Genomic DNA, 144179 nt, shown 5'->3' on the forward strand with positions numbered 1-144179 from the left:
GCAAGGAACGTACTACACAGATTGTAAAAATAAAGTTCCTCTTCGTGGGAAACTGTTTTTGTTTTTTTACATTAACAATGGCTAAGATCCCTTTTATGCCAAAGCATTTAGACTCTCCTTAGTCTGATGGGCTAAAGACAAACTGAGCGGATCAGGAGGCTGTCTGTCCCTCGGTCTCCCTGAGGATCTGTAAAGGTCTGTGACACCTGATCAAATATCTCCCATCTGTCTGTGACGCTGCTCTGGACGGTCCCAGTCACTTAGCTCATTTGTATGCCCTCTGCGGCCGCCTGCATGTCAGCAAACCCTTTTCAATCTCCAGCAGGTAAGCAGAATGTGCACCACAGAATGATTTGTGAAGCAGCAGGATTTATCGTCTGAAACATTTACAGTATATGGGTTTTGTTAAAAATGTTCTTATTCGTAGGTCTGTAGTTATTTATGGGTGAACATCATTGTATTATATCAGATTGTTCTGTTTTAATAATAATCAATCAGTTTCTAATTTGTGAAAAGCAGAATATGACCACTAAAATGTATAAGGGCCTGTGTTTAAATGCTTGTCTTAGTCTTACCATGAGTCTAAGGTTAGACAGACAGCATCAACTCATGCCTGAGAGCTGTTTATGAGGAAGCTCAGGACGGCCAGCTGTGTAGCTCAGGCTAACGCTACAGCTACTGTTCAGGGTATTCTTAAGATATTGGGGGGTTTAGGAGGAGACTGCGTGTTAACTGCTTGTTATATTGTGTAAGGAAACACATTTAACTGATTGGCTATCTGCTACAGCAGCTGCTAGGAGACAGAAGCAGCACAGCAGCAGCCTCACATTCATTTTGATTTACTTTCGGCTTCAGTTCAAATGTGATGAAATTCAAAAGTGGAAATGAACATTTTTAAATTACTCCCATGAAATGATAGTGGCATGTGGGTTTTAAACGTGACCGTGTAGTATATCTATAGCTCATTAAGGCATTCATCCGTGTTAAGCTAGAATGACACTCAATTTATTCTCTCCATTAAGGCACACAGGTTGTATAAACCCCACCTGTCAGTCTGTCGAGCTGAGAGCCATCTTGCTGCGTCCTGGGTGAAGGAAACCGCCTCTGTTCCAGATGGCTTACCGTGATCTCAGTGGAGGGGATCAATGAGGTGGGCATCGAATGAGACCTGACAAGAATAGTGAGGCTGCTCCCTCAGGATGATCAGGGCAGTGTAATAAAGGTCTCATCAGAAGGCCATTTCTTTGTGAGGAAAGTCAGAAGTTGCAGCTTTGAGCCCAATTAATGCTTAGTTAGTTATATTTCAGTAATTATTAACTGAATTATTTAATTTAATTTTAATTGGTTATATGAGTGTTTCCTCAGGAAAGGAGGAAGACTGAAGTTAAGGTTGCAGAGTTGTTATACAAAATGACACAAATGTCGATGAAAATGTAATCACGCTCCCAATCTATATTCTTGCTGTTAGGATTTGTTGCGAGAGCACCACTGAGGAAACTCCCTAGCATAATTGGTTTTGGTCTTTATGAATTTAATTACGTTTCATGTGAATATCAGAAAGCAAATCAATTGCTTTATAGCCTTCAATGTTCCCTCTTGTGGAACAGTTCAGATCCATCACACAAATGCACATCTATGAGGTGATTGTTGATCTCTGCAGAAAGTATTTGGCATTCTTTGAAAATAAAATAAAAATCCTTTTCCACTCTGCTGTTTAAAGGATTGTGGCATTTCTTCCATCACAGCTGGCAAATGTTTTGTAGGGCTGATATAAGAGCCCCTCCGAGTGGGTTTGCCTCAGTGCAAATATATGAGCAATTTGACAAAATAAATCTCTCTGGCTGGCAGCCGCCCTGGTACAGAACAGGCATCTGAGCGGTCAGCCAAAGGAAGAAAAGAGAGCCTAGGAGCATAATAATGACATGGATTTTTGTTTTGGAAGGCGTAAATGGTTGCTGGCATGCCTCATCCACACAAGTCAAAAGGTTCAGTACTTCCATAACTCCTAAAGCTATTATAAATTGACCAACTGAGCTGCATGAAGAAAATGCGCTACAAAAAAATAATATGGCTGATTTAGATTTAGAGTTTTCTGTGAAACTGTTTTTATCTCTTTCGTTCTCCTCTCTTTATTGTCTTTAAAATGCAAGGTCAGTAGAGGAACAGCAGCGTCAGAGCTGGAAGGGATTCAATAGCTCACCAGAGGACACTCATGGATGTGCATGTGGGCTCATGGTTGACAGATTGTCTCCTTTCCCTGTGACACTGCTTGTAATGTGTGGCAGTTTTGTATTGCTAAGGGCACAAAACAAAGACATTAACCTCATGATGGTGTGTGCCGCTTCTGTGGTGTATAAATCTCTAGAAATTAACCAGAACTAAGGAATTAAGCATTGCTTTTGGCAGTGTTGACACACTACACCACCCTGTGACTTTTGGCTGTTAATGGCTGTGTGCTGTATATAATTTGGGTAGCAGGTCAAGGCTCTTGCAGCGGTCCTTGACTTCATGCCATGTAGATTTGAAACCACACAAAAAAAAGTCAAAATAAATGTGGCCCATCTGTACTCCATGTCCTTAAACTGCTTCCCATAATATTTGGCTGCAGCTCTGCCTCCACATTAAATAAGTTATCACAAATCATCCAAGTGCAGCTTTCACGACGTGAAGCCTGCCATAAAGGTAACACCCTCAATTTCATGGATAAAGCATTCATCCTGTGTGTTTGCGCTGTGACTGCATCCAGGCATACAAAACCTCAAATCAACTTTGAACAAAATGGCAAAAGAGAATTGGGACCCCTATGAGGGAAGTGCATATGAATCTATTGTGAGTTTTTGACTTACTTTGATAAGAAAGTCATGGGGGAGCAATTCAAGACAGGGAGAAGAGAATAATGCAAACTGTCATAGCATAGACTGTATATTGCAGTCTATGGCCATAGCTCAGTCACAGTCACTGGTTCACCTCTCAGTTTCTCTGTCTGTAATATACTGCAAGGGTTTTTTTAATTGTAGACAGATTTTTTTCTGCTTCACAGGCTGTGTTTTCTTAAAAACGTTTCAGTTTTGGCTCCTATTTCAAAAATAGAAATCCTACAAGAATCCTAATGGTCAAAGCAGGGCAGATGGGACTGTAATAGCCGCACATGAAACTCCAACATCAGCCTCTGTATCACAGGCAGTGCTGCAGTTGGCTCTCATACAGTACACCCATGGGACCACTGCAGCCTCCTGCCACACATAGAGAGATGTGTTGAACAGTAAACTCATTTTTTATTCAAACACTAACCCACGCTGCTCCCTGCTATTAGGATCATTTCACTAGAGGGGGAACAGCCTGCTGCTGTTGAAACGACATTAAACAGACAGCATAGTAAACAACTCTGCAGGAGAGACGCAACACCACCAGATACAACATTAAGCAAAGGCGGAATATTTAAAGCAAAACAAAGTTGTTCTGTTTCCAAAACGAGTGCAAGAGAGGGGAGGGTTTGTGTTCGTATGCTTTCCTGCAGAAAAGAGAAAGTGACATGAGACTGTATTTTAAAGTGTAACGAGGGACACCAAATCCACCTCCCTTCATACAGCTGCTGCAAAGCTATTGTTGCGCTCAATGCGACCTGCAGGTTCATAAAACTTGCTAACCCCGCCCACTTGACAGCCAGAGTCTGTTTACGAAAAGTCACCGGAGCAGCATGGAGCTAAAGGTGCCTCACAAAAAATGTCATAGCGTGCTGCCAACATGGGGGAACAGCACTTCACGGAGAGCCAGCTTCGATCCTCATGATGTAGACTGTTACATTCTGGTTGATTGATATTTTGAAATGTACAGCTTGGGACGTGACTAGGAGCTTTTACTTTTGTGGGCTTAAAGGAGTTCTAAACGCGCGCACAGGGTCTCTTTATCTGAATTATCACCCACACGGATTTAAAACAATGGCGAGGCGTAAAAGGCGCAGCCCGATGAATTGTTGCGCTTAAGCCCAGTCTGGACTACACAGAACCATCTCCCCGGCTTCTGCGATACAGCAGGGAACCACAGCGGAGCGACATGGAAAACCCAACCGAGAACCCTACCAGGGCTGTGGAATATTTGAAGGAGCTTAACAAGATCATCGAGACCCAGCAGGAGTTGCTGGAGAGGCAGAGGGAAAGGATCGAGGAGCTGGAGCAGCAAGTGTCCGACTTGTGCTCGGAGAACGGCTGTCTGAAAGAGCAGTACCAGCGGCACCTGGCAACCTGCAGGCTCCTGCAAGGCACCAACAGCCTGCTCACCCTGGGGGCCATAAAGGAACATATCACCCAGGAAAAGTAAGACAAACCTCATCTGGAATTGTTTTTATCAAAGTTATATCATCTTTGTTGAACTGCATTATCTTCATTCAAGTATTTAAAGTTAGAATAATTTACTTGATTTAAAGTAATTATTGCTAAAGCAGAGCCCAAATAGTTCAGGTCCAACACTGCCACACCGTGATCCGCAGTTGCAACTAACGTTGGACTACTTTGCATCAGATGCTTTCACTGATATTTGCTGATGGAAAATTGGTCCCGGGATTACGCACGGAACAATTACAGGAAATGGGGTTTGTTGGACAGCATAGCTTTGACTGATCATATGCAACACATAAATTTCCCAAGCACCCAGGTAACCCCCTAGTTTCCCAACATATTAATTCCCAGTACGGTTGATTAATGTTGCCTTTGAGAGTGTACAGTTTAGCTGTCAGTATGTACAGTATGGAATATTTAGCAGATATACACTCAGATACTCACAGTCAGATATTTTTCAGTTTCTGTAACTTCAACAGACTGCAGTCTCAACTATGCCTTTGCACTTCAGCCCTCTGTGGTCTTAAAAAATGATTTCATCTGTGTGGACAGGCACATAAATCCATGATAAATGGAATGCAATAGCTACAAACCTGGAAAAAGGGCACTTTCTTGGGATAGATCCATTATGCAATTATGTTTGAAGGCTGGCCCTATCTGCAGGCAGTGGGTTAAGCCCCAGGCAGAGCAAAGCAGGGCAAATCTAGTGGAGCATTATATCAGGAGTGCAGTTAAAAAAAAACTTGATGTTCAGACACATCATCAGGATTACCCTCCCTGCATTGTACTGTGTTCACACTCTGTTGGTCATATCTCCAAATGGCTCAGCATGCAGACATTTAATTCAACTTTTGACAGTGGTAGATTCATTTGATCATGCTTGACCTTTGTGTCCAGGAGCGTGTTGGTGCCATGAAGATCAGTGGCAGCAAATCAATACTAATGAGTCATAGACTGTGTGGCTTTGGTGGTTAATAAAACCAGACTCATGAGAAGAGGACGTACTATAACACTGACCTTTTTATAAATCTTTCTCGGCACTACAGAGTATTCTGTGTTATTTCTCTGGAAAATCAGTCCGTCACTATCTCTCATTCTGTACGGTCACAGTGCCTGAACACTATTTCAGTCTGGCTCTGGCAGACTGACACAGAGGTTAGTGAGGAGCCTGTGATTACCCCGATGAACCCGATGGAATATGACAGCTGTTAATCATGGAAAGTGGGGTTTATGGAGGACATTTAAGTGCAGTGAGCAATGCAGCTGTTATTAGAAAATAGTTCAACATTGGCAAAGGGTCAATTTAGCATGAAGAACATTAGGGTACATCTAGGTAATTATTAACTTTGAAACTAAACTGTTTTGCATCCATTTATTTGCCATTCACTGAGGTCAAGTACACAGTGGCCACAGCCAATCATAGCATCCCAAATGTGTGTTTCTTAGATTCTGGTTTTCCTGAGGGATTCCCAGGATTACTCAAAGGGGTCTTTTACTAATCTGCTTTTGTTACATACTTCTGAAGGGAGGTCTGAGCAGATGCTACGATGCTCAAAAGCTCTGTTGCCTTTATTGGACATTTATTATTTTAAGCCATTCTAGGAGAGAATTTGTCAATATCCTACCTGCAAAACTAATGACATTCTTGTCAGCCTCGCTGGTAAATTGTTTTGCTAATGAAAAAATGTTAGCACCTCAAACTAAAATGCAAAGCACGGTAAACATTGAGACAATAGCATGCTGATGTTTAGTCTAAATCACTGGTGTGCCTAAATAGAGTGGCTACTGTGACAGTAGAATTTGAGATTTCTTGATACTTCATTGACGAAGATTTAAGTTATTCATCAAAATGCAATTTGTAATGCACTTGTTATTTAAAATGTTACCATATTTATTTGTGTCAATCACCTGAAACCACATTTCACAATGTTTTATAATCTGCAATTTTTTTTATCTCCAAAGACATACTGACCTTTTTGCATTTCATAACCAATGAAAAATAAATCAGCGTTTAAAAGCCTGAATAATAACACCCTCTGTAATGAAGGAACAGGAAGTCTGCTTCCAGTCTGCTGCCAGTGACATGACAATTTTGAGTTTTTCCGACATTAAGACTAACATGTTGACATAGCTCTCTTTATGCTGTCAAGCATGTCCTTTTCCTCTTCACATGGTGATTGTCAGACTTGGTATGTAATCAAGACCTGAAGCAGGAACAAGCAGTTAAATAAAATAACTGCTATTACCTAGCTAGTACGATGGAAAACCATTCGTAGCCCATTCAGGGCCTTGAACATCATAGGTTTGCCATAGTTTTCTATCCACAAGACACAAGTACACCAATTTAGCAAAGTCCATGCAGCTGTCAGTCACCTGTGTAAGAAATTGTTGTATAGATTAGGGGAATATGCTAATTTGCTTTCCAGCCTCAAGTTATATGTGAAGCTGGATACCAACCACATATTTGAACGCTAAGTCTGATACTACAGTCAGTTAGCTTAGCAAGAACACTCTAAAACAAGGGGGAGTGTATTTTACTGAACTGTGGCAAGATCTAGCTGATAAGCTCATGCTGTGTGTTAACACTTTTTATTACAAGGAAATATAGTGTGGTGATACGGGGAGTGGATAAAATAAAGCTAAATGAATTAGGAAGGAACAGCATTCACAGCCTCAGAGGACTTGCTTTACACCAAGCTGTTTTTCTGCTTTTGTAATCCTTTCTTGTGTGTTTTCAAGTTTAAATCCATTACCTTTACGTTCTCTCTCTGTAGTGTTTAATGCATGTAGTCTGTCATGTAATATGTATAGGGGTCTAAACAATCCAGACATCTGTCTGTTGGAAGCTGTTATCGGTCTTTGCTTCCTTTTTCTGTCTAGTATGATGTATTTGTATTGCAGTTATCTTGAACTCAGTGTGTGTTGTTTTTTCATACTTTAAGCAAATATTTGTACGCTTTCAGTTCTCAATTGGCACGATGCCTATGCTATGTGACCTGATAATGGAAAGAGAGGAAGCTAGGAAAAAAAGCAGAAAATCAGTCATGTTCTGTTTTAAAACAAGTGGCAGATTACGTGTCTGCTTCTGCTACTGAAACATACATAAGATAGTTTTCTGCTACCTTGGGCTGCCTGTGAAAGGCATGTTTTTCCCTGTATGTTGCTTGTACAGTTGTTCCATCTACCCTCTTTTAGAAACAAAGTGCAGAGAACAGGAAATGTGATGCACATCTGATAGTGCAACCTGTCGTGCCAAGTCAACAGATTCCTCTGTGATCTCTGCAGAACCGGCTCCTGGGTAACATTGTTGGTCAGGTTTTAAGGATGTGGCATTGCTGTGCAGGTATTGAAAGTCACCCTAGTGTTTTCTGACCTAGGTGTAAATCAACAAACCTGTCCACTTGGTCATTTGTAACCCTAAAGTGCTGGGAGAGAAGAATCAGTCATCATCAGTTGATCGGTGTCTCTCAATTTAAAGCTAAAACTTCTTAGTTCACAGTGCCTTGAGTTCAAGTTAAAGTTCATTTTAACAGATGGTTGATTTTGCACTTTAGCAAGAATTAGCAATCAAACACCAGTTTTCTTGTGTTTATGGCTCCCGAGTTGCCTGCCTTGTCAGCCTTTTAGTCCAGATATATTTTTGCTTACCCTATGCAGTTTGTTTTCAACAGTGCTCTACAGTTACTTGTATCCCTTGTGCTCACTTAAGAATGAAATGACAAGTGATACAAGATTAGGTTGCAAGTTTTCGAAGCACACATTAGTGATAAATGACTCTTCACAGCCAGTTAAGTCTTATTGAGTTTACTAGCTTTAGTAGGCTTTCAGCACACACACCTCGTATGTCTAGTCTGTGAATGTGATACGTTGTAAAATGAAACAAAAAGTGAAATGCCGTGAAATGTTATTTTGTGCATTATGCAGGAGAAGCTGGTGGTTTAATGTACGTGGATCAACGGTGATCGCAACCTGTCCTGTGGGGTTTAAAGTGGAATGGTGTGCGCGAGTGCTTTCACTTCTTATCTCGTGTTGGTGGATGCATCTGCCAGTCCATATTTAGTATTCAAACTTTTTTCTCAGGCATGGCTAGCCAACCGAGTGCAAACCATATTTGGGACGCTGATGTGATTGCTGGAGAGATAACCTCTTCAGCTGCAGTTGACAAAGAGCTGATGTGTCATTTTCTGCACAGCTTTGATTAAAAGTTAAAATTAAAAGTTTTCCCAAATGTACTAAAACAGTATCCTAAATGTGATATCTCAAATATGCTGAGGAGGGCCGTGGTGGTTAGTGGAAGTTGAGGATTTTTTCATGCAGTAATTTAATTTAGTATAAATCCCGTTGGGGAAAGAGGCATAAGTAATCAAATATTGATGACACGTCATTGCCTACTCAAACCCTCTCCCTGTTAATAACCTAATACAGCTAATAGGAATGTTTCAATGCTGATGAATGAACAGCAAAGCTCTTGAGTTGTTGATTATGTGCCAGATCTCAGACAGGATGTACGTCATAGTGTGACAAAAAAAATAAGAGCTAAAAATAAGCAAACAAATATTAAAAGATTAACCGCATGCAGTGCAAACAGTTATCCGTTTTATGTAGGGTGGTTTTCATTCGTTGCATGTATTCAGTTGCAAATAAGCTATCATTGCTTTGATGCTGAAGACCTGCAGTTAAATGTGTTTGGAAAGTTAAATCAGCTGCAGGATTATTCAAACACAAGATTTTGGAAGATGAGTTTTTGAAAAACATGTGTTTTCAGTTCAAGCGGTGATCCGTTTAAGTATTTAGGTGATATTAATGCCTCTTTCATTGCTGTTTTGGGGCTTGTTGGAGGGTTAGGGTTAGTACGTTTAAAATGGGTTATGATTCCTTAATATATGTTGGATTTATTTTCCCTATCTTTGCATAACCGTAGAGATGAAACTATTGGTTGATTATTCAGTTTGAGAAAAGTAAAAAAACGGAAACTCTTTTGAATGAATTAGTCAAAAGAGTAATACGTATTTGCTCGTTCCTGCTTCTCAAATTTGAGGAGCTGTTGCTTTTCATTTTTCTCCAATTTCTGTTAACTTATTAACACCAGGCTTTAGACTGTTGGTCAGTCTTATACATTTGAGGGCACCATCATCTGAATATTACCTTTGATAGACAAAGAAGAGAAACATATATGGAATTTGATTTAATAAATTGTAGATACTTCGCTGAAATTCAAATTAAAAAATACAAATAAAATTGTTGCATATGTAGGTACATGTAAAGCTGTTAATTTACTGTTACACTGTTGTTTTGATCTTATTGATCTGAATTATTGTTGGTATGAAAGGTGATTCAGTATATGTCATTCATCTCATTACAACAGTGATCTGTGTTAACATTGATGTTGCACAGTACTTCCTGATGAGATGGAATAGAGCCAGAGGAGTTAATAGTCGGGAGGAGTTAATCAATAGATATTGAAGTATTTGATAGAGGTTCTTTTAGGTTTTTGATATTGTCTTGTTCTGAATTATGTCTCTGAAGTCTCTGGTGTTTTATTCTTCACCATAATTTGTTGCCTAAAGAACCTCAAGTGCCCTCACTAAGTCCCCTGGATAGAGCCTGTAGGCTGGAGATTGGCACGGTCATAAATAGTTCAACCCCAGCCAGTGTAATGCCTTTAGCATGTGTTTTGGGACCCCTTGGCAGAAAATAATAGCATGATGGAGAAGCTGTTTCTCATGGCTGGCGGCGTCCACTAATTTACCCAGCGATCTGCTGAACAACCATTGTGCCAAACCAAATTTACGAGCACACAAACTCCCACTCTCCAGCGGAGCCCCCTCTAATGGAATACCCCTCCTAGATTAATGGCCAAGCAGGGATGATTTGCATTCAGACCCACCTATAATTCTCTAGCAATGTCCAAAGAAAAATTTCAACATGCACTCAAAATCAACTGCAGGCTGCCTTTATGTGTAGTGGACTGTTACCTCATGCTGGAGGAAAGCCAGGCACCACTGACCTCTGGTTCTCTCAATCAGGGCCATTAATGCAGACTTAAGGTTGGTTTGTGCCTTTTCATGTTGATGATTGTCCCATGAGAACCGGTAATGATGGCTTTAACGAGCCCTGATAGTGTTAAAAGCCACATCAATGGTGGTCGGGTTGTACAGTTTAATGTGTTTCAGGCAACAACATCATGTTTAAATCACCATGCACCACTACCTTGGTTTGATTTAGGGTGAAACAATTCATCAGAATTTTATTAAATTATGATCTGTGCAATTTTTCCAAATCACAGAAGTGGGAGTACTTGTTAAAGGCAACATATGTGTAAAAATCCGCCAAAATTAAACCAATTCGTTATTCCCACCACATTCATTAATCATATGCAATGTCATAGTAATCTCAATTTTCACAATATTAACCCTAGTTGGATTGAATATAATATATTGTGTTGTTTAAAATGCATAGTTTCTGTGAAATTTGATAAAACTTCAAATGGTGGGTGTGCATGTGAAATAAAATGTGGCTTCATTTCAGGCTCGGCCGATATTATCTAAATTATAGAGACGATAATTCAGATTTCAATCAAAATGAAGCTTAAAAGCACCCTTCTCAGTTGTTGACCACTCATGGCACTATGAAGCAATGTTTTTATGAATGACCCTTTGGTTTTGTCTGTGATCGCTCACAAGTAGAAGCATGTGATACACAGTCCCGCGAATGCTTTCATACTATCACTTCTCCACAGGTGGTGTTAACGAGCCAAAATATAGCAACATGCTAGCAAAGACAGAAATAAGATAGCAAGCTAGTACACGTGGATCAAATGCATGCAGGGTTCAGAGTGTTTACATTTACAGATGCCAGAGCTGAACACACACCTTATAGTGAGTAACTGAATGTTAACGAAAACTTCATATTCTAAAACGCAGGTACATGTCTGTACAACACATTTGAAGTTTAAGCTAGCAGCCTGTTAGCTAGGTTTAGGAGCTAGGTCTGTTGTGTGTTCTTTCTTACAATGCTAAATGCTATTTAATGCCACAATTCCCTCAGGATAGAGCACTACAAGGAACATATTACAATGAAAAGTGTTATGTAACCCTTCCTTAAACGTTCTGAATTTCCCTATTTGGGGGCGATAGTGACAACATCCAATGTAATATTTTTCTATTTCTTGCATCTGATGCATACTTTGTTTACTTTTCACGCTTTTACTTTAAACTAGCTAGATCTTCAAATATCTTTCTACAATCTTTTAACATTTATTATAACAAACTGTGATCAACACTAAAGCAGCAAGCTTTGGAGGTCCACCAGGCCAAAGCACGCCTGCTTGTTCATCCTTTATTCCTTCACAGTTGAACCAATTATCCACCCTGCAGCTGTCAAAACCAGCTGATGCAGCAGCTGAATCGAAGGCAATTTGTAGCATAGTACCTGTGGAGAGCTGTTTGAAATGCTGCCACTTGTTTTCTGCCAAGTGGGTGTGCGGTGTGTGTATGTGATGTGTGTATATGTGTGGATCGTTGATGAGGTGGAGGCTGAGTCAACAGCTAAACACAGATGAGGTGCCACTGCTCTTAGTCATCACAGATAGATGTCTTACACAGACTTCCTCAGTGTTGGCTGGGCCTATGACAACAAATATGCATTTGAGTGAGATTTAGCCTATTTTTTAGTAAATGAGTTGCAGTTTCAACAGTTTCCATTGCTTTCACTCTTAGTTGCTGTACTATAACATGCATGTTTCAACTTTTGCTGCTGGTGTGCACTGCTGTCTAAGTTCTGTGTAGCCCTGGAGATTTAAGGGCTGATCTAAATCCAGGCAATATGTTCAGGAATGTAGCAAGAGTGAACATTTTCTTGTAACCAGCTTTCTGTGTGAGGCCAGGTGCCTGCTAGAGTTAAGGTGGGAAGAAGTCATATCTTTTCATCATGAAGTGTTTCGACACTTTTTTTTTGATTCTGAGGTTCAGATCCATTTAAAAACAAACTATTGACATTTCTGATTGTATTTGAAATACTGTGAATAGAGCTTAGTAAAATATTGCCACTAGGCTTTTTAGCTTGTAATAAGCGAAAAATCAAACCGAAATCTAAATTCAGCAAGGCAGATGAAACAGAGGCTGATCAATAAAAGCACCGCCCCGGGCTTCACAAAAATACTGATCAGTGACAGGGTCAGTACATCAAATTTTTAAATGTCTGGTTTCTCTGACGGTGCATATCATGCTCCTTGACATTTGTCTAAATAATAAATTGGCTATTAAGGTAGTCAGATGAGATCAGAGTGAGAAATGAAAGTGAGCAAAGGAAGAAGATGGACTATTCTGAGCAGTATACAAATGTGTGTTTGTCTACAGTATGGAACTGCTGGGGCAGAGAGCCAGTCGGGGTTACGCATCACTTAGTCCTTAGAGATACATCATTTGACAGCACCATGAGAAGCAAACCACTACAGAGTACTATACTGGCTTGTTAGATCTGCTTAGCCAGGCACATTTCTGCCTGTAATTAGCTGCTGATTAATACAGATCATTTAGGTCTCAGTAATATGAATGTCACAAGAATGTGATGCACCGAGGATCCTACAAATGATGAATGCCCTTCATTTATGCACTGGACTGAGAAAAAGTCCTAAAAGAAGCAGACATAAAGGCACACATGCACTTCATCAGAGAAGCAAGAGCAAAATGAACATCAGACGCTGTAACGTCCTTAAACTCGACTGCAGTGTTCTTTTTGGGAAAAGTGGATCTTATAATATACCGACAATAACTATGAAACACTGCAAAAGAACGCCAAGCCTCGCAGTATTCCTCAGAGGACGCTGTCAGTGCGAATGAGCTGTTATAACAGGCCACAGGTTCAAGCCATTGATCACTTGGTGACATTACAGTGAATTGAGGCCAGAGCCACAAAATTGCAAGAAGTGCCATTCTGTGTTTAGTCGAGAGTTTTGTAAATTCAGTTTGATTTATTCCTTTTCATTGCAGTTTGGAGGGGTTTGTTTGCTAAAGCTTGAAGCGTTTCATGACTGTCACGGTTACGGCTAAATGACACAGTATATTCAGTTAATCCAATAACTGTTTGGGTAACTTTGGATATAACTCTGATCAAGCAGTTCAGTTAAGGACGCTGTGAAAGTTCATAATGGACTTCCAGCTGTTTCTCCCTCCAGCATATTCAAGGAGGAAGTTAAGGCTGCGTGCCCTGATTTTAAAAGGAGAAGGATGGGAAATATTAGGCAAAAAGAATGTAACATAACACATCTTGGACAAACTGTAATTGGCTCTGATTTTCTTGTGTATTCAGAAAAGGAAATAGCCACACATGCATCTCCTTTATTGTAATAGCACTCTGCTTCTTCCTATTGCCATAATAAGGCTGGTAATGTAATGAAGTGCGAGAAGCCATTTCTTCAAAGCTTAACCTTACTCAATATTTTACACGGAAAACAAATAATGGGTTTATAATTACGTTGGAGCAGGTCTTTTCTGAAAGAGGCGAGGGAAGCAAAACAGCTTTAGGCGAAACTATCCAAGCCTTTGTGACGGCCTACATGGTGCTGTATTTGAAATTACAGAAATGATCGTACTAAAAATAGGCTGCGGACTCTTGCAACACAGGGATGCATTGGCAACTACAGGCTCACTTGTGAATCGTTGCTGTTGTGTGGCCTACAGTGTGTGATGTTTATTTGAAGCCAGGCAGGAAGCTATGATTAAATGAGCAGACTGGTGCACTTCTGCAGTCGTGTCCAGTTGCACTTACTCTTGCAGAAAGGCAGATTGATAAACTCTGAGTCAGCATTTTATGTGCTGGGTGTGCCGTCTGTCCGTTTCCTCCCTCACAACAGGAAACAGGCTGTCCTCATTGCAACACAGCCATAGGAAAAAGGGCACACATGTACAACATGCAAGGGGCACACACACAGTTCAACACACTGAGGCAAAGGGCAGTTTGGAGATGCTGACATGACCGTAAGACAGCGGTGTAAGGTTTGGTTTATGGAAGCAGCTGGTGGGAAGTCTTGATTCAGCCTCCAGAAATTCCCTTCTCTGTGGGCCAACGTGGGAGAAACCAATCTCGTATTTTGGGGAGGTCTTCCTGCTGAATGATACCTCCAACGAGACTTGTCATTTCATTCTATATTTAGAAGGCTTTGTCAATGCACCTGAAACAACGTCAGTAGCCAGTGTTTCTGTGCAGGGCAGGATAAAGACTGACTCCCTTCATCCTCAGTGTGATTGATTGTGCTTGGATAAGGCAGTAAAATGTGTAATTTACTCATTCATGAACAGAAAAATGAGCATTGTCTAGACTGAAAGCTAAACTCATTAACACTCCATCAATGCGCCTCTCTCTCATCCATACATTCTCAAAGAGCTGTTACACTTTGTCTTCACCTACTGTGTCGCAAGGTTATACTGAAAGTGTAGCAATTTACCTTAAATTCAATCAGTGCAGCTGCTAGTGGTTCAGGCTGAGCTCTATTGATTATGTTTCACTGAAAGAGGCAACTCATGCAAATTGCAGTACTGCAAGTTTTACAAATTCTCATGAAAAGGAGAAGATGAATGAAATGAAAGTACGCCTCTGTTGTCACCTGCAGCATTATCTTATCGAGCCAGTGGCTGAGACATCAAGTGCATAAAGTGATGAAGTTCCACTTGAATACCAGTGAATGAGTCTGTATGTCTGTTTTCTGTACAGTGTGAAAGTGTTGCAGTATGTGCCAAACTAACAAATGTAAGCATGAACCGGATCAGGATCTCTGTACAGTAGCGAAGTAGTAGTAGTTTTAGGGAACGTTTTCCAGACGAGGAGCTGTCCAGGGTTCTGACCACTTCCTTCTTGTTTCCTCCTTCTCTGAGGATGCTCACTGCATTGCCGGGTGCAAGCAGCATTACAGACGGACATATCATTCAGCAAAACACTTTTGAATTATGGTTTTGGTCCAATCATTTCTTTCAGTGATGCATTGTATACACAGCAATCGATAGCTCCAGTAATTGCCATTGGATCTGGACTGCAGCATGTGTGTCAATGAATCTCATCCTACCACTGCATTATATTGACCCAGCTCTAGTTTTCACCTCAACCTAATTCCACAGTGGTAATGGGGTTTGCTCTAACGAAAACACCAGCGCTATCAAGTTTGTTCAGGGCTTTTATGGAAGAAAGCTTTAAAGACCTTTGCCATTATTGCACACCTAATGAAGCAGATGTTTAGATAATGCAAGAGATTCTGGAGGTACGTACACGGTTCACAGAAAAAACAACAACAACAATAAAGGTAACCAAGAATGATGAGGTAGGAGGATGAATACATCACAGCCCAACAGCGAATTAGACACAGCCTTATATAACCTATTTCTCAACAAATGGCTGAACAGAACAACCCCTCTTTTGCAGCTACAGCTGTAATGGTATATTCAGTCACTGTTTTTCACCATGAACACCTCATTGTTTCCTCCAGGTGAAAAATGAGAAAAAGTGACTAGGAGGCTCATACATTTTCAGCAGTAGCTTTATTGCCCCTTGGTGCTATGGTTCACAGAACGGGCTACATTTTATTTCTCTGGTGTAAAGAGTACTTTCCTGGCTCTTGGATTGCCATTTACGGCTTTTATTTCTAAAAGTGCCCATAAAACTGCACCACAGACATGGAGAGCACATGAGTTATGCCATAATAACATACATGATTTCATTAAAAATAAATGTGTTTCACTAGGTACCGGGTCTTTTGAGTTTAAAGAACATTGCTCTAAAATATGTTCAGAAAAATGCCATATATACCTAATAGAATGATATCAATACTTTATTAAAGCCTTTGCAATATACAGAACTTTAATAAAACAGAGGAAATCATTCCTACAAGATATAAGAAGCACAGGTGTTACAGATAGCACTCACAATGTAAGCCGCAGCCATGAGCCAGCATGTACAACACGCATGCAGTTATAGACAGACTCAGTAACTCCAAAAGACTTCAATCAAAGCCCAAAAATAACGTTTTTTTTTATCTGTAAAGGCATTGCAACAAGCACATACACCCAGTGGAATATCAATGTCTAATTTTGTGAAAGTCATCTCAGTTGTAGTCACTTTTTATGATGCCAGATTGATTTGTTCAAAAGTGCTGCAGCCCCCATTGCCAGAAGTTTGCTGCTGTAATGAATTTGCTGAATCAAGGGATGGTGCTCAATGAGGCGTTTTGTTACCGTGCATGTCTTTAGCTGCACCACTGACGTACTGTACTGCAGCAATTGAGTTTTTACCTGCTCAAAAAAAATCAATGAACCAGTGTTTTTCTGTCTTTCAGGTCTGAATGTGACTCTTCCAGAATGGTCAGGTATGTCAATCCTCCTCCTTCTTCTGCTCAGGATTGTACATCTGCCCGAGTTTCATGATTATTCTTTCATAAAACACTTCACGATACAGTGCCTTATATACTAGTGTTATATATGTCGTGTGAAAAGCCAAATATCCATCATGGGCCTAGCCAGATTGAGCAGCTTTCCTCTGTGTGAAGGATTGAGGCAGCCCTGGTGTGCTGCATGTTACTGGTGTTAGTGAAGATCACCGTCAGTAGGAAATGATGAAATTTTATGTCAAGCGCAGTCAAGGTCACATTCCACTTGCTTGTTCGCTGTGTGAACCTTAGTGGCTTTAGATTTGTAGGGTTGTCTCTGCGGAGGTAAGATGTGGGCTGATTTAAAACTGTAACGTGAATCCATCACTGCTGTGAACACAGCTGAGAAATATGGCTTGCATGTAGAGAGTAAATGGGTTGCTGTCAGTGGTAAACACTCTCCTTATCTGCAGCTTCTCTTTTTAGGGATGCCTCGCTGTGGGATCCCTCCAGCCCCTTGCTCTGCATCTGTAGACCCACAAAAGTCTCGTCAAGTTTAGCGGAGTGTAGCTGAGCGCATCCCCTGTTTTAGTGAAAACATTTCCTGGCCATGTCTGTTCCTTTTCTTTGGTCTTCGACTGTCTGTTTTCCCCAGGCCCCTTTCCTTCTGCTCTAAATGTCCTACTACAAATTTGAAGCAAATCCAGTGGGCCACAGCCTGGAAATGCGTGCCAGTCTTGGTGTTCATATCATCACAGTAACAGTGTTTGTGCATGCGAGAGCGAGGGATGTGCATGTGAAGTTTGACTGCCACTCAGTGGCATCCCCACTGACAGCAGTGCTCCAAAGGAAATATGAAATCCTTGTAGGTTATATTATAATATATTTTAAACTTTATAAATGTGTTGAAAAATAAATTTGATTTTTTGTTTAAAGGTTGTTAAAGTTAAGCTATATTCATTTGACATTTTACTGTCAAGCTTGAGTTCCTGGCTAGAAGTAGTTTTAGCTACAAACCTTTCTCTGATGAAAATACTTCTGGAAATAAGAGATATTTTTCTTGAATAATAATCCAATCGGTGATCCTTTTGTGAAGACTTGTTGTTTCACATTTTGATCTTTAAACAAAAGCATTTCTGTACACAGCAAGAAGTCAATTTCTCATCCATCACAGGCGTTTATCCTCACTCGCCGAATAACTCATTTCCAAGTGGCAAAGGTACTAGGTAACTGATCCAAAGAAAAATCATGTTAGTTGAAATGCTTTCACCTTGAAACCTGAAATATTTCTGTTAGGCGTTCTATGTCTGGCACTGTCCAATGTGCAGTCTACTGATATACTTATAATACTCTCCTTTATCCCCCAGTCGAGTGTAATGAACATTAACCGAGGGTGTTTTCCATAATAAATCAGATGTTATCATCATTTTCCATATCTTTCTAGTTCTGTTGCTGATGGTAGAAGTCTAAATGTATAGCAGTGAAAATAAAAATACACGACGAGTCTTCAGAGACAAACAATCCCTTCTCCCCAAACTGATGATTTGATGTGGTTGGAAACCTCCCAAATGGCAGCAGCCCTCTGCATATCGTTCTTGGTTGTGAATTTGGCCACGGTTTCCAGTCTCTCCTTCATTAATATGAAGCCCGAGAGCCAAGACGGTTATCCTGCTGCTGTATAAGCGAGGTTCGATCTTGCACAACTCTACCAACACGTTTTCGATCATGCTGCTTGTTTGGCAGCTGCGTACAAGAGTTGGATCCAAAAGCCATGATATTTCTGTATTAAAGCGATTGCAGACTTTTGCGCAGCTTTGAGCTGTAGTCGTGATGCCAATGATCCTGCAAATTAGAGAGAAGCTTCAGGAGCAGCTCATCTCGCTCTGTCAGGAGAAATGTTGGTGAGACTGCAGGAATGTTTTCGCCTCATCTCTCTCAAGTCAGCAGTACTGGACCTGAACATGATTACACTTGATGACCAGTGTGTTTGATACGGAACTGGCAGTGATTGTGAAACAGTTCATACAATTATGTGTGATTGGATAATAAACGAGGGGGATAATAAATGTTTGGACGAATTAATCCATCATTGAGCAGACCAAATTTAAGGGCAGTAAATCAAAAAGACATTTCATAATTGGACAATGAAAGCGTGTAGATTAAAAGCCTTTACAAATGATTCAGTTCAATATTAAAATAAAATGAATCTCTTAGATAAATGTAACACCTCTTACAGGTGAGATGTAAGGGACATTTGTTTTGTATCGTCTTGAGTGCAGATCAAACAGGTGCATTGCCGTTTGAGTGATCCTACACATTCTACATGATGGGCAGATTTGTTCTAATCTGTCCTCTATACATGAATAAATACAGATCCTTCTCCAACTCTGTGTTATGTAGTTAAATATGGAAGCAAAGAAAGGTTTTAAGAATCTGAATTCATTAAGCTAAGGTGTTTAATGGCAGCCACTGAAGTCTTAATGTTAAAAATACAAGAGAATGTATTGCAATATGCACCTATTTTAAATTTGCACCATAGTTTCAAGTTGCGCACTGTTGAAAAACTGTCTTCGCCCTGATTGAGCTCCACTACACTAATGCTTTCCCGATGGATATGGTATCTCTGTGTAAATATTCAGACGCATCTCTTCTTAAAGTGAAGCAGCAGCCAGTTTGAAATCACTGTGACCGTTTCTGAGAACCAGTCACACGATTCTTCTTGGCTCCGTGTTTCCTTTTGTATCAGAGCTCAAAGCTGTTTAAAGTCACTAGCACTGCCAACACTCTGCTGACAACACACAGCAGACTTACAGTCACTTACATCTCTTACCCCGTTAATATGCCACACCATGGCACAAGTCAGCCTGGCTGTTTAAAATGTTGTGTGTTACATGGCCTGGTAGATTTCATTATCATTAATAATGGAAGAGCCAGTGAACTTGGCACAGGTGCTATAAATAAATAAGACCTGCTCCCGAAAGTCTGCTTTCCACTGGTTTGAAAAAGTGTGTGTGGAGGGAGATTGACTCTGACGGTGATGAGGGGATTATTCTCATACACACTCCCCGGCTAATGAGAGGGGAATAACAACCTGGCGGTGTTTAATTGGTGCTGTTCTGTAATCAGAATGGACGGCTTCATTCAGATGTGATTAGAACCTGGGTGAGATGAGCAGGCTGGCCCTCAGAGTGACCTGCTCTTATTGGATTGTTCTTCAGTCTGATGGTGAGATGTTCTCTCCACCACTTTCATGCTGCACTCATTCATAAACCCCGGACTATGACAAAATCCTTCAGTGGAGGAGCAGCCCAACATTTTAAAGCACCAATTGCAATGGGGGAGCTGGCTTATTGTGATGGATTGAAGCTGTTTAATTGGCAGTGTCTCAGAACAGAAGCTAATTGAAATTTAAAATTGTATTCGCTGGAACGACATGTCCATGACTGGGAGTTCTCAGCGGTGCACATTCTGTCTCTTCATGCCTCAGTGGCGGTGACAGACGAGTGTTGAGACATTATCTTTCTGGGCTCTCCCTCTGTTGCATTCTCATGTGCACGTTATCTCAGAAACGCCTTGAGGGAATTTCTTCAAATTTATAACAAATGTTTACTTGGCCTCAAGAATGAACTGATTATAATGTGGTGATCAAAGATAAAGATCCCTGTGACCTCGCAAATCCAGATAACTTAAGAATTCATACACTCTTTATGATATATTTACACAAATGTCCAATAGGATAACATTAGGAAGTCATGACATTAAAGACAGACATGGATGTAAAGTGCAACTTCACTGGTTGACAAAAGCATAGTACTGTGAGGCGGTTATTGTAGTTTTGTTCAACATGTTTGTTCAGAAGCAAACAAATGCCCGAGTAGGTTACCAGAGGGCTGCAGTATAGTGAGTTACTGAAGGTATCTGGAGCAACGCCTCGACAGGGTCTGCTGCTTTTATTTGCCTGTAATTCTCCACAGAGTGTTGGAGAAACAGAGAGGCGGCGATTATAAAGCCCCCCCCCCCACCCCACCCTCATTGTAGAGATGACAATGAAGAGAATAAAGCTTCGCTGGGCTGTTGTGCAGGTCAACACCCCTCACAAAGTGTGTGTCTCCAAACAACACCAGTAAGCAAAGCGGTCCCAATCAATTTAAACAATCATTCATCTTGCTGTGGAATCTAATGTCAAAGATGTGTGGGTTCATTTACAAAACAGATTGCCTAAGGAATTAACATAAATGGGAGCAAAGAGACTGCACTCTTGCAACGTCTTTTGCTGCTAACGAATGAGGCTTCCACTGAAATAGCGATGGAGCTGCAGTTTTCTATCTGCAGGCATGTAATTTCTCTAAAACAGCCCAATTTGTGGACTAAACTGTGCCTAATGTTGTCAGAAATCGAACCCAGAAAGAACGTGTCAGTCATCCGATGCACTGACAGTACAGTAGGTGTCAGGGCAGCTGATCTCAGTCTGCAGGGAGGAGAGGTGATCGGGCTGTTCTTCAAGGCCGGTCTATCTCTCTGCAGGTACCGCACTAACCGACTGCTTCTCTCCTTCGCCATCTCTTGTTGCCATGGAGAGTGATGATCAACAAGGACATCAAGCCTGCTTGTGTTTGTCCATTTGGACTGAGCAAACTGGATTTCAGGCTTTAATCAGGGCATTGTTCTAAAAGCCTTTTCTCAGGAACAATTAAACAAAACACAGCATTCAGTGTATGGAAAAAGAAAGCCAATAATGGACATTGTTTTTGGAGTCTCAGAACATCCCTCCAGGGCTGGGAGCTGCCACTGTTATGAATTGTTGGTGTGTGTGCATCAGTCATTGCGCTGACAGGCCCGCAACCACGTCAGTGTTCGGCTCTGCAGCACTATCACAGGAACTATTAGAAGATAGAAATAAAAGTCTGATTTATTCGAGGTTCACAGCTCCCAACTCCACCAGAGCAGAACATTAGCATTTCTTAAATTAATAATTCATTTTACAGAAACAGCAGAAAATGGCAGCAACCATGACACAATTAGCCGTGATATTACTCCGGCCCTCAGTGTAGGATTTCTCCTTTAGATCATTAGAACTAGCCGTGTTTAAGAATAGAGGATGCTTGTATATTTCGGTACAAATGCTTTGACAAATTGCACGTCTGGGAATTAATATGGCATTTGGATGATATGCTTTCATCGGACTGGTATTTACGCAATTATTGCTTTTACACAATGTATTTTTCTAAATCAAATTAGCTTTGGCTATCCGTATATATGCTTGACAGCTGTTTGCACTGAGCCAGATGTTGGCTTAATGTTTTTGATGGAGACCTCACACCCTGAGAGAGATGGGTTGGCTGTTGATTTTTGACTGCCACTTTTATGCCTGAGCAACGTGCCTGCTCTGTCTGAGACACCCTGCCAAGCTCAGTGAACAGATGAGAGAGAAACGCCTCTGTGGTATTGGCATCCAGTGGAAAGAAATGAGAAATGTCTGATATGATCAGTAGAGGACAAAAACTGCCTTAACTGCAGTTCACTGAGCCTCACAGACAAACAACTACAAAGAATCCTACCCCATGAAACCTTTTGTTGTCTTTGATAACCCGGCTTTCTCTCTTTTTTTCTCTTTGTTGTGACATGTTCACAGTTTCACCATTAATGTGATCATTTTGTGTTCTTCTAAAGTATGCTCATTGCCAAAAATAAATACAACAGGTATCTGACAAGTAAAGTATATAGTATTATATTTCATGTGGAATATAATTGTGCAAAATATATTCTATAGTAGGATTCAGGTAAACAAAGTCCTTTAGATTATTACAAAGAAGTGTACAACCTAATAAAGTACAGCTGCAAAGTGCACTTTATTGCATTAGTGATGCATCTCTTAAGAGTAGTGTTGATATATCAAAAATAACTCAAAAAAATGCGCCATCTTTCAAGAGTTGTCACCTATAATATGAAATGTATATTACATGAGTTGCAGTCATTGGTCAAAACCATGCAAACACTCATCCTGTCTTTTAAAGTTGTTTATTTTAGTATTGCACAAACTTCATTTTGTAATATAAGTAGGGTTGTAAAGGGGTGGAAAATGTCAGGTACATTTCCGGTTAATTTCCATGGGAAGTTAAGCTGGGGAATTTTGGAAATATTCCATATTGGAAACTTTCCCTGGGAATTTATGGGAACTAACTGGGAATTGATGCAATGGCATAAACATATATATATAAATAGTTAGGCTAGCTAAAGAACTGGAATGATCTTCAAAACATCTTGCAGGAGGCAGATAAAAACAGCATCACATTTGAGGTAGCTAGCATCTTTATAAGAGTGCCTCATAGATGGTAAATGAAGTGACGCTAGCTATGGCTTATTTAGCATTTAAGTTCTCAGCTAGCTATCGATGAATACATTTGTATGTGATATTTGCAATTTAAACATAAAATAAATAGATTACCCCATAATATCATCACACCTTACTTCACTTTGTGTAGTCCACAGGCTTCAATAGTCTTGTGCTTTGGGCTCAAAAGTGTGGTCCAGTCTTTTAGGAATCATATGTGCATGTGATGGAGTAATGCACAGTGCCTGTAGGGGGTGTGGTCTCAATAGCCATGCAGTAAGCAGTGTGCATGTGATTGAGGAGTGACATGGATATACTTGAATGGCATCTGTTTGTTTTAGTCACGATTATGCTAAAATATACTTTCCCCAACTATATTTAAGTCCCCTATGAAGAGCCAACCTTCAATTTAAATAATTCCAAGTTCATTCCCTTAAATTCCCGTTAATTCCCATGGAAAGTTTCCATCTTTGAAAATTCCCGGGATTTTGTAACCCTAAATATAAGTGATATTGTGTGTTGTGGTGTGTATTCTGGTGTTTATGAGTTTGATACCGATCCTGTTTCAAGCGCTCTATCTTGTCATTTTCCTGTGAAGACTGCAGTGATACTAAGAGGCAGATGTAATACAGAATTCCATATAACCCGGTTTGCTAAATGACAGAAATATGATGTACTGCTGCTCTTAAATAGTCTGTGGAAATGAAGTACACAGAGGTACAAGTAGGAAAGTCACAAACTCCCTGGGGAAATCCTCTGTGGGGGAAATGGATGATTTTAATGCAGAGCAGTCGTATACCATGTACCAAGGTTTCTTTTACATCTGCCCTTCCATGTCAGCACTCTGAGATGTGTGTTTTGTTGATCCCCCCCTTTAGGAGACATGCCTCCCTACCGGTCGAAGTCAATGAAAATCCCCAGAGGTCGGTGTCTACAGGCTGCAGAAGAGTCGCCCCCTGCCGTAAATGGAAGTCGGCTTCCTTTGGGTACAGTAAGATGTTTGTTGTTTCAGCACCATGGCAGAGCAGTATTTCTGGAGTCTTGCTCTCTCCCTGTTAGCATCTGAAAGTCATCACAGTTCATATCGATGCCTGGGTAATTAGCCTTTGTGTGGCAGATAAATTGGTCCTGACAGCTTGAAAACGTTGCTGTGCCCTAATGTTTGAGTCTTTGCAGCTGTTCTCCAGTCATCAGCTTCCTATGACACAGCAGTTTCAGTGCTACTGGTCCTGATGTGCACGATGAACTCCTGATGTGCACGAGGAGATCATCATGTTAAGGCTTAATGAAGGGAGATGCCTGAGTATATGAGCTTTCATCGCTGCTCAGCCATTAGCCTGTGCCGACAAGGAGAGATGAGTGCTGCATCAGTAGGACAGACTTAGAAAAAAAAAGTGAGACTTTCAGAAACGCCTCCTAGTGCTGTGTTTCATCATCAAAAAGCAATGTGAGCCTAATCCATAGCCCACTTTTGGCTCATGTTCAGCCCAAAAATAAATCCCAGTGCATGGTGGGACAGTGCCCTATTTTCAAAGAGCTGTGTTACAACTTTTTTGATGAGTAGGAACATCTGAGGTTTGTTTTTAGACTTTGGTGATGCTGCAGGAAGGAGGAACTATTTCTCGCTGATTAACACCTCGCGTATTGTCTCTGATTGTCCCTGTGTGATTGTTGCTGTGTAAGTAATCTTCAAGCACAGCTGAAGACTAATAGGTTTAATGGATCATGACTGTAAACAAGATGAAGGCTGTGATCAGAGGTTGATTGTTTTCCTCTCAGGCTCAGCAGCAGCATTTGCTTGTGTTTGCGCTCACAGAGGCACATTTTAAATGAGCCTCTAATTCTGAAATGATGACAGTCAAACACCCTGTAATTTTGGCTTTGCTGATTTATATCAGGTGATTGCTATAATGTTTTCCCAGAACTAATCTTTAAGATATGATAAATTCTTTTGAGTATTGTTTTTTTATTCTGTTGTAGACAATGTAGTCCTTCTCACTCGTGTCAATGAATGTGAGTGGGCGGCACAAACTCTGAATGTGTGCCCTCGACACATTTGTCAAGCCTCACAATCACACACACAACATGTGAAATGACAAGAGAGACTGTGAATGCTGTATGAATCAATCTGAAAACAACATTTATCATAAAGGCCTTGCTCTGTCATGGTTGACTTGTTGTTATGAATTATTTCCTTCAAACAGGAACATCACTTTACATGAAGTGACAAAGGTCCTGGGCCAGATCTGAATCCAGGATGTTGCAGCTTTGTCTGTGGAGCAGTGAGTCACATTTTATCTGAAAAGGAATGTGAGAGAAATAGCTGGGTAATCACTCTCCATCGCAGCAGTGCCTCTGCGAGAGGCTCTCAGTGAGTGATTTATCTTTGTTGTATATTCTGACTGTGTTTGTGGGGCATTAGAGGAAAGAGAGCACGTGAAATATTAATTATCTAGCCTCATGTGAGCTGCTGTGCTGAGCCCTCCAGTACGCTGAATCAATTCCACTTGTTTTAGATGTTTTGAGTTATCATATTGGAAAAGTTTAAAGAAAACCTTCATCATGGGAAGTGTTTGTAGTTGTAGCGTTATGCAGCAGAAATACAACGTGCCTAACGCCAGAACCGGAGCGGTCTCTGGGGACCACCGATCACATTCAGAGTGGCTTCTAGACGGTAATAGCAGAAAGATTCCTCAGGGATTTATTTGAATTGTTGCTTTTGCTATGTGTTTTTCTTTCCCTCTTCATTTATTACTCTGTACATTTTCTTTCATGCAGCCTGCCTCTATTCTCTCTGCCCCCTGGCCTAACGACAAAGAAGCCGCATGCATTTCATCAGATGTAAGGATGCACAACCGCTTAGATGTGATGGCTTATTTCCAAAGCCTGAGTGTGCATATTTGAGTCAATGTAGTTAACTAATGATGTCGTCCTTGGAGCACTTGTTGTGGTGATTCTGCCACAGACATATGGTCTTTTTTTTATATGGTCCCGGGGAAAGCCTCTCTTGGAGATATACTGCAGTTCCAGAGAAGAGATACTTAAATTTAAAAGGAAAGTTTTTGCAATGTCTTTTTGTGTAGCCAGGTTTTAATCAAGCACAAACTCCATAAAAGCAGCTTTTAGGGATTGGAAAAGCTTCATTTAAGGCTGCAACTAATTAGGATTTCTCAATACAGTAATACCCAAAACCCAAAGATATTTAATTTTGAAATTCACAGAGAAGCATCCAATCTTCATATATCGGGGATCTTCTTTCTGCTTCACAAAACAACTAACAACTAACAAAGCTGCTTTAATTTATGAAAATCTTGTTTCATTATCTACTACTACTTACTATTTGTTTCAACTCTTTTAATTTACCAAATAGCATTCCTGGTCGAGATGATAATAAAAAAATGGGGGCGAAATGTAATTATTTTTAGGATTCTACTTGGACAGCAAGATGTGACCTCAAAGATTTCAGACATGTGCGCCCGTCACCTAATATCAGAACCAGAGGTGGGAGATGACCCAGAATAACCCCCAGCTCTCCTCCTCAAGGTGTTTAATGTCTTTCCAGTCTTGACTTTCCCGCACTGCTCAATGTCAATCAGCAGCTGGTCATAAAGCCTGGGGGGAAATTGTAGCAAATTTAAATGTAAATCATAAAAGAGCTAAATGTTAAGTGTTTAAAGTTAATTAATACAATAAAAAAGGTGAATTACTTTAAGATATTACCTATAAATTATATACTTTTAAGTTCCTATTATCTGTAAAAATAGCTTAAATGCCATTATAAGTAAAGGAGGTGAAATGACCTCTTGATCTTTAACACTTTATTAAACTTAATTGGAATTTAGAAACTGAAGTATTGCAGAAAGTACAGCGGAGATGTATGCTGATAAATGGTTAAACAGCTAAATCTACATAAGCATTTAAATGTGCTTATACTGTAAAGTTTACAATATATCTTCGATAAGACAAAGCCATCATTTCTTGGGAATCATTTTGTAAACCGTCAGAAAAGTTGACTTACTTAACTTATCGCAAATGTTTTCATATCAATGTTTTCGTCCGATAGTAAGTCAGTTTGCAGTATAAAATGTCAAATTGGCTGTAGGTGATATGGAAACACCACAATGTCACCATAGAATCATTTAATTACTTTTTCATCTGTTGAATTTCAAGTTTAATATGTGTCTCGGTCAAAATTCCTGATGGATTGATAACGAGATTGGTATTTGTGTTGAAAATGATCATTTATCAATGTAAAATATTAATATAAGTCTCAGCTCCAAATCTTCAGTATTACTCTGGCTTCATAGTCAATGAATGCTTTCAGTTTCAAAAATAATAAAAAATAAACAGTTAAGCAGAGAAAGGGTCAGGATGATCAAAAGTTTCCGAGGCCCTGGTTGGGTTTGCTGCCCCTCTCCTTGCTGAACATAATGTCAACATCACAATAGATTATAAAGTCTGCAAAGTTTCTTTTGTGCTCCAGCCTTTCAGTCATAATTATTTCCCCGTGTCCTCATCTCTAATGATCCCTCCCACTTATATCTTCTCTTCCATACTGCTGCGGAGCGGTTCATTATGAAAGAAAAAGCCATTGTGAAAAATCCTCCCTTTTGTGGAGACTGTGATGTACTCTCCTGCTCGTATTGTCTCCCCATGACTGTTGTGCAGACCGAGTGCTCTGCAGCAGTGAGAGGTAAAAGCAGGAAGTGTGTTTATGTCAGGTAGAGACAGTAATAAGTAGAGCAGTCAGCCAGGCCAATAGCGATGCGGGATTGCAGCTTATTGTGGGACAGGATAATTGCTCTGTAGCCTTTACTGAGGAGGGAAGGTTCTGCATTTATCTGAGCACATGTGGCTGCAACTTGAAAGGAAACGGTACAAAAGCAGCGCATTATAAATTATATGACCATATCTGACGTAGGAATATAGATGACCTCATCAATAGAGGGGGGAAAAAACGACTTCCTCCGTGGCAGTTCCTCAGTGCCATGGAGAGAAAGCATGTTTTAACTGATTGGAGTATTGCCTGCGCAGTGGCTGCTGTATTCATCGCCTGCAGCTGCCTTCCAGTTCAGTCCAGAGTTAAGACCTCTCTGCACCCATCAAGCCGAGCTCAAGACTGAATGAATGCTTTTTAATACCCAAGATGCTCCCCTCTTCCTTTTGGCCTCTGCTCACGCCTCTCTTTTGATTCCAGATATTCTCTTTTTTCTCCCACTTCATTAAAAAAAAATCTGCTTGTCTTTATTCTTCCACTCTCTGTCACTTTATCTATTTGTGCCTATCCTATTCTGTCACTTGAATGAGAGGAACACATCTTGAGGAATCGATTCAGGCCAGAGCTCTACAGCGGTACACGTGACGGTCAGGGTGAAGTGTAAATCTTTCTGCAAGAGTTTACGTCCCTCTCTTAAAATTCCCTCGGTATTACCTAAAGGTCGTAAAGCGGATATTATTGCAATGTTTAGTTTATTTGTGGTCTCGGTTCTGATTTGATGTCTCACCATTTGCGCAGATCTGGACCAGGAGCTCCATCGCATGTATAAATAATTCAGATGCTTTATGGTATTCATTATGGTGAATAACTATTTCAGAACAGAACCTGTGATTATCTCCCGGCCCTGTAATGGCACCACTGCAGAGCCTATTGATTCCTGGAATAGCTTCATAGGATCACAGACCCCCAGCCAGCCTTCCTGCTGCAAACCGAGTGTTATTTGCTGACGATTGGAGGGTGTAAGGCAGCTCATGAGGCTGTGTTTCAGCCGCGGGGGGTGAATATGGTGAACAAGTGACATGAGAAGGAGAAGTATTGCTGTTGTGTTTATTCAACGCTGTATTCTCTCTGTAAGGCCTTGATCATATCTAAGGTCATTTGGGCTTAACGGCACAGTAAACATTTATTAAATGTTGCAGCAAACAGTCCTTGGGAAATGAAGGAGCAGTTGTTGTGCTTGAGAGTTAGTGTCTGTTTAAAAAAAAAAAAAAAAACAGCCATGAAAGAGCCTTCCGCTTCCTATAAAATTCAGCCAGTTATATGAATCCTTTCTTTATTGGCCATTTTTATTTACTGCTGTTAGTATTGTAACGTTTTGATTTTACCAGATGGGAAATCACTGCAGCACAATGATTTAATAGGCCTGTAAAACAGAGAGCCCACTTCCGTAATGTGTCTGAACTCATGGGAACGCTCTGGGTTTGTCTTTGAAGTTCCCAGCTTCTGTTTCGTCATCACATTCTCTAAGAGTTAATTACAGGATCTGCGCTGCGCTGGATCACTGGAAACACAGTTTACACTCTGGCCATGTGGCTTATTATAAGTTGCTTGACTTTAAGAAACAAAGGAGAGTTTAAGGCTCTTTCTGCATGTGCCTTTCACTTCATTCTGCTGTTGATCCTTTTGGCTAAGGGGGAAATGGTTGCTCTGTGTGCCTGTCTTCATTGTTCTGCATTCAGACTCCAAAGCCACACATAAACTATTTTAAAGGATCATAACACAATACAATAAAGGCTGGCCAGCATTCAGCCACAGCAGTATTGGCAGTATCTCACATGTTTATGAGTCCCTGTGATATTTAAAGACTTTTTTTGATACATTTTGATAAATTCTGAAGACATAGTACACTTAATAAATGTGAATTACCCTTCTTTCAGCACATGAAAAACATGTCTTGTAAACTGTATGCATGAAAAAGCTGTTTAATTATAACAAAACATATAACTCAGACAGGCTGGAGTTTTTTTCTTTTACCAGTCAAGGATGAACAAGCCCAACGTGCCTGCAGTACATGCGTCTCTTCATCAGTAATGAAAAGACACCCACCTGTCTAGTGACAGCGGCCAGGTGCTACATTTCAAGAAAAAAATCATGTGTGACATCAGTGTGATTTTAAAAGCCTCTAGGTGATACAAGCGATGCACCACAAGCTTCCCTTCTTCTTAACCAATGCTTCACTCTCTCCTTATTCCCCATTTCCACTTAGATGTAGTGAGAGATTAGTGATACTGTGGGAGTCTCTCACATAGCTTATCTTTTCATCAGCTCCATGCCACAGTAATATCAAGCAAAGAGGCCTCTGTGCACTTTAGATCCATCTCCCAGTCTGATAGGAGGCTTTTGCAATTCCCTAACTTTGTATCGCCGCTCCGATCGAGCAGAGGGGGGGAGGTGAGAGAGCAAGGCATACTTTTCCCCAGGAAATAAAACTGGAGAGCCTGTTCGCTTGTTCTCAGCTGCTTTTTCAGCTCTCTCAAGTAGAGGGATTTGTCTGTGTATGTGCAACAAGGTATTACCAAGATGCTGCCGCTGCTGAATTGTGTTTGCAATGAAATCTCCTGCGAGTGAGGAGCAGATAGTGCAGATGACAGAGGGATTAGATTGTGAAGATAGATTTTTCCCCTTCATGGGTCACTATAAAGCATAAATGAGACTTGGAGAAACAGCACAACCTGTTCAAGGAGCTCTGGACTAGCTTTCCATTGTGACTGTGTGATATTGTATATTGATGGCTTAATACTAAATCTCCTTCTAAATGGCCTTTGATTTAAGATCTGGTCACAGTCTGGTTCTGTAAAGCCCCCAGACTCGACTGTATTGTACACTTGTTTTCTGCCTGCTGTATTTTTACTCTTGTGTACCTGTGCTTCCTCTCCCTCCTTTTCCCATGTACACACTTTCAGCCACATTCCTTGCTTTCACAGTTCCTCCTCTGTAAATCAGCTCCCTGCTTCTTCTCCTCCTTAATCACCTCATTCCCCCCCCCTGAGCTTCTCTGCCAACCTCTCCACCTGCACTTCATCCCCTTGTCAGACTCAATTGTCTATGATTCCTAGGGTACGGTCGAATTGTCCAAAAATCAGCTCCTATCTTCTATTCCTATCTACTATTCCTTGACCTTTGTGTGAAACGTCACGGGGTTAAGGAACAGTGATGCGCCAGCGGACGTTATTAATGTGCGTCTGCTGTGACGAAACTACGGTTCTCTGTACAGGACTATTGTAAGTTTGTCTACTTTGCACCGTTCTCTCTTATGGTGCCGTTTATGATTTATGAGCGTGGACAACAGTGACACATATAGTCTTCATTAGGTTGGAATTGTACGGAAGTAAAAAAGGAAAGGGAAACTTATGCCTGTGACAAACACTGTGAAATGTTTACTTTATTTGATCATTTCAGTTAAAAAGTACCGTTCATATTTCGCCTTTCGATTAATATAGTGCTAAACGTTCAAAACAAAGCACGTTGGCAAGTCATGGCATACATTTTGAATTGCTTAATAAGCACCGTAACTTTCATGATACAAATTTCTCCATCACGATCTGTGAACGGCCGAATGTTGTGTCACGGTAACCGCACGCATTATGGGACAGCATTTTCTCCTTTCCTTTCGTAAAGGAAGGTCCAGTGTTTCCTAGGCTAAAGGAGGTTATAAAGGAAGTTTCAAAGCTCCTTCCCTATCATCTAGAGCAGGGGTGTCCAAACTACGGCCCCGGGGGCCAAATGTGGCCCATTGTCCATTTCCAATCGGCCCTCTGCTAATTTAAAAAGTATAATGGAATATGGCCCACACATGAAACTTGTGCTTTCCTTATATTGTACTTATTAAATACATATGTAAACATATATTACACAGTAGTATTCATGAGTAATAAGTCCAAAAAAAACCCAATAACTTATTTGTAAAACACATGTGAAATGTACCCTTCATATTTCCCCTTATTATAAGCAATGTGAGGCTTGTGTTTTAAGGGCTGAGCTGCCAACAGTTGTTACAAAATAAGTTAATTGTTACAAAATAAGTTAAACCCTATGCAAACCTTTGATTTCTGATACCTGCATCTGATTGATTTTGATAACGTATCAATTAACTTACGAACAATATACCTCACCTCTACTGAGGGGCTCAGCCCTTCGTATGTTTTTCTATATGTGGCCCTCGGTGGAACATTTTGGACACCCCTGATCTAGAGAATTCAAACAGCTCTTATCAAGGCTGGCACTGAGGTATTCCGGGTCATTTCACTCCGTTAGGAACCTTCCTAAGCTAAACTGATCATTTGTCGTCTTTACGTCCATGTGCTTCTCTTTTCCTGACACATTTACATGCAGTTTTGGAAAAATATTACATTTTCTCTACTTCTTGATGCTGTATTGGTCAACAGGTACCATTTATGTAGACAATAACACATAATATTTGTAGGAAACAGATGCTTATCAAGCTGTTTATTGTTTTCTTTTTATTTGTTCATAATTCGTCACAATGCTCACATGGGTCTGGTTTATTGTATTTGTGCACCTTGTGTATTTGTGGAAAGACAAAGAGGGTGAGCACTGTGTTGCCTTTGGTTATTGTATGTTTGTATATTTTACTTTGTTCATTAAACATCCTTAACTTTAGTAGGGACTTTTATCCTTTGAATGCGTAAAAGCAATGAGCCTAGTCTTAGCCTTTCTAGTGACTTAATTTATGGAAATTGTTCTGCCACAATATTATTACCTCAACACATTTTACACGAGTGACAGGGGGCTTTTTGAGTCCTTTTCCTTTAGGCATATTTTGCTAGATTACTTGCTAGAGTGTGGTACTTGTACTCCTTCCCCAACTGGACACATCAGATGTGTGTATGTGTGTGTGTGAGTGCAGAGTGTTAGTGCTGCTATAACTTCACATCAATATTACTGACAGCAGCTTTTCAAGAAGCATAAACTTCTGCGGTGGCAGTCAGAGCCTCAGCAGATGTCTTGGGGGTCAAGTGACAGCTCTGTCTGTACTTCAGTCAGGAGCAGAGAGACAGCTCTTTGTTTGGCCTGCTATGAAAAGCTTGTCTGTCTTCCTCCTCTGATGTTCTCAGGCTTGCAGCCAAGTCTGTGACAGAAGGAGCTTTTGCACAGCGCTGTGCCCTCTGCCAGAGAGCAACCGAGGCTGAGCTGTGTGGTTACATGGAAAACACAGCAGAGGAACCAAGCTTCTCCTCTCCAGCAGCACAGGGTGGAGGTCACTCTCCCAGGGGAGTTGTTCCAGCTGTTGACACTAATTGGGGCGGTTAAGAAAATGTTTTTGTGGAACTGAAAGTTGATGCAGTAGGTATTTTAAGCGACTCAAACATAAAGATAACAATGCTGACATCGCTAGATAACATTGGCTGTGATAAAAAGAAATAGGAAAGAAAAATATTTAGTTGAATCCACATGTGTTTAATATCAACATGTGCTTTCCCTCACTTGATCTGTCACATGTGCCTAACAATAATCCTCCTGAGGGGAATTTTTTCACTAATATTGATCCCATCAGGCGGCTGTAAGTCATGCAGTGGAGGGGATGCACTGCCATCTTGTGGTGTGCTGCTCTCAGTGCTGTAGCCAATGTCAGTTTTCACCCACTTGCCTTTCTCTTTCTCACTCTCTCTCTCCCATTTGGATGTGTTTGAAGTGGGCTGGAATCTCTTGAGAGGAGACGGGACCCCCGCTGAGCAGCTCAGCCGACGACAAAATAATGCTTCCTAATGTTGTGCACATACAGTTCTTCCAGTACTGCTGTTCCTACATATTCCGCAGATACATATACGCTGTAAAGTGGCTCTACAGTTTGTACTTTTTAAGATTTATAAGACTCAGGAAAGCTTGCCAAAACAGGATAAACAGGGTGTGCTTTGATAGGAAGGAGTACTTCATCTGTTTTGGAAAGTTCAAGTGTACAGAACTTACTGTTTTGTGACCTCCAGCAGTTTTTTATCTCTGTTATCTGTCTTTATATCAACTAAGGCCACTCAGCAGAGAACAGCAGCCAATTCAGCGAGAAACAAGCGGGGTCAGGAAATTCTGTGATTTTCATTTTCAGCTGAGCATCTCATGAGTTTTTTTCTCCTTGTTTGTACCATGACAGATTCATACTGCAACAACTCAAGAAGGTTGTTACAGAGTTACATGTAAAGATTGTTTCTCAGCGATCTATCAGTATTCTATGTTATTATTTGTTGTCTGAATAATGTCCATCACAATTAACCAGTCTCACCTTTTTAAAAGCTTTCCAAAACCCCAAAATAATCAATTTAGACTAAACAGCAAACAATACATATGACAGACAAAGTAGTTGCTGAACAATATATTTTGTTTATTGAATATTTTGTCCAGCTCTAATTTTAATCTCAATATTTGTCTTTTTTCAGCTTATAATTTTATGGACTTTTAGCTTTTAATTGATAAAACTGTGGTTGCTGGTCACATTTGGTGATTGTAAGCTCTCCACTTGTCTCTGTCTCGAGAGCAAAGACACAATGTAATTAGGTTGGACCTCATCATCATGCATTTCCTGTGACACTAAAAGCCTTCCACGGTGTGTGTTAATGTGCATCTCTTTGTGTGTGCATTCAAAGTATATGTGTGTCTGAGTTTAATGTGCTGCCCGGCTGAAAAGCCTTCTGACCACAGTGCTGCTCAGAATCCTACAGCCACAGTCCAACAGCACACGTCTTAACCGAGGCCAGCTGGTTTAAAGGAGCCATATGGTGGCAGAGAAGAGGGGAGGTTGGCACCAGAAAGCCAAAGTATGCAAGATTTGTTTCTTTATAGGAACAAGCCTTGATGTGTGGATGGTCACGCGAGGCCAGAAATTTAAATATATTTGTGTGTGCTTCTGCGGGAAGAGTACATTGCTGAAACATGAATTTAAGGTTATTTGTCCGTTTGAAAGAGCATCTTCATCAGTGCTCTTCTCCTCCATGTGTGTGTCTGTGTGTGTATGTGTGCCTGGACTACAAACACATTTTGCTCTGGGTTTGCAGATACCATTCACCATGGCTCCTGTGAGAACCCCTCCCCCCACAACCTTTAACCAAGCCTGCATACACTGGATACATACAGTATATGCCCACAGAGAGAACAGAGCACACACATTGGTCAACTGTCAACCTGGAGGTTAAATTACACACCAAGCTTCGGTTGGATTGTGTTTGATTGTATCGGAGCAGCTCTCTGATGAAGTGTCTCTGCAGTGCTTTCTAAGTGGCATTACAAGTGCTAGCAACGACTGAGGAGGAGATCTAGTCTGCTTGTTAGGGGCTGCAATATCGTATCATTTCCACAAGTTAAATGTTGAAATGAAAAGTCAATTGCGTTAAAACCGGTGCCTCGTCTTAAAGGGCTAACAGTGGAGCAAAAGGAAAGCTCAGGTAGGGTTTGTCCTCTGAGGACACCAACTATGTTCTGCTCTGGATGTGTGATTGTGAGCAGTTTAAGTAAAACAATATACAATGTGTCCACTCTGTACGGAGAGCTGACACAAACAAACGTGCACAAACAGTCACGCACACACAAATGGCTCAGTGACAAGAGCACGTCAGAGCTGGAGTGATCAGCACTTGTGCTGGATAATTACAGAGTACACAGCCAGTGTAATTGAAGTGCGATGACGCAGACATACAATTAGCCACTACACAAGTTCATTAAGAAAACGATAAAGGTCTGACAGTTCTAGTCACCTTGCCGTTAACACTCAACGCATCGACAGCGCTGTGTGCTATCGGTCTGCCCGGGATGAAACACATCCTCCCCTGGTGATTGTAAGCCATCAGCCCTGGATTTCTTTCTTAAGCCCACTGTGTGTGTGTCTGTGTTTGTGTGTAGCTTTATTAAGTCCTGATGAGAGCTTGTCTCCATAGACAATCTTCTGCTTGCTTTGGATGCTTTTAGCTGTTGAAACTGTTGACAACAGTACCATATTTGTCCTACCAGGAGCACAGTGCAGTGTACTGTATGTGAACACCATCTTGAGTTTGCATTGAAGCTGAAAGATTTTGCAGGCCATTTCCATATTTGCCAGAATTAAGATTAAATCTTCAGGAATGTAGCCTTATTCTGCTCAATATTTCACACTTTTGGCATCACTTGTACATGATGTAATTTCGGTGCAAGCCCTATAGTTTCATTTCTCTTTCTGTGTCTGTCAGAACTGTGGAAAGGTAGTCGTTAACTCAGTCATTAACCAAATTATTCATTTAAGTTTTTCATTTGCTTCCATTATCTCCTCTCTGTCTAAGTTATGTAGTGTTTCTGCAGACATAATTAACCACAAAAACTCACCATCTTTACCTTTCTGGACTGGAAAGCCCTTTTTTTTTGATAGACACCACAGAGAAAAGTGCATTGATTTCAGAAGAGAGACGGATGGAGATGGAGGGATGGGGGGGATGGGGCGGGGGGGGCGAATATGTGAGAGGGAGTGAAAACAAAATGGGAGGGAGAGAAGGCATGATAATGAGCCCTACCTCTGACACATCCTCCTGTTTCTATGGAGACCAAGGAGCCAATCCTGTGGCCCTGCTGAGGACTGTACTACTGAGGACGGATAAGAGGGTGGAGAGAGGCGTACGCAGATGCTTCTCTGTGTTTATGAGAGGCAGCGTAATCTCCAGGAGCTCTGCTGCAGGTCGTCTCCTTGTGCTTTTTATTTAAGAGTGCCCCCCCCCCCCCAGGCACTGGCTCCAGTACAGACTTACCCTTCATCATCTATTCTTTAAAACAGAAGCTGTACATCAGTTCTTAACAGACAGCTCCTTTAGCTCCTTGGCTCAATGACAACCTCCACCCTTCTTCCTCCATCAGCAGCCACCCCCCCCCACCAGCCGCCAGCCTCTTGGACGCTCCTTGTTACATCACACACACCGCTCTCTAGCTGCCTTGTGTTTGTGACTGGGAGGGAGAGGGGAGAGTGAATGTGAGTGAGCCCGTGTGCGCACGCTGTCTCAGTCACGCAGTCCCATTGACCAGCATACAGGATGGACAAACCAAGCGTGTGGCGCGCGGTGGTGAGCAGCACGGACCCCAGGCGAGCGCGAGACCCCGGGTCCCAGTCTAGCAGACCGGGCTCCGCCATGGGTTACAGACTCTACGACATGTGAGTAGCATGTTTAGTATCAATGCCATCAGATAGGAACCACAGGCGTGGGTGTAGCTCCCATTCATGCAGACAGCAGTGGAGTGGGTGGTAGTGGAGGAAAACACGGTGTCTGCCTCGCCAGTGTCTATGCTGACTCACCTATGGCATCCGGACCTCGCTCTGTCCTCTCATGTTCCCTTCCCATGTCCTGAGTAAACAACATCTCGCTCCAGGGGAGGGGTTGGCAAATGTTAATATGTGTGAATGAGATGCAAAAATGTCACAGTGAATATTACTGGGTGGCTTGATGCAAAGGCATGAAACCTGAGTGCTGTCTTGTATTTACCCACCATTCTGAGTGAAATCACAACAGAGTCATGTGAGTGACGGTTTCGGAGCCCCGGGTGGCTGAGAAAATGACTCATTTTTAGATGATGCTGTGACAGCTGGGCACACGAGTTCCTTGCAGCTTCTGCCGTATATTTGTGGGTGTGAGTGTAACCTTGTGTGTGTGTGTGTGTGTGTGTGTGTGTGTGTGTGTGTGTGTGTGTGTGTGTGTGTGTGTGTGTGTGTGTGTGTGTGTGTGTGTGTGTGTGTGTGTGTGTGTGTGTGTGTGTGTGTGTGTGTGTGTGTGTGAAATGCGGAGTCTGAGGTGTTATTTTTGGGATAGTGATGAGTCCTAGAGTCTCTGTGGAAAGCTTGCATCCATTCTTCTGTAAATCATATGTCAGATCTGGGGGGATGAACACAGATTGTGTTTTTATGCGAGGGTTTGTACTTTTCCTTTCCTTTCTGCACACAATCTTTTCCAACAACTTCAGTATTTAGCTGAATAAGCATTCTGCTACATTATTTCTCCGCAGAGGCACAGTTATGTTTGGTTTCTTTGCTGTAATGTGTTGTAGTCTGCATCCCTTCTGACCGTCAGATTCCTCTACAGCCCCGTAAGTGTAACCGTGTATGTGAACACTGGAATTTTCCACACATGTACTTGCAATCTGGTGCATAATGTGGAACTGAATTACCCTGTCATGTAGTGATCTAATACCATACATGGGGATCAGTCATCCTAATGAATACGAGACCTTCACGGGTCTCCACTGAGTCCTTCACAGACGAATTGCCCCCGCCATCCACTGGCTTCAATCTCTGTCTTGTTTCCATGTTTACAGCGCACATGCATGCACGAATACACTCAGATTCCCAAGTTCCTTTACTGAACCACTCTTCATTCTTTGGCAAAACAGCCGAATATCTCAGCCTGTCTGTGATTTGGATTAGAGGCTGATTTCTTCCCTCCCTATTTCTTTTCAGATTAAGACCAAAGGAAGCTTTAACCACAGAGTCACATGACCAGGCCCTTGTGGCAGTGCTCAGGAAAGTGTGGTGCGAATTCGATGACTTTGTGAAACTGAATTTTGAGGAGACAGAGGACATGTGCCGCAGATTGACATCAATGTGTTGGTTTGACTGTCTGTCAAACCGGCTGAGGCTCACAATGCTTGACAATACTCCTTTAATGAGGAGCTGCAGCAGCATAGGACTGTTCTGTTGTAAATGTCATTTCATCGCTGACAGGCCACAATCCCTCTGGAATGCTAAATCTGTGCTTACAGCCACGAGGAGGATAACCTGGATTTAACCAAAGCAGGGTACCCGCGAGGTCTTAAAAACGTGAAAAAGTCTTAAATTTAGTATTCGTAAATTAAGGCCTTGAAAAGGTATTGAATTTTGTTCACAGGTCTTAAATTTTGTTCAAAAAGTCTTAATTTTCATCCACCTCCTTATTTGATACGGCGCCACAACATGTATTTTTTTGTTCGTTGTTACAGCGAATCTTAGAACACCCAAACGTTGCATTTTAGTAGGTTACATCCTAAATATCAGGCAACCTGTACCGATTCATTGTAAACTGATTGAGACGCTGACACCCCCCTCTGCATTGCATTGTGTTCTCTTTGGTACAGTCTTTGAGTTCGCGTGAAGTGAAATCCGAAAAAAAATGTGTTGACATTAAAGTAGGCTACTCTATTTGCTAGAGATGGGCAAATGTCGGTTCAATCCGTCGTGGGTACACGACCCTAAGTATAACTGGGTTCAGCCTGTGCCAGGGAATGTGTGGGAGGCACAGTGTACTTTATGCAGAAAAACCTTCAAACTTGGGACCATGGGGCATATAGCCTTGAACTCCCATATGAAGAGTGCTAAGCACACAAAATTGGTTGAAGTGCGTTCGAGCCAGGCACCGATAGCAACTTTCTGTGTGCCACCTTCAGTGCAGTCTACCTCCGTGGCTAGGTGGCTAGCGCTACACCACTGCAGCAGGTACCACTGTCAGGGTTACTGTGCGGGTCAACACCAACTCTGCAGGCAGAGGTAATATGGACTCTTAGGACAGTATACGAACACCACTCCTACTCCTCCAATGAGGGCATCACCGATGTATTCAAATGCATGTTCCCTGACTCTCAAATCGCGGCAACATTTTCATGCGGGAGCAACAAGACAGCGTATCTTACGAAGTTCGGTCTCGTCCCTTTTATCAGTAAGGAGCTCACCGAGCAGGTAAACCAGGCTGTTGGTTTTGTGCCAATGTTGGACGAAAGCCTCAACAAAAGCACAAAAACCAAACAGCTTGACATCCATCTCCGCTACTGGGACGGTGACCGTGTTCGATCACGATATTTTGGCTCGCAGTTCATGGGCCAAGCAAAGGCGGTGGACCTTCTCAGTAATTTCAAGGTAAGTTGCTACAGATAACATTTCTGAAGAATACTTAATAAAAGATAATTCAATATGTAATCTAAAGGTAAAACAGGGATGTTTTGAAATTAAAGTCCATATAGGCAGAGCATATCCGTGCTACAGTGAGGCTCTGCACAAGAAATAAGCTAGGCTACTTTATGAAATGGTAAACAGGGCTGTACAATTATTCCCATGCTAACTTCAGAGCCCGCGCTAATGCGCTACTGCCATCTAGAGGAAATCGTTTTTGTCAATATTGAGTCATCACGTTTTCTTAGTTGCTTACCGTGCATTACCTAGATAAGAATTGCGATTCTTAAAACAACTGAGCTGAACAAGTTATTAGCAATTTGTCTAGTATAGTTTTGTTAGTAACTTTTCACACAGTCTGGCAACAAACTGCAGGAATAGCAGTACTGTGGAATAATGAATAGGCCTTCTATAATCTTACACAGTAATATGTAGTCTATTACTGTTAAGACTGACAAAATGTAAAACAAATAAAAAAATCTGTTGCCCTTTCATATGAAAATGTATATAGTGTAAACTGTTATATCAGCAACTTGTTCAATCCAATATTCCCCTACCCAAAGCATGATACAAATGGTTATAGAGCACTTTTATATTGTATGACAGAATACTGCAAAGGTGTTTGAATTTTGTTTCTGATATTTCTTGTAGGAGTGTTTACGTGACCTTGATTTGAGGAGGATGGTCTCTTTGTCCATGGACGGACCCAACGTCAATTGGCGTTTTCTTGAGATGCTGCGGACGGAGCATGCTGAGCATTTTGGGGGTGCCCAGTTGGTTGTAGTGGGAAGTTGTGGGCTACACACTCTACATAATGCTGTCAAATGTGGATTCACTGAGTGGCATATGGAGAAGTTCTTAAGAGCTCTTCATACTATTTTTCACAATGTGCCAGCAAGAAGGGAGGATTTTTGCAATCTTACAAAGTCCAAAACCTTTGCTTTGCCTTTCTGTGGTCACCGCTGGATCGAGAACCTCCCAGTAGTGCAGAGAGCCATTGAGATCTGGCCTGACATGAAGAAATATGTTGATGCTGTTACAACCAAGAAGCTCCCAAACCCTGGAACGTCTTCTTATGACACCATCGAGGTGGCAACCAAAGACCCTCTTATTTTGGCAAAGCTGCATTTTTTCATGGCAGTTTCACGAAGTGTGACACCCTTCTTGACAAAGTATCAAACGGATGAACCTGTGCTTCCATTCTTTGCCAATGACTTGGCTGAATTACTGAAGGTAAGCTGAATCTTTTAAGTGAATCTGTGTGAATATATGTCTTTTTATTTAACATCATCTCTTTTCATTACAATAAGACTACTGCTGGTTGATTTGGGCCAATATGTGACCACAGACTACATCTATATAATCAATTTCAAATAGCTCAAGTGTATTGTGACAATGATGCTACTGTGTCCCAAAGACATTTTCATTCTCGGATATGTTTTCCCTGTTTTGTAGAATTTGCTGAGGCGATTCATCAAGCGAGAGCTACTGACTGATGTCACACCTCAGCACTTGGTACGGCTTGATGTCACTGACAAGCAGTCGAGGGTGCATCCAAAGGCAGTGGACATCGGCATTGGTGCAGAGACTGCCATAAAGGTATTCTGGAAATAATCATGGCCGACAAGTAGGCGTTTCACAAAATTGCAATTTGGTGGTTAAAGGGAAAGAGCAAGGAGAGTTGTGTTGTAAACAGTTGTGTTGTAATCAGGGACAGTTCACTTCAGCTAGTCCTTATTCATCCTTAGGAACTCCAACAGCGGAGTAAATCCTCAGAGGAACTTTCCATCCTACATTTTCAAAACCAATGCATGGAGTGTCTATCCAAAATGGTCCAGAAGATTCAGGAGAGGAGCCCTTTGAAGTTTCCGATTGTTAGACAATTGACTTGTCTGAACCCAGCCTTTATGTACAGCAACCCTGAACTGTGTCAGAAACAGATGAAGAGCATAGTCAGGAAGTTTCTACAAGACAGACAGTTGGATGGAGGAGTTGCTGCTGGTACATATTCATACATTATTTTATTGATGAGGTCTAAACATAAGCATACAATTTACTAATGTAATACCTGTACGTAAGGGATAAAGAACATCATGGTATTCTTGTATCAAAAAATACTGCATGTTCAAAGTGGTAGCACAGGCGTTACACCTCAAAGTGCATTATTTGTTTTATCTACGAATGCAGTTCGTTATCCTGATTATGCCATTGTTGTCATGCCATTATAAGTTAGAATAATGCTGTGCAGTGCATAGCACTAAGTGTATTGTAACACTCTTTAATGTGACAGTTCATTGAAGCTTCCCAATGCGGCCGATGGTCAAAAAATAGGAACTACGTAATAAGAATCATAACATAATGCATATGCTAACACAGCACAATAGGACATTAGATCAAGCAGTCGTATGAATAATAATATATTACTGATATTGTAGCTATACATTTATTTGAATGCTCTTTCATCCACTCTTCTTAGGTGATCTGATCACCCAGAAGTTCTCAGAGATGCTGTCCCTGGAGGTCCGAACTGAAGAATTTCAGTCCTTCCAGCCATTCAAGAAAAGACTGGATGTCTTTCTAAGCAACATCATCAGTGAGACCTACCCACAACTTTGGTCCTTTATCCAGAAGCTTCTACTTCTATCACACGGGCAGGCAACAGTTGAGCGGGGCTTTTCGGTGAACAAAGAAATTGAAACTGCTAACATTCACGAAGACACCGTTGTAGCGCAGAGAATCGTCTGTGACTACATCTCTCTCCATGGAGGGGTTACCAAGGTCCCCCTCACGCCAGCCCTGCTTTCCTCGGTCTCATCTTCCAGAGCAAGATATAGAATTCATCTTGAGACGGAGAGAAAAAAGAGAGAATCTCAAGCAGAGTCAGAAAAACGAAAGGCCATTGAGGAGAACCTGGAGCAACTGAGAAAGCACAGAAGATCCATCAAGGAGGTAGCCGAACATCTGCTCAGGGATGCTGATAAGTTGGCAGACCAGGCTGAAGCCAAGCAAGCAGGCAGCAAGATGGCGGAGCTAATAGCAAAATCGAATGCCTTTAGAAGGAGCCACAAGGAAAAGATGGCTGAACTCATTAAACTGGACGAACAGATTGCTGCCAAAAGAGCTGAGCTCCAAAAGCTGTAGGATCTATTGAAATGCACACAGGCACACCCACAGACGAATGCAGGCACACGCACACACAAACACACACACACACACACGTACACCCCTCACAGTTATTGTTTTAAATTATTCTGTCTTAGGACTTAAATACAGTGTAGATTGCAACAACCGCACACAGGCACACCCACAGACGAATGCAGGCACACGCACACACAAACACACACACACGTACACCCCTCACAGTTATTGTTTTAAATGGTTCTTAAATTAATGACTTAAATACAGTGTAGACAGGCTGTAGGTTACTTTGGGAAAAAACATCCATACAAAGGCGCACCCACAGACGTGTGCATGTGCATACATGCACTCCTCACACAGTTATTGTGTTTAAATATGGTGAATGTTATGTTGAAGCAGATCTTTGAAAGCTGTTGTCCTCAGAGCATATTGTTCATTAAAGTTATTTATTTGATTGATTGATTGATTGATTGATTGATTTTCAATTTTTTCATTAATACGCATACCAGGGAAGGTGCGACGTTGGTCTTAAATTTTATTGAAAGTGGTCTTAAAAAGGTCTTAAAAAGTCTTAAATTTAAGACTAAAAATCCTGGGGGAACCCTGCAAAGGCTTTTTTGGCCTTTTAGGATACTACACTTCACTGGCCTCAAAGTGATGTGCAGATTGCCTCGGGTAGAATATCCCAATATACAGGAAGATATGTGAAGTGTATTTTCTAGAACAAACGTGTGCATGTGAGGCATTTATGATAGCTTATCAAACCAGGTCCGCTAATGTGCTGCCATATGATCAAGTAGTTGACAATAAAGTAAGGTCGTTTTCTGTCATACTTGCAGTGTACTGGTGCAGAGCAGTGTAAGGCAAAACTACACCACTGGGATAGGTACTGCACACATGTTGTGACTTGTGTACTAATATATGTAAAGGAACCATATTAATGATGCCAAATCCACAGCCCTTGCCTGAGGTGTTACGACATGGCTATCTACACTCCTGCATCAGTTTCGCTACCCAGCTTCATTATTCAGCAGCTGTTAACCCATAATAATCACTTTCTAATGTTTAGCTTTATTTTGTAATTCCAGATTACGAAAGATATGTTTGTAGTTGCGATTTGTACAGCTTTTCTTCTGAAACCAAATACTGCCGTAATCCCATTGTCTGTGACATTACCGTTCAGGAGGTTTGATATTTGTGCATGGATTACTTTCTGGCATTCATAAACGCTTTCCTGTACTCGGCACACTGAATATATAAAATTGCACACAGGCAAGGTGGCTAAAAACATCATTGGGCTTTACCCTTCATTGAGATAATGTCATGCGTTCTCAGAGGGCATTCATGCCATAAAGCCGTTACAGCAGGAATGCCAATTTCCCATTATTGGCTGAGAGATTCTTAATGTGATGCCCCTGTTCATGTGAAGCCAGGGCTGATGAAAAAAGAGAGTGCGTCACCAGAGCTGTAAGGCACTGACAGCACATTACTTTACTTTGAGCATGAGCTTCTGACAGTGCGGTGTGCTAGGTCTGCACACTGAGAAACACAACTGGCAGCACAGCTCTGATTATGCCTCCACCGGAGACAGCAACTATACGTTGCATGTGGCTATTGCATGAGACAACAACTGCAATACAACGCATCACATTGCCAGCACATGGGCTGGCACAGAACTTGCTGTCAGTTCCTATAGCATCAGTGGACGGGGGCATGACTTAACAGAGCTGGAAGTGAGTCACTAGTTAAAAGGGGATACATGCTGTATGTATGTGCAGGCCTGTCAGCATAATAACCCTTTGCACTTGTCTGATAGCCACAGTGATTGTCCACTGCCATAACTGACTGCTGTCCTTCTGTAAAATGGACATGATTATAGCTGTTAAGGCACTGTCATTATTACTGCAGTCATTGTACCAATGAGTGTGAAGCTTATTTATCGGTCATCTGTTTGATCTGTTCTTCTTGGTTTTGATGGATAGCAAGACATTCATGTTTTAAGATTACCTCTCCAGCTCCATTAATAATCTTCTGACACAGTAAAGCATAATTGATCACGAATGGATTAGAATGAATAGCGTCAAGTCACTGTCACAGCGTCACTGAGGTGTTTTGACAGCACAGAGGATCAGTACTCCGAGTCCAGCACACTACTGTACCATTTTCACTGCTGAAGCCACATACAGTAGCATTTGGGCCAAAATAGCACACACTTGGCTCCGGTTCGGTCAGCTGAAAGGCTGTCATTTGCACACTAAAACCAGAGCAGCTGGACATCTTGGGGCTGGCGTTGAGCTTTTAGTGGTAGAGTTTGCAGCTGGAGCTGTGTCAGCCATGTGTAAGGATTATCAAACCAACGGAGGCTGTTGGGCTCTCACAGGCACAGGCTCAGTGGGTAAAAGTTTCCTCAGGGGAGTAGCCAGTGATGCATCCGTGGTTTGCAACAGCCCATAATAAGCTGCTGCCTTTGCCAACAGCAACGTCAGAAGCGACCGCACAGAGGAGAGTTGGGTGCATCAGAAAAGGATGCGTCTCCAGAACATTTTGTTCCCCTGGCAAAAATAAAACAGATATAGGGATATGTTTATCCACAACAACATTACATAATAACAGCCGTACCAAGTTACCACTGAGCATGCTATCTTGCATATTGATTCATATTTCCATCTTTTTCTGTTTCCGTTTCATAATAGCTTCAAGCCATTTCTACAGAGAGCACACTGACTGACTCATGGTCATACAGCATATTCTTTCTAAACATGTTTTTCTCTCTCATGACTGTGGAATATCCGTGAGTGCAGTCTTTGCTTACTTCATAGACACGTAAATCCTATCAGGGATTTTAAGCGGGGAATTAACATAGCCTCAGATAAAAGCCTGCACCCATTATTCACCAAACCATATCATTTATGTGATTATCAAAGATGACACAACCATCTTTCTTTTTTTGTGGTAGATTTGTAGTTTTGACTGAGCCTGCTGTGTCGCTCTGTGCTGGGGGTCCTGCCTCTGTATGTTCCCTCCTGACAGTGGAGACGGTGCTTCTCATCAGGTCTGTTACTGGCCTCAGGTTATGAAAGACATTCAGGATAGCTGGCAGACTGCTGGATCCACCTACAACCACCCACAAAGGATACCCCACCCCCCCCGCCCCTTTTTGGTTCTCTTTTCCTTGCTGTCTGTGCCTGGACTCTCTGCTTCAATACAAGGCTAAAGGGAGAGTCTGCTGTTATTATGGATCTCTCTCCTCCTCCATTTGTTATTCTCTCTCTCTTCCTGATTTGTCTTAACACCCTCCGTCTTTTTCCCATGTCCACCTTTCCTTCTGCATGGCTGATTCAGGCTAGAGGCCAAACAGCTGTACTGTACTATCTGCAAGATGCCAGAGTTTGTGCTCATGCAAACTGAACAGTTGCTTTCACATAAGATCATTTCCCCAGAGGACATCCGTAAAATGACATGAAAACGATATTCTGTACCCTTAGTATAAAATAAACATTAAACATAGGCACATATTCTCTTGAGCTTCAGGACCTCTCTCTTTGCCAGTAATAGCATCTCCCTGCGGACTGCAGCAATTGTTTTTTTTTATCCCAAACAGAAGAGGAGGCACGTTTCTGTGACACAGCGAAGCCATATTCAAACAGTTACACAAAGACAGTTAGTTAGACAGTATAAATCTCCATCATAAATCACCCTGATCATGGTTCAAGCTGGGTTTCCTATGCAATCGGGGTTAAAAAGTGTTAAATTATGATAAATGCATGTTGTTTTTGCGCAGAGATGTTGAAGCTGTACTTGCGATAAGCGATCTGCCACATACGTATTGAATGCTTCTCTCTTGGGGTCTGAATGAGAAAGCAATTGATTTCCATGATGTGTTGTGTTGGTGTGCTCAGAGGGAATCAGCATGCCTGTCGGACTCCTCATTCCTCCGATCACATCAGCAGCTCATCGGCTCTTTCAGCAGCAGCATGCATACTCCAATCTGCCACCAGGGGGTGAACTTTTCTAACACATCCTTTCAGACAGGCTGTCCTTCACACAGACTAAATGAGCTTGTGTCCTTCTGTTGTATAAAGGAAATTATAATGATGTTCAGTTAATTTTCAGTATAACTTCGATGGCTCTCATTCTGTGATCTATTATGGTTATTATGTATTTAGGTATTCGCTTCGTTTGTGCCTTTTTGGATGGATCTGTTTGCAGGAATGTCTAACAAACCAGACAAAGGGTAAGGGATGAGGCTTATGTCCAATCAGGTACTTTGTGGCCAAGACTGCCATCTTTCTACAAGTCCATTTTAGTGACCACCAATGACATCCATATCCATGCAGGATCTTACGCATGAATTGATTCTTGAGTTTTGTACAAGCTGAGTAGGACTCCCTGTCCACTCATTCACTACCCGTTTGACACCATCACACACACCGTTATGGGGTCATTTTTGCAACAGGTCGTTTTCTCTGTCATTATTGACTGCCCATCTCCTGCTCAGAAGAGGTCGTAGTAAAACCCTCATGCAGCCTATCAGTGATTGACTGGCTCATTTGCTGGGTGAAGTCCCTGCACTGTAACACCCTGCATCAGTGTAATACAGTGAGAGGCATGAGCAGCAACATGGAGACAATAAGAGCCTTTCAATTGAGGTCATTTATTGCGATCGATGGCTGAGCTGATATGATCGCCTGTCTTTAAAAGCCTTTTGATCTTTGGAACAGTGTACATTCATATTGATCCTCCTCATATCTGCGATTGAGCGGTTTCAGACGGCAAGGTACGAAATGTCTGTAATATTTGTATGTCCTCACCATACATTTTGCACATATTATTGATTTACAAACACATGCAATTTGTAGCTTTATGTGACCTGTTTAAGAGTTGACATTGACTCTGACCTCTGCAGAATTGCTAACATAGATTTTCAGGGTTTGTACTATGATTGGTCTATGTTTAAATTTTATATTCGTGCAGATACATTTTACCCCAGACAAACAAAATTCTGAGGGCCTTTACATGTTCACTCTTACACAGATTAAGGTTTAGGCGGAGGCCTTCACTGGGATAAGTGGAAAGAATGCTCATTTTACTCTGACCTTTTACACCACACGCAAAACATGTTAACCACACACATGGACATGCCATTGCATGCCAGTAAACTATAATTCCATCTGCTTATTAAATCATATCCTGTTGTGCTCGTTTAAACACTCGCTCAGCTCGTCATCTTAGAAAAAACCAATAACAGCCATATCATGCGAGCTGAATGGGAGCCACCTGTGTTTTACGCCCGATTGTTCTTCAATAATTGCTCCTCTATGCCTTTGACAAACTCTAGTGTGTTCTGACACAGTGGGGTTTCCACCCACACTCACCACTGAAGGCAACCAGACATGAGTAAGAAAAAGGGAACTATAAAGGGTTCTCCATGCAGCATGAACTACATGAGGAAATCACCATGATGAGCAACAGGCATAATGTTATTTGGAAAAAGTGAGACATATTTTAAGTGGAGTCCCTTACCTTTTGACTGGGGCCCTTAATTGCTGTTGGTGGATTTTATCTCCAGCATTAGCCTTTTCTCACTTAATATCATCAGATAATCTGCTCTAAATGTGTCTTTCCTTCCATCAAATGATATTAACCACAGAGTGAAGACATTTAAATGGAAGATAATCACAATTGTTATGTGTGAAATGTTAACTTGCTGAAAGCTATGTGTCACCGGTGAAGATTGAGATGGCACGGATTAAACAGAACTCTGTCAGTGTGTGGTCATTTTCTGTGAGAAGTATTTAAATCAGGAGGCCTGAGTTTTGACAAAAGGCTGATGAATGATGTGTAGATTCATTAATTCCTTAGTGTCCGTGGTGTTCACACAGGCTCTCAGTACAGCCTTTGTGCTGCTCTGGCCTCTCTATATGTTGGCTTGGGAAAACAGAGGAAGCCCACATTGTGCCAGGAGGTGTGTGAAAAGAGTCATATGGAGATCACTTGTCAGACGAAACCGATCTTACTATACCAATTAGTGTATTATCGAGTACACACACACACACACACACACACATTAATTTGTGTTTGTTTGTTTGTGTTTTCATATCATTCTGCTTGTTTGTGTAAATGTGCAGTATTTATTGTGTGTGTTTGGACTCTGAAAGTGGCTGAATATTGATGAGAGGCCCTTCCACACCCCTTTCCCGTGACGGCTGGGACAGGGTGGCAGAGCAGCGTGGCACTGCATCTCCGGCAGAGAAAGAACAGCACTGTGCTTGTGTTCAAGTGCAGAACTCTCTTTAGCAAGAATAGAGAGCAACCGTCTCTGTGTCCATCACTTATAGCTCTGCTGAGCATTGCAGCACATTTGGACAAGCTTTAATGAAGACACAAGTGTCTTTCATCCAGGTGAAACATACTGCCCCTCTATTACGCAGCAATCCAATTTCACCACATTGTTTGGCTTACCTCAGCCTTCCAGTTTAATCCACTTCATGTATCACTATCACATGTAGCATTAGCTCAAGCAATGTGTGTGCAGGTGTGTGTCTGTATTGCTTCAATGACCTTGATGAGTCGAGTAAAGCAACATTTCCTTTCCCTCAGATGACACTAAAAAAAACATGAGCACTTGAGGCTCATATTTATTTTAGCAAAGCATGTGTATAAAACTCATGTGGTCATACAACATTGCAGCAGCCCCTCCCCGTTGAAAACCGACCAATGGCACGCAGCTCTGCAAGGCTTCCATTTGAAGCTTCAGTAGTACGGTAGTGTTGCCGAGCAACCAGAATCGGCACATTTCTGGGAGGTCCTGTGTGGATGGCAGCAGCGGTGAGAGGGAGAGGGAGACAGAGAGAGCAAGAGACAGAGGATCAGGAGAATGGGACAGAGATAGGAGGAGGGTTTAACTGAGGGAAGGAGGAGAAGGGTGATGTGAGGCTGAAGAAAGAGTAAGAGAGAAGACCCGGTCTCTCGCCTTATTACAAAGTTTGTTCCTGCAGCAGAGGAGGAAGAGGCCATTGATGATCCCTCCGCCTGATTCCAACAGGGATGTGCGACTTGTGGATGCTTCCTCCTCGTTTCTGTGCTCCTCCACATTCCAGTACCTGTGCCTGCCGGTGCGGTGCAGAGCTTCAGCTGTAGCCATGATGTCTCCGAGGATCCGGGATCTGACGCTCTGTGTTTAGGGACCGGCACAGAGGACACACTGACCGACCTGGATAGGAACTAAAAGAGAAAGCTTTTTCAGAGAGCTGGATCCAGAGCGTTAACGTTTGCTCCAAATCAGCTCTGTAGAGGGGTTCCTGAAAGGCCTGGCTTCCTGGGTTGGTGAGGACCGAGTCCAGGAATAATGTGGTTGGTCTGGGCGGGTTAAAAAAAACAGGCTGTCATCCGGTGGCAGCAGCAAGGCTGGAGCTCCAGAGAAAGGACGGATCTGTCGTCCACGCCAGGGAACCACTGGCTGAAGAAATGAGCGTGGTTCTGAGCCTGTGGGGCTTTTTTAATGCTGCTGGATCCCACTGCTCTTCTGCCCTGTTGATTGTCTGAGCCCAAGATGTGGAAGTTCAAAGCGTTTTGCCTGGATTACTGGCATGTGCTCTGTTTGCACCCACACAACAACTTTTACAAGAGGTAGGTTTAAAAATGGCTGCTTTCTGCAGTCATGTTTGGCTTTGATCTTTTCACATTATTATCATAGAGTCTGTCTGTGTTGGAGAGCTCCCAACATTAAGTGAATCAATATAACTCCAGGATCTCCTCATCAAAGCGTGGCTGATTGATGGAGGAACTGTTGTAGTGCTCTATCGCTGACATACTGGCTGACTGAGAGAGACGTTACTCAGGAGCATGCAAGCTGGATAATCGATTTCTCAGAGCGAACCAGGTTACGACTGTTATTTTGTGGAGGCAATTGGTTGAGTAACTGAGGGCTTGAAATGATCTTGTTTGTGTCATTTGTCTGTGTAGCGCTGGCACTGTGGGAAAGCACAACATGAGCTGGCTGAATTAATTCACCTCTGTCCACAGGGAGCTCTCCTTTGTCATCTTTCACCTACTGCCTTACCTGCACCTGATTGCTCAGTATAGCTCTGCATCTGGCATGAAGGTCGGCAAACAAATCAATTTTTTATGAATCTATGATGTGCTTTGGGATTTACTCTTTTTTTTCTTCACCACATGTCAATCATGGATTTGATTTTCCTTGGGTGACACTTCAGTCTGTCACAGTAGTAAATCAGAGGAGGCAAGATCAGACACAGCTTCAACGTAAGGTTTGTTTCTTTATGGATAAGAGGTTTAAATGAAGACATGTTTTCAGCTGCTCCCAGGTATTTTAAAAAGGTGAACACTGCTGTCTCACACTGTGTAAATTACTCACCCCACCCCCCTTCTGCTGTGCTGGGACATTTAAAAACAATAAAAGCTCCCCTGTGTTTTGCTGCCTATCACGACACAGATATCTGATGCTCCACTTGACATACATGGACTACACTCACTCAAGCTGAGATGCACATTGAGCTGTTTTGCACAACACAACCACTAGATATGAATGGATTTTCCACAGTAAAGGTGCTTTAGTGTTTAGCTGGTCTTCACGTTTAGCTCTGTAGTCTCACATGTGTATTTCTAGCAGCAATTTCAGTTTCAAAGGACTGTAGTTCCTGTAGTTGCACCGACAAGATCTACAATTTTTGTTCCCCATTTCCCTCCTGCTACACTAATAAGATCTAACCAGGGATGTTTGCAGAGGTTTCCTTCATGCGCATCCCGCCGTGCAGATGTTTGATGTCTAAATCAGAAGCGAGCTGCTGTGTGAAGACACTGATCTGTACCTGTGAAACTCAGCTGTCACTCCTCTATATGCTAATTAATTCACATATATAAACACACAATTTGTCATAAGCATGACTATTCTGAAGGTGAGAATACCGTATGTGTATTCATTAATAATGCATCACCGATTTAGCTGGCAACTCTTTGAACGTAGGCTTCAGGGAACCCCCCCAGCTGTTGGTCCTACCTCAACACTCAATGCCTTTGCTATTTTTAGTCAGATTTTTCTATTTTTTGGTTGCTATGTGCAGCATTTAAAATCCAACTTCAGAAGGCATGTTGTCTGCTGCGTTTAAAATAGATTAAACTGTGGCTAATAGCCTGTTATAGATTGTGATTCAGTGGCATTATTTAGCAAGATAGTTTGTTTTTTTTCAAAACAACTCAATATGTGTCTAATCCCGCAGAGTTACTGGAATATCCTGATCATTGGGTGTAACTCATTACACGCTCCGTCTCCAGTGTAACATAGTCAGATTGTATCCCAGGACTGAGACTGTTTTTCTTAAAGCAAGGTCAGCGTATAGTAAGTGAAAACAGCCTCTCCCAGCTGCTGAACTGGGGTTCACCCTCCTCCTGCGTGGCCGTCCCATTGAGAGCAGTGTGATTGTTGGACATGTGCCCAGGTATTACCATACACACAGGGACCGAACGCTCTCTATTGCTCTTTCTATCTCTCTTTCTATCACTCTGTGTGTCTTTCTCTCCTATAGTCACTTCCACATCAAACACTAAACATAGGCCCTGCCCATCACCATTGGGGAGCAGCAGATGAGTGAAAGATTGCATTGGACGACACAAAAAGGAAGGGGTGTCTGCAGAGAGCAGAAAGAGGACTGGTGTGCGGTTCCTTGTGGGTGGAGAGCTTTTGTTAAGAAGACGAATGATTTTTCTTCTGCTATACATACTGGGCCTTTACCTTACTTGGTCATCAGGCAGCTTGCTAGAGCAGCAACTCTGAGCCCAACATTAACTCTGGGCAGGGAGAGCTCGAAAAGGCACAGACAGAGTAACTTTAGCAGCGAAAGAATGAATTTTTTTGTGGGTTTTCTATGGAAAGTGAAGGATGTGGGGTGTAATTAGTGGTCAAGAAGGGAGTGAGCACAGGCTGTTCTTCTGGTGGCTCTTTTAGGGGAAGTTTCCCTCAAGTTTAGTGTTTTTTAAACTTTTTTTCAAACTTCCCTTCAGTGCCATGCGCACTTTTTTTGGGCATGTCTGATGCCTCCGGTGATGTCACTGCCATGTGGAATGCGATGTGGAAGTACTGCATAACCAGCCGAACTATAAGGTAGGAGACCATCTGCCACTGAGCAGTGTGGAGGGCAGTGGCCGGCAGCATAAGTGGTGGTTGTCTTTCCGACTGACCGCAGCAGTCTGTGTAGATATTTCTGACGTTCAAATTATCAAATAACATTCCTCTCTATAGGCTCGAGCTCCATGGTTTCCTCTCTAGAACCACAGAAATATATTATCACTGGCTCACAGCAGGAAAAGGCAGACAGTGAACAGTAAAGACTTTCTGAAGGTCTTTGAGGACAGTCTACTTCATGAAGGACGTGTTTTCAATAATGAAGAATAATCTGGCCATTCGTTTTCTCATAGCTTTTAAGCCTTTTTGTGACTTGACTTTTTCTAAGCAGTGAAGTGGAAGCAGAAATGTCCTCTGACTGATTCAGATCTCTCTCTGAATGAATATAAAAACCAGCACAAAGATAACCATGATCTGTATAACATTGAAGAGACTTTAATTCTTCTGAGTCCATAGTGAGGGGATTATCTGATTGATTGACATTTTTGTGTCACACGGGACCTTCCTGTTACATCCACCTGTGATTCTGATCATGTAGCCTGCATGGAAACTCAAAAATACTCTAGCACTAGCATTTCTGTTAATCAAACCATTGACCTATCCCAACAGTTATTCTTGTTACCGTTTTTTCAGATTTCTGTTGGCAAAGCAAGTAAAGACGGTTCCACCGGTCATCCACCAAAACATACTGAAAATAACTCTGAACTTTAGAAAAAACATTTGATATTACATTTAAAAATGTTTGATTTGCCCATTTATGATTAAAAATAAATTAGCCAATATACATTTGGTTCATAATAAAAATATCTATTTAGTCTGTTATGAACATTTTGGGTATACTCTTTCAAAACCTAATTTTACTTCTGCTTATTGTAAAAATCTTTCCTCACAAATATTATTCTGTCATAGCTCTTTGAAAAAGAAGTCAGACATCTGTTCAGGAGGCATTAGGAACAAAAACTGCTTTTCACTAAATAAAAATTAAACTGCCAAATAAGGTCCTCCTTTCCGGTCCAGTCCATAGATTCCTCCCTTCCTTTACTGTTTATCCCCTTTATATCCCAGTCCTTTTACTGCTTTCCTGTCTGATATATCAAGAAAAAAACCAAACAAACACAAACATTTTTGAACCTGAAGCGAGTTCATGCTAACCCTCTCAATGTCAGAGAGAATAGAGTCACCATAGACTGAGACAGGAATCCAGCAGCAGTGACACCGTAGACACCGAGGTACATCTGATATGACTCTGGTTCTGTGTCAGAGAGTACGACGACAGCATTACTTATTTAATGTGTGCGGATCTGGAGCTTGTCGTTAGTGCCTCCTCGTCCCATAGTGGGTATCCATGGAAAGGAAACTCTGTAGAGACTCATCTAAATGAACTGGGATGTTAAACACCGCCTGACAGAACTGCTCTGCTTCATACTAGGTAAATGGCTCCAACAACAAGATTTAACTCTGGGAAACATTAGCACGGATAGGTGTTGGCTTGGACTTATCCAAGAGCGCTGGAGAGTTGGTGACTCAACATCATGCTTGTAGATAAATTGAGAGCAGGCACTGACCCTTTTGCCGGTCCCCTGATTTGCTACGCTGGCTTTATGACAAGTTAGGCCTTTTTTTTTTCACTGTTTGTAATGGAAAAGTAGCAACCTGCCAAAGCGAGCTTGCAGTTCCACTGTGGTGAGTGAAAAAATACTCTCCAGGGTGGAAAAGCTGAGACGTGTCTAGGATGGAAGAAGTTTTCTGGTCAGAAAATGTCAGGATGATGGAGACCTCACGTTGCAGTTAGCTTTAAAAAGTGTGCTCTTTTTCTTGCCTTGAAAATTGGTGCTGTGTAGATTAAATGCATAGTTATGTTTGTTTTGTAGTTTTCATCTACAGAGGTGGTCTACAGTCACCCAGATAGGTGCCAAGTCCAAATGTTAATGTGTATATACAACGCATATTTCTGCTGCCCTATTTAATGCATTTGTTTAGATCATACGTCGGAATGCATCTGCAGTGGAAAATAGATTTACTCTGCAACAAGAAGTATCCTCAGGCTGTTGTCTGGTCTTCACAGTAATGTACACTATTATGGCATTTTTTAATCAGTGCCCATGACCGTAAAAAAAAAGCTCGCTTTTTGTTTATGCTTTGGTTGACAGTGTCTCAGAATTATAATCAGAATACCTTTTATTTATCCCTGGGGAAATTTAAGTCTGTGAAAGTTTCCCCATCTGAGGTTTATTTCACATCTAAAACACTTTATATGCACAGTTCTTTCTGATCTATGCTAAGGTTGCAGTCAGTTTCCAAACCACTGAATAATTTACACACATGTTTCTCCCAGAGGGACATCAGCATTGTGTTGGGAGATCTGTTTTTCTCTTCACCTTTTTATATGACTTAATATCAACTTTTATGAACGCTAGTTTCCAGTTATAGCCTGGCCTTCTTTGCTAAAAGGACATGTGATCATGACAGTAATAAATGGGCTAATATGATATGGCCATAAGGGAAAGGCTTGAGAATAAACTACTGTCTCAGTGTCTCTTCACATCCCATTGCTTCAGGGTTGCACCACGATGGAGAATATATTTGGGAACATTGCCTCTGCTGCAGTATCTTCACTGGTCATGATAAGCTGTACAGCTTTTGAAATGCTAATCACAGGAGGAAGCCAGTTTGTTTACTCTAATGCTGGAGAATGCCACCCTCTGGAGAGAGCGCTTCTCATGTTCAGGGGGTTTACTGAGGTGTCTGATGAGAAGGATGCATATGAATTCAAATGCTTATGAAGATTGTTCCTCTAATGTCTCTCAGTCTTCCTTCTTGTTATACTACATGTATGATTAAAGCATGGCCCAAAATGTGTTGCTCTGCTATGCATTGTGTGATGAGTGGGGGGGCTGTAAGAGCACAGATGGAAACAGGCGCTGTGTGTTTCTGTGGCTGTTACTCTACTTTTGATGACATATTCCTTTGCATCTCTTCACAGCACCCGGCTGGAAAATAATGAGGGTGTGTGCTGCATTAACTTATGTAATGGCGAGCGTGAGGAGGGGTGGGATGGGGGGGCAGTGAAGCAGGAGGGGGAGAATAGAAGAGTGATGAGCTCATGCTGCTGCACTGCAGCTCTTATATACACACTGTGCACCTTGTGGTAGTGGTGCCATGTACACACTCTTGATTATGCACACATGCATATTTACATCCTTGATGTGTCTGCAATACAGTGTGTTGATTGTTTGATATACACATTTGTATGCACATGCAGAGACAAAACATTGCTTCTCATTGCTAAATGACAACACAATGTGTGTTTTGCTGCAGAATCCGGAGCATGGGATGCATGGCCTGAATGGTTATCCATGGCTTTAACTGTACTGCGTGTGCCCCACTGTAGGTACAGCTGTGCACAAGCTGAGCCTCCAGAGCTCAGGTTGGTAATTGCTACTAATCCACCAACTCTATTCAGTGACAATGCACACCCTCATTATCCTGAGTGTGTTTTGATTTATGTCAGGAATGAGCGAGGTTGGGTAGGGTCAGTGGATGGGGACGGGGGGAGTTGATTATAGCACGACAGTGCATTTACTCCATAAAACAGAGTGGTCCCTTTGGGGGCTTTCAGCTCGTCTCAGCCTGCAATGAATAGGAGGATAAATGGATAAAATATTGCTCTTGGCAAAACATTAGAACATCATTGTCCAGGATACTCGATGCTAATAGAAGGTGTAATTTGAAGCAAGATGGGGACACATTTCTGTAAGCTCTGTGGCTCTTTTATTTAGGGCTCATTAAATAATTTCATATAATAAATATTTGATCACGGCCTAAAACATTCTTTATGTATTGCGTTGGCCCGTGACTTGTGGAATAAGCACCTGTCCCTGCTTGACAGCGAAATGATCATGCTGTCAGGGAGGCTGGCTCTGTGTTCGATAAACAGTCATTAAAGTGAAATGTTTATCCTGATTGGACTAATTACTCTGAGCTGTGTGTAAACGCAGGACTGTGTTTTTGCATGTACACAGACGTCTATCTTTTCTGAAGAGATGGACAGTTCATTTTTATGTGTCAGACTTTGCTGTTGCCTTGACAACTGGCCTCATAGATCAGTGCACGTGCATGCAATTGTGATAAATCCTGCTTTCAATCTAGAGGCAGCGTCCACAGAGACACATCTGATGCACCATAGTCTAATGACTTCTTTCTCTGTCTTCACTCAGCAAAGGTGTAATCAGATGTGCATTGATTTTATTTCTTTACACTGAAAATTATAGCAAACTAATCACAGGTTCACAGGAGTTGAGTTATGGATCATTTCCAGTAATATTATTGTTAAAAGTAGTACAGTTAAAGTGGGAAAGCTTGTGTTTTAGGCTAGACTCAAGTCAAATTAAGGGACATTTGTAAGAAGTGAGATTCTTTTACCGCAGAGGCCCAGGTTCGAATCCAATCCAATCTTCTTCCTCTCCCGGTCTTTCCTGTCTCTCTCCAAGCTTTCACTTTTTCTTTGAGGGGAAATTGCACAAAAAAAAATCTTAAAAGCTATAATAAATGAAGGGCCACTCAAGGCAGGAATTGAAGAGTCATTTCTGACAAATGAGACCAAAAGTTAAAACCTGTCTCCTCACACAGACTCAGGCATGTCGGCCTGCAGTTTAAATGAGCTCCCTCGGGAACTACAGAATGATTCCTCTCCCTCACTATCTGAAGCCCATTACTTCTTTCCCCCTGCACATTTTCTCGCTTTTTAAAACAGTAACCCTCCCACCGCTGCTCTACTTTACATTAACTGGGCCCCTCTTGATAAAGACGAGTGGGAGTCTTTTGATCAGGCATATATCCCTAAACCCTAATCAGTCTCAGAAGAGCGTTGACTGTACACTAGCACCATCTGTTGGTGGAGACACTTCAGGACAGACCGTCTCACTGTGTGGATACACACCAAGGCTTTGACTGCATTTGTCATAAAGAAAATAGTCTGCCTTAACGACCCCTCAGTTAATTTATCAGGGAATTGTGCTGTGAGTGAGTCAAGGGCAGAGAGAGAGCTAAGTAATTAAACAATTGGAGATATTTTAAGTCAAATAAATGAGCAGTTGTAAATGCCTCAGTGAGCCATCGTGGAGCAGAGAGAAGACGAATGGAGGCAGATGGGGATCTTGTCTGGAGTCCCACGGAGGCTGCTGCACCCCTGAAGCCTGTCTCTCTGGCTTTACTCCCACTTACATGCTTTTGAGATTTACTGCCAACGTTTTCTTAACAGACCTGATCTAAAAATGATTTCTACAGCTAAGGTTTAATGCTTTAGTGAAACGATGCCTGACTGTAGTAAACGAATGACAAATCTGTATTTCTATCCAGGCATATTCTTGCTAAATATGAAGAACAATAATAACAAATCTAATCATAGGAAGTCACACAACTAGGTTTAGGTTATTTTCCGTGAACGTAGTCTCTTTGTTCCTTGTGATTATTGACATGTTTTTATCTGCTGGACAGAACTAGCATGAGCAGGAGACAAAGTGAAAGGACACAATTAGTGTAATCTTAGACAATGGTACTTATAAATAGTGTCTCAGCCTAATACGCCTCAACAAAATAGTCTTTAGCCTGATTTTATTGTTCACCTGTTTCTGATTGTCAAACTCAAACCTTTATTGTTTGAAAATGTAAACAAGAATGATATTTCTCCTCTGAGATAAAGTGATTGTGAGATGACCTGTTATCCAACCACATTTTGGCTTGTGCTCGGCCTGTCTGAGGATGTGTTCTGGTTGAGAGCTCAGATTTCCCCCTTTGGCAACACCATGAGTCCTGAAGAGAGGGGAGAAAAAACAAAACAAGCGGTGACCTTGCAGAGCTGCAACACGCAGGCTCTGTATGTGTCCCCGCTGAACCATGGACATCAACACAGCAGCTGAATAAATGATCGCACACCCGGGGTGGAAGCATGTTGGGGGTGAGAAGGAGAGGACAGCTGATGGTGGGAACAGAGATGAAAAAAGATGGATTCAAAGAAAGAGTGAGGCTGTGAGGTGCACAGCTGAGGGAGGCAGGGGGAGGGTGCTTTGTGTGTGGAGAACCTCCTCTTTTCATTGACGTTTAAGGGAATGTGCTGATTAGTAGAGAGTAAATCAGTCAGATGGAGGTTCCCAGTCTCTGACAGAGCTGCTGTAGCTTTCCAGCAGCCACGGTCACCTTACCTCTCAGGAGTCATTTGTCACCAGAGCCTCGTTCTTGTTTTGAGGGCCGACCCGGGGACAGATGTGTGGAGGTAGGTGGGCTCAACTCTGAAGGTGTGTGTGTGTGTCTCTCTGGCTGTGAAGTGCAGGTTCTGTAACAGAGACAGCAGCTGTTCACATTGTCAGACACTGCAGGCGTGTGGAGAGCTGGGAGTGCATGCTTTAGAGGGGTGCTCGAATTATTTGGCACATCTTTTGAAAGCAAAAAATACGAAGAAACCTTTGTTTACAGTTTCTTATGTGAGCATCGAGTGCATTGCTCAGTTTTTATGTAATTTCTGTTAAATACCTTCAGGTTTTTAGACATTTTCTTGGATATAACTCTGACAAGCATTACTTTGGGCTAATGGAAATTGTGGATTTCTTAATACTTTCTGACATTTACAGAATTGACAATTCCTCAGTTGATCTAAAAAAATAATCAACAGTCTAGTTCAGGATGAAATAATAATTGGTTGCAGCTCTGCATGTGAGATGAACGGAATGAGTGTGTAAGTGTGGAAAGTACGTAGCATAGAGCCGTGGATGCTCGTACACTGGGGTGCCGACGCCGCTGCTCTGTAGTCTGATCTCACTCATACTGAAGAACAGTGCCAGGCGGGAGTTGTTTGTTTATTTGTGCTTAATAATTCAAGTCGAAATGCATCAAACTGAAGTGTATACTTAATGATTAATTTTCCTGCTGATGTAAAATCCGCAGCACTTTGGCCCTTTAACCCTCAGCTTTGCCTCTGTTTATGTGCCTCTGAACTGCGCAAACCCCCATTTCCCATCCTCACATGCTTCTGACTCGCAGCACATTCCTGCAGATTGTCCTGGTCATGTCAAGCATCCTGTTGACATCTTTTCAATGAAATGTATAGCCGGACCTCTGATGATCAGTTTCTGCAATTGTTCCTCATGTGCGCAGTCCAGCGGGACCTGCTCTCATTAGACCTGCTCCCAGAATGGATGAGAGAGGCCATCATTAAAGCCTGTTAGATGCACAGAGCGTGAGACAGCTTTACCTCATCAGTCACACTGGGTGTGAGAACACAGAGCTGCACTGTACTCAATGTATGCGTGCTTCCATTGCTTGCTCCTTATCACATGCAACTCACCGCTTCCTCTCTCTGTCCTCCCTTCATTCCACGTATATCACCCCCGCCCCTATCTCCTCTGTCTCTGTGCTGTGCTACAATCCATCCACTCACAAGTGTTGTTATCTTGTTGTCCTGGTGCAGGATGTTGCTGAGTTACGTTTTATGGTATAGCAAATGAAAAACAAAATTCCCCTCTGGGATCATTAGGCCGAGTTCAGCAGCTATGAATCTCAATTCCTTTTTTTATTACACCGAATCCTTCCGTGTTTCATCATTAAATGCAAAGTAATCGCAAAAAAAGGCAGACTGGCTTTTCTGGGCCCGCTGCTCATTATTCTGTATCGAGTCCAGCTGAGAAAGCTAAGGTCTCCGAGCTGCTTAAACTTGATGCTGAGGAGCAAGCATCTTAACCCGACGTTGAACAGATGTTTAAATTCACTTTGAGCCAGCACACAATAAAGTATAACTGCACTCGCACTGAACCTCCTGTGCAACTCAAAGCCGGGATGGCGACTGAGCTCAGAACAGATTATACAAGGAACAGGATCCCATCCTGTTATCAGGGTTTTATTTCAGGATGTTACTTTGTTGCTGACTCACCGCGTCCCTCCCTTTTTTAAAACTGCTCCTTCCAGCTGTCACTGCAACATCTTTGTAGTGCGCTCTACAATTTACTGGTTAAAGGTTTAAGGTTTAAGTGAGGCAATTGACCTTGTACACAGTGGAGTTGCTGAACAGGTGGAACATAAAATATCTGGCTAACAAAGACTGGACTACAGGGTCTGCTTGTACACGGAGGTCTTGAGGTAGATCACTAATAGCTATGAGGCTAGAGAACCAAAGAGTTTTACAGAAAGTCTTATTTAATATCAGGTTTATTTAAGTTACACAATCGTTTTTGATTCTTTAGGAAACACATGTCATAATAAACTTAAAACTGCTTCAATCAATACTATAATATTAACATGAATACTAAAACATTGGGAAAGGGGTCGCTTGAAATGATAGACCCACAGATAATTATCCACACAGCTCTCATCTTTTCACTATCTTTCAGCTCATGGTGGTTTGATGGCAGACTCTCATCAGCACCATTTCCCGCAGCAGTAGGAAGCAGTTTTTATTGAATAGGTTTCACAAACACACAGCAAGATACTTCTCGATTACCGACAGGCAGAAAGATAGTGAAGATATTGGATTCGCATTTAGCAGCGGAAGTGCCTGATTCCTTTATTTAGTTTTTGATGGAGAGCGAAACAGAGTTCAAAAGAGAATAAACACTGGACTTGCATTCAAGAGGTTAATGTTTGAAGAAGCAACAGTTTGCTAACAATAGTGTCATATCAACTGAACCGTTGTTAATAGGACACAAGTGTGTTTACAGCTTGTGTCTGCCGCCCCAAAGAGAACCTACAAATTAAGGTAATGCAGGTTTATCATCCAAGATCTAAACCTCAACAGTACGATGTGCAGGCAATACCTGATTTCTTTGTGACCTTTAAACAAACTGGGTAGTTAAGTACAAATAAACCTATATGGCTTTACTGTTGATGCTTGCCATTATTTGATATCCAATACTTTGATCGCTTCACAGCGTACATGTGTCCTTTTGTATGGTTATATCTTTTTACCTGTATCCCTTTCATACCTGAGGTCACACAGTAGAATGTAAACTCCACCTGCAGATGTGAGAATAAGGTCAGCAGTGTATAATCTGAAGCGTGTGTGAAAGGGTGTCAGACTGCCCTTTCCCTTAGACAAGATATTCCTTTTCTTTTAAATTCAAGACCAACTGAACTCCTGGAATCAAACTGTAGCCATGCTGTTGAAGCAGCTTGAGAAAATAGACTCCACCAAAAGAGAAAACATTCTCACATGGCTCGTGTTGATTTTTATGTCAGTCAAAGATTACCGTGTGGGTGTGAGAATGACTCTCTAGTGACACAGCCTCCTGCTTTTGATTGAAACCTGAGGTTGTTAGGGAAGTTCGAGTGATTAAAATGACAGTCCTCATTAATCCAAAAGAGACCCTAACCAGCAAGTTAAAACACGTCCGCCTCCGGGCTGCACCCTTCATTTCTCAGTGAAATTGGTAGGATCCCAGAAAACAGGAGTTAGAGAAACATCCTCTCCTTCCCCTCTGATGTTTCCACATCCTTGGACAAGCCCATTTATTTTGGAAGTGTGTTTCATGGAAAACCAAGAATAAGTCACGCACTAGTGGAAAAAAACTGTATTTTAGTGCTTTTTTCTCACACTGCCACATCCCCTAATTTAAAAAGTGTCACATCCTCACATGATTAAAATGTGTGAAACAATGCATAACTGCACAAAGGAGCAGTTTATTATACTGTGGCTCGGGGAGTCGGGACAGGGGCCTCCTAATAAGTAATTGAAGGGCCACTGATCGATGTGCCCTGCAGCCTGTAGAGACCTGGCCTGTGCTTTTTGTCAATAACAGTGAGCTTTATGGAGCGTACAACAAACCTCCAAGGATACAGCCAGGGTAACAGATTTACTCTCCGTTTCAAATCTATTCCTCTGTAATGACATACATTTTTCTTTTTTAAATTATGAGACTCCTCTGATCTGCGCTGGTGTGTTGTCTTAATGTTGATGCATGATACGGGTGTCTGGCTCTTCTGTAACCCGCTCCTGTAGGACTTGTATCCTTATTGAGTTTCATTGTGCGCTAGAAATCCTCCAATAAGCTCCGGCTGTTTTGTGAATTAAATGGAAGCCGAATGACATTAGTCACTGTCAGGTAGTTTGTCATAGAGATGGGGAATTAATCCATATTCTCCTTTATAACCCCTTTTTTTCTTACAGATAACTTGGCAGTGTCTCAAGCGGGGCTTATGGGAGGCATTGAGAGAAATGAAACAATAAACATGGCGCTGTGTAACCCCTCCTGACGGGGTTGTTATCATGAATCTGACTCTGCTTGTTATTCTCAGAATACCTCTCGCTCTGTAAAGCCAGACTTCATGTCCTACCAAGCCTGCCTCAATGTTGAAATGTAAGATCTGCTGACTTGCACCAGGTCTCGTGGAAATGTGGTATGAATGGAACTTGCGCACTCAGGATATCTTGTTCCCCTGGAATATGTCAACATGAATCCTTTTCTCAGCAGTCTCGCGACCTGCACAAAAGGTTTCCTCATCTTCCTTTTACATTCCTGAGAAAAAAGGACTGTAGATCCATGATGAATGCGTTACCTTTGTGCTTTTGTTCTGTAATTGATTGCTTCCCCGGTTGTCTGTTACTTTCAAAAAGTGGTTCAGTGACCAGTAAGTAGTTTGTCGTCTTTTTAAATTCCTACACACAGCTTTTATCTCATGTTCAACCTCCCTAACACATTGCCGTGCAAGTCAGGTGAAGATACCCACAAGTGAAAAGCATTAATTATTTCTTTTTTTAATCTGCTTTCTTTGTTGATGTGCTTTGAACTGTGGCTTTTAATTAATATTTAAATACAAGAGATCAAGTTTCATTGTTGTTGCGGGAAGATCTCCTCACATGTAAGCTGATCCCTTCTCATGTTTATCTTTGATGACCTGGCCCGGTCTGTTTTCTGCTTAGGAGTCAGGATGCCCTTGGAAAAATGGGACCCTGACACAGCAGTTTGTTTTTTCAGAGACTTAAAGTTAAATGAAAAAGTTTTAATTGAACTACAGTCCTTTTTGGATTTGCTATTTAATGGTATGAGTATTATGTTCACTGTTTTACCTGTGTTGTCTATGTTAAATTGATTTAAATGACTTAAATCACAACAAACCCAAGCTATAAATCCGGTTTATCTCTACAGTAATGGCTTCTCTGTGGCATTTCTTGTATCTCTGTGTTGCAATTTATGATGTGAGTATTATATCTTCAGGTGACAGCATTTGCATAGCGGATCATTGTACTACTCATAGCTGTAAACACATCTGTATTCAGTCCTCCAGTTTTGGGCACTTTCTACCAAAATAACATTATGCCTGAATTATTCTATCACTGTCAGCCTAATGAGGGCCATTAAAATGAAACTTGCACTTCCAAGTGGAGCAGAACCTGAAAGCTTGAAACATCCTTTATGAGGCTCAGACTAATGACCTAACAAGAAGACACATATTATTCAGCAGCCTGACATATCAACACATGTCATGGCCATCCCTACAGGGTAACCCCTGTTGTTTAGCGACTGTGTTTTCCCTAATCGAGACTGGAAAGGCGTGATGGAACAGGCATGAGAAAGGCTGCCTTTATACGTGCTGCCAACACAAACAATGGGCAGTGCCAGTGAAGACGGCCGCGCCGGGAGCTGCTCCTCAACGCTCAATAGCCGCAGTGTTTCTGCCGTGGGCTTCAGATGCCACAGAGGCACAGTCAGCTTTGCCAGGGACGGGCGGGAAGTAACCGGAGTCCTGACTGTGGAGTCCAGGGCCGAGGAAAAGCAAAGCGAAACAAACTCAAAGTGATTATACAGCTGCGAGTGGTAGTGGAATGTAAGCCATCATAGTCGGACTATTATAGGAATGCAGAGGTTTTGATCCGTGTTTCCTCCCTTTATCTGTTTTTCTTCAACGTTAATCCTCTATCCGTGTGGGCAGATTATGTAGCAGGTTGAGGATCTATTGTATAGACATAAACCTGATGTTGAATCACTTATCAAAGTAAGTCATCAGTTCAAAACTTTTCCGTGCACTCACCATGTCTGTTTGCTTCCTAGAAACGTATTTATACTACAATCAGCTCTGAACCACAACACTCTTTCACGCCTGACAGCTAATGAGGCCTTGTGAGTGATTTGAATGATTGAGCAACATCAACATATTCTTCAAGTTCATCAGCTGTTTATCCGATCGCTGATGCAGTTGGCAATGAATGGAATCTGATTGAAACAGCAATTATTATTGTAAGCCCTTCAGTCAATTTACCTACTCAATGATGTCATTCTGCTCATGGCTCCAAATTGATTGCATTGCCAGGCAAACAAACAGATGCGCGCACACACACACACACACGCACGCACGCACGCGCATACACACACACACAAATAAGAAACATGTCTGGTATATATCAAGGGAGAGATGTCTTTTTTTATTATCAGGGATTATGCTGACGGATGGTTCCTGGAAATCAGTCCTGGAATAAGTCCCGCAGAGAGACCTGATATTTACAGTGTTTGGCTCATGTTGTTCAAATTGGGAGTGTGTTTGCTGATTGATTTGCCACCCTATGCTATTGCGCTGGGAGGAATGTACTTTGGGACAGCTGTGGGGCTTCAAATTGATGGAGACATCTTCATTTTTGTATTTTTATAATATCACAAATGTACTTTATGTGCTCAGTGATTTGAGGAAAAATGGGTTGGATTGCAAGAGGACAAATGTGTGTGAACAATGCACAGGTTTGCATTCTTACATCATCATATATCATTTACATTAAAATAACATTTGCTGAAGAAAATAGAACATTTCTGTAATGAGGAAAACATTAAAGTCATCGTCTTTGCTGTGCCACATTCCCCCAACCCACAGGACTTTCTCTGTGTGACTTGAGACAGGTGTGAGTCTGTCCCTGCCTTAAATAGATTATTGCGCCAACCTCACCAGATGTCCCCGCCAATAACTCCCACCCAGAAAAAGCTGGTCTTATTACATCCTGGTGCTTTTGAATAACCCAGCGACCCTCCCGATTGGAACCATGAAAACATGTATGACCTCAGTAGTCTTGAATGACATCACCGCCACATGTCTGCTCTCAGGCCTCATCAGGTGTGTAGTATCGTCTCTAACCAATGGGTGGCACTGTCACTCTTGACAGCCCACTGTTGAAAAGGGTCTCATCACGTAAAGGCTCTGTCGGGCCTGTTTTGTTGCTCTTGGCTGCGGTATCACGCTCCTGTATCCATCATGACTACCTTGGGTATTTATACCCACTGTGGCTTTTTGTCACTTTTACAGTGAGGGCTGCTCTTAGCACTAACCACAGGAGACACCAGTCTCAGTCTTGCACTGTTTTTTATCTGACCTCAACATTTTACAACGTCTTTGAAAAGGCGATGCACATTGATGGAACAGATAATGAGATTAAATCAGCAGGGTATTCAGTGGCCAATCTCCTGATAATGTGCATTCTTCCTCTTGTTCTTTACAGTATTGTTCCTCTCCCTCACAGAGTGTTTACCAGAGTGTGTCGCCTCACATGGGTCTATTTTTAGCACGGGGGAATAGTGCTGTAGTGTGTTTCTGTGCTAAGGGTGGGGCTATGGTGAAGAGCTTCAGAGTAATATGGTATCTGGTAATGGAGGAAACTGAAAGGAAAACATTGTAAATGGAGAGAGAGAGAGAGAGAGAGAGAAAGCGATAGAGAGAGAGAGAGAGAGAGAGAGAGAGAGAGAGAGAGAGAGAGAGAGAGAGAGAGAGAGAGAGAGAGAGAGAGAGAGAGAGAGAGAGAGAGAGAGAGAGAGAGAGAGAGAGAGAGAGAGAGAGAGAGAGAGAGAGAGAGAGAGAGAGAGAGAGAGAGAGAGATGCAATCTGGAGTCCTGTATTTTCCATGGTCTCATGAAATGTATGTTTTTACAGAAAGGAGTACAAACACATGTGTTTGAGTTGTTAAGTAACGGTTTGCTTAGTTTCCAGAGTAAGGGTGTCATTTTATTCATGCCTTTTTCTGAGGGTGGCAGAGAAATGCTCCGGACAATTTGCTGGATGTCCACATTCATGTTTTTGGGAAATTTAAAGTCTCGACCCCACCTGACTTTCATATGTCTTTGGACTTTGAGTGGAAACCCACGCAAACACCGACAGAATAAGAAAAAGCTACACCCAAAAGAAAAGACCAAGGACCAAACCTGGATGCTTCTTCCTTTGTGTGAGCTGCCCAGATCCCATTTTAGTACTGCCTGTTGGGGCTATGGTTTGTTTGGGAATTGGGATTATTTTATACTTGTCCAAAATATAGGATTTGATACAAATACAATAGATATTTAAGGAAAAATAACCAGTTTCTCTAGTCAAAAAACCTTTTTGTAGAGTGTCTTCATGGCCAGTACAGACATGAAAGGGATCACAATCTTCTTTTCTAAATCTTGAGAAGAAAGCTATTAAGCCTTTTTCCCCCCAAAAGTTCCAACTATTCAATCAAGGAATAAGGAATAGGAAGGAATAAGTTAATAAACTTTCAGTCCTAACATCATAGCCAGTCCTTTAATATAAAATATTTAGGACTTGGGCAAATCAACAGTTCCTTCGAAATAATGTTTGGATGACACAAAACTAATCTCAGAAGTCATCTCCTGCAGTTCAGCCTCCAGTTTCCATGTCTTTGAATGAACAGATTGTTTCTATCCTGATTGGAAGGGATGTATGAACACAAGAAAAGAGAAAAGCCTCTCAGACATCGCTTGCCACTGATGATCTTTGATCATTCCCACAGTATCCCAAGGGCAACACATCTGCTCCGTCTTTGCTGCCAGGATGTGATGAGCAGAGGCTGCATATCCTTTAATTACTCTCATCGCAGCTCTATTTATACATCTGCTGCCAGCTCTTTTTTGTGCACACAAATTCTTTGTTTTTGAGAATACATAGAAAAAACGTGTTCTTTTTTCCTCCTATACAAAGTCCTCTGTGTTCACAAAGCTATCCAGCACCACTACTTCTCATTAAGCATGCTGTTGTATCAAACTATGACATCAGCTGGTAATTGTTTCCAGACCAGGCAAGGGCCCAGTTTTCATTTTTTATTTTCCGCTTCTTAGTGCAGGTCTCAGTCACTCAGACTCCAGCAGAAGCAGATAATGAGGACCGGTCCATGATGTCATGTAGGGAGAGCACGTAGCGCCAAAGTCTTGTGACCAAGTTCCAGGAAGCTATCACTTTTCCTTTTCCTTTCCTCTGCTGTCTTTTCTCAGTCTCTCTGCAAAGGGAAAATCCACGTTTTTCAGTTTCCCCGATAATACGCAGGTACTACATCTGTGGGAATGCACCAGATAAAGGCATTTTTGTGAAGCTGCCCTGTGGATGCCTCGCTTGACCTTGTCCCATGTAATGTATCTAACTTTCCTAACACAAAAACAAGAAGGAAGAGGAAAAGAAGGGAGGGCAATGCAACTGGAGGGGAGGGGTGAGAGTAGGAGCTGAAATGCAGAGAGACCATATGTATTGAGTGAAGAAATGGCGTTTTATGAGCGGAGAGAGGGCCTCTGCTAGGAATTCACAATGACATCATGCTGGAAATTGGCCGTCCAGCCAGGACTCGGGAGATGGAGTGGGCCTTCACCAGACAGGACGACTAGACTTGATCGTAACAGTAGAGGTGGCACAGAGAGAGAGAATTACACAGCCTCCTGAAGTTTGTGCACACTTTTACAGCTCAGCTTTACCTGGAATTTATCTAATTAGATAATTTCAGCTAATCTCTCCTCAGTGCTTAAATTGAGGCTGCCCTTGAGCCTCATGCTGAAACAATCACGACAGGCTGGGGGCCTATAACAGCACATGCCTGCATTGAAAATGAGACCATGATATTACTTCATATCTCATTACCAAACAAATAAAGTCTAGTTAGCCACTCCCTGTGGTTCGCCAACAAAATAAAGCCTTCACCGGGGCTAATCTATATCATGATCACATTTTATGATCTAACTGGCTGCCTCCATCTACGTCTCTTGAGAGGTACAAATTCACAAAATGGGAAACAATTGAATAATGTGCATCACAGCTTTATTAAAAAAGCACCCTAAATGGGTTTTGCTCTTTCTTTTTTGTTTGTTTGCTTACTGGCACTCAGGAATACATTTATTTTGGTAAGCGTTATAAGATTGCGTGATAGCTGAGATGTGAAAGTTGAGTCGAGTATCTGCAGAGCCACAAGGCCGTAGCAGCTGTAGTCACCAGAGTACAGGGCCAAGGTCTCTAACTGAAATAGATCAGTTGGCCCATTACTGTGTCTGCTTTTCTGCTCATAATCATCCTGCCTGAGTCACACATTGCAAATAAGTCTGTGCATAAATACCAGCTGTGATCCATAACACATGTTAGAAAAGCACACTTTTTCCTTTTAGCTTCACTTTGTCTCTCCTTCTGCGTCTTTCATTTGAAGTCTCAGATGAAAACAATCCAGAGAAGGTGATCATTTTAGGGATGCAGACTTGTAATTAGAGGACATCAACATCTCCCTCGTGTGTGTGTGTGTGTGTGTGTGTGTGTGTGTGTGTGTGTGTGTGTGTGTGTGTGTGTGTGTGTGTGTGTGTGTGTGTGTGTGTGTGTGTGTGTGTGTGTGTGTGTGTGTGTGTGTGTGTGTGTGTGTGTGTGTGTGTGTGTGTGTGTGTGTGTGTGTGTGTGTGTGTGTGGATGATTGGTGTCCCTGTAAACTGGCTCCATGTGGGAACCATTCTCCACTGTTTCCTGTGCCTGTTGTCATTAGGTAGAAAATACCTTTGACTTGGGGGCAGTTTACCCCAACCCCCTCCTCTCAGAGGGGTGATTAGTCACTGGCCTGTCTGAACAACACTGTGAAGTCCAGAGAGGAGGCACAGTCTGTTTGGGATCTGCTGCGAGCCTGAAGCTGGACGGAAGTCCCTGCCAGCTTTGAAATGGTGGTGCACGATGGGTGGTATTTCAGCAGTGTGATATTCATTCAATTAAACAATGCTCCTTTAAAAGTGGAGAACTTCTACTCTTATGTGTTTTTCTGCAGCAGAGAGACGCAGAATCCTCTCTTGTTCTTTTCTTGGAGCACGTCATAACAGTCATTTCTCAACCCTGAAAGGATCTATTTATAGAGGTGCTCTCCTGTATTGGCCATCTCTGCCCACTAAGTCCTTTTTCATGCAAAAGAAATCTAACAAAATGTACCTCTGACATTCAAAAAGTCCCTACTCCTGTCACTATCTTCTACCTTCATTCCTCATACTTTATTATTTTACTTGCTTCTCCAACTGGATCAAGCTGTCACTCATTCCCACCATGCTTACTCTTTGTGCCTTTAGCGCCTCGCTTTATCTCTCATTCCCAACCCTCGCTTTCTCCTTTTCATGGTTTCACATTTTCTGATAACACGCCTGAAAAAACACGAGTTCCCATTCCTTGCTAAAGTGTAATTTGTGCAGCCTTTCCATGCATGGTTAGTCTTGTGCAGGAGGTATTTCATCCCTCGTTCTTCTTTCTACCCAGCTACAGAGCACGCACGCTCACACACCCCCTTCCCTGCATCCCGCCCCCTTCCATACTGCTCAGGGCCTGGCAAAAACCCATACTCCCCTGTCTCCCAGCCTCCGCCCCCCTTATACTCCTACCAGCCCGGCTTACACAGGACTGAGAGAGGAAGAAGGAGAAAAAGAAGGAGCTCCGTTTTGTCTGTCACAGATTACACACTGCCACTTAGCACTGACCATGTACGCCTACCCTCCATAAGGAGCTGCTTTCCCAAGGCAGAGCAATGGGACCGTCTGCAAGAAGTAGGCAGATACAAGCTATAGCAGATGGCAGTTTTGAAATGTATCTGTCTGTTAGACCAAGTCAGTAATGTGGAGTGGTGAGGGGGACTGTTAATGTTTGGATAACATCGTTTTGTGAGTGCCGGCCAGCATGTGGTGTTTGCAGTGTAACTCAGAGAAGACCCAGTCGCTGCTGGAACTGGAGCTGAATGGCTGGTAAGAGTAATGGGAGATTGAAAAAAATATGTGTTTTTTGTGTTATGTGTGTATGCGCGTGTGTGTGCCTCTGTCATTGTCTGAGGTTACACCAGGCTGCTAGAGCTCATAAAGCTTTGTTTATCAAACAGCAGCGAGAAGCGTGTGACTGTGTGTTTGCGAAAAGAGCTCAGATAACATGTTGCGTTAACCTGCTCCTTTTGTGCTCTCACATAATCCACTCTTATAAGATGACAGGAGTAATGTGAAGCTTCACGCTAAGTCACGAAGATCATGAATTTTAAAGCGGGGTCTGCCATTTCAATTTTGACTCCCTCAAAGTGGAAAACAGATCATGTCACCTCTGAGTCACAGTATGAGTGTGCTGGTGTTTAGTCTTACTGTACAGAATCCATCTGTGAGTTGGATCAAACCCCCCCTCCCCTCTGCTCGACTGAAGGGCATTCCTGTGGTGTGTCGTGGCCCTACCGACTGTGTGCTTTTTCCTTACTGGTTCTTCAAGGGCAGGTGCTGAGTATAGTGTGAGTTTAATTATTCATTACTGGCTGATAATGACAGCAGATCTGGTGTTATTGTATGAGTCTTGACAGGAGAGAGGAGGAGGGAGGCCTCTATTCAGACAGAATGAGGCCCGGCAGATAACGAGGGGAATAGTATTGATTTCTGATTGCTTCAACCAGCATGTACGAGGATGGCATCAACAAACCACTCATCATACTTGGAGTGAAGTGTGTTGTTTTAATTGGCTCGGTCTGTGCTGTGCTTTTATTTCAAGTCCTCTTGAAAAATCACACCAATCAATAACCAGCAGGCTTTATGTAGAACAATCGCTTTCACATCACAATGTTACCAAAGTTATCTATTTTCAATATGTTGTGAGTTGAGTTGTCAAAGACATTTTAATTTGTGCAGAGGAAAGCCATTCAGTAGTCAACTGTGCATGGTGCGTTCAAGTTTATACAAGACTGTTGTTTTCTGGACTGGAAATGACAGTTGATTTGTACAGCCAAGGTCTTAAATCTCTCAAACTGTGGTATAAGGGTACAGTAGTTATCAGCCATGAGTGTTATGAGGCTCCAATTGACTGTATACCGTCTGCTGCAAACTCTCAAGAGTGAAACTGTCAGTCGGCCAGCCAGCGCAGCTTACAAGATTGCAGCTGTGTTGTAATAAAAATCTCCAACCTGCTCCTCGTTGTTTAGTTATAGTCATCACAAAATCATCCATTAGTGTGGGGATGGGTGCTCAAATGACAGTGGAATGAGAGAGTGTCTATTGGCAGCTCTACTTTTTATGCTGGACTTCATTAACATGTTACTGCATGGTCTCTTAACCGCTTTACCTGCAAAATATATTTCCTACATCTGCACTGCGTTGTGAGGTCTGGTGCGTGCATCTGTATTTATGAGCTCTTTGAGCTGCTGCGAAGAGACGGAGGGAAAACATCTGCTTTTGTTGTGCCGGGGCCACAGGTCCTCCTGTGCAACTGGAGTAGTGCAACACGTTTAATTTCATTACACGGGTCAGTTCACTGCTTGTTTACATACATGCATCAAGACAGAGTTGTCACTTAAAAGCATTTAATGCATTTACATTTGTTGCATTAGCGTTATTACACATATTTTATTTTAACCCTGCTGTGAAGGGATCAGATTTCCATCACCATTTGCAGTTAGCACATTGAGAACAAAAATAAGCCAGGCAGATCAGACTCCCTTAGCAACCATGATGAAATTGAATATTGCCAATACAAAGTGGTTTAATATACAGTAGATAATGTAACTTAAGCTTGTTGGGGTATTTTTTCCCAACATGCTCAGCCTTTAGGAAACCATGTTCTCTGAATTTGTTGAAAATAGAAAAAGTTATTTAGTTCACATGTGCGCCACAATATAATAAACAAAAAGATACAGACTAAAGAATAGTAAAAACACAACTAAGTATAAATAAATAAGAAATGAAACAAAAGCAAATCTCAAGAGTTTGGTACTTAGATAACTGTTGTGCAGATAAACCCTTTGCACGTGGAAAGAATATAAAGCATAATGCTAATTTTGATGGCTTTCAGGTTTTCAATTCAATTATGCCTTCCTATACCATAGAGCCCTTTCAAAACACCAATCAGGAGTTGATTGAAAAAACATGTGAGCACAAAGCCGTTTGTAGATTTCTCCGTCTTCCCAGTGACTTGTTTGGGAGTTTTGTTAGTTCCACACTGCAGCCCTCTCTTCTTCCGTAGCTCCAGCCTGCACTTCATTAGCCTTCTTCTATTCCCAGAACTCCTGTAGATGTGACTCCTCTTTTCCGGGATGGAGGAATGTTTCTCCCTCAGGTCCGACTGATGGAACGGGTTGAGGCCTTGCAGGGGCCTCGGCCTGTTTGCTCAGGATGTGTTGAGAGGGAAGGAGGAGAGAGAGAGATGGTCGACCCCCCTTCAATTCAACTCCCAAATCCCTGGATCCCATGGCTGAAAATCACTGCCAGCTGAGCTGACATGCTTATCCATGCCGACATCAGACGTAACGAGGGCTCCTGCTGGATAAAGAGCCAGACTGAGCTGCAGACACTGTCGCGGAGTTGTTGCTTGTGTTGTGAGATCATATTTCAATGAGGTGTGCAGTCACTAACAGGAAGTAGTCCTTGGAGAACCATCATTTCTGCATCCTTCAACAATGGTTCTACCCTCCTCGTACATTATGAATACGACATGTTAATATAAACCATAACATAGCGGAACCATGTCGAGTCCCTTCTCCAGAATAATGTCATGCAACTTCCTGCTCTGCTATAATTTCAGTCCCTCTTTTACTTCAACATCTATTTCAGCTTTAAACATCAGCTCTTAAAATGCTGCTCTCTCTCTCTCTCCCCCTTTTCCCGCCATCATGAGCAACTGACCTCACTCTGGAGTATTCAATGACCTCAGAGCAGAAAGTACTGCAGCACTTATTCCCGCTCTCTTTCCTCTGTGCACCCACAATCACACACACGCGCTCAGTCTTTAAAAAGTGGAGCAGAAAGAACAAAATGGAAGCAAAGATGCTGGCCCCATTGGGGAAAGGCAAAGCCCAAACTACAGTAATAGATTTGACTTTGTTCCTTGAGTGTTTTTAGAGGTTAAGGAGTGAGAGAGCAAACCCCAGATGAGCACCGTAGTAGCTCTTAAATCAGATTGTGATTTATATGTTTTCATTTACTTATCGTAGACTTAATTCAGATTCCAACAGTTACATTGTCATATAACATAATTGAAAAATGTATTTTGGTTCATCAATACTTTCACAATTAGTCAAAACAATAGGAAGGCAATTACTCCTAACAAAATAGCACAGAAGCAAACAATGCAACAAAACATAACGAAACTAAGAGTCTACAGCCATGCTTGCGGCTGAAAAAGGACACAGCAGCATACTCATAATAACAATGCTAACATGCTGATGTTAAGCTGGTATAATGTTTAGCATGCTAACCTTTGCTAATTAGCACTCAACACAAGTGCAGCTAAGGCTGATAGATAAGTGTTTATTTCTGCAGGTATCCTAAACCACAATATTGGACAAATTGACCTGATGGCATTGCAATCCATCTGACACATAAATATTCATCATATGTTTTTCTTTTTTACTTGAGCTCCAGTGAACATATTTTATATTTGTCATAGATTTGCCCATCTAGGTTGAAAAAAACCCCCAAATATAGTTTACTTCAATTCTCTCAGGTCACACAGGCTTTTCTTCATATAAATAACAATGTCATGCTGTACCCAAAGCTTATCCAGGTCAGTTATCAAACTTCTAATGAAGCTCTTATAAAAACAACAAATCACCACTAGCTGTGCTGTTGCTGTGACAACACGGAGGGTGTCATTTTAAACTCAAGGGATGAATGCATCACCATTTGCCAGGACAGATGGATGGGGAGATTCATCCCAATGGCAATTATGAAATCAAATATGATTTTCAATGTGCAGTGCAAGCGTTTTATGTTGGTCCAGTAAGGATCAGGACGTTCTTTTTTTGGCCCTGGTGCTGCAAGCTGGCTAACGCTTCAACATCGTGTGTACCTATTGCCCCCAGGGAGTCGGTAAGCATTTATTCCCCGTGAAGTTTCCCTGCGTCACGGTGGCCTTGGATGACCCTGGATGGGTCAGGAGGGAGATTTACAGAACTCACTCTGCCGCAGCTAAAGTGCAACTTAGGACATGATAATATTTCCAGTTGCATTAAAACACCGTCTAACCTGTTGTAATAAGACTCAATATTTTCTGAATTATACCCTAAACTGGTTTGTGGAAGTTTCACAGTCACAGCAGCACAAAGTGTCTTATTATTGCACACTCCAATAATTGGTTAAAAAGCAGAAGTGCCTTTCTTGTTCTTGCTAGCTGAGTGTCTCAGTTATGAGTTGTTTTCACTTGTAGTAAGCTGTAGATTTATATATACCTTATATTTTGTTGCTCTTTATCTCATACTAGAATCAGCAGGCAGGAAGGGATAAGTTTTGGTTGTGAATTAGATTCAAATTTACAAAATAATAAGTATTTATTGATGCAAGCTCAGGCAGGCAACATGCCTGAATCTGCAATTTCTCTGAGGCTTTTAGTTATCATAGGCTATAGTGAACTATGAATGACTGTCCTTTGCAAACATTTTGTTGGTTTGCTGTCCCTGGGTTACGAATCAGTAAATCTGGTTTCAGTAAAACTTTATTAATGTAGTCACAAAAAGTATTCATAAATACATCTGCTGTTTGAACTTTTGGCCATATTGACTTCCCCATTTTCCCTTCTGGTTGATGTATGCTTGCAGGCTGTTTTTGCTGAATGTTGATGTGAGGCTGTCTAATGAAGGAAGTGGATTGTGTACACAGCATGGGTGTGTCGAGTCACAGTTCAAACACATTAGTCTGCCAGCGCACAGTGAATTCGCTGTCCCGTGGAAGAGAAGAACATTTAGTTACTGTAATGCTAGTTATTGAGCAGATGGACAGCAAATCCACCCTCATTTTCTAAGGGACAGCTAAGGTTGTATTTGTTCTGTCATTCTACTCTAAACTGGACTTTGTAACGCCTATCGGAGCAGTGTGTTGTTGCTGCAGCAAACATGATGTAACTCTTGTTGGTCACTGATTGGCTCTTAAGGTGGCATAAGCTTTAGTTTCCTCGAAGAGCCTCTGTACTCTGGACTTCCCTTGACTGAAAGAATGGTGGACAAGATATGGAGGAAGAGTTGGCAATTTATAGAAAGTAGACGGTCTTTTCGCAAGTCCTCTTGTAATTTGGCAGAATGTAAGAGTGAGTGAGTATCCTCCTTGTTTTTTTATTATTTGGGTAAGTGGTAATCCAACAAGTACAACAGATGACTGGATATGTTCAATGTTTGAAGATTGTTTACGTGGCATTTTCATTTATGAATGTAGCAAAGGCAAACCTATGGCAGGCTGGAGTATTTTCAAAGTAATTTTTGCATTGTTGTGTATCAGTATTAGGCAGGTTATAGCCGAGTGAACTGTGGGTTTTACTGTTTATCATAAAGTTGTAGAAGCAGCAGTCTTTTACACACACTGTTCAGTTCACTTCTGTGTTTCCATTTGTGTTTGTATAGTCCAGAACAGAGACCAGAGTCTATCTTTTTATTAAAGCTTAAGCCATAAATCCATGAAGTTAAACTACTTTTGCTCTGACATTTAAAAGATGAGTTAGGAAGACGGCTGCAATCAACCTGATAATGCTTCTCAAATTCTAACTCAAAAGAAAAACAATGTCTTATATTTGTAGCAACAACTTAAAATTTCAAACTATCTCTTTGCTCTCTTATTTCAGTGTGGAAGGGGATGGACGGCCCAATGAGAGTGGCCATTCCCTGGATGGTGGAGCCAGCTATGGCCAGGGACCGGTGACTCACGGCTCAGCCATCAGCCCCGACCGATTTGACAGCCCGCTTTACAGCCACGGCGTCCAGCCTGGCCCTCAAAGACCCCGTCGAGCCAAACTCCAGCACTCGCAGTCCATCCTCCGTAAACAGGCTGAGGAGGAGGCCATCAAGCGGTCCCGCTCGCTCTCTGAGAGCTATGAGCTCTCTGCTGACCTCCAGGATAAACAGGTACTCCAGAGTAGCCTGGCTGAATTGTTTGCTTGGGGATTAGTCTAAGGTCCATGAGCAATTACTTTTCAAAGATTTAAAAAAACCCAGCTGTGTGAGAATATTTTTGAGTGGAAATAAAGCAGGAATTCATTCTATGATTTAAAAAAGCTGAATTAAATATTCAACGGATGGCACAGTTAGACAGCTAATTTACTCTCTTTCTTTAGGTGGAGATGCTGGAGCGTAAATATGGCGGACGATTCATAACTCGGCATGCGGCCCGCACCATCCAGACAGCCTTCCGCCAGTATCAGATGAACAAGAACTTTGAACGTCTCAGGAGCTCTATGTCTGAGAACCGCATGTCCAGGCGCATTGTTCTCTCCAACATGAGGATGCAGCTCTCCTTTGAGGGCCCTGAGAAAGTGCACAGCTCCTACTTTGAAGGGAGGCAGGTGTCCATGACGGAGGATGGCACCCCACTGTCCATGGTGCAGTCTGAATGTGGAGATATAGAGGTACACCAGCAGGCCAACATGGCGCCTCACCCGACCCCGCAGGGTGACCTGACAGATGCCATCACAGAGCTGGAGGACGCCTTTTCACGGCAGGTCAAATCTCTGGCCGAGTCGATAGACGATGCACTAAACTGTCGCAGCCTTCAGGGCGACGAGGGTCCCGACCCGGAGTCCATGGGCTGCTCTAAGATGGAGAGGGAAGCGCCCTATCAGGTGAAGTCCCACCGCAGGGCAGCTGGACGAATGCATGATGAAACGTTGGCATCCTATAGCGATGTCACTCTGTTCATCGATGAGGAGGACATGTCTCCCTCTATGGCTCGGTCGAGGTCAGGGGACCAGCCCTCCAGCACAGAATCAGACTTGCGGTTGCGGTCAGTTAACTCCTCACAGGAATACTGGCCAATTGACCCCAAAGATGAGGGTCGTGACACAGACACGAGCTGCCGCAGCACTCCTTCTCTAGAGTGCCAAGAGCAGCGTCTCAGAATGGACCATCTTCCTTTGTTGACCATTGAACCTCCTAGTGACAGCTCAGCGGAGCACAGTGACCGCTCTGACCGCGGATCTGTCAAACGGCCGCCTGTGTACGAGCCGCACGGCCACATTGTAACGTCATCCCAGGCGAGCCCCAAACACATTTCCCACGGACCCCCACCGCGAGCTTCCTCTCGTGACGAAGACGCACCTCTGCGCCATCGCCACCGTCAGCTGGAAGGACACTTAGCTATAAACGGATCTGCAAACAGGCAGAGCAAGTCTGAATCCGACTTCTCCGATGGGGATAACGACAGCATCAATAGCACATCCAACTCTAACGACACCATCAACTGCAGCTCAGAGTCGTCGTCGAGAGACAGCCTACGAGAGCAGACGCTCAGCAAGCAGACTTACCACAAAGAGACCCGCAACAGCTGGGACTCACCCATCTTCAGTAATGATGTTATTAGAAAGAGACACTACCGCATCGGCTTGAATCTCTTCAACAAGTAGGTACTCAGCTCCGGTGGAGCGAGCGCTTGACCAGTGATTGCTGTGATTAAGTGTGTAGCAAATAGAGGTTAGAGAAGCCTCTTGGACAATAATTCCCTCTCTGTGTGTTGCACTTTAAACTGTAATCATTTGTATCAAATACAAATTAATTTAGAGGGATATTTAAAGGGAAAACAAATGAGACAATATATTTTTCTACAGTAAATGAATAGAGTGTAACAACATTTAACTTGTGAGAATATGCTTGAGTAATAATACAAATTGTCGAAGAAACCTCAAGAAGTATTTTCTTTAAACTAATTACTAATGTAGTTGACTCTTAACTTGCATTTTTAAATATATCTGTACCTAAATATATGATTTATTATATTATCATTTATCAGGAAACCAGAAAAGGGCATCCAGTACCTGACTGAGAGGGGATTCATCCCAGACACCCCGGTTGGTGTGGCTCACTTCCTGCTGCAGAGGAAGGGGCTTAGCAGGCAAATGATTGGAGAATTTCTCGGGAATCGACAGAAACAGTTCAACAGAGATGTCTTGGAGTGAGTATTATGTGGGGTGTGATCAATGTGAGCAAAGGAAAGTGAACATGTGTTAACAGAAGACTTGTGTAAATGTACTGCAGTCCAGGATCCTTTTCCACACGCACACTCAAACAAAACCCTTTAAAATATAAAACGTGTTGATTGAATGGTGTTTGCCATGTTTATATTCATATTTCTGCCCTCTGTCCTTTAATGTGCCAGCTGTGTGGTAGATGAAATGGACTTCCAGAGCATGGAGCTGGACGAGGCTCTCAGGAAATTTCAGAACCACATCCGTGTTCAGGGTGAGGCCCAGAAGGTGGAGCGGCTCATCGAAGCCTTCAGGTTAGATCACACTGATACACAGTGTTCAAACACAGCAGGATCATGACAATGAAAAGACAGGAGATATAACACTGATGCTCTTTTCATACTTACACATCCATAAAATACAACATGCCTGTGTCAGGAATGCACCGTGATAATAAAACTAGAAGCACTTTTTGTCGATTTTTCAGAAGTAATTGCTGTTGGTTTCCTCACAGCTGTTGCTACATAAAGAGAACTAGCACTCGCACTACTTCCGTTTGTTCTCGCCTTGATGAACACATTTCCTTTGATAACCCCCCACACCACCTCAGTGACCTCATCCAACAACACACCCCTACCCGTTGCCTCAGGTCTGCTGACGCTAATCTACTGCAGCCCATCAGGAAAAAGCTCCGGACCTGGGGTGACAGGGCCTTCGCTGCAGCCTCCCCCACCCTCTGGAACTCTTTTCCCCATCACATCCGAAAGGCCAAAACTCTGGAATCCTTCAAAAAAATCTCTCAAAACTCAGTTATTCACACTAGCTTTCAATCTCTAATCAACCCCCCCCCCCCCCATTTTACTCCGCATTTAGGACTTTTGTTGTTTTCTATATGTTTCTGTTTTGATTTTATGTAAAGCGTCTTTGAGCATCAGGAAAAGCGCTATATAAATCAAATTATGATTATTATTGTTATTATTATTATTATTATTGTTATTATTATTATTATGAGCACAGCTGTGTATATGTTTTGTAATCTGAGTTTGGTTGTACGTTGAGATGTGTTCATATGTTCTCTTGTGTCATATTCTCTAGCCAGCGCTACTGCATCTGTAACCCCACTGTGGTGCGACAGTTCAGGAACCCTGACACCATCTTCATCCTCGCTTTCGCCATCATCCTCCTCAACACTGACATGTACAGCCCAAATGTCAAGCCCGAGAGGAAGATGAAGATGGAGGACTTTATCAAGAATTTAAGAGGTTGTAATAACCAAAGATTGATGTGAACATGGATACACATTTGTACTGATATTATAAAATATACTCCATGAACGATACAGGCTAGGACATAAACAAGTGGTCATATTTTTCTATCCTTACTTTTCTTATTTTCTTATCTTTGTGCCAGGTGTGGATGATGGAGAGGATATCCCCAGGGAGACTCTGGTCGGCATCTATGAGAGGATCCGTAAGCGAGAGCTCAAGACCAACGAAGACCACGTCTCGCAGGTGCAGAAGGTGGAGAAGCTCATAGTGGGAAAGAAACCAGTAAGTACTTCATTATCTACCCCACCAAGTTCAATAAGCAATATTATAATTTTCAAGGCATGACAATATTCTGTGTGGAAACTGTGACTTACTTTCCTTAAATCACTACTTTTTAAGTTGTATAGACCTAAAATGACTTCCAATAACCCATTTTCTCCTTATTTACTGACTCCCAAATTCACAGAGCTAAAGTCATACAAGGAACAAGGAGATTTAGAAAAACTGGTTGTACCTTTGGGTATTGTTGTGCGACAGATGTCTGGGCTTAGACCTTCACGCTCGTGATTTCAACACACAAAGCCCTTGAGAATTGTCACCCAGTGCTGCAGTCTGCAGACAGATCAGCACTTTCTGCCACCGCAGCACAATATAGTTCTTACTTAGTTTGAGTGGGAGAACCAGTAGGTCATTTAGCGACAAAAAATTAATCTATAAAATCATTATTGGGCTATTTGTGTACGAATGCTCACCCAGAGATATTGTCAATGGTAGTTCTGATTGTGCTCCAGCCACTCAGGAGAAAGTGTAGAAGTACTCCTGCATTATTCTGCAGGCAATGGTGTCTCATTCACGTGTGAAGGTCAAACGTGAGATTAACCTATGCAGCTTCGGGATGAGGCTTGTCTTCCACAAAGGACTTTGTTGCAGCCGGTTTCCATTACGGTGAAATCAGTTTTTTTGTTGCTCTGCCAGTAATAATTGCACACATTGATAAATGATCCCACGTCCCCATTCAGCGGCAGAATTAAAAGCTCTCGAGGACTCTCTGTAAAACACTTAAACATTAAAACTACATTGGAGTTCCTCTCCATAATAATCAGGTCCACTAGAGTGGGCTGCTAGGGGAGGTTCTGTTTTCATTCCAACATCATTACAGTCTCCCTCGAGCCTTTCAGCAGAGAAAGATCACCACCTTTTATACAACACCCAAGAGGTGCATGTGTCTTTATCACCACTTTAATGTTTGTATAGGTTCATTTACTGCAGGGGCTCCCTAAAAAGCAATAGAAGTCCCATTTTCCGGTTATCAGAGGCAACAGTGTTCATAATCCCAACATAACATCTCCTCTGTTTTCTATTTTTAGATTGGATCACTCCACCACGGCCTGGGATGTGTAAGTAGGCTAAATATCCATAAATCATACGATACTGATATTTTTTCATTCCTTATTTTACCATCTGTGCCCAGCTTTCTCTCTCTGTCCCTATTATTGCATATCATACAGGTAGTTTAAGAGTCAGATTACAGAGACTTTTGCCCCCTGCAGCATCTCGTAGTTATCATGATAGTTATGGTATGAGATATCCACTGATTTAGCACTGGTACCAGTAAATTATTTTCTATTTCAGCATAGCTTTAAAAAACAGATTTCTTATTAAGACCTGTTTTCTTGTATGTTAGGACTTTAAATTCAGATTTACAGTTTACACCGGTGCGTAAGATAAGCTATGTGAAATATAACTTCAATTTAGGAACAACTCTTATGCTTCATACTTTGTAAATAGTTCATTCCACTGGTGAAACAAACCTGATGTTTTAAAATGATCACACACAAAACATTGAAATTGTTTATCGTTTATTTGGATTTCAATAAGTTAGGACTTAAAAAAACAAACACTTTTTCTGCATGCTCTTTAAAAAGCACAGGATACTGATTTAATCCAAGCTATATTTTGTTGTCTGCAGTAAGTCATCATGGTCTCAACGTAGTAATACATGCCAAAAGGTCCGGACGGCACAAAATAGATTCAAGAGGAGACGCAATTTTTCTTCACTGCAGACTATTTTTGTGTTGGAGGACACCTGATCCTCTCTTATTGCTCACATAATAAATCATATGTAGTAACACATTATCCAGCTTGTAGCATCACTCCAGTATTCGATTACAAGGCAACCTTCCGTCTTAAAAGAGGGCTAACTAAAACAATAAACTACAGTCCATATGATTTCATAGTAATCATAGGAACATGCCCATATTATTTGATCTGAAACACATTTGCAGCTTGTGGGTATTGGACTGTTTTTTGGACCAAACAAGCAATTTAAAGACATTAACTCGATTAAATAATGATCTGGTTATTCAGTTGTGTAAAAAAAAGAAGTGCAGCCCTAAACAGACGTATAAAAGATGCGCCTTTTAATGTGAGTGCTGGGAAGAATGCAAACACTGAAGTGCTGGTATCTGTGCTCTTTCAGGTGCTGTCACTGCCACATCGCCGACTGGTGTGTTACTGCCGCCTGTTTGAAGTGCCAGATCCCAACAAGCTGCAGAAGCTGGGCCTGCATCAGCGGGAGATCTTCCTGTTCAATGACCTCCTAGTGGTATAAGCCCTCTGCTTTCTTCTTCTCTCCTCTTTTATCCTCCCCCTCTGTCTCTCTAGAGCAACATTTAAAATATTCTCTTTTCATGATTTCAGGTAACCAAGATTTTCCAGAAAAAGAAGAACTCAGTGACGTACAGCTTCAGACAGTCCTTCTCTCTGTATGGGATGCAAGTCATGTTGTTTGAAAATCAGTGTAAGCGATAATTTACTTTTATTCTGTTTGTATCCGTTCGCCACCAGTGTTTACATCGCCGTTTTGATTCAGCTCAGTAACACTTCCCAGAAATGTGAGGTCAAACCAATGGGCTGTGACATTGTTTATGCTTTCCAAACTTCAGACAGATTCGCCCAATGTGTTTTAGCTTGCTTTTGATCAATGGCCCATGTATAAAAGTCTCTCCCTCTCTCTTCCGTTGCCCCAGATTACCCAAATGGAATCAGACTTACATCAGCGATACCAGGTGCTGACATCAAAGTCCTCATCAACTTTAATGCGCCCAACCCCCAAGACCGCAAGAAGTTCACAGACGACCTACGAGAGTCCATTGCCGAGGTCCAGGAAATGGAGAAATACAGAATAGAGTGTGAGTTGCCTTTTTTTCCCTCCCATCCCCCCCATCTTACTCTGTCTAGCTCCGGCTGTGTGAAGTAGAAACAGGGCATGGTCCTCATTAGACAACTGCGGCACTTTGAGGGAGAATGTTTACAGAGTTCACAGGATGGCTAACAGAAGGGAGAGCTTTTTCTAGGCATTCAAAAACCTATTCTGTCATCACGTACAAGAACAGGATGTTGGACATGATGTAGGCAACAGAGCATTCTCCATTACTGCCCCCTCTCTGTGGAACTCACTCCAACAACAAATCAGAAACTGCTCTGACCTCCCCACCTTAAAGACACCTTTTCAGACTGTTTTTTAATGTGTGGTCAACGTTGTGTCCTTGTGCTAAATGTTGTCTTATTAGCCTCATTTTTATTAGACTTTTTATCATATTTATTTATTGTGTGAACGGATTTGAGCACCTGATAACGTGCTTGATGAATCAAATGTATTACTGTTATTAGATCAATAGCATGACAGCGAAAAGGTGCTTGAATACATCACAGAAAAGTCCCACAGTGTAAAATGTAACACCAGTCCCGCTTACCCCAGTCTCTCCGTGGCTTCTTTCCGCAGCCGAGCTGGAGAAGCAGAAGGGGGTGGTGAGGCCCAGCATGTCGCAGAGCTCCGGCCTGAAGAAGGAAGCTGGAAATGGGAACATGAACCGTGCAAGTTTGGATGACACCTACGCCATGGGTGAGGGCCTGAAGAGGAGCGCCCTCAGCAGCTCGCTGAGAGACCTCTCCGAAGCAGGTACAGCCAAAACGTCTTTGTTTTACCAGCCAGTACTTTAGTGAACGGTAGTATCCATCTCTCACCTCTGTATGGTTAAAAACAAGGGGATAAAAAAATAGCAAAATGTTGTTTCATGGCACCATATGTTTATTTAAGAGTTATCCCCTTTAAATCCACTTTACAACTCACTCATTGATTGGATAGCTCGACTTTAGGGGTGCTCCACCTTTTTGACAATTCAAAGACTGAATACAGACCTGTTGGAGTGAAAGTACTTGTGTTAAAATGCATTTTCTTTTAGATGTTGTGATGAATGAAATTGACGGGCAGTTCTCACCCCTGATCATGTGGACGAGTTTATTTCTGAACATTTCCATTCATGTTTTTTATCGTCACTTTTGTTTAACCTTGCACTTTTACACTAAGTTTGTTTTATTCAAAGACATTTCACGATAATCTTATGTTGTGTTTGATTCAAACATCATATGCCATTTCCTCTCATGTATATTTGTGAACCAAACAAAGAACTGGTGTGTACAATTCTTAAACAGCTACGAGATCAACATATAATTCCAGTCTTGGCGGTAACAGTCATTTCACACCCATGAATTTCAGTGTTTAGCGCAGCTGCTCTGTCTACGAAGCAAGAATGCATTTCATTCATTACAGATAACAGCTATGTGAAGTTATCGGGTGATTAACTTGATAACAAAATGAAATCCAGTCAGGGGTCTGCCTCACTGTTGGTAATACGAAACGCTTTGTTGTAATGATCACTACCTCAATGTGAAATGATAGGTCAGTGAAGAGATCTGTAGAAGTCCCTCCGGTCTCCTGTGTTTTCCAATGCAGGATGTGGCATGTTAGTGGGGTCATTTTTGTTGAGTGTTTTCTTTTTCCTTTCTTGCCATACTCCCATTCCATGTGTATTTACTGTGTTATGTCCATACACATCAGGTACTTTCCTGTTTATGTGTGATTATTGGTCATGTATCATTGGCTGAGTGTGCCTAACAACGGCAAAAGTGCTCTGTTTCGCCCTCAGACCTGTATATGCCTGTACATCCCATGTGCAACAACCACTGTATTGCTTTTGATGTTTCTCCTCCTCCGTGACTGTCACTGACACTGGCTTTAGCCAACCTTCGGCCAACCTTCAGAAAATCTTGTGACATTACCAAACACGTTGTCATATTTGATCAAATTTAAAATCAGGGACCATTTGATTTCGGTATTTACCAAATATCCTGCAATCACTTGATTAAACTTAATTGTAAGCTCTTTTTTTAGCTTTTTGATGAGTCCATATTTATTGAGATTTCTAGAAAAGCATTTTAAATTTAAAGCAGTTCAAAATATGTTTTAAAACTTGAAATACAAACATTTTAAAGCAGCTTTAGTTTTCAGCCTGTTTGAAGAGATGCCTTCACTAAATAGCTTGCCACAGTGCCACCTGTCACCCCACCACCCTGAACGCGCTCCCCCCTTCCCGCCCATATTTGGACCTTACTCACAGTCACTATCCACTGCACTGCCCCCTTTGGGACGGGTGGGCGGCCTAAACGTCTGTAGTCGATCCAGGAGTGTGTCGATCTCTAATCTGTGGTATTGCATGTCTCGGGCAGGCAAGCGGGGGCGTCGCAGCAGTGCAGGATCACTAGACAGCAATATGGAAGTAAGTTGGAAGCAGCTGGTATCCAAGCTACTCTCTATGTGATGATGTGCACTGTGAAAACACACCATTTATTTTTGGTCTTACACCTTCTTTGCTTCATAGACTCAGTCCATTTGTTTGGATCATTTATTTTTCTTCCTGGGATGCCTTATAACCTGCTTGCCTCAGTTAGTGTGCATGCATGGGTTGCCTGCGTCTGATCCTGCCCCTTTTTTGGAAGCCAGAGATCTCCTGTTTTGGTCATGTTATATGACCAATATTCACCTTATCTTCAAACAAGCATGACTCTACTAATCCCTCCTCTGATCCCTCCCTTTGTCGCCTGTCTCTGTCTTTCATTCAATCCCATCCAAGCGGTTTTCATTTGGTTCTTCTTCCCTGTGGCAGGGTGGTAGCTCTGTGAGACACTAGGAAACTGTTCATCTCCTACAGCCCCTCTCAATGGTCGGGTCTTTCTTTCTCCCTTATTTACAATTTCTTTTAAGTTCTGTAAGGTTCAGGGAGGGACGTGACTTCATAGCCCGAAGTCTACTCATGGGCTTCACTGGGACTTATAAAGATGTGGATTTCATTCATTCATCTTTCCCCCATTTCATGTGTCCATGAGTTCATGTGTCAGGTTGAAGTCTGGGACTCTGAAAATCTCATTCTGCTTTCAAAGATGCCATGTGGTGTTTCTCTAGTGGTAGATAAAGCATGTGCCAAAGGAAAAGCTTGTTTTTAGGAGAATTCACCCCTGGATAGTCAACAGTTTTGGACCCAGGAAAAGGAGGAAAAGTGTCCGGGCCTTTTGAGAAGTCTGCACACAAGAGCTTAGTTCCTCCTGCCTCCTGACTTCTAGTTGAATGCTAACGTGTGGATGCTGGGATTGCCTGTCACATCCTCTGCATGTGGAAACTACTATAACAAGTTGCATGTGTGACTCTGAGAGGGTTTGGCACACTGACTGCAATGAAGATGAAATGTTGTCTTTTCTACCCCTGTTAATGTCTTTATTTATGCTCCTAACGGTATTTATCTAATTACTCTTGTTCCAGATTTACTGTTGCAAGCCAGTTAGCTCCTTTACAGCCGAGCTCCTTTGAAAATAGGCTCCCTTCATCTTGAAGCTGAAATATTCCTGCTGCCTACCATGAAAACATTTTTTAGTTTCTCATCTGCATGCCCTATAACATTTTGCTACTTGTTTATCTGAAAAAATAAGACTGTGAATTCATCCTGCTAGTTCCCTGTAGCTGTAGTTTAGTAGCTGTTGTGCCGTAGCACTACACAGTGTCTGACGGACATGCTGTTACCTTTTTTTCCCGCCTGCAGGGGTCCATCATTAGCAGCCCACACACACGCCGGAGAGCCACCACGCCACACGAGGGCGCCCCCCGCGGCCCCCCCTCCATCCCCAACGCTGCATCGACTTCCATCCTCGGGTCGCTCTTTGGCAGCAAGCGAGGCAAACCATCATCGAGCCACGGCCCTTTCCCCGCACCCTGGTCAACCCACTCTCATTTCCCATAAGCCCCACCCGACTAACCTGCACCACACAGCACAGGTGGCACATACAGTACAGCTCCACAGTCACCATTCCCAGTTCTGCCAAGTCCCCCAGAACCCGCCACCGTACAACCACCACCACCACTACCACCCCCCGCCCCACACGCAGTACCACCAGCACCCGGGCTACACCTCACACCAAAACCCCCATCAACAGCACAGCCACTACAGCCAGCATTCCCATCAAGCCTCACACTCCCAGCATGCACCGCACCACCACAGTCAGCAAGTGGGTTCGGCGCCTGGCGGACCCAAACCTAAACACAGTGGCATCAGCACCGTAGTGTGATGCTCCTAACGCAGAGAGGAGGAGCGAGGAGGGACTTTATGAAGGAGGGACAATTGCTAACACCAAAGGGACTGACAGCAGAACTCTATGGCCTGTCCACTGTGTTTAACCGCTGCTGTGATGGGAACCGATCACACGCAGTCTCCTTTTTCATCTCCAGCTCCAAATAATATGCAGGATGGAAATTGGACTCAAACGTTCCACCAGGGGCCTTTACAAGTTTGCCTGATCATGGGTTCGGCCCTATCCGGGTTTTTGTGGGGGGGAGATGCTCTTTGTTTTACACACACACACACACACCGCCCGGCCGTGGCGCTCCCCACTGCTTCATTCCTTCAATAACCGGTCTTACCTTCACAGAATCAGGGGGAAAGATGTGGCTGACTGTTTTTCTCTGTCACAACGATGGCATCATTTCTTGTGCACAGCCTTTCAGAAGTCAACTTCTAACTCTTTGGTTTTCAGATCCTACCATCATATGAATGCAATGTGTCGTTGCCTCCCGTAGATCTCATGCGTAGTGAAGATATAATCATTTCACACTAACTTAAATCAAAGGACAGGTAACCTGCTGAGCCGACCGTCTCAGTCATTGTAGTTCTAGTGCTGTATTTACTGTAGATGACAGCTATATGTGTTGTCTCCTAGCTCTCATAAATAAATGTGCCAATTATTAATGCATAATCTATTTAGTCAAGACTTCATGTACAGTATATTGTGCGTAAAGTAATTTGTAAGATTATACTTACAATTATTATTATCTGCAAAAATGAATTTTATCAGTATTATACTGACTCTGGGGTAACAGGATAAAGATCTGAAAGGAGTGAACTCCCGCTCAGTCGGCCTATAATCTGAATTTTGCCTTTCAAATGGATCAGAAGGAATCTCTGGATGGCAGCTGTTGCATATAGGCCTCAAAGCGCTTCGCTGAGGTCATAAAGCAGACTTTTCCTGTCAACTCATGAATGATAAACTGGGCTGGTTGGTTGTTTCAATCTCAGTTTCCTGCTCATACTGTTGCTGATCAAACTGTAGAAGTAACGAAGATTGGAAATACTTTTTAAATACCCTCGGGGGCTCAGTTCAAATGTTACAAAAGGACCCGCCGAACGCGTTGAACACGTTAAGTCTGTTGCCTTTAAAATATGTGACAGCTGCTCTCCTGACTCTTAAATTCAAAAATGCGTTTGAAATCTTCTTTTGCCTTGTTTAGTATATTTTTTTTATTTGCCAACAACGTTTGGTGAGTGAATAAAATCAGTTCCTACATAGTGAAGTATTTTTTTCATCTTTTTCTATCATATGTGCAATATCTTTGTACTGATTTTGTACATTAACAACAAGCAAGGTGTCCCTCCAGTTTGTGCGTTTATTTTCCGTGTTGCGTCATTATTTATTTATATTTGTTTTGACCCCTGTCAGAGTCTTTCTCAGTAAATTAATGTGTGGCTGTCCTCGTGGTCGTATGAGAGGTACAGACTTGGAGTTCAGTGGAATGTCTAGTAAGTGATTTTTGCATGTAATGTTATTAATGTGAGGCTATCCTCTGCACATTGTATAACGAATCAGTGTTACCATAGCAAGTTTAAGTGCAATCATGTTCAGAAAATGCAGACTTGTACTGAGAGTGGAAGTCTGTTATCTTGTTGTCCAGGACGAGATTCAGGTGAAAAAAATATATCTTTTTTCATTTGAGAATATATAAATACTTACTTACACAGTTCACAGTGGAAAAAGGAATGTGTGTATATATTTTAATAAAAGGAATATGCTTCTCTTTGGGCTGAACAGAAATATTTTGCTGGATAAGCACATATGAAAGAACACTTTCATTTTTTTCAGGAAATGCAGTTATGATATACAAAATGCAAACTGAACAAAGGAACTGGGTATATGTAAAGAATAACTTTCTACATTCTACAAATAAGAGTCTATTCTAGTGTGTAAATTAGTGACAGTAAACAGTTTGTCCCAATATTCAGGTCGTAAATGTATTTTAACATTCACAAAGAAAACCATTGCCATAAGTCAGGCTTATTCTCACACATTTCTCCTCATGATGATTAACAAGGACGTTCAGATGACAGACATATCACATATGAGACATTAATGATCAGTTGAATGTGTCTTTCCATGGATTTTATATTCTTTTGCTATAATTCTTGGGATGATGTAAAAACCGAGTTTATTTTGGTGTGTGTTGAAGTGCTTCAAATGTCTCCAGTCATTCTTTGTGAGAAAGTACCCCAACAATGCACTGAATGGATCATCATGTGTCCTATTCACTGTGAGCTGATGGGGAAAAAATCAGCCTATAAATTCTGGTTTTGATTGATTTGGATTTTCCTGATGTTGACGTGTTCTTGTTGCTCTATGTTAAGCTGGTAGTTGTGAAGCTCAGCATGAATTTCATCAACAAAGCCATTGTGTATATTACAACCAAAAGGAACATTGCACTTCTGTTGCTGAGGGCTTTCATCGTGTAAATATGGGATTCTGATGTGCAAACAGATGAACTGCTTGTATGGATGGTTTATCTTTAATGAAGGGACCAAGATGGGGGTTAAATCAGCTGTACATAGTGTGTATATGATCAGTACTCTATTCTGATATCTGCAGTTGAGATCCGGATGTATACACATCACCTCATAGATGGATTAGCGGGGTGATATATGAACATATCGATTGTCTCTGCCTCCAGTGAACAGACATTGGCTGTAGAAATCAAAAACAGACTGTTAGAAAGTTTGCTGCCATTTTACATCCAGCTCTCTTTTCATACAAACAACCCCCAACACACACGCACACACACGTACAAAAAACACACATCCTGCTGCAAGCTGTTCAGTCTGGCGTGAGACACATAAAAAATTTAAAAAAGACAAGAATGGCCTCATTTATATGTGCATTCTGTTTGTACAGTGAGTAGTGAGTCAGTACGACCCCAGTTATTGTAAAACTTCAACTGTGACAATGTTGAGAACGCAAAATAAACGAATATATGACTTATGGTACGCACGTGTTGTTTTTGCTCTCCTGTGTATATAAAGTAGAAAATGCTTTAACTTATGTAGCTCAGATTCAGCTGGCACTGTGAATCAAAGGGTAATTGAACTCTTTGTATTCTGCATAATGCATTTGGCAAACAGAGCCTTATCTTTAGGCTCCCATATCTTCCACTTACAGGCTCCAGCATTACTATCCATTACCAAGTGTTGCAGCATTTCCACTAGAGGGCATACATTAAAGTGGTTTAAAATGAAATGAAAATGTGTGCCATTACACCACCTATTGGTGAATCTTGTTCTGGCCACACAGTTCCTCAAAGGATCACCCAGTGAAAATGATCTTTCACACTCAGCTGTGGAAGGATGGCACTATTTTCTTGGATACACCTCCTTTCTGCTTTGCAGCCTATCACTTCCATTAAGAAACATTTGCTCTTTGGCCTCAAGCTTATTTAGTATTTGGCTTTTAAAATATATCTTAGGAACTTTTGAATTCACATCAAGCTGTACATGCACCCAGCTGTGTTCTGGAGTGTAATGTCCTCTCAGCCCTCATCACTGTAGTGGATGTCAGTAACAAACATTGTGCGGGAGAGCTTAAGATAGCCTCCGCCAAGAGTTAATAGATAAACTCTTATCTCCCCTAAGCAGATGGGTTTCCTTCACGGCGAATGCGACATAATCGTGGAGTGTTATTGGTGCATTCCTCACACTGACGTTGCTCTGTAGCGGTTGTGCAACAAACGGACTAGAACAATGAACAGATAATTACATTTTAAGGATGACTGGCACCGCAGGAGGTATCTTCCAAGTTGGCTGGACTATATAAAGGTGTGTATTTTGTTTTATAACTTAAACCAACAAGAGATTTATCTTTCACTTTGTCATTTGGCTGTATGTCTTTATTGTAGGATTTAATTTCAATTATTAGATGTAATCAGTTTTGACATAAATCAAGATTCTGAAGACAATTTATGTTTTACTTAAACTTAGTCTTTTACAAATTCCCATCTTCATCATCACTTTTTCTCTTTAAAATTCTCCAATATAACAACTTTCTTAATGCTGCACTCCAGGCTTCCTCCCTGATCCTATTATTACCTCAACTGGAAATGACAGTGAAAGTTAAGGGACAGTCTTTCCCTATTGCAACAGGATGCGCTGCAGTTTAATCTTAGCTGTCTTCCTGCTCTGGGCCACATCAAGCTTACAAACTCCTGGTCTGCCCTGCCTGTGTTCAGCTCTCCTGCCTGCAGGTCTGCAGGTCAACTGCAGCTCATTAAACCTGCTGGAGCTGCCTGTTCTGCCCTCAGACACCACAGAGCTCCATGTTCAGGACAACAGGCTCACCTCAGTGTCTCCGGGCCATTTTGACAGACTGGTTGCTCTGAAAAAGGTCTCACTATCAGGAAACCCCTTCCACTGTGATTGTAGGATCCAATACTTGAGGAGCTGGTTGCTGACGAACAGGGCCCTTGTCTTTAAAGAGCCAATCTGTGCCAGCCCAGACTCTGTGGCTCAGAAAGCCATCACTGAACTCAGCGATGATTACTTCTCCTCCTGTGCGCTGGCAGTCTGTACTGATGGGACTTATAACTATGTGATAGGAGTGATGCTATGCTTCGTTCTCTTTCTGCTTTTGTGGAGCTTGAGACTAGCCAAAAGTTCCACCTTCACACTGCACATGTATGAGAAACAGTTAGGATTGGAGGCCGGCTCTTTGCGCTCACTGAAGCCTAAATACAGGAGGAGGCTGCACATTGTAACGCCGGAGGTCACTGTGGATTCTCTCATTTGTGCGGAGGAACTACAAAAGCCACTCATCAACATGGAGTTACTGCCACAAGTACTGGATGTGTTGCACAAGAAGCACAATATAAAGATGAAGGCTACCTGAGGGATCTACTATAATGGAATTAGTGAAACACTAGAGTGTAGAGTTGACAGCAGCACAACGACTGTCACTGTTTGTTGCAATAAAGTTGTTTTAAAGCTGAACGGCAACAGCTTTTTCACCTGAGACTTCTGACTACTGATTTTTATTTCTCACAATGTAACCTCAATCTAGCTTACTTGTAAAAGCTAAATAAATACATGATGACTAATCTATATAAAAGAGTGTCTTTGGTTGAATGCAAGTCATTACATGTGCTATTTTTTTTAGCATTTTGTGACAGAAATAAGCTCAAATCAGATGCTGAATTAGAGATAGAAGACTAATGAGGACTTGCTTGCCTTCTGAATGTATGCCTATTCTCATCAGCCTATGCCTGTTATATTTGCTTTAAAACTGATCTCTCTACTATGGCACTGACTGAGAATGATCATTGTCTTGATCACTTTTGATAGGTTGTTGGTCATTTTTTATTTTAAAAAAAACAGAGACAGTTTGCAAAACACGTGTAACTATTCCATATATTTTCTCACATTAAGGTATTTACAATGAGTGCAAAAACTACGAACGATCAAATATGGAGCAGGTACAGTCGTTGATTGGTAATGGAATTTAATCTTAACACATTTCCAGATAGCTTTTGTTTCTGGAAAGTTATTGAAAATGAACCTTTACATTATAATAAACAGGTTATGGCAGGAAGGTATGGTAACATTTAACGAAGATGATGTGAGCAAATATTGGTCTCACAACTAGACAAAACGCAGACAATACTGCGCATCAGACATTACAGTACAGTATGTATTAATCTCATATACATGCATAGATCTTCCAAGATAAATGGGCAAACAAATGTCTTAAAATTGAATAATAAAAATTCACCTTCAGAATAAAGGTAAACCGTTATCTGAATATGCTTCTTAAAAACACTTTTAAATTCTTGTAATAAATATAGGATGATTTCAGGAAGGGATTTGCAATTATCTACAACGCAACTATCATCTAAAAATATACTTAGGGTCAAATAAGGCAGTTCCTTAAATTGTTCCTTAATCCAAACAAGTAATTAAAGACAAAACAATATAAAAGCGGTTGATTGTAACACTTACATTATTACATTTTCTAAAGTTGTTCTCAATGTTGACCGTTTACAAGAGGACACATATTTTGTCAATGCCCTGTTGATGTGTCCACAGTGTTAGGCTCCTACAGGTTTATGCGTTATGTCATCTAACTCAGTTTACTGCTAGGACCTTCAACATCACACATCATCTGTTGGCTCAACTCTACTGAGGCACAAACTTCTCCAGATCAAAGATGCGCTCAACAGCGTCTGCCACATCATGCACGATGCAGTCTGGCTCCACCAGTGCGGGGTCAAATCTGAAGTCCCGGTGCCCGTGGAACACAGTCTCTTTAATGCAGTGGCTTGCATCAGACGGTACTTCTACGTTGGGGTTGTAGACCCCTGTGCAGACCAGGACGGACTTACAGGAAGTGGCAGAGGGCAGCGCCAGCTCGCTCTCCCAATGATTGTCGCCCTCCTCCACCTGGGGCAGTGCGGTGGTGGATCCTGTGGCAGAGACCATCTGAGCAACGGCTTCAGCGTTCTTCCTAGCAACTCTCTCCTCCAGGTAGCGGTTGTATAGATTGGCACCATAAATGTCAGTCATTAGGTTATCCCTAGGAGGGCAGAAATGGAAGAGATCAGGAAGTAGCCAGAATACTGATATGGTCAAGACGTTTCTGCTGCTCCACCAACAAAAGAGCAACAAAAACAATGCTGTAACAACAAAACAGGAACATTCGTGACAAAAAGTTGAAGTGAAATTTGCAAGCTCTGAAAGGAAGGTGTGATATGTTGAGTTAAGTAAAATGCTCGCGATGGTTGAAAGAGAAGAGTTGTGGTAAGCAACGCCTCAGCCTTTCAGTTTGCTAAAATTGCAAACCTAAGTTGTAAAGGGAGCACACACTCTTTCAATAACAGGTAAACGTAAGTTAGGTGGGACTAAGATGTACATTTGTGTTCAGACTGTGAAAAGGTGTTGTTGCTTTCTTAGTTTATTTTTTATGTTTACATTAAATTTGCATTCCAGACAAAAAAACATGGTGGCCTACCCTATAGCATAAAGTGAAGTGATGGGGAGTTTCCATTGCCTCTCCATGGCCTGGTTTCTGATGAGGTACTCTGCGAAGTGGTAAGTCAACTCACTGGGTTTTCCCATGAGCGCCTCATACTTCAGGTCTTTGCCTGTTATCTTCTTATAGATGTTCTCCAGGCACACAAGAAATGTCCCATGGCCAAACCTGATTCAAATGAAAAACAGACGAGAACATTTACAATTAGCAGCTTTAAAGACTGTGCTTTCATTGTCAATGTTATTAAATGAAATATTTGTATTTTTTCTGTGACAGCACTGGTTACCGTGGAGAATGGGCCTCGGCCATCCACATGAGGTCCATGTTGCAGGCCAGCAGGGGGAGGTGAGGCATCTGTTGGGATTGGTGAACACTGCTGAGGTTACCTTTGGTCAACAAAATATCAACTATCAGCTGCAGGTGTGTCTCCCATCGGATTGGCTCCCCAAACAGAATCACAGCTGGATGTGGAAATGAAAGACAAACATTAGATCCCTTTGATGTAAATGAATTCTGAAAATCAGGTGCAATGAATGAGAGGTACATGTCCTCACCTTCAACCATGGGAAGGTTGCCAACAGGATTGGACTGTAATGAAAGAAGAGAAGCTAAACATGTGCTGCTGTATGTGACTTAATAACTGTGTAATATTTATACTATTGCCATCTATTTCTGCACCAGATTCTAATATCTCACCGGCAGTTTGGGTCTCCTGTTGTGATCCACCATGTCCATCAATGGGAATGATTCCCTCAGCATATCAACACTGACAACATTATTAAAGCCCACACTAAAAACAGAGTTAAGGATGAATGACGAGTAATATGCAAACGTAATTAATTAATGGATCGTAAACAAAAAACACAACAAAGCACAATTCCAGGATACTTTTTTGCAATTTCCAGGACCGGTCCCTGTCCCGAAACAAGCACACACTTGTCATGAAACCTTTTAAACATCCTCAGGGGACTATGAGACATGACGACCTGATCTTGGGAAATCTGGGAATAGAGTAGTTGTTAGGAGAGGTTAATAGCAGAAGTGATAGGGGACAACCAGAATGTATTTCTGAGTATTTATTCTACACAGAATATGGTATAGCCATATCTCTCAACACTTTGACAACTCACAGCTACTCCCAGGATGTGAGAGAGCTGGTCCGCTTTTGTTTGTCGCAGGCAGTTCCCTGCATTTGTGACAAAAACAACTGGCACCACAAATTTTCCCTGAGAGTCGACCAACTTCTCGAATGCCTTTTTAGCAGCAGGGATTGGCATCCTACCCCGAACCAGCACGCCATCAATGTCAAACAACAGCCCAAATCTTGGCTGTGGCTGAAGAAAGGAAGGGCAAAAAATATATTTTTCAGTCAATCAACAGGAAATGAATCCAACAAGTGCAGCCTTTTTTATTTTACATACAAGAAGAGCAACAATATGTGGATAAAGAAGGCCTGGAAGAGAATTGGGATGAAGTGATTCATTACATTTTTAAGATACTATCATGTGGCTAAAAATGGCAAATAAACAATTAATAACACTGCACCAAGAGTCAAATGTTCTTTGATAGGAATGTGAAATGATTTGGATGTACTTTTGATAATGTCTTTTAAAGTTATACTCATAACTATAAGGGCCCTTTATTATCATGACAACATACACAGTGGGAATCCTATGGTGACACGGCACTACATACGGGGGGAGTGGGGGGGGTACATCCTTGGCATATTACCAGTCATCTTAAAGCTATCTAAATATATGTGTAATGGCTCTTTTTCCTGAATGTGTTTGCGGTCACTGGGGCTGAAAAAACAAACTGTGAACACAGTGGTGTATCTGCGCTTGTTTTTTTTTTCTCATGGGGGAAACAAACAGTAAGCTACATCTGTTGTTGTCCCTGCAGAGACCCTGTTGTTCCATCGCGTCCACATCAGTGGCATGCAACGACGATTCGATACAACAAAAACTGAAACAAATACAAAGTATATCCTTGCCAATAACGCATTGTTTAACCTAAGTCGCAGCAACAGCTCGAACCGTACCTTGCTGTTTGACTGAGTTCCGCAAAACCCGCACCGAGAACCGACAATCCCAGCTTTGCGTCTGGCTTGACGGTTACTCGGAGTGCACAGGCCCCGGTATAACGACAGGAGTCCCCTCATCTCCTTTGTTTATCACCGGGTTTTAAAAGAGAAACGATATATAAATGAAAAACGACCGGCATGAAGGAAAAGAGCCTGCTCGTTCCGGCCGCGCTGGCTGCTCTACTTGTTTTTGTCCTCCGAGGTTTTCTCGCCAATCATTTGACTTGGCGAGACCCAGTGACGTCATATGAGGAGGAGGAGGAGGGTCTTTTTTTCTGCATCTCTGGCGGAAGGAGATGTGGAGTTGCTGCTGCTGCATCTGAAACACTGCAACGCCCGCTGCCATTTTAGACACCGAGGTGGAGCTTTCTGTTTCTTCCACGCACAAGCACGTCAATGAATAACACGAGACAGCTGCAGAGACACGAGCTCATTGATCACCATCGTCCATGTTCGGTTTTCCAAAAATATACATTTACTGGTGATTCTGTGTTCGCACACCCCGGTTAAAGCCAAAGCTTAAGATCTTATTCTCCATTTTACCCGGCTTCACTTTTACAGTACATAACTACATGCGTGAAGTCACGTGCAGCTGTCTCCCAATAAATGTGGCTCAAGGCGGCTAAATTTGCTGCAGAGAACCTGAAGGAATTTGCCTGGGACATTTGACCCGTTGTGTGAAGACACATGAACCCAAGTTTGACTCAACAGGCTCTGTAAATGGGATCTGCTTAAAAAGCGTAAAACTGCAAGAAACATGGCAGAATATTCAAGACCTAATTCTGCAGAAGTCTGCTCAATTAGTTGCAGTACCAACATGCTTGTGTAATAAATAGATGATACTCTTTTTTTAAATACAAAAAAGCTCAATCTTTTAAATAGTAGCTTTTGCATTTAGTTTTTTTAAGACATGCATTGTTTATGTACATTGTTATAGAGATGAGTAAACTAGCAGGTATGGATTCAACAGTGTTAAAATAAATGCAAAATTACAATAAAATATGTCAAGGTAAGACATTTGAAAGCAAGTATTCAGACAACAAGACCTCCCCGTGCTCCTCCAGCTTTATTGATAGTTTAAAATTACATTTCTATTTTCTAGGACTTCAGTTGCACTTTCCTTCCGACTTAAAAACTGAGTACAAGCAAATGGTATTTATACAGTAGTCTAAGTGATATTGTACAAAAATAACATTTTGATTTCTGTGAAAACATTTTTTCATTCCCAAATAACTCCTAATTCTGCTGTTCTTACAACTGTTCATGTTGTTAAATTTTGCCAAGGTAAAAAAAAAAAACCCCAAAGCCATTTTTAAAAGGAAAAGTCTACCTTGGACTACCACGTGATATTTAAATTGTAAACAGATTTTCTATAAAAGAACGTGTTTCTTTTAATACCTCCAAAATGTTTATATCGTAGCAATATAACATGTAGTTTGTTATCGCCCACTTTGCTGCTTTTAGGGCTGAAATGCATCATGTTATGAACGGTTTCCTTGTCTTTACCCTCTTGGCCAACTCAAATCCCACTAAAACAAACCAAAATAACCTTACATGGAAGTTCAGTTTCCATTTACTCCCTTCTTCTATCTCATATTACTGAGGCTTACTTCCACAAGCTCAAAAGGTCCTATAGATTCCCATATGTTTAGTCCCATTTATTCATCTCTGATAACCAGTGGCTTGGAAAGGGGGTTCTTTAACAAAGCATTATACATAACACCGCTACCAAACTAAAACATTTTTGTATTGAATGCAGAAAGATTTTTTTTTCACCCCTTTCATTGTATATCATGTCGAGAGGCTCACTGGCCTGGGACTAGCCTCTGTTAGCCAAGCTTTGGCCAGTGAAGAGGATTCAGAGAAAATAATACAACCAACCATCAATCTGAAAAAAGGAGGGGCAACAGAGGGCACTGATTATGCGCAGTTTTCATCTTCAGGGCAATCTTTTGCCACGTGGCCCGGCTTTCTGCAGGTGTAGCAGTTAGTCTCACTTGCTTTACTGCAATGCACAGCAACGTGGCCAATGTCGCCACACCTAGAAGTGACAAAAACCGTTAGTTTTTCAATTAAGGCAGCTTACTTTAAAGCAAACGGAAGTTACTTAAGAGGACTACACATCTTATCTCACCTGTAACATTTGACCTTATCACAAAGTTTCTGGATGTGGCCAAACCCACCGCAGGAGTAGCACTTCTGTTCGTTGGCATGCTCACAGTCACGGGCCACATGGCCAGGTTTGTTGCAGTTGTAGCACAGCTGCTCCCTCTCCTTTTTGGGCTCCTTGCAATCCCGGGAAATGTGGCCACTCCTGTGGCAGTTGTAGCACGCTGTAAAGAAGGGTAAAAATGGTTTCTTCAAAATGTATAACTGTTTCAAAAAAAGTGTTGCCATATATAAAAGGTTAAGTTCTATGGATACTATACTGTTGTGTGAAGCGTGGTAATCAAATTGTAATTACTTCTGTGACTGGTGTAAGAGAACACCACTTCACACCAACTAACTAGAACTGAAATGGAAGAATTTAGAACTGCAATGCACACCATCCTCAGTTTGGTCACAGTCCCTGGCCATGTGTCCTTGGTCTCCACACCGATAACAGAACAGCTCTGTAATGATAGACAGATTGGTATGCAAAGATGAAAGAAAGACAATGTTTTAATGTATTGCTTTAAAGGGTTTTCAACAATGAGTGTTTCATTGGTAAAGCTGTACAAAAACCATAACCTCACATTACAGCCATAGGTGAAAAACATGTTCATAAAAAAATGGGTTAGTGATAATGATCCTATACTAGGTGTGGCCTGGATAATAGATAGTACCCTTGCCTCGTCCCCGACCCCTGCTGCGTCCACCAGTACCACGTGTGCTACTTTGACCAGTAGGGCAATGCTTGGCCCAGTGCCCGGCACGGCCACACTGGTAGCAGTCGCTGCTGTTGCTCATGTCCATTACCTAAACAAAAACATAACAGTGAACAAAATTCAGTTTAAGAAACATGTACAGGCACTTTTGAATTCAGTGACTACACTGGGCGGCATACACTTTTGCACATTAAATATGACTTTTTGACAGGAAATAATTGGTAGGATGAATATGGCAGATATGAATGTTTTCCTATTGTTAACTTTTTGCCTAAATGAAACCTAGAGCATGACCCCTCATTTTAAAATTAAGCTGAGTAGTATGCTGTTAAAGCCTAAAACCATTTCCTGGCACATCAGTCATTTGTGGCTAAATCTGTTTCAACTACTTACAAACAGATTTATGCAAACATTTGCTTGAGCTCTACTACACAGATTTTAAGCTATTTCATCTGTGGCTTGGAAACCTGTTTGTCGTTAAATATTAGAATTAAACTATTAAAAGCCAGTGACCTGTACTTTGACAGCTGTATCTGATTGGGGGGGGGGGGTTCAAGGGGCAGCCAGTGTGGACAAGGGGTGTCATCAAGAATGACCTATTGGCACAATTAAATGTGTCATTTGTTTGGAAATCATATCAAAGTATATGATGTTTACCATTTTAGAAATTGTTTGGCATTACAAGGATTTTGACACCATTTTTTGTGCCAAAGTCACAATACTACACAACTCACAGCAGGTGTGCAGGAGTCAGACTACCATAATGACTAACAGAGGGATCTAATCTATGATGATACAATAAGGGTGAAAGTACATACTTAAGCTGGTGTCTATCATAATTGGTCGTTTAACTACAACTAAGCTAACTACTAAGCTAACTTACATGATTTTCTCAATGGAATCATGTTGTGATCGCCATAGGCCAAACTTCTGTTTGCTGACGGTGCTAAAGACATCAAGTCGGGAAGAATGTGAGTTAATGAGTAATCAAGCTAATTCTAATAAGCACCGAAAATACGATTTATTGTGACAAAATGAGTTGATGGGATTTTTTTTTTTAAATCACCTTTGAATAAGATCTTAAAGGTGAACTTGTTGCTTTTATTTCGTATAATGCTCCCCCATATGCCCCCAGGGCCTCCACTCATGTCTTACATAATACTGTTACACTAAATAGTTAACAAAATATGTTTTTCCTGTAGCAACATTAAAAAGGTAGGGTCCTTCGTAGTATAGACTTTTGAGTTCAGATTATTTTCGATGTATTGCAAGACGGTGCTACACGCCACAGACTACTAACGTTACAGAAATGGCCATGAAAGCATGCCGTGGGTTGCGTGCTAAATTGGAGAGCTAGCAGCACCAGAGGGCAGTCCCATCCCATCGTGTTGTGATGAGCATCTGTTAAATTAGCCATTTCAAATGCTAATTGTGTTTAAAAATAACTTTTAAGACTGTATTGACCATATTTTCTACCAAACTAAACGTGCTTCCTGGCTGAAACTGAATCAATTGCCAAAGATTGAAGCTACGCTAACGCTGGCCTAGTCACGTTGACTTTTCTGCGTAACGTTGCTCGCGAGACAGTGGTGGAGCTGGTTAGCACATGTTAGCATAGACCAGCTCACGACTACCACCAAGAAGCACGGTTCAGTCGACGATCAAGAATATTTATACATTAAGAAAGTATTGGTTCGACAGATAATGCAATATGGATTTGACGTATATTGTTTCGGACGGGTATTAAAGTAAATATACCATAAAAACAAAATTCCCGCGCAGGGCGCACACACCAAAGTCGTTGTGAGGAGCTAACGTTAGCAGGCCGGAGCGAGAACCCGATGCCCCGTTAGTCAGACCAAACAAAACCCGTGCGTTTTTATAAAAGAAAACCGAATAAACGTCCAGTTTTCCTGCAATTCTCGATTTTAACTCGATGTCGTTTTTAAAGTCTACACATTTATCATTTACGTTGATTAAAACCTTTTTAGTGCTGTTTTATTGCTTACCTCGCTGGCTACCTTAGCTCTGTCAGTGTTTACGCCTCCTTCTTTGCGCTACATGCGGTGCGAACAGGAGTTCCTGAATTGTCATTCACAGTATCCAGTAGAAACCTGCACAGTGATTGGTCACAGACTCTGAAAGTAACCAATCAAAAACGAGGAAGTCTGGACACCGCCTCTATGAATCAGCCAATCACGGATGCAGAATGGTCCCTTTTCCCTAAACTGACTGGCCTTGTTTTTCCAACTTCTTAAAAGATTGAGGAATGTTAAAGCCTTATAATTAGCAATATACTTATAGTAAAACTGGCACTACTGCTTCTACAACAACAAATCAAGAACAACAACAACAACTACTACTACCACTAATAACAACATTAATAATTATAATCATTCATAATAGTTTCAGAAAATAAGAAAAGTGGAAACGTAAGAACCACAAGTTAGATGTTGTGGCCTCTTACATCTCTTCGTGACCTCTTTCAGATAACTTTCCTGATACATCTACAGTTTCATTCAATTAAATCAATGACAGTATCTAGACATGTCTGAGAAGAAGCTTTAAAAAAATAATAATAGTGCAATGACCAGTGTATCCGATTCTCAATAAACCACTGGTATGTGTATTAATAAGGGAAGAATAAGATGTACATGAAAACATCAATCACAGAATGAAAGTGTAAATGTATCTTAAACAATATTGTACACCAAACAGCTTTGTCTCAAACATGAAGGGTTTTCATCAGAGTTACTAAATGAAATTCCTGATTGCATCATATTTTGAATACAAGTGAGCTGATAACAATCCATGGGAGCAGCAAGCATCTCAGCTAACTGGCTTGAGTGCTCAGCCAGATCAATAATTGGGAAAGATGCATTCAGCTCAGTCTTAAGGTGGCATTCGCTCTAAAGCTTTGACATATAAATTATTATTTGCTGTGGTCTTTATTGTGCAGCCCACAACCTTAGACACAAAGCAGTGGAAATATCACATCTTTTGCGGCCTAATTTTAAATTAAATGGGTGATGTTTTACCGTAAAACCCAGCAATGACTGAAATACACTGATATTGTTGCATGTGGGGTGGAGCACCTTAAAACGCTCCACAATGACAAAGCCCTGCCCTCATCTTCACAGAAACAGTGTTTGGCATTTCTGTTATTTGTCAGATGGAACATCAGTTAGACATTTTGGTTTTTTGAAAAGTAGAATATATTGTTAAGTAAAGAGGATACAATTAAAGCAACATTGAAAAAACCCATGGGTTTATGATTTGGATTTCTGGAGTCTGCTGATGCTTTATGGAAACACTATATGCTGAAAGCCTTCAGGACATATTTACCAGGATGTTGATAAAGCTATTTATTCTCAGATGGTGTCAACTCCATCTCGCTGAAAGGACCTATGAGCCATCTGTAATCAGGGGACCTCAGGGGACCCACACTGGGATGTTACAGTGATGATGAACACATGGTGAGTGTAGAGGGTAAGGTTTGAAAATGGTAGTGTTTCTGGGCAGTTTGGTATGTTCTTGGCTAACTCAAGTTGTTATTTTAAGTCTGTTTTAATGTTCGTAGCCATTTATATCCACATAAACTAAAGAATGATACATGTCTATAAACTAACAATATGTAGTGAATGTAATATATCTATTCACCTTTAAAATAGGTCAAACCCTTTTTTATAGCCTACATGTCATACTTCAAGTGGACTCTTTATTGTCTTTTTGAGCAGATATCTGAAATGTAGCATGACTGTCATGATTATCAGGAAGGGTCCACATAATTCCTAAGGAAATGCTGCACTGTCCCCTTGTATCCAGATGGTGGTGCACTTGAAGTTAATAGTGGATTACTCCCTTACTCCAAACCGGTAGTGGTTAGATTTCTTTGCTTTTCAAAAGATACTGTTGCAACTTGTATTTCAACAAAAGTGCACGAAAAACTATATCAATGTTTCACATGCATTACCCTTTGCAAAACAGCAACAACAAAAGACAGCAGGAACTCATTTATATACTTTAACTATAGAATATTATGTATAATATGAAATGTATAAAGACCATAACACTTTAAAACATATACAGTTTATATTTATTAACCAAAAACAGAGGTTTGAGCAAAGTGGGAGGGATTAAATTGTGCTATAGTTGCGCAGTGTGAGTGATGCTTGCAACTCTTGTTATGACTGCAAGGTCCTGTTTCAATCACTGGCGTCAGACGGACGCACGACACCAACTCAAACCTTTTCACCTTCTCCTGAACAACGTAAATATTGATTGAAAAGCAAGGACGTGCCGAGCAACTTATGGGAGTTTTAATTTGAAAGTGCTTCACGGGACTTTAACAGTATCCCTCGTCGTGTCACTTTGAGGGTCCGACGGATTTTTTCGCTTTTACCACGACTTGGATATAACACTTTTCCTCTTATTATATTTTGTGACTCGTAAAAGCGACCAGCCTATGACCTTCACGTCCAGCATTATTGCAACGTTAACCGGGTCCACGGTAGATAGAAATTCAGGGTTTTAAAAACTTCGACTTTTTCCCTTTTCTTTGAATGCGTTGCAAATATGATGATGTCACCGACGCCACTTTTTCCTGAAGTTATGGCGGAGCACAACTTTCCTAACTTCTCTTGGTAAGCACACACAGGCTACTGGCTCTTAGCATTGCTACTCTTTTGAATTGGGTGTGAAATGTTAACCACAACTGTAAAACTGCTTCTCCTTAGGACACATGACCACGACATGCATTGCTTGAACAAGTGAAATTTGAATGGAGGGTGAATATGCAGTGAAGTTTAACGATTGAGTTCGCCGCCGAGGGCCTTCAGGCAATTTCACAGCAATAACTGGATCTACCAGGCCTTATAAAAACCCACGTAGCTACTAATAGCTTCTCTGGTTGTGTACCCTAAATCATGCATGTCTTTCTGTGGTAGGCGTTGTTTACTAGTACGGTTAGTAATAAGTTGGATTTAATTGGAACTCAATTGAAGGCGTTCAAAAGTTACTTTAGCGAGCCTCTCTTCATAACTCTCCCAATATCCGAGGTGGAAGAAGTACTCAGATCTTGTACTTAAGTTAAAGGTGAACTACCACAGAGTAGGAAAACTATGTTTCAAGGAAAATGCCTGCATTCAAAGTACAATAGTGTTGGCATCAAAATGTACCCGAAGTAAAAGTACTCAATATGCAGATTGGCCTGTTCCAGAATCCAGATTAATATATTATATATTTTTATTTTAATTATTGATGCATTAATGAGTTTATCGAAGCTGGTAAAGGTGCAGTTTACATTATTTATCAAAATCTGCAAAGTAACTAAATATACTAAATAAATATAGTGGAGTAAAAGTACACTGTTTACCTCTGAATTGAAGTGGGTTAAAAGTTTTAAGTAGTAAAACATTTAAACACTCAAGTAAAGTACAAGTCTCTCAAAATTGTACTCAAGTCCAGTAGCTACTTGAGTAAATGTACTTTGGTACTTTGCACCACTGCCCAAAATATGGTGACATTGATCTTACCTTTGACTTAAGGTAAGTCATAGAAACTCTCCTGTGGATGCAACTATTGTGCTGGGTTTCTATGGCTGACTGTGTTATGTAGACTGACCTGTTATGTAGAACAGATGTAAGCAGAGCGGAGTAAAGTCAGGACTTCACATTTACTGTTGATACCCTTTTTTATGGATCAATCACAGTGCTTGCTCTGAACACGATTCCTGTAGCATGTTAGGAAGAGTTGAATAACTAAAATCGTCTAAGTTCTTGATTTTCTGACACACTGAGTATGTATGCTCTGACAGCTAACCACTGACTGCAGTAGATCATCTCTTCAATGTTAACAGGTCTTTGTTTGGGACACACCAGAGATAATTAGTGGTTATGCTAAGTGAAAGAATACACAATCAAAATGAAGACCAAGAATCAGTGAAACTTCTGGAAATACAAGTTGACTCTACTCTACAACTAACTCTTTGTATTGAAATCAAAGTGAAAGAGGGATCATATTTGTTTGTGATGATGGGTAGGTCCAACTTAAAAAATAATCATTCTTCAAGCGACTGAGTAGTTCACAAATTTGTTTTCAAGAAGCACAGATGTTTTTGTTTAGTTTTCCAGTATTTCTTTTTGTTATTCCTTCCCTTTATCTCTTTGTCAAATAGACTTTATGTGTGAAACTTGTGATCCTTTACTGTTTCAAACTATCACGTTTTAGTTGTAGCCTGACCATGCAGAAAAAAAGGGTCTGTTGAAAGCATAGACTGTAAATAACACGACTGACCTCTGTGGTGGCCTGAGATTCTCCTAGTCTGGGTGGATTAGTTTGTCTACATTGCTCTGCTGCTCTGCCTAAAATGAAAGGGAAAGGACAATTGCTAGTTTAATCCTAAAAAAGCACATGTGGTATTCCTTAAACTACCACTATAGTGTGATATAGTGTAGGGTTGAGCCCAGAGTTTAATAAGCACATTGGACCACTAAACTTGTGCAACTGACACATTCACTTTACTTGACTCTCACATTTCCAAAAGGTTTGCTACTAACCTACAGATATAACCCAGTAAAAAGATTTCCCATCACATCACATCACATCATCATACATGAGGGTTGGCTGCACTCGGTGAGATACGGTTAGGAGATTAGATCAAACAAGTTCTCGGTACCTTAACCCCAACCTATCTTTGTTGGGTCATGTTTTTTCTGTCTGTGATACCATAGCTGCGTTTTCAGTGGTAAACAAATGCCACAATTTAATCTACATAGCCGAGTGTTTTGTAATCTAAAGATAGATTTTCTTTGAGGCTATGCATTTAAAGAGTGTCGGTAAAATTAATTTAAAGACCTTTTTCATGGCGGAAAACCATTTACCCTCTATTTAAATCTGCAGACTAGTCTTTTACACTTTGAATCTGCACATCACTAATATCTTCACAAAGAAGTAAGAGAACTAATGTACTATTGATTAGGCAGGCGATCTTGATGTGAGCTTTGAAGCCTTTAGACTGCTTATACTGTATGTGTTTTCTTTTTTCTCAGACCACTGAGTGCACTTGGCTTTACTAATGGAGCACCTTCAGGGAGCGTGGAAGACCCTGAGCAACGGCTTCGGAATGAAGGACTCCGCGTTTGAGGGCCCGTGCCTTTCCCCCACCATGGTGCAGGGCTTTCCCTACCAACGCCGCTCCTCGGATGACAGCAAGATCCCAGACTCCAAGACTAGCAGCACTATCCGTGTCTACCTCCCGAACCAGCAGCGCACCGTGGTGAGACACTTTTTCCTGCTGGATCAAGATGGTGCACAAGGCTGATGAAATACTGATGTACAGTTGCTTTAAAGAATATGGAAGAGTTAACCCTTATTTTTGTCCGTCAGGTAAACGTGCGACCGGGTATGACTTTGTACAATTGCCTGATTAAAGCACTAAAGGTGCGAGGTCTGCAGCCTCAGTGCTGCGCTGTCTTCAGGCTGCAGCCTGGAGAGAGGAGGTGAGCTCAGGACTCAAAACACTTCGAAATCACTTTCTTTCCTGCGACTGTGATTTTTCTAGCTCTGATATCGCCTCATGTAAATCCTCTTGTGGTTTTCTTTTCTAGTAAAAAACTACGAATGGATTGGCACACTGATTCCTCTTCCCTGATTGGAGAGGAGCTACAGGTGGAGGTTTTAGATCACGTTCCATTGACAACACATAACTTTGTGAGTATTCAAAGCATTTCAAATAAGTTTACACTTAATTTAATGCAAAGTGACACTGCTGAAGAATTCAATGTGTGTTTTCTTTGTCATTTTCAGGTTCGGAAAACATATCTGAAACTAGCATTCTGTGATATTTGCCAGAAGTTTCTGTTGAACGGTTTCCGCTGCCAAACATGCGGCTACAAATTCCATGAGCATTGCAGCACCAAAGTGCCCACGATGTGTGTGGACTGGAGCAACATCAGACAACTCCTGTAAGTGTCTTCACTAGTACATCCTGTAGCATTACATTATGTTTAATTCATTACAGAAGTATAGCTGACAGACATACTTGCCATCCTGAAGCCACTCCTAATTTAGCTTAAGCTTATAATTACATTTTCAATCCAATCAAAGCTGAGGTGGGATAAAAAAAGAGAAAGCATGTTCTGCTCATACTACAGGTCTCCTGATTACGCTCCTAAATATGGTTTGCATACTCACACTGAGAATAGAAGCTTATTAGTGTTATTTTGCATGCAGGCTGCAGGACTGATAGTTACCATTCATAAGATCCATATCATTGACAGTGCTGAGATAAAGCTGTTAACCTGATAACCATTGCATTCTTATATTCTTACATATCTATTATATTATCTTATATGCATATGTGATTAAACTCTGACACATTCCCACGTACTGAGAGTCTCTATCGCTGTCTATCTTCAGGTTGTGTCCAACACCTGGTGACAGCAGCACCCCGTCGCTGCCCCCGCTCACGTCCCGGCGAATGAGAGAATCCTTAACACGGTTTCCAAGGTGAGGTGACGCTTTTCTCTCTGATGGATCCACAGCCCATCCTCCTTGTGTTTGAGATAAATACTCAAATCTACTGTAGATTTGATGAAGTTTTTCCCATTTTTAGGCGCAAATATGCAAATAAGACTGTGATTTTGGGAGCAGAGAACCTATACACGCACAAATACAAACTATATAAAAATGCTTTTGCTTAATTGAGCCCATCTCTACGGTCAAACGGGCAAAATAAGACGGTACTTCTCTTTAGACGGGTGTCCTTGTATACAAACCAAAGACATGCTTACATTCAGTGTTGCTTACCAAAGTGCATTGTGTGTATCCTTGAGCTCTAACAAATTACTCTAATGTATTTTCTTCCACATGAAACATTTGCAAAGTTATTTTAAAAGTTTTTCGAACCTTGCATTGTTTACGTAAACCAAACGGGGATCCTCACAAAGAAAAATGTCTACAAGAGTTTAAAAAAGGCTTGTTTAGGCAGCTGTGAACGTGATCGTTTTCAGTTTTTTTGCAAATCAGTCTAAGTGGTAATGTCTAAGGAACCTAATCTGAATTGAATCAAATCCTGTTTCTAATGACGTCCTCAGCTTTATGAGGTCTTAGCAGTCCAAGAGCTGATGTAATGAGAGGCGTGAAAAGAAATGAGTGCTTCAAATGGTTAAAAAGCACTCTGAGCTGCCAAATTAGCGCTCACAGAGTATCAAGTTGTTCCATGCAGCGCAATCTCAAATACTCTTTTGAAACATAGTCCTGTACTGCCAGAAGGGGGATTGTTCTTAAAGAGCAGCCCATGGTTGTAATTGTGATTTAATGATCTCTATGATTTGTATACGTCATTCACTCTTCATCGCCTCATTTTAACCAGCCGCTACAGTCCAGCTGTTAATAATCCAGCAACAGGAACACTCTTTTTCATATGTTAAATTTGAAAAGGTTTTGCTTTTAAAATGAACATCTCAAGTCAGGCTGACATTCGGTTTCTTAGCAGATTTACATATTTAGCTGGTGAGTTTTGTACTCAGCTGAGCCAATACTGATCTTGGCAAACATCAAGGGCAAAATAGCTCTTCACTGTCAAGTTAGCTAAACATGGGGAAGGCCAAAATAAAACTACTAATAACTACTTCACCACAGTGTATTTTTCCGTTTTTGTTCTTTCCCCGTAGTAATTTTGCATGCGCGGTTGCAGTTTGTTGATGATACAACATCAACATATGATGCTTGACAGGGGGAAAATAACAGAAATGTAACCTGAAAGCCACTGCCTCGACCAACACCACACCCACAGCAGTCCAAATTATAAAGCAGTCACTGAATTCACTGTTTGCCCTCCTGTCAGATGCCATTACTGCATGTCATTTTGAAGCAGTGACACAAAACGTAGAGGAACAATAGCTTCTCTGTCGTAATATTTGGTCCTTCTTCACCTTCATAGCTCGGCCCACCGATATTCCACCCCTCATGCCTTCAACTACACCGCGCCTTGCACACCCGCAGGTGGCTGGCTCTCCCAGAGGCAGCGCTCCACTTCCACACCCAACGTCCACATGGTTAGCACTACCCTGCCTGTAGACTGCAGCATGATTGAGGTAACTACACACCACCCCCCTTGGGTAGTCCTGTAGGTTGAAGCCACTCCTAAAATATCTCCTGCCTGAGAGGGATCTTGCCCTCCTACGTACATCTCAGGCATTCCAACTATCTGCGCCTTGCTACTTTCTACCTCTTATCTGTGTTAAGTGATTCACCTGAACAGGGTTGAGCCTGTTTTCATGTTATTTTAAAATGTGCGTCTCTTGACTTCCCCCTCTTCAGGTCTAGTTTCTGCTTTTTCTATCATGTTCTTGCATAATCAGCTCTCTAGTTTTGATTTGTAGAATATTTCCTCTATATTCTGTTCAGGTAGAAACTGAGCATCATTATTTTCAATTGTTCCCTCCTTACTTTGCTTTACTCTGTCCTTTTTCCCCCTGTCTTCACTTGCCTGTTGTATTGTGTACCTAACTGGGGAGTAGCTAGACTGCCTGAATGCGTCACCCAGCTCCTGGTGCCACAGATTCTGGCTGAAGAGGAAAGTAGGTATTGTGCACTTCTCCCAGTCTTTTGTTGAGGCCTCATCCGAGAGTCCAGAAAAGGTTAGAGAGCGGAGCGTCCGTGTGCAGTCTGAATTGCATGCATTGCAAACAGACTATCTGTATTCACATCTCAGTACGGAAGTCAAAACATGAGTGACTGCACAACATGTCGGCCACTGTGTACTGACTCTATTATTTTTTGTCTCTAGGATGCGATGCGTGATCATGACTCGTGTAAGTTTCTGCTCTTGTGTACTTTTTGGTTTGCATCACACTTCCTCCCTACACTCTTAACTCAGATCTCGCCCTTATCATTCTGCATTTATTTAAAACAAAGAGCTGTTCACTTTCAAACTTTTCTTAGTGAATTGACTGCCTGGCTGTCCCTGTTTCCCTCCAAATTGGTACATTTCTCATCAAAGCTTTAGGTGTTACCTATAATATTTTGCAGATGTAAAAAAAATAGCTTAACACTGATGGTGGTAGGATGGAACACTGATGGTGGTAGGATGGAACACTGATGGTGGTAGGATGGTAATTCAAGATTAATTTGCATGTGATTTGCCATCAAACAAGGAAGAAAGGCTCTACAGACCTTTACATTATTCTTAATGTGACACCTATTTATTTTATCATTGGCCACCTTAGTTCCCTTTTGTTGAGTCAGATAGAAGGAGGAGGATCAGGACAATATTGTGTGCATTTCTATAGAGAAATTGTATATTTCATTTGAATGAAATCTTAACTAGAACACTGTATATACAGCCCTGGGAAATATAAAGAGACCGCTTCAGCATTATCAGTTTCTCTTGTTTTATTATTTATAGTATGTCTTTAAATGATTTTTAGTTTTTTTATTGTATTCTCTAAACTAATTACAATTTCTCTCTGTGTTGGAATTCAACAGACACTGGAATGTCTGCCATACTTCTAGAGATAAAGATTTAAGAAACATGTGGAGTCGTCTGTTAGTTTTTCCTGGAGCTGTATATATATCTAATCCTCTGCATGAAGTTCTGTGTAGATTCAGTAGTGCATGATTTTGAAGCAGCCTCAATTGTGAATCCATACCCAATCGATTTTTTCTCTCTGTAATCTTGAAGCGGGGAGTTCCCCCAGCCAGAGCCCCACCGGCTGGTCCCAGCCGCCGTCCAAAGCCCCCGCACCCAACCAGCGAGAGAGGGCACCGTCCTTCAACACTCACGAGAAACACAAAATTGTAAGTCTGATGCATTGTTTGTATGCAGTGGTTGAAGTTGTAAATTACATTTACTCTCATTATAGATTTAAAGTTGTTTAAGAAGTGTACTTTGCTACATTTCGTTAGTGATTTACCTGGAGTTAAATACACTTTTACTCATTTATTTCCTGCTTGTATGATGTATATAAATAGAAACAAGTTGTGGAAATATTGGCTGACAATAACTGGTTTCATTAGGTTATGAGTCTCACATAAGTTGCACCTTCTTGATTTCTGTTCCTCCAGAGGCCTCGGGACAAGCGGGACTCCAGTTACTACTGGGAGATCGAGGCCAGCGAGGTCTATCTGAACTCCCGCATCGGTTCTGGCTCATTTGGAACTGTGTACAAAGGAAAATGGCATGGTAGGAATGTATTCCAGATGGGGCAGGGCACTTTCAGGTGTAACTACTTTTTACTTGTCCTTACTACACTTAACAATTTGCGATGACTCACCTGTGGGAATGAGGAATTGCTTTTCGTTTGAGCTCACAGGGGATTATTATGGATCATGGGGAGATGAGCAGAGTATTCTTGTTGCAGGTGACGTAGCAGTGAAGATATTAAAGGTGACCGACCCAACACCGGAGCAGTTTCAGGCATTCAGAAATGAAGTGGCGGTCCTGAGGTAAGAAATGGCATCAATACCTTTTTTTTTAATGCTGGGTTTTGCAGCTGTTAGCAGAAACCCTGATGAATCGTCTTCACTGCCAACTTTTATTCTGTTATCTTCAATTTGTTGTTTCCTCTTCCCCTCAGGAAAACACGACATGTCAACATCCTGTTATTCATGGGCTACATGACGAAGGACAACCTGGCCATCGTGACCCAATGGTGTGAAGGCAGCAGTCTCTACAAACACATTCACGTCCTGGAGACCAACTTCAAGATAATCCAGCTCATTGATATCGCCAGGCAGACGGCTCAGGGCATGGAGTAAGTCCTGACAAATGGATGTTTCCTGATTTATATATAACATTTAAAGAAACCATGATGCAATCAATTGTTTTTCTTTCATTTCTAGCTATCTGCACGCAAAGAACATCATTCATCGTGACATGAAGTCCAACAGTATCCTTTCTATTGGCTGTGGGTGCTTAGATTAAAGCATCCGATGCACTTTAATCTTCATGGTGGTCAGGATGTGTGTTTTCTCTGTGTGCTTTAGCTGTGATTCCTTGACAGCGATGTAGATATCTTCTTGCATGAAGGGCTGACGGTGAAGATCGGAGACTTTGGTCTGGCCACCGTGAAGGCCAGATGGAGCGGCTCACATCAGGTGGAGCAGCCCTCTGGGTCCATTCTGTGGATGGTCAGTAACTGTTTTTATTTCACTGAAGCAATGAAGAAAACTGTACTGAGACACTTATGAATGGGAGATACAACAGATAATATAAGGAAATGTGTGTTCATTCTTTGTCTACAGGCTCCTGAGGTTATCCGGATGCAGGATAACAACCCCTACAGCTTCCAGTCTGATGTCTATTCCTATGGAATTGTTCTCTTTGAGCTTCTGACGGGAGAGCTCCCCTACTCTCTGATAGCAACTAGAGATCAGGTAAAGCCTCAACATTTAGATGTTTCATATTGTGTGTCAAGTTGCAATAGTTTATGGTACAGCAACTAATATGGGGGAGACTTTTATGGGAAAACTTGAAAGTCAAATTGCAAGCTTAGATTTGGTCATTTAAAACAAAGCTGCAACCCACAGTCAGTCGAGCTGTAGTCCTCGCCTGTGTCCCAGTGTCATTCAGCGAGCCCGGGCCAGAAGGTGCTGGAAAGACACTGGGTCGCTGTCTGGAGGGGGCTTTGGAGTTGGCTTAAGTCCCATCATGGAACAGAGGCGGCCTTCCTGGAGCCACTGGCCTAATTTTAGACCCCGTAACACAACCCTGTTGGTGTGTTTGAAAAGGGGTGCTTGGGAGTGCAAATGTGTGTCTGTGGTTTTTTTCGTCCTCCCACAGGCCACGAGACCAAGCCTGGATCGTGTCTGGCTCCTTGCTCAGCTCAATTTATTGTGTTTGTATTCAAAATAGAATAAAGTCGCTGTACAAAGTGTGCCACTGCGGACTCGCGAGCACATGGAGTGCTCCTATCATCCATTATCTGTGCAGCATCTCGCACTCATGCCTCCACAATATCTCCTGTGTTTTAGATGCTTCTAACCTTTTTACTCTCTGGGTGTTTTTCTTAGATTATTGCTGAGATGGACTTCTGATTAAACAGGGTTCTTTAATCATGGCACTGACTTGGATCAGTAGTTTAACTCTTAAATGTTTTCAAATGGGATCCACACACTCAGTCTGATCTGTGTGTCCCCTTCCTCTCAGATTATCTTCATGGTGGGACGAGGCTATCTGTCCCCAGACCTCAGTAAGCTCTACAAGAGCTGCCCCAAAGCCATGAAAAGATTGGTGGCCGACTGCATCAAGAAGTCCAAGGACGAGAGGCCGCTCTTCCCACAGGTGAAGTACTCTTATTAAAGACTTCTAACAGAATAAGGAATGTTTTGTTTACTTAATAATTTTCTTTCCTCTTTTTTTTTAAATAGATTTTGTCCTCCATCGAGCTTCTCCAGCACGCCCTACCTAAGATAAACCGCAGTGCCTCAGAACCGTCCCTGCACAGAGCCTCTCACACTGAGGATATCAATGCATGTACATTGACCTCCACCAGACTGCCGGTTTTCTAGAGTTTCAGACAGCACTGCCTCCTCTCCTTACACTTACCCCTCCTCCTTCTCTTTCAAAATATCCGAAACCGTCCAAATGCTAAGTACGCCCAAATGCGCTACACACAGATGCGAATGTAGACCTTAAAATGTACATACAATCATGCATAAACCCAGGCTAATCAATACAATATGTAGGGGAGAGAAGAGAGGGGCTCTGAGTCATGATGGATTGCAGTGGGAAGTACACATGAAGAAGCTGGCATAAGATGGTGCCTTGATTATCACTGCACGTATTAATAAGTATGCAGAGGCTCCACGGTGGCAATGCATTTGGTAAAATTTGTAAATAAGTGCACGCACAGCTACCTAAGACGACAATAAATGGACACTGAAGGAAACTCAAGAGGAAGACGAGATGTTTCTCTCTGGATTTGGGTTCTGTGATGTGAAGCACAGCCTTCTGTCTGACCGCGCTGGTTTCTGATGAAGAGGAATTTAAAGCTTACATGCCTTAAGAGGAAACAAAGCCTGGACTAAGATCCCGCACAATTCACCTCCTCGTCATCACCAACAAAGCCGTTGGATGTAGTCCATTTTAGTTGCACAGTAGTAGTTTATTTTGCATTGTCTTAAAGGATAATGGCGTAGATGGGAAACTGTTTTTCTTTTGTTCTTTTTGTCTTTTTAATTGTCTTTTTTGGGTGGGTCATTTTGGAGATCTATCAGCCTGTCAGACAGCGAGCATGAGTGATGACAGTAAAACGGAATTTGCACACACTAGCAAAAGCAATGGTTATTCCCTAACGGTATACATATGGCTTCATAGATCAGAGTAAACTGATCTGTAGATACACACATTCTTATCAGTCCTCACGCTGGGGAGGTTATCATGAGCTGGACATGTGGCGGTTGTCTTAAATGTTTAAATGATCGGAAACTAATTAGTATTTGTTGTCTTTTGATGTCTCTTTCAGGAGGTTAAACGTTTTTTGTGTCCTTGGTGAGAAAGTTGTCTATTCAATATTTTAATAAAATTAAGTTAATTTCCTTTGCCAAATATGTGTTCAATGTTGTGTTTATTATTATGGAGAATACGTTGATTTGTACATTATTTGATTTTATGACCAGCCTTTGAGTGAGGTGATCAGATGACATCACATTTTTACGGCCTCTCCTCTCTAGCACTAAAGTCCCACACATGTGCAAGACTTTGTGGTGGGGTGAAATGTTTGCTGTAGCAGTGGCAACGTGGTGTAACCTCACAAGGGATCCAGTTCATACACCATTATAGTACACCAGGGGTTTCCACCATTGGCTGATCCCTCTGTGTACTGCAGCCACTGGCAAGCATGGTGGAACAACAATAATTTAGCAAGGGAGGGACGTGCTGTGGAAAAAGAGGACCGTTTTGTATTTTGTTTTGGTGTAAACATGAAACGTGTAGTTCCTGCTGGGCATGGGCATGCTTCAGTCCAGAGTGCAAATGTATAGTAAATATGGAAATAATTTATGTGATCTAAATAAGAAAGTTATTAATTATTCAGAATTATAATTAATACCCAGGGTACAAAAAATGATGGTTCCTTAACTTATTTGAGTGACATGCCCTAAAAAGCCAAGTCACATGTTAAAATAGAGCTGATGTCATCAAAAGTGGAGCAATTCAATAAGAGCAAAATCATCCACTGACAGCTAATCTTCTATTTTTAAGACATTTGTGCAATATGTATTTATCTGTTCTATTTCTGCTTTCTGACAAGCCACACAGGCACACAATCATACCTCTCGCCTACAAACAGCTCCATCTAGTGGGTGTTCCTTCAGGATGTGTCAGCCTTCGTCACACTACTTGCAGAAATAGTGGTAAGTAAAGAGTACCAAAACAACAACTCAAAAATACGCCATTAACAGCAGAAATCTGGCATTGAAATCCCATGTGAAAATGAATTGTAGACATCTGAAAGTGCATTTTTTTTAATGTGCAGATGTGATTTACAAAATATAGTTTATTTCATTACCAGGATAAGTGTATTAAGTACGTTTAAAAAAGAAATCTCTTTAGACAATGCGGACACAAAGGGAAGAAAGAACAAACATTCAGCTACTAATGCAGTTTAATAACAAGAGAACCTCCAGACCAATAGCTAATAGGAGCCTGGCTGCGATCAATTGAATAATGTCTGTCAAAATCTCTCTCAAAGCCTCTATCTGGAATTAAAACCCATTATATCAGTGTGACTTTATAATGGGCATATAATGGAAGCCACATCCTTATCATTGCTGCTTTAACGGCAATCTACACTGTATATGAGCTACAAAATCCATTGCTTAAAAGGTGTGTTCTTATGCTTCCACTCCACCACCAGATGGCATCAAGAAGCTTTGTGTGGTTGACCAGTATTTAGTAATTCAACAGCAACTTTCATGTTGTATATCTTAGTGATGTTGCTCCATTATAAACCATAAAGTGTTATAGAGGAACGGGTGGCACATTATATGACATGCAATGATCCCTGTGTTACTCAGTCTGCACCTTCACATTCTCCTTCATTATTGGATGTATTGGTGCTTCTCTCCTTATTCCACTGTGTTTTCAGCAGATGGTCAGTGCACCAGGGCACACGATCATCATGTTGTGCACCAGCTTGGCAGGCAGCTGGGAAGAGTCTAGACGGAAGTTCCTCAGCTGGAGCTTCAGGGGCCTCTGTATTTCTGAGTGGTTTTTACTCTACCACCAGGCCAGGTCAGTGTGCTCGTTAACACACATCAGCACCATCTGGAAGCCTCACAAACACATAAGGATGAGCATATTTGATCTGTGGGAGATGTTTGCTGATATCATGACTTTAGACAAATAGCAGATGTGTTTGTCTGATATGATATGTCATTTAGCTCCTGTACCTCAGATCTCTCAGCAAATTAATGCTCCCATCAGGATACAGAAAGGTCTCTACAGCCACGCCAATTACTGATGCGTCATCTGTAGGCAGAAGCAGTAAGCTAACCAGTCTCTGCTGTCAGGAATAACAAGAGGATACGACCAGAAATGCATCATACCAGTAATAGAACAAGCTAGAAATGTTGAGCTTATCATTAGAATCATTAGAATTTTGGTTAAATTATTGTTGTTTTTACAAATATGAGAGGAATACACACTCACTTCAAAATGTGTTTTATTCCTGTTAAAATCATTTAAATGGTTGACATTTACTGTGCAGAATCGTGTGTGTGCAGGGGTTGACACTAGAATGAAAGTATATTTGTGCTTGTCTTTATTCTGAGTTTATAAGTGAGTTTGAAGCCTCCTGTGCACAAACAAGGAGAATGGACTTAGTAGAATTGACTTTCTTTTGGAAAAAACACAACTATATGTCCTAAACACACTTGACAATAATTGCATGTGCAGAGGGATCCTTGTGCTCTACCAGTGAAGGTAGCTTGGTAATGGAAAAAAGAAAGCATTTAGTTGCCAAAGTCTCTAAGGGGAATAAATATAGATCTGGCTGGATGTGTAATACTGTCTTCTGGCTAATGCAGTATAACTAAAAAGGCAAAATATTCAAAGCAATAAAACCAAACGAATAATGTCATAATGGGAGGCACCTTATGAGATATTTAGCATCGTGGTTGAAGCGTCATCAAGAGAATAATAATTGACAAATACGCTTTGGTATGTAATGAATGTGCTAAATGAGGTATTCGTAATACGGTTTGTTACTGTCATGCAATGCTTGAAGGAGACTTTAATAACATTTTATTATCTGCATTTTATGAGCCACAACGTCATTTGCTGCTTCATCTCACCACATAAAATCTGATTTCAATCACAAGAGGAACTGTTCATATTCACAGTAGCCTCCTTTAGGGATTGGCTTTTTGATTTAAAACAAGGACTAAAGAAACTTAATCTAGGTCTAGTTGTGGAACCATCTTGGTTTTTTCCTTCTAGAGAATGGATGAGTCTCTCAAACCAAAGGCACTGAGACGAGAGAATTGTGACTGTATATGTGCAGAGGGAGTCAGGAGATCCACTCAATAGCCATTCTATTAGGTATGCATGTTCAATCTTGTAATGTTCACTAGTTCTGGCAGACTCAAATCCTTAAGCAATCCAATGAAACAGTCAGTAGCAAGCATCATACCCAAGGTCCAAAATATAGCTGGATGAGAGATCAGGATACAGACAAAAAAATGCTGGAGAGCCTAGTAGAAGCAGCCAAGACGTTCTGGTAGCAGCTCAGTTAAAGAGGACTGGTATAAATGTTGAGAGATAAAATGGGAATGAGCCGCAGGTGAGGGGTGGGGCTGAGGAAACGAGATGAGGGGAATGAGTTGGACGCAGGATCTGAAATGACGGGGAAAAACTAAGAGATGCCGCACTGTGTAACTTCTCTAATGCAAACAAATTTGATGACCATAATGATTTTTTTCTTACACTGTCTTTGAGGAGTTTCTGATAGTAAGCCCCCCTCATGTATGTGATATGGAAAGGAAAATTAGGAACATTACTGAATATAATTGAGAATAGCACAACAGCATATTAAGCTATGATCTCATTAAAAACAACATGTTTTTGAATGTACACTTTGTGGTTTTCCATCAGCCGCTTCCAGCACAGACTGCTGTTGCTCCTGATGAGGCCAGAGAGTCTTCAGATTTACACTCTTTGCAGATTTGAGGTTCAGCTTTGGAGCAGGCCTTTGTGAAAGAAATCCTAGTGGGGTCCTTCATTTTAGCTCGAGAAATGTAGTCTGGCATCTTAGGCATCTATGAAGACAGAGGGGTGAATGTAATTTAAATGTACTTTTGCGTGTTTTGATGAATGTTTTAATGTAAGTGTCAGACAGACACACATATGGCACAAACAAAGAGGAATACATTACCAAAATGCAGATTTACCACAGTACGAACATTGCAACATGCATTGGTGTGTGCAGTGCAGTATGTAGATATTCTTTGGAGTACTATGGCTTCCTCACTTTTTTGAATTTGATAAATCCTGTATGTTTTAGAAGAAAAGGGTTCCCTTAATAGACAGCACAACAACACATGAGGACACAGACCATAACTATATTGCAAAGGAAGCTTTATTGCCAGTGACAGAGGGGAAATATCCAGAAAGGAAGTTTTTCCACAATATATTGTATTCTGATATTGATTTAAACAGTCCAACACCGGTTTTAAAAGTACATATACTGAGCAAGTTACCATGATCCTTAACAGTTACAGTCCTGCAGGTCAGACGTTATAAGTTTCACCTCAACACATTGGCCAAATAAAGACGTCCAGTTATAATTTGTCAAATATCGATCACTGAACCGAGGGATAACCATGCAGCAGGTTACCTCTGCATGTTTCTCCCTAGGAAGTCAATGCCATGACATATTTCCTATTGAACAGAACAACACACTCATAAAGCCGCAGGCATGGCTTTTACAAGGATACACTCACAGATACAATGGCACTTTATACTTGGTAAAGAATTGCACACAGAGTTTGCTGAACATATTTCATACTATAGTAACAAATAAATTGGAAAACAGGTACAGATTTCTTTTTACAGTTGATTTGGTTGTTTTTTAGCTGTTTCGCCATTTAGGGAATTGGATATATGAAATAGCCTCCACATAAGCCACTGGACGACAACCAGGTGATTGTGATATTTGTGTACAAACGTAAAAAAAATTGAGTGGATGGCTATAGCTTTTTGAATCATTTCAATGGAAGATCTGACTTGAAAATAAAATGATTATTGAGTAAAAAACTAAGATTTGTATTGCACTTTCCATCAAATCACAGGAAGAGTGTTGAATATCCAGTAACAGAGACGCTAAAACCTCAAAGCATGTGCGGTGTTGTCATAGCAACACCACAAAGATAGCCAATATCCAGTGTGAGGGCCACAGGGGGGCATTATATCTGGCAATTAGATGTCAGATCATTCGTTATTCACCTTTTTATTAGCAGCCGTAATGCCCGCCTCCTCACAACCAAACAAAAAAAGACCACAATTTTAATATATGGCATCAATTCAGTGCCTTGATTTACAACAGTCTATTTGAAAACATAGAAGCATTGTGTTGGAGCGCTGTTCTCTGGTGGAATTACACACACTGCAGCCCACTCGCTGATATGTACATTGTGGGTTACAGGAGTGCAAAGACCGATTGAAAGTAAATTATTAATTCTTTGGTTCAAAATGATATTAATGTATTTAAGTTGTGTGTGCAGACACCTGCACAACATCCTTTATAATAAAATCTGTATCTTTAATAGAGCTAATAGATCTTAGACTAAGTTTTGTGTTTATTTATGAGTATCCTAAAACTCTACATAATCTCTTTTCTGGTAACATTGTGACAGTAAGGATGAAAAGAAAGGAGAAAGGCCACATACTGTATATCTCTAAAGTATGTGTATGCACACTGGTATAACACCTGATTGGTAAAGGACACATGTAAGCTATTAAACTTATATAATATGCATTTTTAAGACACATTCACAATGTATGAGTCACAGGGAACACAGCTTGGGTAAAACAGTGATGTTTCATGAATTTCCCACTTGAGCAGACATTAATAACGGACTTGCACCTTCTTTTGTATCAATCATGCAAAACAAAAATAAATATCTATTGTATTAGTAGGAAAATAATCACCACTACAGCCATACGCACTCACGTACTGTACACATATTGAGATACACAAACTTCAAACTGTACGATAGTCCACAGTTCGAACAATATCTAAAGGTAGACACCAAAATAGTAAACAGAAAAGGGAGTAGGGGGCAAATGAAAGAGTCATAGCTGGGTCAAACGGGTAGCACAGAGCAGCACTGGACTCAGTGTAGGCACAATCTGCTTACATCATCAACAACAGCCCCAAAGAAAAACCACAGCTACTGAAACAAGGGTGACCTATACAAGCACACAAATCAACAGGTCAACAAGTAGACAGTACATTTTGACACTGCATAGAGTTAAAAACACAGTCCAGGGCAGCACTCAGCTGTACCGAGCTCACGTCACCAAGATCTGATTCAAGCTGTTAGCATCCACACAAACACACGACTGCGCTTGAGTTGGGCTAAGAGACGTCGTTGTTATCTAGACTTTGAGACTTCTCTAGTTTCTGCTGGGTGACTCAGTTGGCCTGGACTTGTTTTTGGCCCACTGCAACACCATTACAGTCGAGAATGTACTGCAGGCAACCTTGAGGCGGGGCCACAGCACCATTCTTAGCAGGGTCACCGACAACCTCTCCCTTCTGGCCAATTCCCTAAAAAGACAAAGAAATAACTTACTCATCCCGCAACAACTGTGCTGGTTTTCTTATTGTGAGATCAAAAAATGATTTGATAGTATATAAACTACTATACCAATCTAACACAAGCCCCATGATTTTAATCTCAGTGCCTGTGTGTTACTGTACCTGGGATGGCTGTATGGTGGTGGGTCTCTGGGGAGCATTGGCTTCCTTCTCTGCTAACTGGTTCATCTGAGCAAGCACCATGTCAGCAATAAGCTGCCTGTCCTCGGCCTGGTGCTCCCCCACAAGAGGCATGGAGGAGCCCACCACCTGTGCAACATGGAGGATTTATTATAGCAGAGAGTGAGGATGTCGACACATACATATGTCACATTTTGAAGTTACTGAACACTTGACCTTAAGGAACAGGATTTTCATTGTACGCTTTCAAACTGGATTTTCTTTGACTCCTACCTCTGTGATGAAATCTCTGCCATCTTTCCCATGGATTGCTTTGACGGCGCAAATATCTAGACCTCCAAAAATCTCAGAGCAGGTGTTAACCCACAGCTTGTACCTAGACAAAACAGTTCTGACTTAGACAAGCTGCAGCATAATGAGACACAACGGATTATCACAACTGATTACAGAAACAGGTTAACGCTCCAGTAGTTGTTTGCTTCTAATGAACATGTAACAGAATAAATCAATTGTTTTTTATTAACCCCGACATTTGTCTTAGGATAAATACTCACCTATCAGTCATGGCCACCTGTTCAAGCATAGCTGAGCCAGTATTGGTCTTCCAGTTCCCAGATATAGACGTTCTCCTGAAATGCGTGAAGCCCACAAATTACAACATCTTTGTTTCTCATCTAGTTCTACATTTGAGATATAAAAAGGGAAGTTAAACGTACATGTAGGCCTTGTAGTCAGTGCCAATCTTCTGGATTCTGATGTCGTACTTGGAGTCGATGAGAGGTTCTGTGGTGGTGTACGTCTGGGTGAGAGCCACGACACTGGCTATGTCCTGGAACTTACTGTGATTTTCCACCTTCACCTGTAAACAAAAACAGACATATCAGACGAAAAACTAAAACCAATGGACTTGCAGGAAATAGATGTGGTGCAGAAAATGTCCTAATATTTTGATGATTTTCCAATTTCTTATATTAACAGCGTATATTTCGCCCAAAAAGCCAAAAATAAAGCAACATTTGACTATAACTGCAGGAAGAAAAGAATCTCCTTACCTTTCCAATACCAGAGTGGGCATGTCCAATCTTCACAACTACAGGGAAGGATGGCATGCTGACCTAAAGTATGTGCATACATTAGTGTTTGCATTATATATTTTTCCATACTGTACATTCATCTTACATTTGTAAATAAGAAACCAATATTTAGTTTAATGTCAATACATATTCTGAAATGATCTCTGGATTCTGTTCTCACCATCTCCTTGTAGTTGGGGTAAAAGGTCTGCTCAATAAGAGGGAACTTCTCAGCACCCAGCTTCCTGTGGGTGTTGATAAGTTGGGCAAACTGGACACACAAAAGATAAATAATCATTTATAATTCATAAATCATCGATCAGAGTAAACTTATTTACTTAGTGTAAGATCTCATTATTATCCCTTGTCCTGCTTAATTGCTTTACATTAAGGCTCTCCCTAACTGCTGGGTGCTTACCGCCCATGGCTTGTCACACAGGTTGTAGATGGACTCAAGCGAGTTGATGCATGGGACGCCGCCATACTGCAGACCGATGACAAGGTTGCGGAAATCTTCATTCTGGGTCATGCTGAAGGCATGTTGACGAATGAGGACAAAGTCTGGCCTGAATGACCTGGTAGGAGAATTTTTAGCAAGATGTGACAAAACTCTTAGCAGAAATACGACAAACCGTGATCAGTGTTAATATCAGTGTGGATGATTAATCATGGGGTCAGCTCTGAAGGTGGATACACAACAACCCAGTTTAATCAAACTTTAATTTAACTTCCATGTGGCGGATAAGTCTTTACTCTTTTTCTGTCGTTTGTGTGTGTGTGTGTGTGTGTGTGTGTCTGTGTGTGTGTGTGTCTCACCTGATAACCTTGGTAGCATTTCTGAGAACTTGCATGTTAACGTTGCAGGTCCCGTTAGCATGAGCCACAACATTGATCTCATTGAATTCAGCCTGAGGATGACGAGTGAAAGCCATAAAAGGTGAGAGTGTTATTTCTGTACATAATAAAATGTTATATCACAGGCTTGGTTACACACATACCTGCTCCACTTTGATGTCATAATCTCCAGGTAGCTTCTTCCCACGGAATAATTTTGCCCTGGTTAAAACAGAAAGACATCTTATTAATAGAGACCTTAATTGATTGCAAATAATTAAGCATTCATCTATGATCACTTTAATAAAACCTGGATTATGAATGAATGCTGAATAAATCCTGCTCTGTTGAGTGAGAATATCCAATTTGCAGCACAGAGTAGATGAAATCTCCCTTTCACACTCTTCAAACTGCAGCACAGCCTCCTCAACACATCTTCCCTTCAATCTGGCAACAAGTAAAGCGATAAAACATTGCAACACTTTTGCAGGCTACATGATTGTTTGAAACCAAGCCCTTCAACAGCATCCACTCGGATGAAATGAAGGATTTCCTACATGCTGATCCACTAGCAGTACCACTCAGTAGGGTTATTTCAGGACAATGCAGTGATGAAAATGGCTGCTCTTTTAATGAGTTTGAATTCAGCACTCCAAAACAGGTTGAATGAAAGTGACACCCGAGGGTCTTTTAAATTCCCTTTTTTTAAAAACATTCCTGCCATGGGATTTAAGATTAAGATGGATGAGTGTCTACATGCCGACACCACACAGAGATGAAAGCCGCAGCAAACAATGATTGCCGGTGTTAACAGTGTGTTTGATTCCTTTTACTTTTTCCTAGACCAATGTACCAGGGCTGGGCCTGACAAGATAAGCCGTGAAAGTACAACTGGGGTGAGCTGAAATAAATCAATAATAACGATGGCCCAACATTTTTTTTTTTACCCTTTTACTTCCACAAGTTCCCACGTAGGAGTTTTCCTTTTCACAGCTTCACACTCAAACTTAAACTTAGTGACATTTACTGCAGTGCAACAGTGTTAAATTGGTGTGAGGCTGAGCATTATGTAACTACCCTAATAGGATCCGTTGGAAACCTCCTTGTTTCCTTTTGGCTGTGTTTATATTTTTAGACGACATGCTGTGGAGTTCTCATTCCCTCTTCCTCTAAGTTTGCGTCACCCTGCTGTCATGTACCCCGCACTCCCTGCCAATGTGGCGCGGAGGTAGAGCTGCATAATTCATCCCCAATCTAATTAGGGCATGGGGATCTATTTGGCTGGGGAGGAAAACAAGTATTAAAAATATGAATCACCGCTCATATATCTGGGAAAATGAAAAGCCTCATCTTCTCTGTGATGAATACGCTTTGTCAAAACATACAGTGTAGACTGAGGCGATGTTTCCATAACACGACCCAAGAACAAACACAGACACGAGGCAAAAAAAGATCCCTCTGATTTCATTTTGCCATTCACGTTTGAATGTTTGAATGGTTGCACTGCGCTTCATCACTATGCAGAACCCAGCCCAGCTTAGCAAACTGAGCATGGAAGCCCTGTGTTCAAAGGGGACACCACCCCTTTAGTTTGTTTGACTCAATCTTTCAGCACATTAATATGCATTAGTATTTTACAGTCCACTCACATTAAACAGCTCCCCTACATGGAGGCCCTCTCTGTTTTCACTCTCCTTGTCCAGAAATAAAGGACGTTATTGTTATGTATTAGCAACATTTCTGCCATTTCCCTTGAGTAACATACTGACCTTAAAAAATGGGTTAGACTCTGGGCACTGTGCCTCACTGCTCACTGAGATGTTCACTTGGATCATTCATTTGAAAGAATCAATATTAGGACTCTTGACTTGAATTAAAGATGGGATGCGAATCCAAATTAGGCCAAAATCCTTTTCCTCTCTTCAGATTTTAGTAAGTAAGGCAACATAGACAATGAAAAATTAAGCTAGCTCATTAATTGTTGCAAGTTGTCAAAGTGCCAAAATACATATTGCTGCCAAATTATAATGACTATTTATTCATAATGATGATTCACCCGGGAGCTTGGGTAGCGGGAGTCCATGCTGAATTTTAATGTCTCATCACTTAGCCTACTTAAGATTCACTCTTACACGTGGGTAGGGTTTGAATAAGGTAAAGCTTACAGTACAACACATTCATGTCATAAGTCCTGTTCAAGGCATTTGTGTTTTTGTAATATTGAACAGTGTGACTGAATATAAGACCCTCTACTTTATTGAGCGACAACACGGAGAGAATAAGAAGCAGTGCATGTCGGCCATTAGTCTGATGAGACAGTGGAACATCTGCTCCTCTTGCCATAAGAGAAATTTATAGCTCAGTATTCCTGGCACAAAACATCCTCTCTGACTGGCAGCCTCATACAACAAGTCAAAACGTTGTCTCAATGACAAAATGCTACTTTCTCTGCATATGCTGTGAGCCTGGTAATTGCTTTGATTTTATCATCATGCATTTAATCTACAATTAATTATTCTGCTTTACACGACCTGTTATACAACCCTTTCTTATTCAGATGACCATAATAATGTGCTCTTCTTTTCTATAACTGGCTGATTCTACAACTGCAGGATATTTTGCATTTAAAGGCCTCTGCCAAATCTTTAACCCTTTTCTTAGTTTAGCATTTAGTCTTTGAGTCATTTTACAGATTTAACAACCTTTTTTACACAACACATTAAGGTTTACACACACAATGTTTCATTTTTCCCAAGTATTGTCAGGGTAACAAAGTATGCAGACAGTGCTGTCAGAAAATTGTTTGTGTGTAAAATATCATCTGGGATTTGTCTCTTCTGATCTTAAAAATAGATGTTGATGACAGAGCCTTCTGCCAGATGCAATTAGTCTGAAGGACTCTTTCCTGATTTCATTCTGTGTCACCGGTATTCATCACTCTGGCTTTTATTTACAGCATCAGGCAGATATACTGTCAGACAAGATAGATACAGCACATAAATAAGCTGAGTGACTCAAGGTGGACCAACATTACAGAGGATGTTGGGTACTTAGAGAAACCTGCATGAAAGTAAAGACATATTTCAACTTCTTGAAACTTGCCAGCAGCTATATTTTTTGACGGTTGTCTTCCTGCCTCTTTGAGAGCTGAATACAAAGTATCCTTTTAAACATGGAAGCCCTTTTCTCAATCTTTCTCCTCTCACTCAATGTGATATGTTGTTTATGTATGTTATAGTTAATGGTCCGAACAGCACAGTTTCAAAAAGTGGCACCAAATAAATCACCTATAAGCTACAGAACAGCCAATGTGAATGACCTACACTACACTGAGTGAATCAAGATTGATTTGCAGTGCCATCGTGACTTAAACCCCCAGGTTAAAGGTTGCATAAACGCAAACAAAAAGAACCAAAAACACGTACCACTCCGCCCTCAGTGATATTGAGCAGTCATGAAAAATAGATGCACCACTCAGACAGAGGAAACCTTTGAATGAAGTATTTCTGCTCAGTCTCCCAAGTGGATGTGTGCTGGATATATGAAGCAAGAAACCATTTAGAGCAAAACTAGTCTGAGGAGCTCATAGACTCAATGAACTAACATTATATCGAGTAAATTGCATAAGGAAAGATAAATCATGTCTAAGCAGTGATACACCTGCTGGCAATACTTCAGATGTGGCTTAATACAGACAGTTAGAACAATGGAGTGTAAAACATTATCTCATTCCCAGCTCTACCAACTCAATGTTCTCAATTAGAATGACCTAAAAAAAAACATGGTTTTAGTTTAATTTATTATATTGAGTTTTCCTGCCAGAACTGCAGAGCAGATTCAGTGTTTTGGCACATCGAAATGTAATCCTTATTCTCCAACAAGCAGCTTCCTATTCACTCACAACAAATGTGGAACAAGTGGATGCAAAAGTCTGGCGTCCTTCCTGCTGATCTTATTAAAATTGATCAAAGGCTCTGTTATATGAATGGCTAGTCCTGCAGACATATACAGTGTACACTCCAAGTCGACCTGAATAAACCATGCCGATATCCTAATTTTTTGGTGAGTTGGTGTGTTTTAAGGGCATTTTCCTCAGAGGATTTAATTACATTTTCGGATGTGCATAATTATCAGCGTGAAATTAAATCCTGCATATGCATGAGATACAGATGACATAACATATTAACCTTGATGTGTCAACCATGTATAAAACAAGACATTCATACCAGATGCATCTCAAATTTGAAGGCGATCCTGTCGAACAATGTTTACTGTAGGTAATTTATACTGTAGGAGTTCAAATCAGCTCCAACTACCAAATGTTGTGATGGTTGCAAATGGTTAGAGGATATATTTTTATGTTATTTCCATGCGTTTGGAAGCAAGGGTCCATAAAATCAGTTTACCATCCAGTGTGAAAGTGCTGAAAATTAAAAAGGCACCATAAAGCTGAGTTCTGGTTTCCTGATTTTTAACTCTTGGTGACAGCTGATAATGTCCATAAATGCTATGCAACAGGATGCAATATCACATAGATGAATTGTGGGATATAGACTGTGTTATCCAGATGCACAGCTCTTACACACACACACCTGGAAAATGTGTCAGCTGTGTAAACAATCGTTGATCATGAGGTGATGGAATTAAAATACTGTGATATTAACACCTACACAAAATAGGTTTTGTCTAAGGTTGTGTGCAAACTGATTTGGAGCATTTTAATTCCTTACTACAGTCGACTGACAGCGAAGCTCGTTCTAAGCTACCTCAGAGATAGATCCCACAGGACGCTGACTGTCAGTGCATCAGCTTTAATGTCTTAACGAACCCTCTATTGGCATTCATTTTTACAAAATGGTCCTTTCTCCCAGCAGGATGAGTATATGTGGATGGTGCTATTTAATTTTTCTACTCTACATGCTATAACCACCCCATATACTGCACATGACTTGTATGTTCGACCAATGGAAACCACCATGTGCTGCAGATACAAGTCATGTGATCTATCAGTGAGCAGGGGGAAACCCCATTGATGGAGGGAAAGCACTGCAGTGTTGAGATCACTAACAGGGAAATTATGTACATTTTCATATTTTGCACAACTTGTGGATCATCTTTTTTAGGAATGTCGAAATGTTACATTACAGGGTGTATGATGTGAGTTAATGGAAAAAAGGTTTTACAAGCTGCTGTCATACACCATGCTTTCTATTGCTACAATATGTATAACCACACCAAATGCCACAGAAAGACCCATCTTAAAACACAGACAAATAGAGGACAACGAAAATGATGTATCTCCAATTACTGCTGTAAATAAATAGCCCGTATTTGCTTAATTACTGGATGCCTCTTGAATTATCATTACACAGGGATGCTAAACCATCAAACCACAGGAGTAGTGCCCATTTCAATCTGCAGGGTGCATGAAACACATGTTGTTGTCAAAGAAAATCAGCATAAGGATGAGAAACAAATGATACAAAACCATAAAAGATTTGAGATGGATTTAATGACTTTGTAGAGAAAACATATTGTCTTACCACTCCTGTTGTGGTTCATCAATTACCAGGAGAATCTTGAACTTCTTAGGCGTCGTGACTTGTGTCTGCTCCACTAGCCCTGCTGAGGCAGCTGTCTGCTTAACAACGTTGGTGATGGAGCTGAAAAAGCCTGCTCCACTGGACTGAGATGGCTGGGGTTTTCTCTCTGGAACAGGGGAAGTGGCTGGAGGTGAAGGCCCAGTTGTAGGAGACTTGGCAGGGTTGGTGGAGGCAGGTGGAGCAGCCTGAGCATTGTCAGGCCTCTGGAGGTCTGTCATGTAGCCATTGGGCAGGTTGGAGATGAACGTGCTGTCCGAGAGACGCCGACGCAGATAATTCATGGCTGCAGCTGAGAGAGAAGAGTCAACTAGCACTGGGTGTGGAAAATGATTCTGCAGAGTCCCTTTTCCCAGTGTACACCTGACGATGGCTGAGCTCTCAATGCAAACTCCCAGCAAATGTGTTCCCTCCCAGTTCAGCAGAGCCTCCTCAGAGCACCCCCTCACGAGCAGTGACGCTTCGCTCTCCCTCAACCAATCCCCTTCCCCTGTGCTTCCCTCACCCACTGCAAATGATGCTCCAACGCTCCTTCCTCCTCTCGTTCTCTCCTCTCTTCACTCTCACTGGTGTGCCTGCCTTCCCTACCCCTCCCCCATTTTCTACTGCCTCACAGGCGTCATGCTTTCTTGAACCACAGCATTTTAGATAGAGGGGTTTCCAGTGTAAGTGCAGGAGGGTATACAGAGTACTACACCATAATTGCCTTCCTCCGGCTCCCCGTTTCTTGTGTTTTCTTTGCCCCCTGTCCATGCGCAGCATTTGTGTGTGTGCGTGTGTGTGTGTGAAATGCAGCCATGAAATCTAAAATGGCTGTTTGGACTAGTGGGCAATGTTGAATTAGAGGAGAAGCATCAGCAGCAGTCCACTGAGACACAAGTGCCTGCAGTAAACCCTCTCTCTTAATTGACTTTTCAATCCCATTTAGCTACTGATTTTCTAGACATTTTTTTCCTCACTGTTTTTTATAAGACCAAATTAGAAGGCACTTGTCTACTATGGCACAACAATATTATGTGCAAATAAATGTTCATATACACATTTACGTGTGTACACATAACATCGAAATACTTCCATTCCTTATGCTGAAAAGAAGATATATTTGCATTTTATTTATGACTAATTATATGTCTTATTTGCACAAAAAAATGTGAACGTCAAAGGTGACAACTGCCACTAGTACTCTTTTATATAATACATACATGGCTGTTCTGAAACGTTTTAATTGTTAAATACAAGGAAAATACTTAGAAAGAACTAAATCACATCTCCAATACCAGATGGATATTTTGAAATTGCATCAGGAAACAGATCAATAGATCAATAACACACTCGCCACAAATCTTGTCAAGGGGCTGCACAGTTCACCATTCTGAAACAAACAACATGGACACTGGAGCACAAATCAACCTAGGATTAATACATTTTATTACTAAGGCAACAGAATATTTATTTCTCAGCGTGAACTCTTTTCTACCGGAAAGCCATAAAGTTAACTGCTTTGAGCAAACTCCCTCTGCCATCAGGAGAGTTAAACCGCACTGACAGGCACAAGCCACTGTCGAGTTGTGCACTTGGATAATTGAGTAAATATAGCATCAGGCTATTTGCAGAAAAACACTCTGACCTTGAGTACATAGCCTGTAGTATATCATTATACAAAATAATACATTGTGTATGAACTGGGGATAAAGTTAGAATATAACAAAATGTCTCAAAAACACATCCTTGCATTTTTTATATCCCTTTATTTGTTGAGTATTAATGTACGCTTTGTCGAAATTGACTTTGTATTACTATACTGTTACTATTTGTAAACTTAATGCTGCACAAATAAATATATTTTTAAGTTTTCCAGTGAATTGTCAGAGGTTTAATTTGTTTAACTCAGACATATATCACTAATTTGGGGATGGACCAGACTCAGACAGAAGGGAGATTTGGATATTTAACAATAAATCATCCAGAAATAAATTGCCATTTGTCAAAGCCAAGCTTCACATGAATAGTGGAGTTGTGTGAAATCGGTGAGTCACAAACTCCAGCTCTAATTATAGCTTGTTTGTTTGCACTTTAATATATCATTCTGTTTCCCCATATTGTAATTTTACTGTCATTCATTCTGGTTATTCTAAAAAACTGTTGCATACCTATTGTATACAGTCAATGTTTCTCTGTTATTGAAGTTTTCTTGTCCAAATTGAATCCAGGGTGTAATGAGCGAGTGCATTGTATAATGTACAGATTGTACAATATATGATGATGTATAAATAAAGGATTTGCATAGTGTCAGTTGTACTGTATGAAGAAAGAGTAACGGATAAGGATATGGGGCACCCCTTGACTGAAAAGGACCAGGGTGTCTCTTGTACTTTTTGAATGTTGTTCATAACAGACAGTGATTAGCAGGGTCTACATTGTACATGAATTTTTACTTGAGATAAAGCTGCACCACACACTGGTTTTTATTCATTGATACTTGGGTGACATCCACTGGTAGTCGCCGTGTAGTACATTAACACATACCTCAACTCTTTAGAACAAAAAAGTCACTAATATGTAGATAAGATAAGATTAAACAGAACGATAGAAAATCCTCCCTTTATTGTCTGGATTTTGTGCAGATTCTTGCATTGTGCTGTTAGACTATCCAATATGTTGAAGGAACTACCTAAAAGTGTTTATTTTCTCAATTTTTGGAGACCACATATGGCAGCATATTGTCTCATAGCCTACTTATAGCCTACATACACTTTGTGGAAATAGATGGTTAACATCATCAGCTGATCAATATTTTTTGTACAGCTGATTAAAGAAAGCTTTGCGTTTGTTATTCCATCTACATTTATTTTAAGTAAAACAAATGGTTTCTCTGTTTGATATGCAGCAATTGGTGTCCATTTTCTAAGTTGAATATATTAGTGTTTTGTGTTAGTTAAAGCATGTCTGCTGTGAGCAGCTTCATTAACTTTATTGTAGGTACAGTACAAAGGCTGTTGGCTGTTTCGATGGTAGGCAGACCCCCACACAGTGGTTCATCACAAATCACAGTATTTATACAAAATTAATGAACCTGTTAGCTTAATGTCATCTCAAGTTTTGTGTGGTTCTCTGCACCGTCGTCCCTGTTCGCCTCGTCTCCGCTAGGGCCGCTCTCCACTCTTTTGTTTGGGGACTGGTGAAGTGGCAAAGTACGTGAAGGCAGTGTAAAGGCAAGCTGGGCTAGCCATGGCGGTGGTTAGGCTGTAAAGCGTTTTGTCGATAAAGTGAGTAACTTTAACATCACTTTTAACGTTACGCTATTTTGGAATGGTGTTGTTCGGTAAACATCGAGCAAATGTACCGTAATGTAAGCTCTCACTTGACTAGTTAGGTGTAACCTTAGTTCAACGTTTATTCTATATAGGCGAACTAGCTTGACTACAAAGTTTTGGATTAGCTTAGCTGCTAATGGCAAACGTTAGTTTGTCAAAGTAGCTAAAGTAAGCTTTCTAGTTTATTAGCTCCTGCAACTAAGACAGCAGTTCGGTAACTAATGTAACAATAATTGACAATTTGTGTCGCAATAATAATAACAATCAGCCTACGGAACTTTCTGATCTACTTTACTCATCGATCAGTGAAAGGTAACATAACATTGTAGCGGTTAGCTGAAGCTACGTGTTTAGCTAGCGGGACTGCTAACTGTTAGCATTCAAAGCGTTTACGTCAACGTCAGGATACCTCTTGTTATCCACAGCTAACAGCTAACGTCAAGAGAACACTTTCATTTTCCATTAAATTACTTGTAAACTAATCTAACACTTTGGCTAACGTGATCTTTTCTTTGTTTCTCTTTTTTAGGATTTAACTTTTTTGTTCCTGTTGCTTGTGTATCTTGCTAACATAAATGTTAGCAACAAGCCTGTTCGTGTAAATGCTATTCACTAGAATGGACCTGTTGAACTCTCAGTTCCTGGACAAGATGAACAATAACATCGGGAGACTGCACTACGAAGGTTAGTTTGACATTGTTTGTGTGACGTTATGCGTCTTTATAGTGTGAATTTCAAGTGTGATGTTGAACCAACACGTTGTGGTTTATATAATTACAAGAATCAATTCTCGAGTGTTTTGGTTTTCTACTTTTATTTTTTGCTTCAATTTGGATCTTAAAGATACATCAGTAAATGTTAAACTCACTTTGTTAAACGGAGATAAATTGAAATCTAGTGTGTGTATGTTTAACTTCTTAGTTGGGTAGACTAGAACTCACTTGTCAGTGTAACGTAAATACCGGAAATGCTACACAACAATTACTCTCAGTATTTCTCATAACCTCCTTTGAAGCTTAAAAAAAAAACTTCTAACACTCCTATTAACCCACAACGATTTGAATACAGTATGATCCAGATCCATAAGAACAAACACTATAAATAAGGCCTAATGTAATGTAGGAATGGTGAGACTTATGTCTTGAGTGCACTGATAGTGTCTATGGGGATGCCATCATCCCAAATACATCTTGTTATGATATGAGTAAACAAAGTTTCCAGGAAAATGTATTGACAATGACAGAGTTGTTTTTAAGAAGAGGGTTGTACTTCAAAACATAAGGACTCTCTGTTTGATTGCACAACTTTGTTTAATGAAAGCTGTCTTCAGAAATCAATTTCACCTCTGAAGACCAAACAAAGTCCTCAACTTTCCATATTCAGGAGAGTTATCTGGAAGACACTTTACTTGCTCTTTAGCGATCATGTTTTAAGATGATATGACTAAGCTAAAAGGCTTAATCAAACCATTTTCTGCTCTAAAATTGCAGGCCAACACCATGTTAACTGTGGTCATGTTCGTGTTGCTAGACTCTAAATGTAATTAATATTATTTGTACTGCTGTTTCCTTTCCCACAGATGAGTCCAGGACACCCTCCCTTCCGACTGCTATGTCCAACATCACTGGCCCTCCTCCTCACTGCCCAAGCAAACGAAAGTATGGCGAAGAACAAATGGACGACCGAATCAACTGTGATGATGACCACATGACCAAAATGAGCAGATTGTTTGCCAGCCAACTGTAAGCACCTATACTCAAATCCATGTCCAAAATACTATATAAAAAAAGTCTGTTTTAGTTTTTCACATAACATTGCTTTCAGTGTATAATTTAAACCCTTTACCTAAGTAAGCCAACAAAAGTGTAACCCACCCAAATGTCTATTCACTGACTGCCTTGCCTTAAACAACAGAAATATAATATTACACACATAGAAGATCTATTCATTTTATAAAAAAGAATCCCTTCTCTGTTAAGGCCAACAGTCACGATAAAATTCTTGCACACCATAAAGTCGTATAGGCAGGTGGGTAGGATTACAGCTCTTCAGTTCTTTTTCATGCATTTCAAGAAAGAAATCAAACAATCAAACTATTCAGCTGGAAAATACTTTGTTTGAACTTTTTCTTTAATTGTTTTATGTCTGAATGCGACCTTACAGCATTAACTCTGGTGGAATGCAAGGGTCCCCTCCAGGCTCAAAGTGTCATCATTTTAGGAGACAACTTGATTACCAGCAGAACAAATTCTGCAGGAGGGAAAAATCATAGCGGATTCTGAGAGATGCCTACGACCACTGACGTGCTGCAAATTACAAAAGAGAAGCCCACCCCCCCCAGTTTAGGCTGTGTACACTAGCAGCTGTAGATTGTCTACGAAAAGGAAAAAACTGTTGATATATATTTAAAGTGAACGTTCTTTTCCTAGGGCCCGTCCATCTGCTGGAGACAATCGTAATGAACACTGGAGCCTTGCTCACACTCCTATGGAGCATGTTACTTCATCCTCCAACGGTCCCCATGGGAACCACCTGTATGCTTCTTACTCTAGCTATGCTGTAGACCAGCCTCTGGTTCTGACCAAGAGCATCCACGACGTTGGAGTCAGGACCCAAGGGAGGTCTGTCATCAGTGGGACTGTGGAACGGCAGCAGGTACGTCAACTTATAGAACTTGTTTAGGGTATAAGTTATGTTACCAATGAGAAAAAAAGAAAGCATGTAACTGTAATGGGGGAGTGATACAATGGAGTGCAGTATAAACATTGAATCATCATGCCTGCTGTATCTGAGGGCCCATGATTGATCCACATGATGTACATTTCATGGTGTGACTATAAGCGAAAAGGTCTTATTGCAGCTGAACATTTTGACTGCGCAAGCTGTAGCGAGACACTTCCCCACGTCGATGCTTCTCATCTCCGACGTACTGATATATTTTAACCTCCTTGGTCCTGCTTTTGGTAAGCGGTCACACCCATTCTCTCCTTATGCTTTCTTCTTGTTGTTTAACCAAAAAAAAAAATGTACCCGTGCGTAATGAGATCGACATCTTGTTAGCTATCGCTTATGTTCGTCAGTACACAGATAACAGACTGTAGTATGTATACGATTTCGTCCGTGTGCAAAGTCTACAACTGTCCGTGTACATGTTGTTTTGACACCTGATTCTAATAGTTTTAGATTGGTCTGTTGAGTCTACTACTGTCCTGTTTTTTTTTATTGAATCTTGTGGAGACAATTATTTTACATAGTAGGAGAATGTTACATTTTCAATTTACCTTTAACCAGTAAACTCTTTTCAGTTATTTATTAACAATGTGTGCAATATATAAGAATATATTAACCACCTGTAGCAATATACTAACCTCTGCTGAGTATTTTACATAGTTCTTTGTAGCTGATTGTATGAATTATTTCCACCTATAGAATCGTCCCTCTGTTATTACCTGTGCCCCTGCGAGCAACCGTAATTGTAACCTGTCGCACTGCCACAAGAACGACTGTTCACCCAGCCCACCTGCTGATGAGATGAAGACCAACGGTGAGCCAAAATCATTACTCTACATAATAATAATAATAATCTAATGTTTATATTTAGTAGTTACTCATATTTGTGATATATTACATGCACGATAATAATGTGTTGTTTTTGCCTCCACACATAATGGCCTTTCAGCCAACACAGAATGCGACCCTGTGATTGAGGAGCACTTTCGCCGCAGCCTGGGAAAGAACTACAAAGAAGCAGAGCCTGTGTCCAACTCCGTGTCTATCACAGGATCAGTGGATGATCATTTTGCCAAGGCGCTGGGAGATGCCTGGCTTCAAATCAAGGCTAAGGATGGGGGTCATCAAACCCCAGAGGCAGATCAATGAAGCAGAGGGAAGTAAACATTACCATCACTTCCTTACTGTTTCCATATGAGAGTGGAGATTACACCGTCATTTCTCGCCAAGCATCAACATATCCCTTAGCCAAGAACAATGTAAGTCATATGGTGCTCGCGTAGGCTGCTCCCTTGTGGACATCGAGGTCGCCTTTTTTAGAACGCTCAGTTTATATTTATACTCTAAAAATTGGCTCTTAACTGAGAGAATAAATATCGCGTAGTTGGGTTGACAATGTTAGATGTGGAAACTGTACAATCAGAGTTTTTTTATTTTGCATTTCAAATGAGATTCACAACTTGTTCGGTTGTTTAGGAGCTCATGTTCTTGTTCTACCTGCCTTTTACTTTGCCTCAACAGCCAAAGAATTTCCTTTCATTTTCCATCAACATATAAGCCATAGATCTGGTCTTTGATGTGTTTTCATTCTAAAATCACACTGCTTTGTTATCTTTATTACTTGAAAAAGTCAGCCAGATGTCATTTTCTCCTTTACAATTCTGACGTTTAGGTAGCAGGTTACCTTCATAGATTCGTTTTGGATCAATGTGTTCAAGAATGATCCTTGTGTTTTGAAATTGCGGAAATGCAATTAATGCTCTGCCCCCCCCTCGTACTTCCTGAAGACATGTAATAATGTCTTATTTATGATTCTGAACTGGACTTATCCACTAATAACTGAATATTTTAGTTTCCTGTCTATATGCTAACTGTGGCTGATTACTTAGTAAACTAATATCAATCATAGTAGATGTGTCTAACTAGAAAGCATGTTTCAAATAGCTGGTTTCTATTACAAACCTTTATTCTATACTATATATTTACTCAGAATTTATTTTTTATCTGTAACATTGTAGAAATACTCACTGCTGGTACAGTTGTACTCCATATATTTTTTTGTATCTGGTTTTCATTACTATATGTAGGTGTATATCTTAGCAACGACCTACAAATCGCAGCCTCTGGAAAGGTTGTCTGAATGCAGTTTAAAAGGCGAACTTGCTTTGTTATTCTGTGGACCTGGATGCTTATGCTTTCTAAATGACTGAATACAGCAAAATCTGACCTTTCAGTAGCAGTCTGTTAGCAGTGGCTTTATTTATTTTGAACATTTTGGACTTTGGCAAACATGGTGACAACAAACTCTAACTGTGTTACTTTTAACAAGAAGCCTTCACTGCTTCAATTGCAAAGCAGTTGATTTCCCTTAAAACTAGGATTTACTGTCCCATGTAATTCCTGAAAAAACATTATTACTACACCATGACTGCCTGACCCTTATAGTCACTCCAGTTGTGTTAAGTGTGACAGTTTGTCCTTATAATCAAGGTGGTGTCATGGCTGCCATATCTTCCTTTTTAATATAAAGAAAGGTGTCAGTGGGTTATGAAGGTTTCCTTGTGCAGATGAGCTTTGTTTAAATTTCTCACCCTTCTGAAATTCTCTACTGACGGTAGCCTAACCTATTTATCAACACTGACTAAGATATGGTATTGTAATTTCAGATCTTCTTTGGTATGTCAATTAACTGTCATTGAAAACATATACATTTGTATTAATATTTTACAGTTTTTGAATTGTTACATACACTATCCTGTCTTGGATCTATATATTTTATTTTACTCATTTAAGACTATCGTTGCGCCGCGCGGAATGATCATAGATATTTTGTTCTTATTCAGAGTAGTGTACTCGTATGTAGCATGGGTGCTTATTATCTTCTAACCATGCTTTTTTTTTTTTTTAAACTTCCTAAAGTTGGTTATTTTCCCAGAATTGTCCGATGACGAACAAGTGCAAGAACACAACGGTCTTTCGATCAAAGACTTTCTTGGTACAGTGTCAAAGACTTCTGTACTAACAGTTGAAAGAGTTTGTTTAGCTTCTGTGTATACCTTAGTGGATTTTAGGGATTATCATCAAATCTGTTTGTTTGACACAAGTAGATTTTTCAGTTAGATGTTTGGTGTTTTAGTCCATTGTTATTTAATTGCTGTACAGACTACCTGTTCTTTTAAGACTGTTTGCAGAAATGACCTGCTCCAGGTGTCATCCACATAGAAAAAAAGTCATTTGTTCACTTTTGTCCTTTTTTCTCTGGAAGAAAATGCCACTGTTTTGTACTTAATTTCTTCCAAATAAACATAAAAATGCCTACCTTTGCATATTCTTGTAACTTCATTTATACACAATCCACTCAGGCAGCCACATGCATAATGTATATTGTCTTTACAATTTCACTCATGACGTGTCAGCAACATCGAAAATGTGTCTATCCAGATAAAAAGATGAAGATTATGGTCGGTATAAAGGAAAAATACTAATCTGCTGGATAGTAGGATGCTATTCAATCTCATCCAAGTGACTTTATTGACAGTGATTCAAAATACTTGATGCAGAGTGCCGCATAGATGAACAGCAGATGCATTCACACATTTTTGACACAAAACATTTATTCATTAACGTGTAACACATAAAATGGGCTTCGAAAACATACTGCCTTTAAGTATTACAGGCTATTGTGTATTGCAGACCGCTGCTTAGCGTACAAACTGTTATAGTACTGCTATATTGGTTAATTGTCAAACTCAAGACATCTTGTTGCTTCAATGTTGCGGACACTTGAGTCAATAACAAGGGGGTTACTCTGATTAGAGCACTCCTCTTTTTTTAACCAAGCAATCAGGGGTCATGGCTCCTTCTCTATTGGGCATTGGACCAGCGCTGCCACGGCTACAACATGAAGTGATTTGTCAACATCAACCAGAACTCTTTTGCTCGGAGGGACCAGCATTGGACAAATACCCTTTTTATAGTACTCTTAGATATTTGGTGCGATGATACTATCTGTGAATATAATATGTTGGACGGTACCGTGTGTTTGTTCCTGGTGCATCCATATTTGGTTCCAACGCCTGTTGAGAATAGTGTCAAAACAGCTGTATATTTATTATCATTCTATTTGTACTTAATGGCTGTTAGTGAGTAATAAATTCTATGGCAGAGTCATGTTCTGGACAAACAGCTGACTCTTTGGACCATAGACATTGTTTGGTTGATTTGGTGTCATGGTAACAGAGAATGGGATAATTGCCGTTGGAAAAATCCATTGCTTTTAAAGGGAGAAAATATTAGGATTGTCATTAATAAGAAATCTGAAATTCCGACTTGAATATAGATCTAAGCATTCAGCCTCCACACTATTGTGCTCTAATGGAAATAAGATACTGTATGACCAGGCTGTAGTTAAATCAGAGATAAGCTGGATTCTCCTTCCCAACCAGCAGATGGCAGTGTTAAACCACTCTACACACAACCCCAAATTCTCTTGCTCCCTGGAGATCAAACAAAGACATGAGCGTCATCATTTTGGGATGATTGATATGGATGCAGCATTTCTTCAATGTGTCCATTAGTAATGTGAGAATGTCCTTTTGTTTTGAAAAGAGTCTATAGGTGTCAATACATTTCTGTCATAGCCAGAGCACAATGCATTGTATATGTTACCCAACATGGCTCCATATCCCAGACTCTTGCCTTAAAGGATCTTTTTTGAAATTTAATTGAAGATGTATTTATGTATGGGAAACATTGTGATGGATTAGCATATCCCCATTTCAATTTTAGGATATAAATAGATCCCTTAAAGTCTGAATGGAAATGGAAATGAGTATACCTCCACTTTGGTTCATTTGAATTTGCTGAGCACCATTCATAAAGCAAATCTTTAAACTCGAAAGAGAGCTTTTTTTTTTCTTTCTTTTTGGTGTTTGTTGCTTTCACCCCTCAGGCTCAAATCTGCTGAAAAGCCCCTCCAACAGACCACTGCCTCCACGAGATTAGACCGAGCCATTCACCAACCACAATGCGCCTGCTTCTGCTGCAACATGCCTTCCAAGGAAGCCTGCTCTTGTGGGATTATAGAGAGGAGAAACACATTTTTCCTACTTGTGCAAAACCCAATCGCAGATCCACTCACAGACAAATTACTGCACGCACTTACTGTAGATATAAGGCCACATTGATGGCCGTCATGAAAGTAGTGTCTAAATCAAGATGACACATCAGGGTCATGCCAATTTCGTCTTGGCCCTTTCAGTGTGTGAAGGCCACAAGGAGCATGACATCTGCGCTCGCGATGGAGGACTGGTCTCTCAGCCGCTGCCCCCTGTTATTGCCGTAACAGGATGGACTCTGCTGCTTTCAGACATGGTCAAGACACACATATGTTGAACACTGTTCGCTCCATTTTGCTCTCGGTTACGTAAAAGGAAGGATCCAATGGAAGCGGTTCAGCAGAGTGGATACGGTATGGAGTGATAATTAATCCAATTGGATAAATGTAGGATTTTACTACAGACTGAATGGAAAAAGTTGTCCTTGCAGTGTTCACGTGTTGGCTCAAATATTGCCTACATGTTAGCCTACACAAATGGCAGATAAAGATCTTATTCTTTGTATAATTCCAAATTTGTTGTGCCTGAATAGAATGCGAGGCTGCACCCGTATCTACAGCATCCCCGAGTGCACAACGTCTGGGGAATTTGCATGATTGCCTGTAGATTATTTCAACATTATCTATTCCCCCTCCTCTTTTTTCTTATTTCTGTGGCTCTCTGCTGTGAGGATGCACACACATCCTTGGGCAAAATAATCTAAAATAGATCATACAAGCAACTGGAGTAGATGCACAGGCACAGGAAGCAGCTCACGGGCACACTTGAGTCATGCTGGCAAGATCATGCACCCTGAGCTGACAGCCCAACACACCCGATTACCAAGCACGTCATTTGTAAAAGGCAGCCGTAGCCGCACTATAGGTCGCAAACAAGGGCGTAAATATTGCGATCAGGCGCTGATATACCTATGAATGGCTGTTAAATGTCGTATTGATTGAGTGCAGTGTTGGGGCGTACTTTAAGATTGAGCATCTCTGGCTCCAACAATTGTGGCTCATTCATTCTGTCATGTGGACTGCTGGCAATGGCATAACCTTTGTGGAGGGAAGGGAAGACAACATGGTCACTCTGGATAACAGTCTCACGATGAACAGAAACAGACCCTGTCAGGCCATCTCAACATCAGCTCTCAGCTGCACACCACCGCCAACACACTCTTCCAATCGCTCTTTGCCTTTTCCTCACTTCCTCCTTCCATCAGTTAAGACAGCTCCTTCTTGATTAGGCCGTCTTGTGTGGCGTACATGTTACATTGATTTGGCAGGGTCCTATTAATACATTTCTCCTTTGCAATCCTCCATGTTGCATGCTGCCTCAGCTCCATCTTTGACCTGTTTTGTTGCGCCACATTTGGCTTGCCATAAGGCCGTATGGTGCTTGACACAGCCAGTAATTTCTTACTAATACAGTTGGCTTACACTTCATACTTTTATATATTATTGATTGATTTGTAAATGATTGATTTTAAAGGCCATCTGCTTTGCAATAGCATGACTGTGCTGCCATTTTGTTGTTCCTTCAAGGTAATGAATCGCTTCCAATTAGGGCATACAAATGATGGGCTAATATTTTGTGTTAGCTACAGACTATAATTTTCTTACAAGATCAGGAACCCATGTAATTATTCAAATGAACTCTCTTCACAAATTACAAAAAAGGATGTGTATTGAGACAGTTGTAACCGGGCACTGAGCAGGAGATAAATGTTTGAACCATCACTAAGGGGCATTCTCATGTCTCATTAGGAGGCTTGTTAGGGCCCACATTACAGCTGCTCGACTAAGCAGCCTTAATAAGGAAAGTGACCCAACACCAATATGAGCAGCAATGTTTTCCCTCACAAGTCCATCTACTACTGTCTTCCATGGCCCTATCTCTTTCCTCTTGTCTGTCTGCCCCCCCCTTTGCCACAGCGCACAGCGCACAACCACTACCACTCCCCCCGTGTGTTTGGCAGTCACACAGTCGGCCATGTGTGTGCTGAAGACGTTACATAATGCCCTCCTTTCACTGCACTCCAGATCAAAGACAACAATCCAGCACAGAAAAATGGCTCCTTACTGATTTTTCTTCTCTTCCACCACTGCATTGTTTTATTAGACTTAAGTGCGTAGAGATTGTACAGTAGACCGCTTTATTATCTGCTCCAACATTCCCCTTCATGTTGGAACCCTAACAGAGCAAATGGGGGATGATCAGAGGTTCACTGTAAAGAAAAAAGAAAAGCCCCGGGTTAGACCTGAAAGACAAGAGGCTTCATGTACATAAATCTTTATATTGATGAGCTTTCATTCATTTTCCGTTTGTTATAGACAGGCAGGGAATTTGACTTTGACCCATTCAGAAGAAAGGATCGTATTAGGTGAGATGTGGAGTCAGATTTGAATAAAATAAAAATGAATCGTTTCACAGAAAAGCTTCAAAATGATTGAATACATTGTGTCTCTAATGTTTCATCCACAGGGGCTGGCCTCTTTTACAAAAGGAAAAACATCCTTAAAAAAATGATGCAATTTTGATGAAATAACTATTTTGGAAGGGTTTTGCAGATCTCTGTTTTAACTTCTTTGTGTGAACAGGGAGAATGATTGTCACTGTGACGCAGTTACATTTTCACCACACATCCTCACACAAAGCCAGGTAGCCTTGATAAATCTACTAATAGAAAAATAAATAAATAGGAAACAAGGTCAACACATCAAAAACCCAAATCCTTTCTCTATGAAGTGGAAGAAATGGTGACACAGAGAGAGAAAGAGCAAGAGCATCAAACGCTGTCAAAGAGGCCAGGCCTGTCCACAGCGTTGTTAGGATTAAAATAATGAGTGTGTGCTGGGGGAACATTTACCTCCAATGCTAAATGTAGGAAGCACATTTTGAGACTAAAGGGCACAAATGACAAGATAAAGAACAGAAAAAAGCTGAGCCTTTGGTGTACAAGTGTGAGGGAGTAGTTACTCTGAAAGAGGAGAAATGTGTTTAGCCTTTGCACAGTGGTGTACAGCAGTCTAATAGGATGACTGTATTCGGTGCTCGTAGGTTGTATGTATAACATGCACCATTGTCGCTGACTCTCTCCCCACAGTGAGCCTCAGCCCTATTCGATTTCCTCCGAAGAGCTGGGATCAGCAGCAGTCCTTATCTCTGAAAAAAACCCCATTGATGGAGAGAGGTTGGTGGTGTGAGGGAGCAGAGCAGCAGGGTTATCTCTGGCCCTCAGCCGGGGGGGAACGTGCAGGTGAACCAGGAATAAAAAGCATCTTTAGGGCACAGCACATACTTGCAGTAGTCCATAGCAGACCGTGAGCCGTGCGGCTGCAGCATCAAATGAAAAGTAGGGGAATGGGAGAGGGCAAGGCTTCAGAGTGGGTTTGGTGCTCAAACTGTTATCACACCTGACAGTGTCTGGTTTGGGATCCAGTGGTGCACGCGGCATACGTAAGCGGCTGGTCATCTGTAAGGTAGAGTGATAGGGTGTGACGTGTCACACGCCACATTAGGCCCTGCCAGAGGATGTGTTTGACAGACCACAGGAACTTCACTCCAGCTCCAACACTTTGCCTCCCTTTATTGTCAGACCTATTGATAGTTCCAAACTCACATCCAGGGTCTTATTTATAGAATGTAGGCTTGCATTTCATGGCCAGAATATGGAAAAATGATGAAATAACTAAGTAAAAAAAGTTATTTCAAAGTATCTTATTTCATTATAAAACACTCACATCCACAACTCAAACCTTTATTCATCAAATGCATGTTTCCAGGTAAACCATGAGATGTTTGT

The 144179-nt window shown here is 41.3% G+C and overlaps 7 protein-coding genes and 1 long non-coding RNA gene across 15 annotated transcripts; 5 read left to right on the plus strand and 3 right to left on the minus strand.

Moving 5' to 3' along the window:
* Positions 1–3707: 3707 nt before the first annotated feature.
* Positions 3708–90800, plus strand: LOC134883601 (IQ motif and SEC7 domain-containing protein 1-like). Its single transcript, XM_063912093.1, is given in 17 exon segments — positions 3708–4313; positions 16657–16686; positions 23896–24003; positions 76730–77009; positions 77219–78498; positions 78886–79047; positions 79252–79374; positions 80156–80322; positions 80471–80610; positions 81696–81725; positions 82808–82933; positions 83029–83128; positions 83358–83519; positions 84113–84289; positions 85897–85946; positions 87261–87418; positions 87420–90800. Coding segments are annotated over 17 exon segments (3717 nt in total). The 5' UTR covers positions 3708–4053; the 3' UTR covers positions 87784–90800.
* Positions 39784–43259, plus strand: LOC134883725 (uncharacterized). Of its 2 annotated transcripts, XR_010168330.1 has the most exons (4): positions 39785–40899; positions 41122–41265; positions 42143–42828; positions 42965–43259. It is a non-coding gene; the product is annotated as an uncharacterized LOC134883725 (long non-coding RNA). The 2 variants fall into 2 exon arrangements; XR_010168324.1 differs by lacking the exon at positions 42965–43259 and having other exon boundaries at positions 39784–40899; positions 42143–42884.
* Positions 90801–91486: 686 nt separating the features above from the next.
* Positions 91487–92814, plus strand: gp9 (glycoprotein IX platelet). 2 transcript variants are annotated; one of them, XM_063891403.1, is made up of 2 exons: positions 91487–91625; positions 91871–92814. In XM_063891403.1, the coding sequence occupies exon 2, from the start codon at positions 91951–91953 to the stop codon at positions 92689–92691; it is 741 nt and encodes a 246-aa protein (XP_063747473.1). In that variant the 5' UTR covers positions 91487–91625; positions 91871–91950; the 3' UTR covers positions 92692–92814. The 2 variants fall into 2 exon arrangements, with proteins under 2 accessions (XP_063747473.1, XP_063747483.1); XM_063891413.1 differs by having other exon boundaries at positions 91492–91625; positions 91950–92814.
* A 320-nt stretch (positions 92815–93134) lies between these two features.
* Positions 93135–97221, minus strand: LOC134869605 (haloacid dehalogenase-like hydrolase domain-containing 5). Of its 2 annotated transcripts, XM_063891390.1 has the most exons (8): positions 96869–97217; positions 95958–96161; positions 95716–95828; positions 95524–95617; positions 95382–95415; positions 95114–95288; positions 94807–94995; positions 93135–94371 (listed from the first exon to the last, which is right to left on the minus strand). In XM_063891390.1, the coding sequence occupies exons 1-8, from the start codon at positions 96986–96988 to the stop codon at positions 93975–93977; spliced, it is 1326 nt and encodes a 441-aa protein (XP_063747460.1). In that variant the 5' UTR covers positions 96989–97217; the 3' UTR covers positions 93135–93974. The 2 variants fall into 2 exon arrangements, with proteins under 2 accessions (XP_063747460.1, XP_063747452.1); XM_063891382.1 differs by having other exon boundaries at positions 95114–95415; positions 96869–97221.
* A 736-nt stretch (positions 97222–97957) lies between these two features.
* On the minus strand, positions 97958–101940 carry cnbpa (CCHC-type zinc finger, nucleic acid binding protein a). 3 transcript variants are annotated; one of them, XM_063884677.1, is made up of 5 exons: positions 101787–101940; positions 99742–99868; positions 99457–99522; positions 99045–99243; positions 97958–98951 (listed from the first exon to the last, which is right to left on the minus strand). In XM_063884677.1, exons 2-5 carry the CDS (start codon positions 99863–99865, stop codon positions 98831–98833), a joined length of 510 nt encoding a protein of 169 aa, XP_063740747.1. In that variant the 5' UTR covers positions 99866–99868; positions 101787–101940; the 3' UTR covers positions 97958–98830. The 3 variants fall into 3 exon arrangements, with proteins under 3 accessions (XP_063740747.1, XP_063740755.1, XP_063740739.1); XM_063884685.1 differs by having other exon boundaries at positions 97958–98915; positions 99736–99868; XM_063884669.1 differs by having other exon boundaries at positions 99736–99868; positions 101787–101939.
* A 2021-nt stretch (positions 101941–103961) lies between these two features.
* Positions 103962–115330, plus strand: raf1a (Raf-1 proto-oncogene, serine/threonine kinase a). 3 transcript variants are annotated; one of them, XM_063885251.1, is made up of 18 exons: positions 103962–104420; positions 106827–107053; positions 107164–107276; positions 107385–107487; positions 107584–107741; positions 108196–108285; positions 109721–109874; positions 110301–110420; positions 110570–110594; positions 111464–111579; positions 111847–111964; positions 112143–112227; positions 112359–112535; positions 112624–112670; positions 112793–112911; positions 113026–113157; positions 113930–114064; positions 114151–115330. In XM_063885251.1, exons 2-18 carry the CDS (start codon positions 106853–106855, stop codon positions 114289–114291), a joined length of 2034 nt encoding a protein of 677 aa, XP_063741321.1. In that variant the 5' UTR covers positions 103962–104420; positions 106827–106852; the 3' UTR covers positions 114292–115330. The 3 variants fall into 3 exon arrangements, with proteins under 3 accessions (XP_063741321.1, XP_063741329.1, XP_063741337.1); XM_063885259.1 differs by having other exon boundaries at positions 110301–110360; XM_063885267.1 differs by lacking the exon at positions 110301–110420.
* Positions 115331–119342: 4012 nt separating this feature from the next.
* Positions 119343–129938, minus strand: syn2a (synapsin IIa). The gene is made up of 11 exons (XM_063888564.1): positions 129175–129938; positions 123796–123853; positions 123614–123705; positions 123216–123372; positions 122979–123068; positions 122777–122839; positions 122441–122583; positions 122279–122353; positions 121998–122100; positions 121707–121853; positions 119343–121553 (listed from the first exon to the last, which is right to left on the minus strand). Exons 1-11 carry the CDS (start codon positions 129513–129515, stop codon positions 121419–121421), a joined length of 1404 nt encoding a protein of 467 aa, XP_063744634.1. The 5' UTR covers positions 129516–129938; the 3' UTR covers positions 119343–121418.
* A 2424-nt stretch (positions 129939–132362) lies between these two features.
* vgll4a (vestigial-like family member 4a) lies at positions 132363–138593 on the plus strand. Its single transcript, XM_063887586.1, has 6 exons — positions 132363–132497; positions 133075–133229; positions 134125–134287; positions 134975–135200; positions 135975–136089; positions 136225–138593. Exons 2-6 carry the CDS (start codon positions 133148–133150, stop codon positions 136422–136424), a joined length of 786 nt encoding a protein of 261 aa, XP_063743656.1. The 5' UTR covers positions 132363–132497; positions 133075–133147; the 3' UTR covers positions 136425–138593.
* The last annotated feature ends 5586 nt before the right edge of the window (positions 138594–144179 follow it).

This window comes from Eleginops maclovinus, chromosome 1, assembly GCF_036324505.1.
Source record: "Eleginops maclovinus isolate JMC-PN-2008 ecotype Puerto Natales chromosome 1, JC_Emac_rtc_rv5, whole genome shotgun sequence".
In the NCBI taxonomy this organism is placed as follows: Eukaryota; Metazoa; Chordata; class Actinopteri; order Perciformes; family Eleginopidae; genus Eleginops; species Eleginops maclovinus.

Bases quoted from the DNA above. Each gene is read 5' to 3' on its own strand.
- LOC134869605 (XM_063891382.1), bottom strand. From the start codon at position 96,988: ATGAGGGGACTCCTGTCGTTATACCGGGGCCTGTGCACTCCGAGTAAC. The intron at 96,162-96,868 runs GTACGGTTCGAG...TCCTTTCTTCAG, and splicing joins GAACTCAGTCAAACAGCAAG to CCACAGCCAAGATTTGGGCT. The intron at 95,829-95,957 runs GTGAGTTGTCAA...CTCTATTCCCAG, and splicing joins CTCACATCCTGGGAGTAGCT to ATTTCCCAAGATCAGGTCGT.
- vgll4a (XM_063887586.1), top strand. From the start codon at position 133,148: ATGCTATTCACTAGAATGGACCTGTTGAACTCTCAGTTCCTGGACAAG. The intron at 134,288-134,974 runs GTAAGCACCTAT...TTCTTTTCCTAG, and splicing joins AGATTGTTTGCCAGCCAACT to GGCCCGTCCATCTGCTGGAG. The intron at 135,201-135,974 runs GTACGTCAACTT...TTCCACCTATAG, and splicing joins GGACTGTGGAACGGCAGCAG to AATCGTCCCTCTGTTATTAC.
- raf1a (XM_063885251.1), top strand. From the start codon at position 106,853: ATGGAGCACCTTCAGGGAGCGTGGAAGACCCTGAGCAACGGCTTCGGA. The intron at 107,488-107,583 runs GTGAGTATTCAA...TGTCATTTTCAG, and splicing joins CATTGACAACACATAACTTT to GTTCGGAAAACATATCTGAA. The intron at 111,965-112,142 runs GTAGGAATGTAT...TTCTTGTTGCAG, and splicing joins GTACAAAGGAAAATGGCATG to GTGACGTAGCAGTGAAGATA.
- cnbpa (XM_063884669.1), bottom strand. From the start codon at position 99,865: ATGGACATGAGCAACAGCAGCGACTGCTACCAGTGTGGCCGTGCCGGG. The intron at 99,244-99,456 runs GTGTGCATTGCA...CCTTCTTTACAG, and splicing joins CTGTGACCAAACTGAGGATG to CGTGCTACAACTGCCACAGG. The intron at 98,952-99,044 runs GTGAGATAAGAT...TGTCACTTCTAG, and splicing joins GATAAGGTCAAATGTTACAG to GTGTGGCGACATTGGCCACG.
- syn2a (XM_063888564.1), bottom strand. From the start codon at position 129,515: ATGAATTATCTGCGTCGGCGTCTCTCGGACAGCACGTTCATCTCCAAC. The intron at 121,854-121,997 runs GTAGGAGTCAAA...CATGTTGCACAG, and splicing joins GCAGAGATTTCATCACAGAG to GTGGTGGGCTCCTCCATGCC. The intron at 121,554-121,706 runs GTACAGTAACAC...TTGTCTTTTTAG, and splicing joins CCACCATACAGCCATCCCAG to GGAATTGGCCAGAAGGGAGA.
- gp9 (XM_063891403.1), top strand. From the start codon at position 91,951: ATGCGCTGCAGTTTAATCTTAGCTGTCTTCCTGCTCTGGGCCACATCA.